This window comes from Sciurus carolinensis, chromosome 2 (genome assembly GCF_902686445.1).
Source record: "Sciurus carolinensis chromosome 2, mSciCar1.2, whole genome shotgun sequence".
Classification (NCBI taxonomy): Eukaryota; Metazoa; Chordata; class Mammalia; order Rodentia; family Sciuridae; genus Sciurus; species Sciurus carolinensis.
The window spans coordinates 13,625,950-13,740,103 of NC_062214.1; the positions used below are offsets into that span (position 1 = coordinate 13,625,950).

General features: G+C 50.7%; 11 protein-coding genes and 1 pseudogene across 15 annotated transcripts; 7 read left to right on the forward strand and 5 right to left on the reverse strand.

Moving 5' to 3' along the window:
• The first annotated feature begins 264 nt into the window (after positions 1 to 264).
• Znf335 (zinc finger protein 335) lies at positions 265 to 18,583 on the forward strand. Of its 3 annotated transcripts, none has more exons than XM_047538457.1 (28): positions 265 to 418; positions 1,074 to 1,324; positions 2,789 to 3,029; positions 3,804 to 3,881; positions 4,146 to 4,451; positions 4,535 to 4,672; positions 5,359 to 5,505; positions 6,374 to 6,623; positions 6,723 to 6,900; positions 7,717 to 7,829; positions 8,841 to 8,859; positions 8,987 to 9,103; positions 9,178 to 9,254; positions 9,332 to 9,492; positions 9,948 to 10,180; positions 11,091 to 11,184; positions 11,308 to 11,402; positions 13,941 to 14,200; positions 15,125 to 15,236; positions 15,323 to 15,697; positions 16,697 to 16,839; positions 16,919 to 17,073; positions 17,213 to 17,316; positions 17,408 to 17,485; positions 17,695 to 17,778; positions 17,865 to 17,930; positions 18,012 to 18,093; positions 18,177 to 18,583. In XM_047538457.1, exons 2-28 carry the CDS (start codon positions 1,124 to 1,126, stop codon positions 18,302 to 18,304), a joined length of 4,035 nt encoding a protein of 1,344 aa, XP_047394413.1. In that variant the 5' UTR covers positions 265 to 418; positions 1,074 to 1,123; the 3' UTR covers positions 18,305 to 18,583. The 3 variants fall into 3 exon arrangements, with proteins under 3 accessions (XP_047394413.1, XP_047394415.1, XP_047394414.1); XM_047538459.1 differs by having other exon boundaries at positions 4,538 to 4,672; XM_047538458.1 differs by having other exon boundaries at positions 274 to 418; positions 1,108 to 1,324.
• On the reverse strand, positions 15,756 to 31,537 carry Pcif1 (phosphorylated CTD interacting factor 1). Its single transcript, XM_047538460.1, is given in 18 exon segments — positions 15,756 to 19,779; positions 19,865 to 20,040; positions 20,129 to 20,222; positions 20,889 to 21,073; positions 21,158 to 21,244; positions 21,376 to 21,491; positions 21,494 to 21,547; positions 22,231 to 22,393; positions 23,665 to 23,764; positions 24,003 to 24,086; positions 24,165 to 24,312; positions 24,967 to 25,121; positions 25,236 to 25,366; positions 25,562 to 25,699; positions 27,019 to 27,143; positions 27,232 to 27,374; positions 28,675 to 28,852; positions 31,299 to 31,537. Coding segments are annotated over 16 exon segments (2,115 nt in total). The 5' UTR covers positions 27,356 to 27,374; positions 28,675 to 28,852; positions 31,299 to 31,537; the 3' UTR covers positions 15,756 to 19,544.
• Positions 31,165 to 31,524, forward strand: LOC124976251 (putative uncharacterized protein FLJ40606). The gene has a single exon (XM_047539215.1). The coding sequence runs from the start codon at positions 31,165 to 31,167 to the stop codon at positions 31,522 to 31,524; it is 360 nt and encodes a 119-aa protein (XP_047395171.1).
• A 5,341-nt stretch (positions 31,538 to 36,878) lies between the features above and the next one.
• LOC124976252 (LYR motif-containing protein 2-like) lies at positions 36,879 to 37,131 on the forward strand (annotated as a pseudogene).
• A 6,949-nt stretch (positions 37,132 to 44,080) lies between these two features.
• Pltp (phospholipid transfer protein) lies at positions 44,081 to 54,577 on the forward strand. The gene is made up of 16 exons (XM_047539734.1): positions 44,081 to 44,232; positions 44,816 to 44,926; positions 45,009 to 45,108; positions 45,966 to 46,094; positions 46,500 to 46,655; positions 47,556 to 47,619; positions 47,702 to 47,765; positions 48,352 to 48,443; positions 50,320 to 50,496; positions 50,584 to 50,643; positions 51,775 to 51,939; positions 52,037 to 52,104; positions 53,392 to 53,434; positions 53,528 to 53,591; positions 53,668 to 53,744; positions 54,115 to 54,577. The coding sequence occupies exons 2-16, from the start codon at positions 44,827 to 44,829 to the stop codon at positions 54,247 to 54,249; spliced, it is 1,494 nt and encodes a 497-aa protein (XP_047395690.1). The 5' UTR covers positions 44,081 to 44,232; positions 44,816 to 44,826; the 3' UTR covers positions 54,250 to 54,577.
• On the reverse strand, positions 54,420 to 60,079 carry Ctsa (cathepsin A). Its single transcript, XM_047539736.1, has 15 exons — positions 59,919 to 60,079; positions 59,557 to 59,735; positions 59,279 to 59,390; positions 58,999 to 59,049; positions 58,823 to 58,909; positions 58,430 to 58,585; positions 58,011 to 58,102; positions 57,578 to 57,662; positions 57,121 to 57,212; positions 56,957 to 57,035; positions 56,729 to 56,868; positions 56,049 to 56,124; positions 55,206 to 55,295; positions 54,995 to 55,099; positions 54,420 to 54,817 (listed from the first exon to the last, which is right to left on the reverse strand). Exons 2-15 carry the CDS (start codon positions 59,733 to 59,735, stop codon positions 54,734 to 54,736), a joined length of 1,428 nt encoding a protein of 475 aa, XP_047395692.1. The 5' UTR covers positions 59,919 to 60,079; the 3' UTR covers positions 54,420 to 54,733.
• Neurl2 (neuralized E3 ubiquitin protein ligase 2) lies at positions 59,806 to 62,805 on the forward strand. 2 transcript variants are annotated; one of them, XM_047539738.1, is made up of 2 exons: positions 59,806 to 61,074; positions 62,139 to 62,805. In XM_047539738.1, exons 1-2 carry the CDS (start codon positions 60,333 to 60,335, stop codon positions 62,180 to 62,182), a joined length of 786 nt encoding a protein of 261 aa, XP_047395694.1. In that variant the 5' UTR covers positions 59,806 to 60,332; the 3' UTR covers positions 62,183 to 62,805. The 2 variants fall into 2 exon arrangements, with proteins under 2 accessions (XP_047395694.1, XP_047395693.1); XM_047539737.1 differs by having other exon boundaries at positions 59,814 to 61,074; positions 62,153 to 62,800.
• A 627-nt stretch (positions 62,806 to 63,432) lies between these two features.
• Spata25 (spermatogenesis associated 25) lies at positions 63,433 to 64,491 on the forward strand. Its single transcript, XM_047536686.1, has 2 exons — positions 63,433 to 63,487; positions 63,860 to 64,491. Exons 1-2 carry the CDS (start codon positions 63,433 to 63,435, stop codon positions 64,489 to 64,491), a joined length of 687 nt encoding a protein of 228 aa, XP_047392642.1.
• Positions 64,492 to 65,468: 977 nt separating this feature from the next.
• Zswim1 (zinc finger SWIM-type containing 1) lies at positions 65,469 to 68,590 on the reverse strand. Its single transcript, XM_047538410.1, has 2 exons — positions 68,424 to 68,590; positions 65,469 to 67,458 (listed from the first exon to the last, which is right to left on the reverse strand). Exon 2 carries the CDS (start codon positions 67,345 to 67,347, stop codon positions 65,977 to 65,979), a length of 1,371 nt encoding a protein of 456 aa, XP_047394366.1. The 5' UTR covers positions 67,348 to 67,458; positions 68,424 to 68,590; the 3' UTR covers positions 65,469 to 65,976.
• A 123-nt stretch (positions 68,591 to 68,713) lies between these two features.
• Positions 68,714 to 89,182, reverse strand: Zswim3 (zinc finger SWIM-type containing 3). 2 transcript variants are annotated; one of them, XM_047538408.1, is made up of 2 exons: positions 88,828 to 89,182; positions 68,714 to 72,177 (listed from the first exon to the last, which is right to left on the reverse strand). In XM_047538408.1, exons 1-2 carry the CDS (start codon positions 88,980 to 88,982, stop codon positions 70,260 to 70,262), a joined length of 2,073 nt encoding a protein of 690 aa, XP_047394364.1. In that variant the 5' UTR covers positions 88,983 to 89,182; the 3' UTR covers positions 68,714 to 70,259. The 2 variants fall into 2 exon arrangements, with proteins under 2 accessions (XP_047394364.1, XP_047394365.1); XM_047538409.1 differs by lacking the exon at positions 88,828 to 89,182 and adding an exon at positions 83,632 to 83,674.
• A 230-nt stretch (positions 89,183 to 89,412) lies between these two features.
• Positions 89,413 to 103,402, forward strand: Acot8 (acyl-CoA thioesterase 8). The gene is made up of 6 exons (XM_047538411.1): positions 89,413 to 89,619; positions 90,885 to 91,021; positions 98,251 to 98,476; positions 100,861 to 101,018; positions 101,541 to 101,735; positions 103,147 to 103,402. The coding sequence occupies exons 1-6, from the start codon at positions 89,492 to 89,494 to the stop codon at positions 103,263 to 103,265; spliced, it is 963 nt and encodes a 320-aa protein (XP_047394367.1). The 5' UTR covers positions 89,413 to 89,491; the 3' UTR covers positions 103,266 to 103,402.
• On the reverse strand, positions 102,796 to 109,701 carry Snx21 (sorting nexin family member 21). The gene is made up of 4 exons (XM_047538412.1): positions 109,571 to 109,701; positions 109,056 to 109,332; positions 108,410 to 108,567; positions 102,796 to 104,455 (listed from the first exon to the last, which is right to left on the reverse strand). The coding sequence occupies exons 2-4, from the start codon at positions 109,324 to 109,326 to the stop codon at positions 103,781 to 103,783; spliced, it is 1,104 nt and encodes a 367-aa protein (XP_047394368.1). The 5' UTR covers positions 109,327 to 109,332; positions 109,571 to 109,701; the 3' UTR covers positions 102,796 to 103,780.
• Between the last annotated feature and the right edge of the window lie 4,453 nt (positions 109,702 to 114,154).

A 114,154-nucleotide genomic window follows, 5' to 3' on the forward strand; every position in this document is an offset into this window, starting at 1 on the left:
GCTTTCCAGAGCGGCCCCGAAGGGGCGTGACCCGGACAGCAGGAGCCACGCCCCAGGAGAGCAGAGGCGGGTCGGCCTTGGCCGCGCCCCACCCTGCGGCCCGGGGCAGGGACCTGCAGTGACGTCATACGACTTCCTCCGTAGCCATCCGCCACGAGAGAAAGTAGTCCCAAGCGCCCCCTTCAACCCGTCACCCATACTAGGCGACAGGTAAAATTCTAGAGTCCCTCCTGACCCAATTATGGTCTGAGGCCTCGGAGCGACCTTTCGGAACCCTGGAAATCTGTTTTTCTCTGGGGCAGCGGTGGAAGTAGTTCCGGCACACAGTAGGATGATGGGTTCCTCCGCAGCGGGGGAAAGAGGATGGCGACCTCGTCGATGCCGGAGCCGGAGAGGAAGGCGGCAACGAAAGCCTCAGGTGAGCGTCGGGTAATGTCAGGCCGCCGCCCTGCACCCTGCTGTGGAGTAGGGTCCCACTGCGGAGATACCCGGCGGCGAGGTCCCGGGCCGGCGGGGCTGTCCGAACAGGGCCCCGGGGTCCCAGGCCCTTTAGTCGCTCTCGCACTTGCCTGAGCGGAAACCCGGCGCCGCCGCAAGATGGCGTCGGGCCTGGAGCGCAGGCAGCGCCGGGGACAGCCCCGAGTCACCAGGCCCCGAGACCGTCGCTGTCAGCCCCCTCCGCAGGGGAACCAGGGGCGGGGGGAGCGAACCACTGACCCAGGGGGCCTGCGGGTTGTACCACCGACCCCGCACTCGGGGGGGGTCTGGGGGCCAAAGGGCCGAACCACTGCGCCCGGACGGGGCCCGTAAAGCGAGCCATTGTGCGGGGCAGGGGAAAGGGCCAAGATTACCGGCCAGTGACCACCCAGCCAGGGAACGGCCCTAGTCTAGGAAGCGAGACTTCCTAATCCTCTTCCGGGAGCTCCCCTCGCAATACACGTGAAGCCCCGCCCTGTCCGAGACTCAGTCTTTGCATCTGCGAAATGGGCCCAAGAATGCGGATGAGGGGGTCGCGGTCGCCGGGGCCAGGGAGGCGGCCCACTTGTTTTAGTTCTGGTCACCTCTTCTCGCAGAGTGAAAACCCTAGACACTGCGCCCCCCTATCAGGCGGCCCTCTGAACCGATGGAGGAGAACGAGGTGGAGAGCAGTAGCGACGCCGCCCCTCTTCCTGGCCGGCCCGAGGAACCCTCTGAGAGTGGCCTGTGCGTGTGCACTTCAGAAGCCGTGTCTGCCGATAGCAGCGACGCCGCGTCCGCCCCAGGGTCGGGGGAGGCCGACGACTCTGGCGTGGGGCAAAGCTCAGACCGAGGCGGCCGCTCTCTGGTATGGTCCGTGCTGGACGGCGTGGGTGGAGGCAGGGACCAGGGCAGCAGCACCTGGCAGCCGAGGAGCAGCAGCCAGCAAGGCTTGCTTGGTGCTTATATTTGTTGTTTCTGAGCCAGGCACCGCGCCAAACACCTGGCGTGGATTTTCTTGGCCAAGCTCATACCTCGTAAGGACATGCCACTTTTTCTTTAAAGAAAGGGAAATCAAGGCACAGGCTGCTGACAGTCAGGACACAGGTCTAGACTTGGGCTTATCCACTGCACTGCCCAGCGTCCCCACACCTGGAGAGGTAGTGTCCTGGGTCACATCTTGGTCCTGCCTGGAATTCACTGGGAAACCTCTCTGAGCCTCAGTCTTCCTGTCTGAGACATGAAGCAGGAGTGCCTGCTTCCATGAGTGCGGGGTTGCCACCATTCCCTGGGGAATACCTTGTAAGCCATGTCTTCCTGGCCCTGCCACTTTGTAGCTCTGAGATTCTGAGCAAACCACCCAACTTCTAGCCCTTGACTTCCTCATCTCAAAAGTGGGAATAACAACCATACTTGCCTTGTAGGGTTTTGTGAGGGTTACCTGAATCCCCGTTTGCAAAGCAGTAAAACTGCTCTCAGCACATAGTAAGCACGTGGCGTTAGTCCTCCTTATCTGCAAGGTGGTGCTCACATGCAGGATCTCTTGACAGCTACAAAACAATGGCCCTCTCATTGGGGTTTCATTAGGTCAGCAGAGATGGGCCTGCCATGTCTAGACCTTGGAGCTACAGTTGGGGACAAGACAGGTGTGGTCCAGTCCCTTATGGAGAGTGCAGCCTGGCTTGGGGGTCATCATGGTGCAAGATGCATCCTACAGGCCTGGGGTTTGGGTGGGGGGGTGCCTCTGTAGGACCGAGGAATTCAGTCCACGTTGGGCTTATCCACTGCATGGCCAGTGGCAAGAGGCAGTGTCCTGGTTCAAATTTTGACGCTGCCTGGAACTCACTGGGACACCTCTCTGAAAAAGCCTCAGAAGTGTAAAAGCAACCTGCCATTTTGTGTCACAGTGATGGGGGACATGGATGGCAGCAGCACAGAGGGTAAAGAGGTCCTCACTTGGCCCCAGAGTCAGGGTGGACTTTCTGAAAGAGACCAGCTAAAGGGTGGTGCAAAGACTGAGTAGGAATTGGCCGGGGGCAGAGTGGGAAGTTGCAGGCTGGAGGGAGGATTTATGCAACAACCAAGGAAAACATCTCCAGCTGGGAGATCTCCAGTGAGGAGTGTGGAGAGCCCCTTCCCTTACTGGCCTTCTTTTCAGTAGACTCTGTGACTAGAGAGCTTCTCCCACCAGGCCTCAGTGGGGCTAAGGGTGTGGGTGGCCCCACTCACCATGTCCTCGAGCTGGAGAGCTCTGGATAGCAAGTGGGAGCTGGCAGGGCCCCTCCTGCCCCGTCCCTGGCTCCTAAGCTGTGCCACTGTTCTCGTCCCCCAGGAGGAGGTATCTGAGAGCAGCTCAAGCACTGACCCTCTGCCTCATGGCTACCTCCCTGATTCATCTTCTGTGTCCCATGGGCCTGTGGCAGGGGCGCCAGGCGGCCCCCCAGCACTGGTGCATTCCAGTGCTCTCCCAGACCCCAGCATGCTAGTGTCTGACTGCACAGCTTCCTCCTCGGACCTGGGCTCCGCCATTGACAAGATCATCGAGTCCACCATCGGGCCCGACCTCATCCAGAGTGAGTCAGAGGGCGACAGGGTCGCCTCACAGGGGTTTCCCCGCGAGTCCAGCAGCCAGCTGTGCACAGCCAGCTGCATGAACAAGACAAGCGTGTAAGAGGGAAAGGATAACCCGTTGCCTGGTGGTGAATGACACAGGATTAAATAACTCAGTGCATTACAGCTCTTCGCCTGGTGCCCCTGTGTGTCAGCGTTCAGTCGATTGCAGAAGTAGTTCTAGCTGTCCTTGTGCTGGGGACACTTCTCAGCACTTCACATGCAGGAGCTCATTAATCCTCCCAGTAACCCCAAAGGTAGATGCTGTCATTATCCTTACCATCCAGATGAGAACCGAGGCACAGAGTACATCACCATCGTCACTAGCATGGTCCTGGGCCATAAGCCCAGACGGGTGACCCCAGAGCGCATGCTATTAAGTAGCATGCTGTGCTTTCTGTCATTAGTGGTGTTCACAGAGGCCCTAGCAATTTACAGAGCTCTGGGACAGTCTGGGAAGCCAACTCAGAAAGTGGCACAGGGGACTCTTGACCCTGAAGAAGTTCAGAGAGGGAGGAGGAGGACTTTCCAGGCCTAGTAGTCAGAGGCCAGCGAGGTGGGTAGCCCAGCATCCTGGTAACTGGGCCTCACATCACCTCCCACCTGCCCTGCAGAGACACACCTGAGGGTCAATGGACCATGCAACTGGTTTCCAGTTGCAAGAGGTAGGGGGACCTGTGAGTGGGCCTGTCCTGTCACCCCCTTCCAGGAGGGTGACCCTCCTCCTGTCTGCCTAGGCTGCATCACCGTGACCAGTGCTGAAGATGGTGGGGCTGAGGCCACACGCTATCTGATCCTGCAGGGCCCAGATGATGGTAAGACCAATACCAGCCCCAGGGAGGCCTGCAGGGAGCAGGAAAGGACAGGTCCTGCCTCAGATCTGCATGAGCCCTGTGTGGTCTCGGCAGACTGTCCAGGGCAATTGCCATTGCTCTGGCCTCACATTTCCCTATTGGCAAGGTGCCTCTGGTGTGGAATTTGGTTCTGGGATCCTGGGCCTGCCTGGGACAGGGCAGCTGGAGCTCATAGCCAGTCCTACCCTCTGCTGGACTTCCCTCAATCCTCTGACCTGTCCCCAGGTGCCCCCATGACATCACCAATGTCCAGCTCCACCCTGGCCCACAGCCTGGCTGCCATCGAAGCCCTGTCTGATGGTCCCACGTCCACATCCACATGCCTGGAGCCACCTGAGGAGGTGCAGGGTGGGGCCAGCTCCCTGGCACAGCTGCCTCCGGCCTCTGGCACTGAGGAGCTGGACCTGCAGAGCCTGGAAGCCATGATGGAGGTGGTTGTGGTGCAGCAGTTCAAGTGCAAGATGTGCCAGTACCGCAGCAGTACCAAGGCCACGCTGCTGCGGCACATGCGGGAGCGGCACTTCCGCCCAGGTACGTCTGCAGCAGCCTGGCTTGGATGGCATGGAGGGTGGCGTCCTGGGGACCAGACACGGCAGGCTCGTCTACCCTCGCAGCAGCCACAACAGCAGCAGCTGGTAAGAAGGGACGTCTCCGGAAATGCGGCAGCTCCACCAAGACCCAGGAGGAGGAAGGGCCCGAGGAGGAGGAGGAGGATGACATTGTAGATGCCGGTGCCATTGACGACCTGGAGGGTGAGCACCAGGGTTCTGAGGGCGGCCGTCCCACCCCCATCGGCAGCTGCTCACTGAGCGCCCCCAGCCTTGTGGGGCAGACACACCACTGGGCGCTTCCAGCATATGAGAGTCCCGTATGGGCCCGGGACTGTGCAGTTGTGCAGGCTGCACACTTGCAGACAGCCAGGGGCCTTACTCACATTTATTCAACAGCAGTGTAGGCAAAAACACATCTGTGGGGGCTTTTTTGTAGTAATGCTCAAAGTAAAAAGAAAAAGCCATATATTTCATTTGCCTTATGTCTGAAATACTATTTCAACACACATTTATTTTTTAAAAATTAGTTATTTCACTTCACTTATGCTGATTTTTGAAATCATCTTTCAGTTTGGACAAGGCTCTTGAAGTACTTGGTCGCCGTCTGGCTGGCGGCTGCTGGGTGGGATGGTGCAGTTTGTGAACTCGGGGTGACTGCAGCTGTTTTCTGGTGATGGTCAGAATGTGTTGAGGAGGGGCTGCTTTCCTTTGCTTCACAAAAGATACTGCTCGAGCTCATGGCCGGTGCCAGGAAGGATGCAGAGAAAGGACAGCAGGGGCTTGGAGGAGGGATGCTGACAGTCTGCTTGGGGCCACCTAGAGGAGCTGACCAAGGGGTCAGGGCTGGAAGGGTGGGCCCAGCCACTGTCCTTTCACTGCCCCCACAGAGGACAGCGACTACAATCCAGCTGAGGATGAGCCCCGAGGCCGGCAGCTTCGGCTCCAGCGCCCCACACCCAGTTCCCCAAGACCACGAAGGCGACCTGGCCGGCCCCGGAAGCTGCCTCGTCTGGACACCTCAGACCTGTCTGCTGGTGAGACTTGGTCACGGGCAGGGCCATGTGTGGGGACAGGGTGGCCTTACTCCCGGCGTGCTTCTGTGGAGCACCTGAGACCAAGTCTGCCACACAGCGGCAGCCTTGCCCCCGGCTGTCCCACAGGCCTCCCAGTAGAGGGGACAGCTCTTGCAGGTCCCAGCCAGAGAAACCCTAGCGCAGCTTAGGAAGCTGACTCCCAGTGGCAAATTGTCACAGCAGAAGAGGAGTTGGGGTCTTTGTAACTGAACTGTTAAGAAGTTTTCAATATCACTGAAATGAGAACACCAGTCCGCGGCCCCAGCTGTGGGTGTGTGCTCGCTGCCGCCTTCCGCATGCTGCGTGGCCAGGAGAGCGTCGCTTGCCCCTTATCTGTGAAACTTCTGATGTTTAAAGTGGTAGATTCAGCGCTGCTTGAACAGGCGACACATTCAGATCACCCACACTGCCGAGGGTGCCAGTGACAGCAACACCTCCCTCCCTGCCTCCCACTGGCCCCTGGTCACAGCCTCACGGGGGAAGCCAGTGGAGAGCATTGCAGTCACTTCCCAAGCCCACAGTGTGACCATTTGACAGATAGGACAAACAAGGCTCAGAGGGGGACAGTGTTGCCTGAGGACGCACAACGGTCAGTGAGGAGCTGACGTTGGAGCCCAGCATCCTGCCTGAGAGGTCCCCAGATCTCTTGCTATAGCTCAAGACTGTCCCATTTAAGCTTGTCCCTCTGACCTTGGGCTGCCTGCAAGTGACCCAATGTGTGCATCAGTGGTCTGTGACTGGGTTTGGGGGCATCTTGACTGGCCTACGGTCCACCTGTCCCCATGGGTCCTATGCGTCTGGCTGACCTGTGCTCTGCCGTCTGTGGCAGGTGGGGGTGATCCTCTAGTGAGCTCACAAAGCGGCAAGAACCCTCCAGGGCCACCAGATCCCGAGGCTCCCAGCTCCTCTGGCCCAGGACACCTGGAGGCCCTGGGCAAGGCTGGCAAGGCCACCGTGGAGCCTGGTGTGAGCCAGTCAGACACGGAGATCGCAGCCCCGTCCTGCCCGGAGGAGCCCGATGCCCCGCCACGCCGCCGTGGTCGACCTTCGCGGAGATTTCTGGGCAAGAAATACCGCAAGTACGTGGAGCAGAGCTGAGGGCGGAGGAGGCGGGTGGAGGGGCCCCTTGGGTCCCTTGGAGCTCCCACCACCAGCCCTCTCCCACACCCTCTTGGCAGGTACTACTACAAGTCTCCCAAACCTCTTCTGAGGCCCTATCTGTGCCGCATTTGCGGCTCACGCTTCCTGTCCCACGAGGACCTGCGCTTCCACGTCAACTCCCACGAGGCTGGTGACCCCCAGCTCTTCAAGTGCCTGCAGTGCAGCTACCGCTCCCGCCGCTGGTCCTCGCTCAAGGTGCAGCAGCGGCGGGCACAGGGGGACGCAGAAGGCAGGCAGAGGCCACTGTGGTGCCGAGGGAGGGGACTGACCCGAGCATGCTGGTCACCTTTCCCTTCCTCTTGGGACTTGTGGAGAGAGCCTAGCCTTCCAGCCTCGCTGGGACACTGGGAGGGGCCTGTGGAGGGCTGCCACGGTGGTGTGGAGGTCGCACAGTGGCACCCCATTTTCAGGGTACAGTTGCCACGTGGTTGTCATAGGTTTGCTTGCTCACCGCCACACCCTGGCCGGAGTGGCCTCTTCAGATGGTGTTGTCCCCATCTCTGCCTTGCAGCAGAGAGCAGTGATGTGTGTCAAGAAAGAGGCTCTGTCCCCCTTAGCCTGCAGGTTCCGTGTGGGCCTGGGCAGCCCCAGGCCTTCTTCGTTCTGGCTCATTTTATCCTCGCGTGGCCTACAGGGGGTGCAGGGCTTCACTAGCCCCATTTTCTGTCCTGGGAACCTGTGAGTTGGCCTGGCCAGTGTACTGTGGCAGCTTGGCAGCTGTTGGGGGTATATCAGGCACTGTTGGTCAGTCACGTGCTTTCTTTATGTACTGCTTCCTGCAGACAGGGACCCATGACCTGGAAGTTGTTCTCTGGGTGCCATAGGGGGCTCTCCCATAGCACAGTGGGAAGGGCGGAGGACATGGAGCCATGCCACCTAGCTCTGCATTGCAAGGTCCTTTCACCCCGAGCCTGTTTCCTCTTTTGTCAGATGGCAAGCTAGGACAGGGCTTGGCACAGAGTGGGTGCTGTTGCTGGGGAGGCGGGCCCAGCCTTTGCTCCTCTCCTGCAGGAGCACATGTTCAACCATGTGGGCAGCAAGCCCTACAAGTGCGACGAGTGCAGCTACACCAGCGTCTACCGCAAGGACGTCATTCGGCACGCGGCGGTTCACAGCCGGGACAGGTCAGGGCATGGGGGGGCCACTGGGCAGGGGGAGGGGGAGGCCCAGGCTCACCCGATCTGGTCCCACCCTCTTCAGGAAGCCAAGGTGATCATTCCCGATCAGGTAGGCTAGGACAGGGCAGGAGCAGGGCCTCGGGCCCAGGTCTGGTTTTTGTTCTCACCTGGAAAAAAGGGACAGACCAGGGACTTGAAGGAGATTTTGTGCCTGCAGGGTTTCTATAAATGATTAGCGATCCCATGCCCTCCAGACCCACACTTCTCAGTGCCAAGAACAGACTTAGGACCAGAAGAAACAGGCGCACCTAGAGACCGGTGGTGGCTCACTGAGTTATAGTTACAGCTTCAGCCAAGGGCTGGCTTCCCTGGGAGCAGTGTGGGAGCAGAGGTGGATGAAGACACACTGGCACCCTGACTCACAGGAGTCTGTGGAAAAGTCGGCTTTCCAGGGTGTCTGTGGATTTTCTTAAAAACCTGTTATGGTGGCGCACACATGTAATCCCAGCTACATAGGAGGCTGAGGCAGGAGGGATCACAAGTTCAAGGCCAGCCTGGCCACCTTAGTCCCTGTCTCAAAATAAAAAGGGCTGGGCTGTAGCTCAGTGGAAGCAAGCCCCTGGGTTCAGTCCCCAGCGGTGGGATGGGGGGCAGGTAGAGGGAAAGAGGAAAGGAAGGAAGTAAAGGGAGGGAGCTGGGGAGGGAGCGGAAGGGAATTCCGTGGCCAGGTAGACTGGGGTCACCAGGTTGAGCACCTGCCCTTCCATGGCTCTTTCCTGTGGGACTTCTCAGCATTTTGATTGGGAGGGGGGATCATTTCCCAAGGTATCCAAGTGCAGAACGTGTCACGTCATGTCTCTCAGCATCGTCCCTAGTGAACCCCATCCCAGAAACCTGTTCCAAGAGGAAGGATCTTAGTGGGGAGCAGAGGAACTTAGGACTCAGACAGACTCTGGGGGATAGGAGGCTGGGTGGGCTGAGGAGGCCGTGCTTTAACTCCGGGTCTTCCTTTCCTAGGAAGAAGAGGCCAGATCCGGTGAGTGCGGGGCCCGCCTGGGAGTGCCTGCCTGGGGGCGGGGCCAGGGCTGGGCAGGAGGTGGTCTGACCATCCTTCCTTCTCCTCCTCTTCCCTCTTCATCCGGCCTCCTGTCACGTCTTCCCAGACTCCAAAACTGAGCTCCTTCCCCTGCCCTGTGTGTGGCCGCGTGTACCCCATGCAGAAGAGGCTGACACAGCACATGAAGACGCATAGCACTGAGAAGCCCCACATGTGCGACAAGGTGGGTAGGCCAAGGGCTGGGCGGGTCGGGGACCTGCCCTGGGCTGTCCCCCTGACTCCACTCCATCCCCACAGTGTGGCAAGTCCTTCAAGAAGCGCTACACCTTCAAAATGCACCTGCTCACACACATCCAGGCTGTCGCCAACCGCAGGTACTTCCCCGCAGAGGCCCCTGGTCATGGGAGCACCCCGCCCGGCGCTGAGCGCCCCTCCCTCTTACCGCCCCCAGGTTCAAGTGTGAGTTCTGTGAGTTCGTCTGTGAGGACAAGAAGGCACTGCTGAACCACCAGCTCTCCCATGTCAGCGACAAGCCCTTCAGATGCAGCTTCTGTCCCTACCGCACCTTCCGGGAAGACTTCCTGCTGTCCCACGTGGCTGTCAAACACACAGGTCAGGCTGGCACCCCTCGTGGTCCAGGTCTGAGGCTTCTTCTCCCAGTAGCCCAGCCCTGGGAGCATCATGTCCTTGGGGTGTAAATGGGCTTCCCTGCGTGGCCAGGCCTCACCTGGGCTTGCTGCAGCCGCAGCAGTAGGCCTGGCGTACAGAAGGCCGTGTTCTGTCCCCTTGGCACCCAGCCCAGCCTCTGGTGGGCACCTGGGGGAGTGGAGACAAGGAGCTTGGTTCCCTTAGTGGGTTCATGTCTCCCTGGGGGGTGTGGCCGGTGACCTTGAAGACGGTCACTCTCGGGAAGACTGAGTGCAGCAGGCGCCTGATCCGTGCCAGTCCTGCCACCACACTGGAAGCCTGGGAATAGATCTCTGGGAGTGGCAGCAGGAGAGGTCACAGGGTCAGGGATGGCCTCCCGGAGGGCAGCGAGGGCAGGCATGCGCCCCCTGTGCCCACAGGAGCCAAGCCCTTTGCCTGTGAGTACTGCCACTTCAGCACGCGCCACAAGAAGAACCTGCGCCTGCACGTGCGGTGCCGCCACGCAAGCAGCTTCGAGGAGTGGGGGCGGCGCCACCCTGAGGAGCCCCCTTCCCGCCGCCGCCCCTTCTTCTCTCTGCAGCAGATTGAGGAACTGAAGCAGCAGCACAGCGCCGCCCCTGGACCGCCACCTGGCTCCCCAGGGCCTCCCGAGGTGAGCAGGTGGCAGACAAGGACTTGGGGGCATGGGCCAGGCATGATGCCACCTCTCCTGACCCCAGTGTCTTCCTGCAAAACGATCCCTGCCCTTTAGATTGTGGCAGGACCAGCCGAGTCAGAGATGCCAGCCCTAAGTGCAGAGTAGGGACGGCTTTCCAGTGCACATATAGAGAATGGAAATAATAGTAGGGTTTTTTAAAATTATTATTCTCTCACGCGGAATTCCAAAAGTCAGTAGTCCAGGACTGGTATGGCGGTTTCCTGGTCGTCAGGGACCACGCTCTCAACAGTTCCACTCAGCCATTCTAGATATACAACTTCCATTTTTGTGGTTGCCTCATGGTCCAGTATAGTTGCAGGAACACCAGCCTTCTCAGCCACATTCTAGACAGGAAGCAAGAGGAAGGGATGGGGAAGGTAAAAAGCAGACCTGCCATCTGCCCTTCCATCTTTCCCCTGAACTTTAAGTCTCTTTTTAGCTGCGAGGCCAAACATTACCTAGCTGTAAGGGAGGCTGAGAAATGTAGTCTTCAGGCTGAGCGTGTGTCCTCCCATGGTGAAAACCAGGGTGCTGTTAAGAAAGGAGGGAAGGATGGATTCGGGGTGGGTGGCTCTCCTCTGCCATGTGAGTGCATGCAATGGCCCCAGAAAAAATGGACCCCAGGGTGTGCTGATAGAGCCTAGGCTGGGAGCCAGACGGTCTGGGTTCAAGTCTCGCCCTCCTCAGGCAGTCGCTCCTCTGAGCCTCACTCGGCCAGTTCATTTTGGCATTGAACTGAAAAGCGTCTTGAAAAGTGGCTGTGAAGGCAGACAAGCCAAGAGATGTGAAATACCGACCCCCTGGGCGCGGGGGCGTGGTGCTGGCCTCTGGCCCCCCTCAGGCTTGGTCATGTCCTCCCCCACAGATCCCCCCAGAGGCAGCTCCTTTCCAGTCACCTGAAACCCCTCCGCTGCTCTGTTCTGACACCCTGGGTGGTGCTACCATCATCTACCAGCAGGGTGAGCTCTGGGAGGTGGGGCTCCAGGGCGGGCAGGACAGGGTGGGTAGTGCCCATGGACGGAGCATGCAGAGGGTGGTGCTGGGTGCCAGCCCTTTCTCAAGCTCGGGTCTCACCCCACCAGGAGCTGAGGAGTCCACTGCGATGGCCACACAGACAGCACTGGATCTGCTGCTGAACATGAGTGCCCAGCGGGAGCTGGGGGGCACAGCCCTGCAGGTGAGCTGCCTGGGATCCCCACCCAGCACACAGCTCCATGCTGGACGCTGGGAGTGGAGAGCAGCGCAGACCTGCCCTACCCGCGGAAGCTCCTAGCTAGAGGGGCACAGGGTCCACTGAAATCTGGTGGGCAGACTTGAGGGGAACTGACTGTACATCCAGGGAGGCCCTAGGAGGCCAAGGAGCGCAGGGGTCTCTCTGCTGTCCAGCCGCCACGACCCTGCCGGGCTGGGCAGAGCGTGCCGTGGCCTGTGGCTTCTGGGCCCTGTTCTCGCTTGGTCTTCCTCTTCACTCTGTGGCTGCCCTGCTCCTGTGGGTGTTCCTCAGGGACTGTCAGCATCCCACCTCACCAAGTCCCGGGTCCTGAGACACCTCCTGTAGCCTCCAGACTCTTAAGACTGCCTAGCTCAGGGCTCTCTTGTACTCTAGCCCAGCGGTTTCCACCCCACCTGCAGTTCATCATCTTCACCCCTTCCTTCCTCCACCCCACTACCAGGGATCCCTGCACCCCTCCCTTCTCTGCCCCGCACACCCAGCCCACTTCCAAGGCAGAAGGCGTCTGCCAGTGCCTCCCTCGTCCCAGACCCTGGGAAAGACGGAGCACGTGTGTTGCAGATGGTCAACTCCAGGAACGCAGAGCAATAACGTGCTGCTGAGCCAGGCAGAGAACGGAGGGGCTCCACGAGGGAGGGCTGGCATGGACCTGGAAAGCGTATCGTCCTTGTGTTTGGGGCCACGTAGAAGTTTTACGTTCTTAGATAGTTTACAGTCTTTGCCTTTGATATGAGCCCTAGAAAGAACTCCCCCAACCTTCACGACAAGATTAAACATACATTTGTATTTTTTCTTAGGGTTTTATTTTTCACATTTAAATCTTCACTCCACCAGGAATTTGGTTTTGGTGTATACAGAAAGGTAGGGGTCTAGCTTAATCTTTTTCCAAAAGTCATCCAGTGATGTTAAATAATCTGATCCCCATGGTTTGAGGGGCCTATTATCATCTACTGGATCCCACGTGTGTGGTGCATCTGGACTTCCCAGGTGTCCTGTTGATGGCTGCTTGCGTGCCTGTCACGTGTATTTTTTCTTTCTTTCTTTCTTTTTTTTTTTTTTTTTTGGTACTAGAGATTGAACCCAGGGCACTCAACCACTGAGCCACATCCCAGCCTTTTTGTATTTTATTTAGAGACAGGGTTTCCTGGAGCTGCTTAGGACCTCACTAAGCTTTTTAGGCTGGCTTTGAACTCTGCCTCAACCTCCCGAGCTGCTGGAATTACAGGTGTGCACCACTGCACCTGGCATGTATTTTGTTTGCTGATTACAAAAGCACAGGCTTGGGGGGAACAGTACTAGGAAATGTTCAGTCCACAAGGTGAAAGTCTGTAACATCCTCTTCTCCTTCAGATAACCGGTTAACAAAGAACTTCTATAGGATTTTGCCCTTGCACACTTAAACTAGCCTTTGTTCCTTAAAAAAATGGGACCACACTAGTTACACTCCTCAGCCGTGTGCACTGTGCGGCCTCACCAGCACCCATGAATCTCATTTTCCACATCTCCACACCTCTGCTCTTCGTTCATCGTGTAGATGTTTTTGGCATTTAGCCAGATCTTTATTGGTTGGATTGTTTCTAGTTTTTCACTGACTTAAGCAGTGTAATCTGATGGAAGCGTATCATGGTTTTAATTTGTAAGTGTGATTATAATCGAGGTTGGACTTCTTCGTTTGTCCAAGACCGCTCTGTTCCTCCCCTGGACCACCTGTTTGTATCCTCTAGCAATTCTTCTATTATCTTTGTTATTGCTTTATAAGAACTATTTTTCATTCTTCCTTTTAGTGTGGGGATTAAACTCAGAGGTGCTGTACCACTGAGCTATGTACCCAGCCTTTTTTATTTTTCATTTCGAAACAGGGTCTTTCTGAGTTGCTTAGGGCCTTACTGAGTTACTGAATCTGGCTTTGAACTCCCTCCAAGCTGCTGGGATTACAGGCGTGTGCCACTGCACCCACCACTATTGACGTTGACTTTTTAAAAATAGTTGTAGATGGACACAATACCTTTGTTTTATTTATTTATATGTGGTGCTGAGGATTGAACCCAGTGCCTCAAACATGCCAGGCAAGCGCTCTGCCACTGAGCCACAACCTCAGCCCACTATTGACTTTTTGAGCCAGATAATCCTGTATTGTGGGTACTGTCCTGGGAAGTGTGAGATGTTTAGCAGCATCGCTGGCCTTTACCCCCTATATGCCAGTGACACCCCACTTTGGTTATGACAAACAGAAACGTCTATGGACATGATCCAATGTCCTCTAGAGGGTACAATCCCTGTGTCATTCTTATTAGCTCTTTCCAGTTGATAGATGTGATTTGGAACTGAGTGTGTTTTAGAAAGAACTCAGGCTGTGCACACACGAGTGGTGGCAGCACCGAGTCTGGCCCGAGTGTGGATGTGCCTTGAGGCACTGAGATGGAGAAGGGTCTTACCCGCTCCTTTGCCAGGCTCTGCCCATGATGCTCAGTCATGCTATTGTAGGTGGCCGTGGTGAAGTCGGAGGATGTGGATGCAGGGTTAGCCTCTCCTGGTGGGCAGCCCTCCCCCGAAGACACCACTCCACAGGTGGTGACCCTCCATGTGGCAGAGCCAGGGGGCAGTGTGGCAGCCGAGAGCCAGCTAGGTACCCCTGACCTACAGCAGATCACCTTGGCACCTGGTCCATTTGGTGGAGCTGGCTACAGTGTCATCACAGCACCCCCTATGGAGGAGGGGACATCAGCTCCTGGCACACCTTACAGGTGAGACATGCCTTCTGCACGGCCCATGCCCGCCTTCTAACGTGTGCTGTGGGCAGTCAGATCTGGCCCTGTCCCACTCATGCCCGGTAGCAAGAGTAGCTGGCTGGTGGAAGGTTCTGTCCTCCTCAGGTCAGGAGCTTCCATTCTTGGCCACTTAGCCACTTAGCTTTTCTAGGAACTGATCCTCCTGATCTCACCTGACCCATTCCTGTGAGATCCGTGTTTCCCTCTTACAAACAAGGAAGTAGGCCAGGGAGGTTAAGTAACTGGACTGAGACCAGACATGCAGGAGGTAAGGCTTTGACCCTGGTCCCTCTGGTCTCTAATTCCCTCACCTTAGATGACCAAGTGCTTTCTAGTTCTGACACCTGGAGCCAGCTCAGGCTCTTGTGCCCACATTTGAGGGCTAACACCTTGGCTTCCCTGCAGTGACCAAGTTTAGGGCAGAAGTGTTAATGTGCTCAGTGGAACTCGGGGCCATCTGAGGGAGTCCAGATGCTGTGGCAGGTGTCAGCAGCCCTGGGCAGGCTGACCTCTGCATCTTTCCTCTGCTCTTGGCTGCAGGTCCTAGCTGGCCTTGCCTCCACAGGGACCTGGCAGATCCACACCATTTGTCCTGCCCAGCCCTCTCCTCCTACCCACTGACCAGATTGGGCTAGACTACTGGGGCTCTTTGCCTGGCTGCCTTCTGCCCATCAAAGGCACAGAGCCTACCATTTTTTGAGCAGGACAGTTTACTGAACACTTGGTAACTGTTTACAGAAGAGACAGCAGAGGCTCAGCTGGCACAGGGCAGAGCCCCAGGGTTCATCCGGTGTCTGGCTCATCTGTCAGTGATGGCAGTTACCCTCAGTTGATGCTGGCTGCCTGGGGAAGGGGGTTCCTGTGGCCCTCCATCCTCACCACAGGCTTCTCTGCTCTCAGTGAAGAGCCTCCAGGGGAGGCAGCCCAGGCTGTGGTTGTGAGTGACACCCTCAAAGAAGCTGGCACCCACTACATCATGGCTGCTGATGGGACCCAGTTGCACCACATCGAGGTGAGGCTTGAGGTAGCTGACCCCAGCCTCCATCTTCTCCTAACCCACTCCTCAGCGCCTCACGCTGTGCTGTGGTCTCTCCACAGTTGACCGCAGATGGCTCCATCTCCTTCCCAAGCTCGGATGCCCTGGCCTCTGGAGCCAAGTGGCCCCTGCTGCAGTGTGGGGGGCTGCCCAGGGATGGCTCCGAACCTCCATCTCCAGCCAAGACCCTCCGGGCGGGAGACTCCCAGCACTCTGCCTCCCCGCCTCCTGCAGCCAGCAAAACCCTGGGCCTGGCAGTGCCCCCCTCCCCGCCGTCCGCAGCCACTGCAACATCAAAGAAGTTTTCCTGCAAGATCTGTGCTGAGGCCTTCCCTGGCCGAGCTGAGATGGAGAGTCACAAACGGGCCCATGCTGGGCCTGGTGCCTTCAAGTGCCCTGACTGCCCCTTCAGTGCCCGCCAGTGGCCCGAGGTCCGGGTAAGTGCTACGCCCACAATGCCTCTATCATTCATTTGGCCACAAGTTTCTGTAACTGTCCTTTATTGAGCAAGCCCTCAAACCAGGTCCTCTGCTCCCCTCTGGAGTCAGAGGTGATTCAGCAAGGTCCCAGCTCTTAGGGAGCTCAGTATGGTGGGAGGCCAAGAAGACCTAAGTAAGGCCAGATACCGTCCCCAGTGAGAAGCAAGTGAGGCGAGAGAGCACAGCACAGTGCAGACAGTGAACCTGGGTGCTGGGGACAGAAGGTGGGGGAGCCGGGTCTACGTGAACGAAGGTACAGAGGGTGGCAGTGTGCAGTGTGGGTAGAGAACTTGAGCTGTGCACCCCATGGGCAGCTTCCAGGTCCATCTCTTGGTGAAGCCGAACAACTTCTTTTTTCCCTCAGTACTAGAGACTGAGCCCAGGGCACTTTACCACTGAGTTCACTCCCCAGCCCTTTTTATTTTTTGAGACAATGTCTCAGTGATTTGCTTAGGGTCTAAGTTGCTGAGATGGGCCTCCATCCTCCTGCCTCAGTCTCCCAAGTTGCTGGGATGACGGGTGTGCCCCATGCCTAGCCCACACCAACATTCGCCTGAGGATTCCAAGCTTCCAGATCCGATCCGCACTGCTTAGTGAGTGAGCTCACTTGAGGGGCCAGGACCCACAGCCCCCCTCCAAATGGGAAAACCAAGGCCCAACTAGGCAGGCCTAAGCCCTAGACTGTCAGAGGTTCCCCCCTGCAGCACCTGTTAAGTCACATTTGCAAAGAGCTGGGACAGGGTTTTCCAAGTGACCTATTGGTGGCACCTGGCCTCTCTTGGGCCACAGCCATCCCGTCTTGATTTGGTGTGTACTTTCTACACAGCTCCTCACAGTGCACGGGGTTTTGGTTTCCCCCAATCCAGTTCACTCGGCTCCCTGCCAGTTGCTGCTGAGGGTCTGGGGGCTTGTTGCCACCTATCCTGACCTAGTGGTGCCCAACTGTCCCTTCTGCAGGCCCACATGGCACAGCACTCAAGTCTGCGGCCCCACCAGTGCAGCCAATGCAGCTTTGCCTCCAAGAACAAGAAGGACCTGCGGCGGCACATGCTGACCCACACCAACGAGAAGCCTTTCTCGTGCCACCTCTGCGGGCAGCGGTGAGGCCAGGTGCAGCTGGGCAAGGGCTGCTGGGCACGCCCGGTGGAGCCAGCCTGAGCCTCCTTGCTTCCTCTTCAGTTTCAACCGTAACGGGCACCTCAAGTTCCACATCCAGCGACTGCACAGTCCTGATGGGAGGAAGTCAGGCACCCCTGCAGTCCGGACCCCAGCCCAGACCCCCACCCAGACCATCATCCTGAATAGTGACGATGAGACACTGGCTACGCTACACAGTGAGTGGCTCCTGGGACCACAGGGTGGGCACCAGGGTGGGTCCAGAGACTTGAGCCACTGTCCCAGGAGGCATCTCGGGGCAGGATGTTCTAGGTATCCCTAGAACCCCTTGGTGAGCACCTTCCTCTCTCTGCCTAGCTGCCCTCCAGTCCAGTCATGGGGTCCTGGGCCCAGAGAGGCTACAGCAGGCCCTGGGCCAGGAACACATTATTGTGGCCCAGGAACAGACAGTGGCCAATCAGGTAAGAGCCAGGGCCAACAGCCATGCTGGCAAGTCACGGACAGGATGGGGGAAGATAAGAGCTGAGGCTAGAGCTGGCTTGGTCTTGGCAGGAGGAAGCCACCTATATCCAAGAGATCACCACAGCAGATGGTCAGACGGTACAGCACCTGGTGACCTCTGACAACCAGGTGAGCTACTACTCACCCCGTCCTGACCTCTTGCTATGCCCTCCCTACCATGCTCTCCCCCACCTCGAGGGAGCAGCAGTACTTTCCACACCATCACTCCCGTGGTCCACGCGTACAGCTGCCATGGATGTCCCTGGTCCTCCACTGCCTTCCCAGCTGAGCTTCTGGTGAGGGGACCCTCTTATCTGCCTCCTCCCACCCTTCTTTAGGTGCAGTATATCATCTCTCAGGATGGTGTCCAGCACCTGCTGCCCCAGGAATATGTTGTGGTCCCTGATGGCCACCACATCCAGGTAGGCCAGGCCTGGCGTGAGGGGGGGTGCAGGAGGAAGGCTGTACGACCTCCTTCTGGGGATCATGGTCCACTTCCTCTCTCCAGGTACAGGAGGGCCAGATCACACACATCCAGTACGAACAAGGAGCCCCATTCCTCCAGGAGTCCCAGGTAGGGCCCCGAGGGACTAGACGGAGCTGGGGCATGGAGCACTTCCCCAGGGCCCCATGTCATCAACTTCTCCCCCTCCAGATCCAGTATGTGCCTGTATCCCCGGGCCAGCAGCTGGTCACACAAGCGCAGCTTGAGGCTGCAGCACACTCTGCTGTCACAGGTACGGGGCTGGATCACGGGGGCTGGGGCCATGCATATAGTTCTGGGGCCTTGGGCTCACCATGCTTTCCCCTCCCCTGGCAGCGGTGGCTGATGCTGCCATGGCCCAAGCGCAGGGCCTGTTTGGCACAGAGGAAGCAGTGCCTGAACACGTGCAACAGCTGCAGCACCAGGGCATCGAGTACGACGTCATCACCCTGGCCGATGACTGAGCCCAAGGGCCCAACGCAGATCATGGATATCGGGGCCAGCTCTCCTGGGGTGGGGGGACACACCTCCCTATCCCACTTAGGGTCTCTAGATACTGGGCAGCCAGCATCCTGTCACCCCAAGAGAGCCAGACCTGTGTTGTCAGGGTTGGGAGGCAGCCGTGGACCCCAGCCAGGACATGCTGGGTGCCCCAGCCTGCAGGCAGGCTTTGGGAGAGAAATTTTATTTTTGTTTGGATGGACCCACTGATCCCTCAGTCTCAATAAAGGGACCAGAGTCCAGCCCTGGCCATCTTATTTTGTCCACCGCTAACAGTCTGAACCAAGCAAGGACAAGGAAGCAGAAGGCAGGCGCCGGTTGAAGAGCCCACCACAGGTGGGAGAGTGAGGTGGAGGCTGCCTGGCCCCGAAGTGCAGCTGGCCCTGCCTCTGTAAGTACGGTGGTCCCACCACAGGGCAGACCCCTCGCTGCAGATGCCTGATCGCAGGAGAGGGCAAGCTGGAGGGAGCCCTGCTGAGCACCTCAGTCCCTGCCTTCCTCCCCTGGGCTCTGCCCAGAGGCCCTCAGAGCAGGCACCTCATCCTGAGGGCTGTGGGAGATCTGAAGCTGCACTTGGTTCTAGGCTTCGACTGTAATGAAACATACAGCTGCCCCCTCACAGGGTGGCCCCAGGACCAGCAAGTGGCTTTTGGCCTGGGCATAAAGCATAGCTGCCCAGAGGCATCTGGGCAGGCCCAGCCATGGGGTTTCGAGCTAGACAGTGCAGGCTCTGGGCTCTTCCAACCTGCTAAGCAAGGTGGAGACCACCAGGGACCAGTTGTGTCCCTGGATGGGGTGTGAAGGCCCAGGGGTCACAAGAAGGTGAGCCTGGGTGGGAAAGGGAATTGGTCCCAGAAGTAGCTCCAGGTTCTCAGCCTTCTCTGTCCTCAAGACCCTCACAAGTTCTTGGGGAAGGGGGGTTCTGTATTTTCTTTTACAAATGAAACAAGGCGCCCACGGGGCAGCGTGGGGGTGGGAAGGCATTGGGCCTATTTACAAGGGACTTGGAGTGAGTCTGAGGCGGGCAGTGGGGATGGGGCAGGGAGGGGAGCCCTGGCAGAGCCACAATATTCCTATGTCATTGGCAGCCCAAGTCCTGCTGCCACCCCAGGGGCAGTCCCTGGGGTCTGCTCAGCCTCCAGAGGCCCGAGTCCCAGCAGTCCATACCAGCACCCCTGGGGCTCCTCCTCCCCGCAGGGTATGTTAAGTGGGGTGAGGCTCGCGACTAGGGCCCTGCTCTCGGCCTGAGTCCCGGTCCTTGGCCTCCGAGGAGGAGGAAGAGGAGGAAGAGCTGGAGCCGTGGCTTCGGCCTGACTGCCGATAGGCTGCGCTCAGCTCCTGCAGCCGCTCAGGCGTGGGCCCCCACTTGGCGAAGCCAGGGTCGTTCTGCAGGAACAGCACGGCTGTGTTGTGCAGGGCCTTGTAGTGCATCTCCTCCCTGCGGACAAGGCGGGTGCTCAGGGTGGGGCTTGCCCAGCCCAGCCAGACCAGCCCTCCTTCCTCTGCCCTCCCTGGGCACCCACTTCTTGCAGATGTGCTGGGAGCCACTGCGGTACTCATGCTCAAAGGCAGGCAGGATCAGCTGGTGGCGTTTGAAGTGGCTCTGCTCCATTCGGGTGAGCGCTGGTGTGGGGGGTTCCCGCCACTCAGGGATAAACACGATGAAGGACAGGGGCTCTGGTGAGCTCTCCAGCAGTTTCTGGTGAAGAAAGAACAGGGTGGGTATCGGAGGCTGTCCTCCAGATGGCTGGCAATTCTGCCTCTCCCCCAGCAGTGGTGACACCCACCTCGAAGTGAGAGACCATGGCATCCATGAGCTCCTCGCAGAATGGAGGGTTGGCCTCAAAGGAACCACTCAGTGGGGCAAAGTCCAGGCAGGGCCTAGGGACAGGTGAACACTCAGTCCCATCAGGACCTCGTCCCTCTACCAGACACAGATGTCACCCCACCCATAGACAGCCACACTGAAGAAATGCCCACAGGCAGGCTAGAGGCCAACCCTTGCCCTTCATTTGCCTTGGGCACTGAATGGGTAAGGACAGAGGCTCAGGCGTGGGTGCCCACGTTCACCAAGCTGAGAAGCAGCCATGCTGAGCTGTTCCTGTCACAGCGCAAGGCATACCCGGGACTCCCTGGCTGCTGAGCTGTGGCCTCCTGCTGTTGTGGCCATTTCTTCCTCCTGGTCACAGCTTGTGTTCTTTCATCAGTGTTCATCCCACCTCACGCGTCTACTTTGAGGGCTCTGAGGCGTGACCCTGCTGGGTGCTGCCCTCCATGTGGCTAATTCACTGAGAAGCTCTCAGGCCAGATCAGGGCATTCACATGCCTGCCCACAGGGCCAGAAAAACTAAGGCTGTCAGAGGTTAAGCCACCTGTCCAGGGTCCCACCGCTGGCAAGTGAGGAAGGCGAGGACTGCCTCCAAGCCAAGACTGCCTGACTCCAAACCCCTAAGGCACTGGGAAGCAGCTGGCCAAGGTGGGCCCTGTGCTCTGGAGGTCTGCTTCCTAGGCATGGGCAGAAGGGGCCCAGCAGCCCCTAGCTCTCACCCGCGAGAGCCAAAGTAGCCATCTGTGTCAGGAAAGGCAGAACAGTACTGGCGGAAGTAGCAGTTGAGGGGTGAGGCAAAGCACTCGAAGCTGACGCCGAAGAGTCGGTGGAGGGCCTCAAAGACGTGCACGGGCAGTGATCCCTGCAGGCCAGTCCCCTCGTAGAGGCCCACGCCAAACATCATCTGCAGAGTGGCCTCAGTCAGTGTTGGGCTCAACCTCCCTCCTCCCTCCAGGGGAGCCCTCCCTCTGTGGCCCCAAGACTATACCTGGTACCGTCGGAGAAGACACCAGACCCTGGGCAGGAACCTCTCAAAGGCAGAGTCATCAATGCAGCTATAGCGGTAAAGGAGCCACTGCAGGACCAAAAGTATGGACTTTAGCAGTGGCCCACATCCATATCACTGGCCACCTACTGAGGACTTGGTTAAGAAAGATCCCAGGCCCCAACTCACACCATCAGCTAGGGTCCTCCCTCAGCTCTTACCAGCTTGCTGAAGTAGTTGCGGCTGACCTTGACCATCTCTCCCTTATACCGGATGCAGACCACGTTGTTCTCCATGTGCATCTCCACACTGGGCATGGGGGGTGCGGACACGGCAGCCTCACTGGGTAACAGTACACCAGGCGGGGCTCCACCTCAGAGGTCTCTACCTCCTCTGTGGGCAGGGAGAGCAGTGAGGGACTGTCCTGTCCCCATGGCCTTTGCTTCTACTATGTGGCCAAGTGTTTATACCAAGGGGAAGAAGTTTCAGTCAATGGATCAGTTAAATGTGGCTCAGACAGTTTCAGTAACAGGGAACAAAAAAAGCATTTTTTAAAAGCCACCAGGCAGTTGGCAGGGGCATAAACTGGTGGCCTGTGTCTACATGCTGTCAATGTGGCATTAAAGCAACCCCATCTGTCATGCCTTGGGGCCTGGTGTGCAGGAAGGTCTTACTGCTGGGCACAAGTATGAGAACTCTGCCTTCATCATAATAGTCAAACCACTGGGACCCCAAGGATCCTCAAATAAGACAGTGTAACTGTGGTTTATTTGGCCCACACGTGAGACTCAAGATCCCACGGTCAAGTATTATACCTCAGTCTGGGCAGATTGAGGCGTCCAGGTCCACCTCACTGCTTACTGGGCCTTTCTCCCCCAACTTCTGGCTCTTCCTTTCTCATTACTTATCCCCATTTCCCAGAGGAGTGCTGAGACCTCCTAGCCAAAGGGTGCAGTAGGGTCTCCCCAAACACTGCTGGAGAAAAGGACCCCCCCAAGCTCGGCCTTATTCCTTCAGTCAGGGCCTGCAACAGAGTTGGTGGCATCACAGGAGGATCCCCATCATCTTGCTCCTACCTGGGATGTTGTTCTCCTTGAGGATGGCAAGATGCTTCTCTCGGATCCGCTTGACATACTCCAGGGAGATGTGATAGATCTTACTGCAGATGCCTTCTACAGAGTCCTTGGCTGCTGCTGAGACGTGGGGGCCACACTGCCTCCGCAGGTGTTCCAGGCGGTCCTGGAGAAAACTCCTGATCAGGATACTTGTGGAGGCCAAAGGGTCTCAGTGGGGCTAGCAAATAACTGCAAGGCTGTTGAATCCAGCAGTCTTTGCTTTGAAACTGGTTTCACTACTTGCTAGCTGTGTCCCTTAGACAAATCCCTTAGCCTCTCTGAATATTATTCCTCAATGGTCAAGGGAACACAAAATACCTAACAAGGCAGTTTGAACATTAATGTAACCAAGCCCCTGGGATACAACAAGTGTCCAACAAATGCCAGCAGTTTTTGTTGGGGTTACGCTGTGCTAGACTCCATGATGACTACACGGGAAACAGAAGCCAGGCAATGGTCCCAGCTTACAGCATCTGTACTCCATCCAGGGCATGGTGATTACAAAACAAGGAGCTTGGTTGGTGTGGATTAAAAGTTGAGCTTTTAGCTACTTGCAAGGATGACTGTAGGCATTTGTAATTTTGCTGAATCACGCCTGTGAAACTGCAGAGTGAAAATGAGTCACTCTGGCTAGTGAGTACACCTACCTTTGTCACTCTCTACGTGTCAAGTACACAGTTACTATCGTGAAGTGCGAAACCTTGTCTCTTGTGAAAAATGGTCCTGAAAAGAAAGCCCATTGCTAGTGCTGGTGGAGAGGCTTAACAAGTGATAGGTTTTGGCCAGAAAACAGAATTGTTCTGGACACATTAAGAGCAGGGACTTGAATCTGATGGTAGCTTTTAACTGTAATATAAACACAAGGAAAAGCAGTTTGTCAATCTGCTTCCAAAAATCTACTTGGGAGAAGTTGAACATTCATTAAGTTGAAAAGGCAGCCGTGTGTGTGTGTGTGGCCAAGCCTAAGATTCTGTTAAGAACCTTAAGGGAGATGGATGCAGTGGCACTTGCCTGTAATCCCAACAGCTCAGGAGGCTGAGGCAGGAGGACTACAGATTCAAAGCCAGCCTTGACAACTTAGGAAGGCCCTAAGCAATGTCTCAAAAATTAAAAAATTAAAAAAGGGCAGGCTCAGTAGTTAAGGTCCCTGGGTTTGATCCCCAGTACCCCCCCCCCCCAAAAAAAAGTTAGGGGAAATGTCCTTTGGGGAGAAAGCCAGGAGCCTAGACAGACATGTCCACAGTCATGAGTCTGGGGACTGATAATGTCAAGGTCTGCTGTACTGCACAAGACAGGCTGCCATGGAGCCCCGCCAGCCTGGACAGGCAAAGTAAGCTTCCTGAAGGGAAGTGGCCAGAGAGCCTTTCCACTGGCCTCACCCTGGGGTCCACTCACCATGTAGTCCTCCTTGGAGGCCGAGTGGTCTTTCCGAAGCCAGCTAAAAGTATCTTCCACGTTCCACTTGACCACCTTCCTGCTGTCAGGGGATGCACTCCTGCCGGTCAAGGATGAGAGAAGGAAGGCTCAGCTGCGTGTACGGCCCAGCTGTTCGGGTGCCTGCTCCACCCTCCCCTCCCAATTCCCCTTCACTGGCGTCCAAGGCATCAGCCCCTAGGCTCACATCCCAGCCCTTGTCCTGCCTTTGTGTGAGCCCCATGTGAGCATAGGCCAGACGGCCTAAGACCTCCCACTCTGATCACAGACCCGTCTTGTGTGGGGCAATGACAGCTGACCTGGACTCAATGAGCCGCCTGGCAGCCTCTGCATATTTAAAGAGCAGGCGCTTGGCTTCCTCCCGGAACTTGATTCGGGATAACCTGGGTTAGAGAGTGGCAGAATTAGAGTCCTCCTACACGTGACTGGGCAGCACTGAGTGGTGAGCCGTGGGAATGTACCTGATGGGAATGTCATTCATGATTTCACGAAACATGGAAGGTGATACAACTGGTTCACAGTTGCTTGGCAACAGGGGGTCAGATCCTTTGTCCACCACCTTGCGCTCCAGCATCCAACGGTTGAAAGATTCCCGTGGAGGCTCAATACCTGAGGGACAGAGAACTGCTGAGGCTCTGGATTTAGCCACCAGGTTCCACTTTGGGGCCTGGCACACAGGAGGCACCATACTGGGCAGTAAACAAGACCTGGTCCCTGTTACTTCAGAAGCTTACTTTCTAGATTGCATTTCCCAAACTATATTCTGAGAATCGCTAATTTATTATAGTGTCAATAATGTCACGTAGGGCTAAAAAAAAAAGGGAAGAGAAGTATCTATGTTTCAGCAAAGTCAAGCAGGTTTATTTACTGATTGTAAAAATTAAAAACTGCAGTTTACTAATAGAACAGCCATTTCACTCACTAGTGTTGATACTTGTGAGGTACAGGTATTCTTTTTATGTTCTTTTACAGATATGTGAAGTGTTGACTGTGCCTGGCAAACAGTAAGCTCCAGCCACCCTTTAGGTAAGCACTGCTCCTACCCCACCTTACAGTAAGGAAACCACAATGTGGAGGTGCTGAGTGAGGAACTCAGAATCCGACAGTGGTTAACGGAACCAGGACTCCACCAGGCCTGGCCCACTCCACTGCCCATGCTCTGAACCACCAAGCTCCCCTGTACCATCCCTAAGCCCAGATGGCAAAGCCCTGGCTCTTGCTAAAGGTGGCTGGAAAGCCAGGAGGCTGAAGCCCAGGAGTTACCCTCTCGCTGCTGGCACAGCTCCCTATAGTGCTGCCGCAATTTCAGGATGAGCTGGGAGCGGAACAGCTCCACTTCAGGATGCGGTGGCAACACCTCGGAAGGTCCTCGGTGCTTGATGACAGCGTTGGTCTGGATGTCCAGGTCCCAGTACACCCTTGGGGCACACAGAAGCAATGAGGATGCCCTGCCTGCTGCCACCATAACCCACAGTCCCAAGCAAGCTGACCATTAGCAATGGGCACCTCCAAGTCAATTAGCAGGGACTCACTCAGTGGGTCGAAGGAGAGCTGCTTGCTGTTTATCTTCAGGGGATGCACCCCAAATCTTCAGCGTTGGAGTCCCTGGGACGCTGGGGGAGCTGGGCACTGACTGGCCTGTGAGTGTCACAGGAATTTCAATCTAGAGCAAAAGAGGGACAGAGGCACTGGATCAGGAAATTTAGCAACCAGGTTCCAACACTGTGTACCTGGTGAGCTGTGTCCTGGGCCCCCCTCCTGACCAGCCTGCCTAAGCCCAACTCTTGCAGGGAGTCTGCTGGCTGCCTGCCTGAGTTGGTCACTTACCAGACAGGTCCTGAGAGCCCCGGACACTCACCTTGGGCTTCTTCACACCATTGCCGCTTGGCTGCTCTTCCGAGAGCTGCCGCTTTCTGGGCTTGTTCTCAGGCGGGGGGGTTTCCACCAAGCTTGAATCTTGGGGCAGTGGGGTCGCATTCAGCCCCAAAGGGTCCGACTGGTGGAGGGAGACCAGCAGAGTTGCAACCAGGGCCAGTGGCTTAGGAGCCCTAGTACTTCGGAGTCTCGTGCCCTCCCACCCCTGCTCTACTCCACGGAGAACTCAGAGGCCTGGGATGCTGGTGGAGATGCCGGGCTTTGCTCCTGCCTGATGCTCGGAAATGTGTCGTTGCCTGAGCTACTCCCCTCCTGATTTCCTCACCTTCAAGATGGCCACAGCCCTACCTCACCACTGGAGATTACACGAGTCAGTGAGTGCGACTTGCTTAGCATCACATACACCATGAGATCGGCGCTTGGTACGTTATTTTTATTTTTCTTAAGAATGAAAGCCAAGAATAAAGGAGAGACTCAAGAAATGCTTATTTTCAAAGATCGAGACCCTGTGAATGGATCTTTTTGATGACACCAAGAGTATGTGTGGTCCTGAGCACGTGGTCCTGAAATCACAGCAGAGTGCAGTCCTGCTCTGCCTACTGCTGGCTGTGAGGCATCAGGCCTTTGGTTGCTCTGAACCTCAGTGTTTTCATCTGTAAAATGGGGGTGCCACGTGGCTTGCTTGTATCTAGTAAAGGCTGCCCAAGCTGAGGAGCCCTAAGCCCACATTCCCCCGACGGCCTCTCCCTGCACTTTTTTTTTTTTTTTTTTTTGGGTGCTGGGGATCGAACCCAGGGCCTTGTGCTTACGAGGCAAGCACTCTACCAACTGAGCTATCTCCCCAGCCCCTCTCCCTGCACTTCCCCATCACACTGACGTTCAAATTCTTAGAACTGTCTTCTTGTACCACTCTCGCTTAGTTAACTTCACCTTAAATGCTGATTCTCAGAGAAGTGCTTTCTGTGCCTTTCACCTCCCCAGACCAAGTCAGGATCCCTGCTGTGCTTTTTTTTGGTGGTGCTGGGGATCAAACCCAGGGCCTTGCACATGCTAGGCAAACACCACAGCCCCCCTGCTGTACTCCTTCACCATACTACTCACACAGCTGCAACTGTGACCCTACTGCCCCACTCTACTCAACTGTGAGCACATTGGGAAGGGAGGGACGTGTCTATCTTACTCACACTGGCTCCCTGGCACAGTGCCCAACAGGTAGTGACACTTCAGTGTGCTACTCTATGCTAATCTATACTGTCTACTTGTCAGTCTCCCCTATTTGAATGCAGGCTCCAGGAGGGCAGGGACTGCATCTGTCTTGTTTGACACTCTATATGCTGGTGTTAGCACAGGGCTGGGCACTAACAGCTGTTCAGAGCACATTTGGGGAAGACACCCACGTGCCAGAGGCTGTTGAGGCCCCTGGACAAGGCTGGCACTCACAATCACATCGTGCTGGCCCAGCACGGGCATCTCCCACAGGGACTGGTTGGTGAATCGGTTGAAGTAGTAGGGACGGTTCTCCCTCCGGCTCCAGCACTTCTCCCAGCCCGCATGCACCAGCTCCTCTGCAAACAAGCGCAGAACCCAGCCAAAGTCATGGCTGCCCTCGGAGGACCCTTTCTACCCACTGCCCACCACTGCCCCTGCCAGTACCTGGGAGGTCCTGTACCAGGCGGACTGGCTTTGGAGAACAGGGCTGGCTCTGGGTGGAGGTGCCTGGGGAGTGACTCAGTAGGGATGCTTCCTCCCGGGGGCTGCCGTGATTCTCATTGGCCATCTCAGCACCCACACGGGACCTGCCACACAGAGGACCAGACAGAGTCAGCTCCACTCCACCCACCAATTATAACCAGGGGCCCTGGTGACCACCTGCAGATGTAGAGAAATCCAACCCAGTCCTGCCCTGGAAGGCCAGCATGGAACTTCAGAAGCAACCCTGGGATCTAGGCCGTAGTTTCCTCAGCTATAAACTGGGTGCCTTCCTGCTGCTCCTCCTGTGCATATTTATATGCTCTTCCCCTGGGCTCATATCCTCCAACAAACCTTCCTTGACTGCTCCCTCCCAGGCTAGAGGGTCAGGGCCCTCAGCTCCATGAACACTGGTACTGTAGTACTCAGACTGCTCGGTGTATCAACTGATTTGCCTCATTATAAACTTTTAGCACTTCCAGGAACAGGAATTCAAGCCAATGCATTTCTCTCCAGAGCTCAACATAGTACCTGGACCCAAAAGTAGCTCTATTAATTCTGTAAACATTTACAAACCAAGAGTGGCAAACAAGACAGAACAGGGTCTGCTCTTGAGAAGTTATTCCTAAAAGAAAGAATGGGAACCCCTCCTCTTGAGGAGAGAGGCTTTTTACTGCTCCCATCCAGTAAAAGATATATAAAAGAACGAAGCACAACTGGGAAGGAGCATGGAATCTAATTGGTCACCCTGTATTACACTAGAGGGCAGGAAGCAATCTGTTGCTAACAAAACCAGTGCAACCAAAAAGGACTACCTAATTCAATTCTTCAGGATCCCCAAGTGAAAACTCACATTAAGTACTACTAGCAAGGAGGCCAGTTCCTTCAATTTGTATTCCCTACCAAAGCACACACAGCACACACTTAGATGACCAAAGTGCTTTCTGGCCAGGGCTGTTAGACCCCTAGGGGGCCAAATGAGATCAAATTTTTGATGTTGGAGTTGTTGTCAACATGTCACAATACCCACAAGAAATTAAACCTTTACCCACAATAAGACCACAAAGGCACATTTAAACATTAATTATCTTTGCATGCTGAAATTTTACCAAATCATTGTGGCCACACTGATTAGCTCATGCCGATCAGGAGCTCTGGTTGGCTGTTGACGACATCATAGGAATCACTGGGACACTGATTTTATTGTACTTAGTCATAGACATCTTTGTTAATTTGGAAAGGGAAAGTGAATAATTACTTCATCAGTACAGTTTGGCAGATAAAATGCAGGGGCAACAGGATATATATACAACGAGAGAGTGCCTTGATAACACAAAGGTGTGGGACTGTTCCTTGGGGGCCAAGCCCACAGGTTTCAAGGCTGAATGAGGTCCCCCTTTCTCTCACCCTCTGGGGTCTGCAACGCTAGCATGAGAGGGTTTTCTTCTGCAGCTGGACTGACCCCCACGTCACAGGGTCCCACAGAGGTTAGGGGAGGCCTGCAGCACAGGAAGGCTCAGCACAGGTGGGTAGACTGGTCAGCAGTGGAGTGGACAGGGGTTCAAGGAACTCCTTGTATCAGCAACTGGAGAGCAAACAAAAGAGAGTCACTGACCTGTGAAATGTTGCAGGGAGAAGACAACAATAGGGACAAGGACATAGAGCAAGTTGGGAGACCAAGACAGGGCAGGCAATAGACAAACCCAATCTGGGATTATTTTTTAATTGTTTAGGATCTTTTATTTATTTATTTATATGCCATGCTGAGGATTGAACCCAGGGTCTCACACATGCCAGGCAAGCGCTCTACTGCTAAGCCACAACTCCAGCCCCGCACCTGGAATTTTTAACACACTTTTTTTTTTTTTTTTTTTTTTTTTTTTTTTTTTGCCGTGCTGGGGATTGAACCCAGGGCCTTGTGCTCGCAAGGCAAGCACTCTACCAACTGAGCTGTATCCCCAGTCCCACATACATATTTTTGAGATGGGGTCTCTATGTTGCCCAAGCTGGTCCCAGAGGATCTGGAAACTCAGGAGATGAAAATGGTATTTCTCAAGTCTTCCAACCAACAGGTTCACTGACCTGCATGGTTGCACCAGTACCATGTTCAGGAGGGCCCAAACTTTGTTTTTCAAATCTATATAGCCAGGTGTGGTGGTGCACACCTGTCATCCCAGCAACTCAGAAGCCTGAAGCAGGAGGATCACAAATTCCAGGTCAGCTTGGGCAACTTAGCCAGACCCTGTCTCAAAGTAAAAAGGGCAGTGATGTTCCTCAATGGTAAAGTGTCCCAATTCCCAGTACCAGTTAAAAAGGGAGGATGGGCAAGAGGAGGAAGACGAATAATTATTATGTCTCTGTCTCTCTCTATATAAATAATGTCTCTGTCTCTCTCTATATATAATGTGTGTGTGTGTATATATATATATATATAAATATACACACACACATATATATATATATATATACATTTTTTTTTTTCCTTTTCCTTTGAGACAGCAAACAGCACATTATTGTTGCCCAGGCTGGTCTTGAACACCTTGCCTCAACCTCCCCAGTGGCTGGGACTACGGGCCACACCAGTGGTCCAGTTTTTAATAATTTTCAAACAAAGGGCCCATGATTTCATTTTGAACACTGGAACCCCCCAAGGGAAGCATCCTTAGCCCAAAGAATAAAATAAACACACACACATATCACAGATCTGGGGACACCATCCCAAGTCACCCACACTGAAAGACACTTCCCTGATTGTCTTGAAAAAAATAAAAACGTAAACTCATTATATAACACATCTCGTTCACCTTTATTGAAAAATATTTTTCCCAAGAAACGTCCTGATTCACATGCACCAGGTAGATGCACTTTGTATACACGATAAGCAGCACAAATCTGCTAGAGGCCAAATGAGGACACTGCAGTATTTTCAAAGCTGTACATCAGAATCATTTAGGGTCTTTAAAGAAAATACCTCGGATTCCTGTATCAAACTTCGTATCTTAGAAGAGCCAGAAATGGCAAGAGGAGATACAAAATAATCTGTAATTTTTACACGCACTCCAGTAGGACTGGGAGTCAGGATGACTTTATCATTGGAAAATTTTACTCATTTAAATTCACTAAAGGGTCAGTGCACAGCGCTTACTTAGCATACATGAGCCCTTGGGTTCGATCCCCAGGACCGCAAAAGTAATAATTTTAAAGATTAATAAATTCGCTATGCTATGAGATTTGGGTGCCAACAGGTCTGTGGCCTCAGTAGGAGCTCTGGGGTCGAGCAGACAAGTTCCAGGCCCTTCTGCCGCTTCCCGGCTTATACACCTGAACCACTCAATCTCTATGCGTAGAGTCTAACATATCGTGCACTCTCGTTAAGGTCACGTATTTACTTGGCAGGGGCTTCCCGACCCCCACGCATACCCAGTTCAAGCAATGCAGCGGAGCCTAAGGACAAACAACTGTATCTGCGTAACCAGAGGAACCCACTAGAAGGAAGAGTCCGATTCCGGGATTGGAGGAAGATGGGGCGGGGCATCTCAGTAGTGTACTAATCAGAACTCTCCGGCCCAGAGAGGAGGAGCCACAGGACTTGCAAAGTACGCAGGCGCGAGAGTGCGCGAGGCGGGGTGAGGCCCAGCGCGCGCGCACTTTCCCCTCCCCCAACCCCAGCGGGGGCGGGTTGTTTGGCGCGCGCGCGCCGGCCCATCTCCCGGGCTCCGCCCCCCGCCCCGCCGCGCGCTCCCGCCCCCGGGCTGAGGCGACTCAGAGTCGGAGCCCGACACAAAGGCGGTGGCGGCGGCAGCAGCGGAGGGGCCCTGGAGGCCGCTCCGCCCGCGCTCTCCAGGCCCACCTACCTCACTCCGGCCACCGGCTCGGTTGCCCACCCGCGGGTCTAAGATGGCGGCGGCGAAAGAGACCAGGCGAGCGGCAGCCCCAAGCGGAAAGCGCCGGAGAGGCCACCGCTGCCCGTCTTCGGATTCCCGGACCCTGCCGCGGCTCGCGGCGAGGCCATGGCTTCCTGGGGCTCTTACCTGCCCGGAGCGGACTGAAGGAGATGCGGCTACACGTTCTGCTCGACCTCCCGTTTTGCCGCCTCCGCCTCGCCCTCCCCAGCGCCGCTGCCGCCATCTTGTGTCCCGGGCCGGGACTCCGCGCTGCGCATGCGCTGGTACCGCCTCTGAGGGACCTCGCCACGGCCGTGCCGCCATCTTGAGTGTGGCAGGGTCGGCTGGCTTCTCAGACCTTCCTTGTTTCTGACCCCCTCCCCTTCCTTCCCTCCTTTGCTGCTGCCCTGTGCGTTTTTGAGGAGAGGGAAAACAGCTTTGCTGCCCCCCGGTTGGGGACTGAGGGGAAGTGAATTCACAAACGCCCTCTCCTCAGTTTCCCCGGAGTACACCTGCAGGGTCCGAAGGACCGGATGGGCGCGCTGGGGAACACGGGGCTGATTTGGAATCTTCTGGGGGCTCCGGCTCAGCCGCCGACCCGGAGGCGGAGTCCTAGTGACGTAGGCTTAACGTAGTGGGGACCTGGGTCCTAGCCTCCGCGGGTCTCCGCGGCCTCCAGCCAGCCTCTTGCCCTCCCTGGACCTATGTCGCCGGGGTGCCAGGCTGTGTCCCCGCCTTGCCCCCGTGTCGAGGCTACGTGCGTGAACCCCGTTACAAGCCGGCACGGGGCGTACGTGCTCTTGAAGACAGCCGTGGGCGGGGGATGAAGTCGGCTTTGGGCAGTTAGGAAATTCCATCCTAAACGCATCGCAGGGGCTCTACAGCAAGGTAGCCGTGGCCTTTACTAGAGCCCAGGGGCCTCAGTGTCGAGCGCCTGCCAAGCATGAGCGAGGCCCCGGTGCCATCCCCAGCGCCGCAGAAGCACTCGAGGCAGCCTCACTGAGGCCTCAGCTTAGCAGGAGCGCAAGAGCTGGCCAGTTGTTGGGTGCCCCTTGCCCAACAATTGGAATAGGTGCCCCATCCCTCGGGCCTGGTAAGTGAGCCCAGTGCCAGGGGCAGCTCGAGAGGACACGTTTGCCCTCTGCTGTTAGACTAGCGCTCGTGTAGAACCAGAGTCAACCAGAGCGCAGGTGCCGCAGCTGGGCAGCCTCTGATGCCGGTGACGTCGTCTGCCTGCAGAATGGGGGCCCGGAGGTAAATAGTACCGAGAGTAATGCCGGTGATGTACTCAGTACAGCATCCTACGCTTAGTGCTTGGTAAATGTTAGCTGTGATCATCTCAGGTTTGCGAGGCTTGCTCCAAGTAGGTCTGATCAGCTCCGCGAGCACAGCAGTGCAACAGGTCCTGTTTTCTCACCTTTTGATGGAAGATGGTAGGAAGCCAGTATAGGAGGACCAAGTGGCATTCCTTGCCTGGGACATGGGGTTGTAATCACTCCAGATCTACAGAGTGCCGAGGTTTATAAGCCCAAGGGCTAGTTCTTACACAAAGGTGTAAGAACCATGTAGTGATTGTTACCTGGTCGTTTATGTTTTCTCATTCATTGTTAATTGGTAACCAAGGCGCCATACATCCCAAGTGCCTATTCCCATTTTACCAGAAGTTCTGTGAGAAACTACAACTTCAGACTCTGTGCATGAGGAAACTGAGGCTAGGAGGGCAGGAGTGAAGTAATTGTTCAAGATCAAATAACCATGAAGTAACAGAACTGGAGTTTTAAACCCAGTGTTCTCAGTATCAGAATCATCAACCTCACTGGCTTGCCTCCTGTGTAGAATGGAATCTGAACTCTGGATAAGCGACTTCTCTGACTTCGCACAGCAGCCATGGACCTTACCACTTCAGTGTCACAGATGTCCTCTAACCAAAGTGTTCAACACTACTCTTGATGTTTGTTTTTTTGTGGTTCTGAGGACTGAACCCAGGCCCCTGGGCCCGCTGTAGTTCATCTTAATCTGCCTCCCCTTCTTAGGTATTCCTTATTTCTTCCCTCTACCCATTTTTCACATAAAGTCAAAAATCAACCACCTTCCTCCATCTTCATTTCCACTACTGTAGACAGCGCACATGAGCTGGGCGCTAGTGGGGAAGCTGAGGCAAGAGGATAGTGAACCCAGCAGATTCCAGACCAGCCTGGGCAGTATGAGACCCTGTCTCAAAAAAAAAAAAAAAAAAAGTACAGAAAAGTATACAAAATAAATGTGAAGCTTAATAATGGATTTTTTCTTTTTCTTTAGAGATGAACCTAGGAGGTGCTACCCACTGAGCTACCTCCCCAGCCCTTTTTTGTATTTATTTACAGTCAGGGTCTCACTGAATTACCTAAGGACTCCATAAATTGCTGAGGCAACTGTCTTCAAACTGTCAGTCCTCCTGCCTCAGCCTCCTGAGCGGCTGGGAATATAGGTGTGTGCCGCCACATCTGGTCTGACTACTCTTATGACAGTTATCCCTTGTTTTCATAATTGTGCCACCTCAACATGTGTCCCCAAACACGAGTTTTTCCTGTTCTTAAATTTTATATAAACAGAATCCAGCAGCATTGCTTTGTGTGTGACTTCTTTTCATGAGCACTTGCAAGACTCATTTGTTGTCAGGCGGAGTCATGGTGAGTTTGCTGTCATTGCTGTACTTTGTCTTCCTCTCTACATTTATCTATTTGATAAGGGAAATTTGAAGCCTTGTACCTCCCATAGCTCTTGGTCTCCAAACTGGCCGATTGGTCTAATCGTCAGCCACAGGGATCTGTCTAGTCATATTGCAAATCCGAAAGTCACCTTGTGCTTAAAACACCTGTTTCTCCAGTGCATCACAAAGTCCCAACCCCTTAACTTGACCTGTAATAACACGGCAGAGCATTTGCTATCTTCATTTCATCCACAGTCTAGGCTTTAAACTCTTTTCTTGATCTGGTCCCAGCCACCTTGAACCACTTGAAATTTCCCTCAGTGTGCCAGGTTCTCTCGACCCTGGACCTTTGCATATGCTGTGTGTGCTCACTCTTCTTCCCTCTGCCTAACTCAGCCTTCAAGGCGGCCTAGATGTCACCTCCACTGGCAACTTTCCCTGAAAGATATTCCATCTCTGGCTAAGTCAGGTGCCCTCTCCTGTGCCCCCTACTGCCCTGTGCTCAATTATTTGGCCATTTATCTTTAGACTATGGGCTACATATGGGTGGGAGCTGGGGCTTGTTTGCCCTCCTCACCACGCTCAGCGCTGTGACAGACTACGTACTTGTTAATCCCATTGAATTGAAGTCTTGAGTGATTTTTTTTTTTTTTTTTAAGGTATCCCCGTTTCTATTCCAGGCTGTGGTTTCTGTGGTGGGAACACCAAGGCGGTGTCCTTCGGGATGCCAAGAAAAGCAGGAGCTGCCCGCCTTGGCAGAGTCTCTGTCAGCAGCCTGGAATCCTCTACACCCAGGATAGGGATGAACCTTTGAGCAAAGATCTTGGGACTTTGAAGTACTGCAGCAATTTTTCTGGACTAAGCAGCTTCGTTAGACAGCAGGCCTGGGTTGGAATAGGTGGTTGAGATGAGCAGGGATCCTCCAACTGGGACCAGGGCTGGCCTTGTTGGTTTAGAAAGGCCCTGTGCTTAATGTTCTTTTTTTTTTTTTTTTTTTTTTTTTTCGTTTTTTAGTGCTGGGGATGGAACCTTGGGCCTCACACATGCTGGTCAAGCGCTCTACCACTGAGCTACGTCCCTGGCTTCCGTCACCATGTTAATCCTTAGTAGTTTTTTTTTTTTTTGCGGTGCTGGGGATCGAACCTAGGTCCTTGTGCTTGCAAGGCAAGCACGCTACCAACTGAGCTATCTCCCCAGCCCAATCCTTAGTAGTTTTTGAAGAAAGGTCCCACATTTTCATTTTACCCTGATGCCTGAAAATTATGTAGCCATACTTGGCTAGGAACTGGCTGCCAGGGCCTCTGAGCACCTGTCTCAACTCCAGACAAAGCCTGGCCTCCATGTTAAAGCGGAGCATAAACATACTAGCTCAAGTAGAAAGGATCTGGAACATTCCAACACAGATGAGGTGATGGAGCTGGCAGCTACCATGATCTGATCATCACACTGCATGTGTCGAGGTGTCACGTTGTGCCCCGTAAATGGGTACAACTATTGTGTGAATAATACATTGAAAAAATACTAGCTTAGGGTTACCACGTATCTTAAGCCCTGTTCTCTGCCAGTATAGTCAGAGAGGGAACTGTGCATCCTCCCCCTGGGCCCTGGCAGCTGGGAGGGAGGCTCAGAAGCATGCAGCTCCAGGCTGGGCTCAGGCTGCTCAAGGACTCTCTGAGGTTTAAGTTACACCGAGGCAGTGCCCAGGGCAAGTGGGTCTGGCCCCAGAAAGGCTGGGGAAGGGAGGCTTCCAGCCCAGAGTATGGTTCCCACAGGGAGTGGCTTTCTGGCCATTCTGTAACCAGATGACAGAAGTCACTTTAGCCAAGAATAGATGAGAGGAATAGGCGTCTCCTTTGGTCTTCCTGGCCCTGTAAATGTCTGATGTGGTGTGATGTTCCCTCCATTGCTTCACGTGGCCAGACCCGATATGTGCTGAGGCCTGCCCTAAAGCCTGGAGAGCAAGTGATAAATAAGACAGGGCTCTTTGTCTTCAAGGAGCCCACAGAGCAGTGGGGGAGGCAGATCATAAAAAACCTGTGCCACAGGGAGATAAGAGCTCCGAGGGATGAGGGACAGCCAGGCGGGTGGGTGCTTAAAGAAGGAGGCTTCAGAGGAGGTGACAATGAGCTGACTTGCTAACAGCATTGGATTTTTCAGGTAGGCAAGGAAAGGGAAAATGTATGGCCTATAGCGAGGCCTAGAGGTGTAGGGGGCGGAAATGGCATGTTTGGAGAACTGGTCAACCTGAGCACTACAGAGGAATGTGTTTTACCAGGCCTTGGGATTCATATTCGGTCCCCATCCTGGATTAGGGCTCAGCATCTCCAGGTGGTGGTTAATCATATTGGGATAGGAGTAGAGGACATCTGGATTGGTCCCTCCATGCTCCCACCTGTCCCCTATGATATTCATTTTTCTACTTTGAGCAGAATGGTCAAGACCAGGATGTTTACACCCACATGAGCTGAGTCTGCAGAATTAAATTCCAGACTTCTTCAAAAAAGAAGACAGGGCGACAGCTGGCAGCTTCCTGAAAGTCTGAGATCAGAGGAAACTTTGAACTAGAGAGGAGGGAGAAGAGGACATCTAGTTGAGATTGGGTCCCACTAAGGGGCTCCTAAACACTTGACTTCTAACAGAGGCCTCAACACCAATAGGGGAAAATATTTTTAATAGCTTTATTAGGGTGTAAGCTAACATACTATGAGATTCATCTGTTTCTAATATACAACTCAATGATTTTTAGTAAATTTACAGAGTTGTACAACCATCACCACAAGTTAGCTTTAGTTTTTATTTTTTGGTGCTGAGGATTGAACCCAGGGCTTCATGCAAATAAGCACATGCTCCACCCCTAAGCTACATCCTCAGCCCTTTTTATTTTTCTTGTCAAGATGGGATCTCTCTACATTGCCCAGGCTGGCCTTCAATTTACAATCCTCCTGCCTTAGCCTCCTGAGTGGCTGGGATTATAGGCATGCACCCATGCCCCACCACAGTTCAGTTTTTGAACATTTCCACCACCTTGTATGGTGGAGATGGCTACTTCCTGGTTACCTCCAGCAATGCTAATGCTAAAGCAATTCATGAGAAGGCAACAAGTTCTCATGCGTATAGAAGGATTTTGCAAGCAATTTGGCAAATTTCAAATGATTCTGATGGCAAGTATCAGAAGGACTGAACAAGGGAAGAATTCAAAAGAAACAAAAGTGACATCGAAGAGGATATAATCCAGATGATGATTACTCAGGCACTATGCAGCTAAAGGAGTTAGAAAAAACACTGTGTTAGCAAAATCTTAAATTCTGAAGGATCTTCAAATCTCCATGTGATTTGTTGAGCTTAGGCTTAACAATGAACAGCTAACAGCCAAGTCAAACTGTAGTACAGTACTTGAGCAAATGTCAAGATAGAGATGTTGTGTTATAGAGAGCAAAGAAAATCACATTGAAGAAATTGCCCCAGGACTGAAAAATATGCTTGAATTTTGAAAATGAAAAAAATAAAAGAACTGGGGATGTGACTCAGTGGTAAAATACCCCCCATCACACACATACAAGAAAAGATGAAGGAAGAAAAAGAAGAAGAAAAGTCCCAGTTTCTGCACAGCCAGCTAAGATGGCAGCAGGGCACCTCCCATGACCTTAGGGATCACTCACACCCCTGAAGAGATTAGGAAAGTATGACATTCCTGGCTGCAGACAGACTCCTAATAACCCTGAGGAAAGCAAGGAGGTGACTGGATCCAGCAGGAAGCAGAGAGCACTTAGAGGCTCAGCTGGGAATTAGGCCAGGGCCACACAGCCCGCCATAAAATTTCCTCCTCTTGAAGGGTCTGTGGAGGATAATAACCATCCATTCTTGAATTCAACAGATGTTTATGGAGCACCTTCCATGTGCCAGACTCTGCTAGGCACTGAAAATACAGCCAGGGGTAAGTGTCAGGCTCCCACGACACAGTCAATAAACAGACAAACAGAAGGACATGCAGTAATGGGACAGGGGCCTCTCATTGGGGTGACATTGGAGTAGAGATCTGAGTGAACGAAGGAAGCTGTCTACGTAGGGTATGTGGAGATGCGTCTGGCAGATGGAAGAGCTAATGGGAAGCCTACGGCTGATCAGGTTTGGTGTATTCCCAACAGTGGGAGAAGATGGAGCCACAGTGGGAGGTGGCAGGAGCTAGATCACGTAGAATGTTTTGAGGGTCATGACCAGAAGTCCAGGTTTAATTCTGTACACACTGGGGAGCCAATGAGGGGTTCAACAAGGGTATAATCATGTTATGGCCTTGCACTTTTTAAAAGATCACTTTGGTTGATACACAGAAACTTGACCTATAGGGGAAATGGTGAAGAGGGAGATGAGGCAGTTGTCCAGAACAAGAAAGTGACACAGACTTCGTTGGTGCTCCTGGAGACAGCTCTATGGATGTGGGCCATCTTTTAGAGACATCAGGATTGCTGACATGAAGCATAAGATAAAGGGAGGCAAAAATGTCTGACTTGCACACTGTGTAAAGGGTGGTGCTCTGATCTGGGATGGAGACGACAGAGGAGCAGAATTTTGTACTGGTGGGGGAGGGGTTGCTAAAACATGGAGAGGAGGAGGAGGGTCAGAGGACTGCCTTGTCCTCATGATTGCTAGCTGTGGGTGTGCAGACCAATGCGCATGTTATGTTGGGACCCCAGAGACTGTAGTATTAGGACACCTTGGAAACATTCAGTGTTGGGATGTGTTTGCTGCATCCTGTAACCTTTAGAAAGGCCCTCCAAAAAAGAGACAAGCTTAGGTTGAAGACGGAGGCCCAACATTACTGTCAAAAGAAAAAGTCCCACTGGGGGTGGTAACTCAACACCTGTAATTCCAGCAACTCAGGAGGCTAAGACCGGAGGATCACAAGTTTGAGGTCAGTCTCAGCAACTTAGTGAGGCCCTGTCTCAAAAAATAAAAAGGGCTGGGGATGTAGCTCAGTTGGCTCAATCTCTAGTATACTGACTGGAGCTGAAGAAATAGCTCGTCTTGAAGAGTGCTCCTCTAGCATGCACAAGGGCCGCGGTTCAAATCCCCGGCCCCTCAGAGGGGACCAAAATAAAAACCAAAAACAAAAATACTATCTCTAGTATACTCTCTCTCCCCCCCAAAAAGTCCCTACCACTTACTGCCTCCTCCCTTCAGTCACTTTGAAATGTCATACTGGCTTATGAAATCCAGCCATCTAGATGGCACTGTTACCAATGCCCCACCCCTTCTCCAGACACTTCGAGGCTGGAAAGCCCATGCAGAGTGCAATGAAACATAGACAGAAGACTTAGAGGACCAGAGGGAGAGCCTGGCCACCATGAGTCAGCGTCAACAAGCAACTGCAAGAGGCCTGGAAACTGGAAAGATGGGTGGAACACAAGAAAAAGAAGGAGGAAATCAGAAGCAATACAAGCCGCTTAAGGTCAACATTCAAGCCAAGATGGAGAGGGTCAGGTACAGGTACAAAGGACCCTAAGACCCCAGGGACAGCACCTTGTCAGAAACCTTACAGTACTTGAGTTTCAAACCTGGAAAGGCCTTCAGGGGCCAGGTGGCCAACTCTGCCCCTGGAAAAAGGAACTTGTTTTCAAGGAGGAAATGAAAAAGGAGAATGCAAAACCAGGTCTCCTAGCTTTAGAAGCCACAAAAATCAGTCAACAGTTCTGCCTCGCTGAACTTAGAAAGCCCCAGTCTTATATTTCCCTTTTTCCCTATTTGGTAACCGTCCAGGCCCCAAGGGGCTTGTTCTGTCCAGCTGTTTACTTTGTTGGAAACAGATGTAATCAAGATCTTCCTGGCCTGATATCTGACCCGCTCCAGTCCTCTCCCTCCTTCCAACTGGGTCCCCTGTCACATGTTCCTGGGCACACCCAAGATGACCAACATAGGCACATGAGCTGCAGTGCCCTTGGCTCAGGCAGAGTGAGAAGCAGGGTGGTGTCATTTCCTGGGAAGCAGCTCGGATGGACACTGGGGCTGGGGAAGGTCAGAGGGGAGGTGAGCTGATGCGGCTTCTCCAAGCTAGGCAGGGATCCAAAGAAAACACAGCTGGAGACAGGGAGAGGAGACGGGAACCAGGTGACGCGCTGACATCCTGGGTAGGAATCCAGCCAGCCTGCAAAACGAGGCAATGAGAGCTACCTCAAGGGATCCATGTGGACATCAACTGGGATAATAGACAGAGAGGTGAGGGGCAGGGAGGTTGGCGGTGCAGGCCTGGAATCCCCGCAATGTGGGAGGATTTGGGAGGTTGAAGCAGGAGGATCATAAGTTCCAGGTCTGTCTGGGCAATTTAGCTGTCTCAAAATAAGAAATAAAGTATCCCTCAAAAAAAAAAACAAAAAAAAACAAAGCAAAAACAGAAACAAGAAAGAGAGAACTGTGTGCGATGGTGCATACCTGTAATCCCAGTGGCTCAGGAGGCTGAGGCAGGAGGATCGCAAGTTCAAGACCAACCTCAGCACTTTAGTGAGGCCCTAAGCAACTTAGCAAGACCCTGTCTGAAAATAAAATAAATATTTTTTTTAAAAAGGGTTGGGGATGTCGCTCAGTAGTTAAGTGCCCCTGGGTTCAATACCCGTACCAAAAAAAAAAAAAAGAAGAAGAAGAAGAAAAAGAAAAAGAAAGAAAAGAAAAAAAGAAAGAGTAAGAGAGATGACAGTGGATAGATGAGAACATGGACTCTGGAACCACAGTGCCTTGAGCTAATTATTAAACCTCTCTGGTCTCAGTTTCCTCATCTGTAATCTGGGGGATGATGATACTTACCTTACAGGATGTTACGGGTCTAAGTGAATTAGCATTTGCAAAGCACTTTCTGTTCATTAACAACTAGCTCAGGCTAATTATCAGAGTCATTTATTGGGCCCTTTGGTTCGCCATGTAGTAGTTCTAGCATTTTATATACTTCAATCACATCAAACCCTCACTGTCAGCTGGACATATGGCTCACGCCTGCAACCTCCTGCTCAGGAGGTTGAGGCAGGAGGATTGTAAATTCAAAGCTAGCCTCAGCAATTTAGGGAGGCCTTAAGCACTTAGTGAGACCCTGTCTCTAAATAAAATATAAAGAAGGCTGGGTGTATGGCTCAGTGATTAAGTGCCCCTGGGTTTAATCCATGGTACCAAAAAAAGAAAGAAAGAAAGAAAGAAAAACCAAAAATCTTCACTGCCTCCGAGGGCAGATCATTCACCATTTACAGAGGTGGAAACTGAGGCTCAGAAACAGATTTACTTTTCTATTTCCTCCAGAACAGGGACTGGTAAACTATGGCCATGGGTAAATCCATGGAGTAGCTGTTTGTCTGGATACCGTTCGAGTCTGCTTGCATGCTGCAGTGATGAAGCTCAACAAAGCCTGAAATATAAACCATCTGGCGCTTTACCGGAAAGGCTTGAAGAAGCAGGATTGGAACCATGTCTGTCTGGATCCAAAGCACTTAACTGCTTTACTGCCCTGGTTTTTGTGATGTTGCTTTGCTCACTCTAGAGTGCTAGAAAAGCATTTCTTTCCTGTCCCTTTGAGTGCTGGGAAGATGCCTCTTCCCTCTTCAGGGACAAGTGGAAGGGATTTAGGGATTCTCATCTCTGCATCCTTCAAGCCAAGAAGTTAGGGATCAGGGGTACCAAAGCCCGCCTTGCCAACATCACTCTGAACTGAGGGCTGAAGACAGTTGTTGTTTGGTGCAGGGATTGCACCCAGAGGGACTTTACCACTGAGCCACAATTTCCAGCTCTTTTTATTTTTTATTTTTGAGACAGGGTCTTGCTACATTCCTTAGGGCCTCCCTAAGTTGCTGAGGCTGGCCTCCAACTTGTGATCCTCCTGCCTCAGCCTCCTAAATTGCTGGGATTACAGGTGTGCACCACTGCACCTGGCCTGAGGATGTTTTTAAGAGAAAGGGAAAGTCAGGTCATGGAGAAGGGTGGGCCGAGTGGGCAAGTCCCTGGAATCAGGTCACCTTCTCCTCCACTAACCCAGGTCAAGGCTGTGCTTAGAGTCAGCTGAGCTGAGGCTAACAAAGTGCAGGAGATGAAAAAGAATTCTGGGGTGCTGTAGGTCTTGCCTTCTCCCCAGAGATATTTGAGGGCTCCAAACCAATTTGCTCACTGAGTAGATATTTATTCAGCACCTTCTGTGTGTCATGCACTGTTGTAAGCACTAGAGATAAAGTATTGAACAAAATTCCAACTCTTATAGAGACAGACAATAAAAAAATACACAAGAAACTATTTAAAAACACACCTGTAATCCTAGGGACCTAGGAGGTTGATGCAGGAGTAATGCAAGTTCAAGGTCAGCCTCAGTAATTTAACAAAGCCCTAAGCAACTTAGCAAGATCCTGTCTCAAAATTAAAAAATAAAAAATGCTTGAGATTTAGGTCAGTGGTAAAGTACCTCTGGGTTAAATCCCCAGTTATTCCCACCCATCCCCCAAAGTAGTAAGATCTATAAGGAAAATAAACCAGGCTGATGTGATTGAGAGGCACTGTTCCATAGGCAGGGAGGGAGGACCTCTCTGAAGTAACACCACTTGCTGAGATCAAAATGACATGGATGGGGATGGGGATATAGCTCAGTTGGTCGAGTGCTTGCCTCACAAGCACAAGGGCCTGGGTTCAAATCCCCAGCACCGCAAAAACAACCAAAAAAAAATGACATGGAACCAGCCTTGGGAAGATCAGGCATAAAAGCATTCCAGGCAGAGGAAAGAGGACATGCAAAGGCACTGAACAAGGAACAGAGAGGCCAGTGTGGCTTAGAGGAACGAAGAAGGGTGAGAAAAGTGAGAGGCAAACCAGGCAGAGGCCCTATCACATGCCTGGAAACCGGAGCACGGAAGCAGGAATTTTATTCCCAGCATGCTCAAAAGCCATGTCCGTTAATGCTAAAGATCAGACCTCACATTTTTTGAGCACTAAGTGCCAACTGCTTATTAATCCTTTCCAACACAACTTATTTAATCCTCACAAGCAATCCTTAGAGGGAGGCACCCGATTATCCTCATTTTATAGATGAGGACACTGAGGCCAGGGCTGTTAAAACACTGGCCCAAGGCCACACAGCTACATCCAGTGCTCACAGGAACTGTCATAGGGACAATGGGTTCCAGGGAACAAGACCCCGTAAGAGATAAACATGATACAAAGATGGAGCTTGCATTTCAACAAAGAAAACAAGAGGCAAATTGGGTGCAGTGGCTGAAGTCTGTAGCCCAGCTACACTGGTGGATGAGGCAGGAGGATCACTTGAGCCCAGGAGTTCTGAGTCAGTCTTGGCAGCAGAGTGAGACCCTGTCTCAAAAAGGAAGGTGGGGAGATGGGGTGAGAGCTAATACCCACTATGTATCACTAAATTGCTGAGTTTGGCCTTAATTGTGATTCTCCTGCCTCAGCCTCCCAAGTTGCTGGGATTACAGGCAAGTGCCACTGAGCCCCACTTTACTGGGTTATAAAACCTACCCCACCAAAGAGGGCTCATAAGAGTGACATCACAGGTTGTTAGGAAAGTTGAATAAGTTGGCCTAGATTTAGGGTGACCAGCTACTCTGGTTTGCCTGGGACTGAGTGGGTTCCCAGGACAGTTCTGAAACCAGTTGGTCATCCTAGCTAGATGAGTGCTTGGTGCTAAGACATCTTTACTCCTTCCCCTTTTCTATTTCATTATTTGACAACAAAAACGTATCAGCACCTACTCCTCTCCTAGGTGCTTGGAACCCTGTAGGTAGTAGACGGGGAACAGGGGTACTGTATGGAGCACCTAGCTCCAAGGGCTCACCCAACCACGCCCCAGGAAACAGCAGACCTCCCTCCATGGTGATTCCAGTCCCTTGGGTGCTGTGCTCCTAGGTTGAGAGTACTTGTCTGGACTTGCTTTTGGGAAATGTCTCTTGGGTCCTAAGGTCCCCAGGTCGATTGGAGGGTTCCACAGCAAAGCCAGGCCAGGAGTGGCAAGGTCGAGCCTATTTTGCTGGATGAAGAAACTGAGGCTCAGCGACCCAAGTGAAGCGATTTGACCAAGATCATGCAGGAAGAGATGAGTAATTGGAATTTGATGGTTGTGGCTGAGCAGGCCGGCTCCTGTACTTCCCTCCCTCTTGCGGGGCTTGAGTCCCCCACTTGTCTCGACAGCGACCGAACTTGTCACGGGTTCGGTACAACCCTCCCCACCCTCCTGGCTGCCAGCGTCCCGCCCCGTCCCCTCCCAGCCCCCAGGGAGGAGGGGAGTGCTGGAGCGAGGAGGGGGGTCGCGGAGGCCAGGCTTTATAAAGGCGGCTGGAACAGCGCTGCCCGCCAGACCCGCCGAACGGATCCCCAGCGCTGCCCGCCGCCCCACGTGACCGCGCAGTGCCCCAGCTCCACCGCCTAGTGAGTTGGGGCACGTCCCCATCCTACCCTCACCCGGGCCGCGCAGTCCATTGAACCCAGGTTGGGGAGGAGAGCCGATGGAGGAGGGCGCTGAGATGGGGGACACCAGGCAAAATCTCCAATGGGAGATTTAGGGCCAGAGGGAACCGGGAGACTCAGGAGCCCGCGGCCCGGCTGGCCATTCCGGCTCGGGGCCTAGGAGACCGCAAACCGCTCCCCAAGAATGCGCGTGCGGTCGTTGCCACGGCAACGGACGAGCCTGAGTCCGTTGGCCTCCAAGGGAAAGGGGAGGTTGTTGGGGGGATGGTCCCCCGGAGGTCCATACTCGTCACGCGGCGGCTGCACGAGGGAACCGAGAACGTCCCTTCCCCCGTGCCCCCAATCCTTTGGTAGACAGAGTTAGTCTCATCGCCTCTCTGAGCCTCAGTTTCTGCATCCGCCAAATGGAGGCAAGATTATTGGTTCCAAGTTTCCTGGCGAGTTATATGGAGGGTAACGGTCCGGGCCAGTTCCCTGTTATTGGACGTTCAAGGAGTGGGTTTTGGCGGCCCAGATGACTCCTGCGACCCCGCCCCACCCCCAGGCCCGCTGGCCATGGCCCTCTTTGGGGCCCTCTTCCTAGCGCTGCTGGCAGGCGCTCACGCGGAGCTCCCGGGCTGCAAGATCCGCATCACCTCCAAAGCGCTGGAATTGGGTAAGGCGCGGGTGCAGGCGCGGGGGGCGGCAGCAGTCGGGGTAAGGGGGCGCGGGAACTAAGGGTCTCGCTGCTCCTTCAGTGAAGCAGGAAGGGCTGCGCTTTCTGGAGCAAGAGCTGGAGACCATCACCATCCCAGACCTGCGGGGCAGAGAGGGCCACTTCTACTACAACATCTCTGAGTAAGTTGGGGCCCGGGGGCGGGGCCTCGGGAGCCGGGGCGTGGCTTCGACGGTAAAGGGTGCCCTAGGCCTCTGGAGGCGGAGCTGACGGATTACGTACCTGATCTTAGGAAACCCAAGGCTGAGCGCTCTGGGGGCGTGGCCAACTGGTTGGGCGGGACTTAAACAGGATGGGTCCGTAAAGATAACGACCAAGACTGCCAGCAAAGGCGGGGCCAGGATGGTGGGCGTGACCTAGGGAATGTAGGCGGGACCCAGAAGAACCAAGCAGATCCCGTGGTTCTGAAGCACAGACAAAGAGCAGTAGGAAGGTGGAGAGGAGGAATTTAGCAGTGAATGAGTGAACTCTAGGGCCTGGGTTGGAGCTAGTGGGAGGGGTGGAGGAACTAAAGGGAATTTAGGATGGGAGGGATAGGAGGATTGGTGTCGGGTCGTAGCTCCGTTGATGGAAAGTTAAAGAACTCTGTTAAAAGACCTTGGTTAAAAGGTCGAGCAGCCCCAGGGTGTGGGAGGGGAGGGGGTGCAAGCGACAAGACTTCTAAGAAATGGGATTACCAAGCATGGTGGTCCAGCTACTCAGGAGCTAGGAAGGTTGAGGCAGGAGGGTCGTTTTAGCTCAGGAGTTGCAGACCACGCTGGGCAACAGCGAGACCCTGTCTCAAGGGAGAGGGAAAGAGACGAGGTATAGTTCACTTTTAACACTTGGGTCAGCAGGAGCTAATCGCTGGGCCACCCAAGTCCAAGCTACCCACCAACTTGCCCAGCTGGACTGGAAGAGGAAAGAATGAAATTTCCTGTGGTTGGGTAGAATCTTCTCTTGGCCCTGGATCTGGAGCTGACCCTGGGGCTTCCCACAGGGTGAAGGTCACGGAACTACAGCTGACATCTTCTGAGCTCCATTTCCAGCCGGAGCAGGAGCTTATGCTACAAATCACCAATGCCTCCTTGGGACTGCGCTTTCGGAGACAACTTCTCTACTGGTTCTTGTGAGGACCCTGCACCCTCAGGGGATGGTGGGAGTGTCAGGCAGGTTGGGGTCCTGTGGGACTGGGGTTCAGTTTCTCCATCCATACCCTAGGAACAATCATATCTACTTTATAAATGTTGATAAGAAGTTTTGGTAGAATATCTGGTAAAGTGTGCAGAAACGAGGCATTATTAAGAATTATCAAGCAGGACACGGTGGTGCACACCTATAATTCCAGCAACTTGGGAGGCTGAGGCAGGAGGATTGCAATTTCCAGACCAGCCTCAGCAACTTAGTGATACCCTATCTAAAAAAAAATTAAAAAAATAAAAAAAAAGTTAAATGGCATTATCATGATGGAGGTTTCAGGGAGATGTAGGGCAGCGGCGACTCAGTCACACTCCCAACTACCTCCTTTTGACAGCTATGATGGAGGCTATATCAATGCCTCGGCGGAGGGTGTATCCATCCACACGGGTCTGCAGCTCTCCCAGGATTCCACTGGTCGGATGAAAGTGTCCAATGTCTCCTGCCAGGCCTCTGTTTCCAGAATGCATGTGGCCTTCGGTGGGACCTTCAAGTAAGCCCTAGCCCCGCTGCACCCCATTGAACCCCACAGCCCATTTGCAAAGTGCGAGGCTCGAAAGTCTGACCAAAGCATCCTAGTCTCATCTCCACTACTTCCTGGCTGTGAAGTTGGGCAAGTCATTGAAGTTCAGTGCCCCAGTTTCCTCACTGGCAAAATAGGGAATGTAATAGAACTTATTTATAAGATCATTGTAAGGATTATTTGTGTTAATATATGTGAAAATATTTGGAATAGTACCTTGCATATGATAAATGGCCATCTAAGTGTGAAGAGTGGTATAGATAGTTGGGCATGTACTAGGTTCTCAATAATTAGTAGCTCTTAATAAAAATAATAACAATCCCATATTTATCTGAGAAGGAGGTTTTGCGCTGCTTCTGGGAGGATGGGAGAAAAGATGGTGGATTTGTCATCTGGTGGTGGTATACTGTCAGTTTTTTGCTTATTCAGCAAAGTATATGCCAGGACTTGAGGATTCAGAAAGCAGCTCAGAGCCTAGCTGGAGGCATGAAACATTTGTCATCAGGATCCTGAGAGGGGGTCCCAGAAAGAACTCTGGGGGTTCAGAGGAGGGTGATCCGGGAAGACTGGAAGAGGATGCCTCTGAGCCAAGCCAGGAGGCCACGGGACAGAGCGTGGAGGGTGGAAGGCAGGGCAGTGGCAAGCCTGTGGGTGAGCAGCTGGGGCCGGCTGGGGGCTGGCAGGGGCCTGGAGTAGCCAGGAGTCTTGAGAGTCAGGCTGGGGAGTGGATTGGGGCCTGGATCTTGGACATCTCTGTGGAGGAGCTGGTGATCGAGTCCCTCTCACTCCCATTTCTCTGGTGGCTGTCATTTCTCCTGGACCTGACTGGGGTGGGGGCAGGGGCTGACTCACCCAGCCTCTCCTCTCCAGGAAAGTGTATGAATTTCTCTCAACGTTCATCACCTCCGGGATGCGCTTCCTCCTCAACCAGCAGGTGGGGGCAAGGGCAGGTCAGGGGCAGCAGGGTGGGCCTGCCCTCCTTCGAGAAGGCCCTGACTCTGGCCCCTGCCTTCCAGATCTGCCCCGTGCTCCACCACGCAGGAATGGTCTTGCTCAACTCCCTCCTGGACACTGTGCCTGGTGAGTTGGTGCTGGTGGGGCCAGGAGTCCTGGGCTCGGCCTGGGGTTGGTGGCAGGGGAGAAGAGGCACATGGGCAGCTCTCACGCAGCATCTGAGTAGGCCCAACTGTGGGACCGTCCTGGGTTCGATGTGCTGCTGACTTGCTGGGTGACCTTAAGTAAGGACTCACTTCTCTCTGGGCCTTGGTTTCTTCACCTGGTGGGCAGTGCCTCCCCCTTGGGATTGGCACAGTCCTCCATATGTGCTTGCTGATTGTTGGACCCCACTTTTCTTCCTCATCTGGCATTTAATAGATGCTCAAGTAACACAAATTCCTTTTCCCTCAGCCATGATCCCTTGTCTACTATGAGACAGAGATCTTGTCCCATCATGCCCAACACACAGGGTATGAGAAGAGAAAGAGGAGGCAGGAAAAATCAAGAAGGGAAAGTATTCCTTTGCCATCTTGTTTAGCAATTTGATGAAGCACTTGTAGTATTAATAGTGAGGGGAGTTATCACCATTTTATTGATGAGAGGCTCAGAGAGGTTAAGCACCTTGCCCAAACATCACACAGCTTTGAGTGACTTGAGCTCCTCCTTGCAGTTCGCAGTTCTGTGGATGAGCTTGTAGGCATTGACTACTCCCTCCTGAAGGATCCTGTGGTCTCGACCAGCAATCTAGACATGGAATTCCGGGTAAGCCACCCACGTTGGTGTGTGTGACCTCTGACCTCTTCATCAGACCCGCCTCCTCCTCTAAGGGGCTGACTTTAGCTTCCTAAAGCACAGCTCTGATGAGGACATGCTCATTCCTGAGGATGCCGTGACTCCCTGTTGCTGCAGAAGTGGGTTCAACCTCCCGCATCAGGCGTTTGAGCTTTGTTGATTACATCTGGCCCCGCCTTTCTAACTTCATCTCATTTCTCCGCAGCTACTCTTGCCTCTCACTTCCCACCCCAGGGCCTTTGCTCATGCACTGCCTAGCCCCATCTCCCTGAAAGAGATGGACATAAAGTTCTTCGTACATAGTCTCATTTCATTCTCTCACAGCCCTGGGAGTCAGGTGCTAACGTTGTACAGTTGTCCCTCAGGATCCGAGCATGCTCAAGTCCTTTATATAAAATGGTGTAGTGTGTACCTAGGTTCTATGCATTCTGTATTCTTTAAGTCATCTCTGGCCAGGTGCAGTGATGCACACCTGCAACCCCAGTGACTTGGGAGGCTGAGACAGGAGGAGCCCAAGTTCAAGGCCAGCCTCAGCAACTTAGCAAAACCTCTCTCAAAATAAAGAATAAAAAGGGCTGGGAATGCAGCTCAGTGTCCAGGGTTCAATCTTCAGTACCTAAACAAATGAATAAAGATTATTTGTAATACCTAATGCAATGTAGATGCTGTATAGACAGTTTTTATACTGTATTGTTTAGAGAATAATGACCGAAAAATGTCTGCACGTGCTTGGTACAGATGCAACGTGTTTCCTTTCTTTCTTTTTGATACTGGGCCTTGAACCCAGGGGCACTTAAACACTGAACCACATCCCCAACCTTCTCCCCCGCATCCCCCCACTCCCTTTTTTTTTTTTTTTTTTTACTGTGAGACAAGGTCTTGCTAAATTGCTGAGGCTGGCTTTGAACTTGCAATCCTCCTGCTCAGCCTTCCAAGCCACTGGGATCACAGGCGTGCGCACGCACGGCACCCAGTGCAGGTTTTCAGTCAGCAGCTGGTTGACTCTGTGGGCAGGGAGGGCCAACTCTTCTCACTTGTGGGATGTAAAGACTTGCTGAGGGAGGTGATGACACTTGCCCAAGGCCACACCGTGAGTAGGTGGCTACTACCTTCGCTCCTCTCAGTGGAGAACACCAGAGAACTTCAGAGCTAGAATGTCTGAAATTCACATCCTGGCTCAGCCACTAAAAAGCTGCAAGTGGCTTAATTTTCTGTGTTGGCTTCCTCATTTGTAAATGCCAGTGATAGAGTGAAAAGCCCCCCTCATAAGGGCCGTCATGCGGATTAAAGGAGTTGATCTATGCAAAGAGACTGAAAGAGGACCTAGCACAGGATAAGCACTCTGCATGTGCACACGGTGGCTTTTTTTCTTTTTCTTTTTTTTTTTTTTTTTTTTTTTGTACCAGGGGTTGAACCCAGGGGCACTCAACCACTAAGCCATATCTCCAGCCCTTTTAAAAAATATTTTATTTAGATATAGGGTCTTGCTAAGTTGCTTAGGGCCTCACTAAGTTTCAGAGGCTGGCCTTGAATTTGTGATCCTCCTGCCTTAACCTCCTGAGCCACAAACAGTGGCTTTTATTACTACCATCAGTTTTGAGGGCCCACTCAAATGCCACCTCTCCCATGAAATCTTTCTTGATCTTCCCTTCTCCAGTCTCATGGGGTTGCTGCCTGCAACCCTCCGGCTGCTCTCCTAGCAAAGCCTGTGGGTACCCCGAGAGCAGCAGCTGGCTGCAGTTCCCCATCATCCCCCATGGGGCCAAGCACAGGCTGGGAGACATCTGCTGTCGGTCTGGGTGCTGGGCCAGTCCGCCTTGACCCTCACCCCAACCCTCACTCCCAGGGAGCCTTCTTCCCCCTGACCGAGGGAAACTGGAACCTTCTCAACCGGGCGGTGGAGCCCCAGCTGCAAGAGGAGGAGCGGATGGTGTATGTGGCCTTCTCTGAATTCTTCTTTGACTCTGCTATGGAGAGCTACTTCCGGGCAGGGGCCCTGCAGCTGTCTCTGGTGGGAGATAAGGTAGGTTGGAGCCTGTTTGCAGAATGGGCAAGAGCGGGCAAGATGGAGCTCCTGATGACCCTGCCTTGTCCCCAATTCCCTGTTCAGGTGCCCCACGATCTGGACATGCTGCTGAGGGCCACCTACTTTGGAAGCATCGTCCTTCTGGTGAGCATTTCCTGGGGGTGTATCCAGGCGTGGGGGGCATACCATCTACACACCACTGAGGCGACCCATGGAGGTGCAGGCCCCCAGGACGACCATGGCAGAGACAGACCTGGCCTCGTGCCTGTGGCCAAGTACCCGGCCTTGTCAAGCCTTCCCAAGTCTGTGAGGCGGGTTGCTACTTCCTGCCCTGTCTCCTGCACACAGCTATCGTGAATTTGGGAGAGAGCGCAAGACCTGCAACGATAGGGGTCCATTTAATGATGATTAATATTTCTTTAATTCCCCTTGTTTAATGGGGGGGAGTTCAAAACTTTGAAAGGACCATTTCAGTTATCGTTAAAGAACATGTCCTCATTTTCAGTTTTGTAAATAAGAGCTGGAGTTTGAACTTGGATTTGAACCTGGCCTCCTCTGCACGACACAACCTCACAAAGTGTTCATGAAGATTAAAATGAATTAATACAATAAAGCGACTGGACAGCAACTGGTGCACAGCAAGCGCTCAATAAATACCAGCTGCTGTTATCACGCTCCTTCTCCTCTTCAAACTTAGGGCCAAGGAGTTCAGAGCATGGACTTTGCAGACTGCCCGAGTCCCAGGCCCTGTCCTGCAAGTGTCCATGGCCTCGGACAAGTCACTTAACCTCTTCGTGCCTGGGTTTGCCTGTCTCAAAAATGAGAACACTAAAACCTGGCTTGTGTTGTTGTGAGGTGGAAGGGAGCTCACAGGGGTGTGCAGTGTCCAGCGTCAGGTGTGGGGAGGAGTGAGACTTGACTTTAATAGGGTTCCTACGTGGCCCATAGAAGAAACAGCACAAACTCCCAGAAGAGGTTGCAGGGAGCTGGGATGTTCATGCCAAAAGGGCGTCCCCAGGGGTCTGCATTGGAGGTGGACCCTGGATATCGAGGAGAAGCATCAGGAAAGGAGAAGGAAGGAGACATTCCTCTGTGTTAGGCCACCGTGTGGTGCAGAGGCTAGATGCAGACAGGGAGGGTTTGGGAAGCCACACCAGTCTTGGTACTTGCCATTCCTGGGCTACCAGAGGGCCAGGGCTATGAACCTCATCCTCCGTGGGGAGGTTTACCAGGAACAGACCTGGGTGTGACCTGCCCTCCTTGCTCTGTCCCCAGAGCCCTGCCGTGATTGACTCCCCGCTGAAGCTGGAGCTGCGGGCCATAGATCCCCCTCGTTGCACCATCAAGCCCTCGGGCACCAGCATCTCTGTCACAGCCAGTGTCACCATCGCCCTGGTCCCACCCGACCAGCCCGAGGTCCAGCTTTCCAGCATGATCATGGTGCGGGCCCCAGCGCAGGGGCTGGAGGAGGTCTGGGAGGAGTGGGTGGTGAATCCTTCAGGTCTGTAATGTGCCCCCCACCCTGCACTTTCTGCAGGACGCCCGGTTCAGCGCCAAGATGGCACTCCGGGGCAAGGCACTGCGCACTCAGCTGGACCTGCGCAGGTAGGCCGATGAGCGAGGGTCCTGGGCAGGCCCTCGGCCTCCTTGTCTTTAATGTCTTCAGGGTGATAATTGCACCTGCCCGACAGAACCCAGGGGCCAAACTGAGCCATTGGTGAGCTGGGGTCTGTCTTCGTTAATACAGACAAAAGTGCTTCTCTCTTTTCATGGAATGCAGGGCCTCACGGGGATCCACCACGGAGCTCCACTGGCAGCCCCAAATCCTTTCTTCACTACTGGGGGTCTAACTCAGGGGCACTCTACCACTCAGCTCCATTCCTAGTTATTTCATTTTTTAATTTTGGGATAGGAGCTCACTAACTGGCCAGGACTGGCCTTGAATTTGTGATCCTCCTGCCTCAAAAGTACTTTCTTGCCAGGTGTGGTAACTCATGGCTGTAATCCCAGCGACTCAGAGGCCGAGGCAGGAGGATCCTCAGTGTACTCCAAGCTTAAGGCCAGCCTCAGCAACTTAGTGAGTCCCAAAGAAACTTAGCGAGATCCTGTCTTCAAATAAAAAGGGTTGCGGAGGTAGCTCAGTGGTAAAGTGCCACCCTATAGGCATGTGCCACTACACCCAGCTAGCATCTACCTTCTAAGGCTGTGCTGTCCAGCATGTCATTAACCTTGTATGACTATTCACATTTAAATTAATTATAATTAAGTCTTTACTCAATTGCAGTAAGCCATACTTCATTAGCTGCATAAGGCTAGTAGCTTCCCCAGTGGACAGTGCAGATATAGAACATTTTCCAGAAAGATCTATTGGGCAGTGCTGCTTTAGGGAGCTAAATGAGTTAATGCAGGGTAATGGTGAGGAACCTCGATTCTAGAGGCAGGTTCTGATACTTTGAGCTATGCCATCTTGGGCAAATTATTTAACTTCTGTGTCCCTCGATTTAATCATCTATGAAATGCAATTCTTGATAGTGCCTGCTTCTTGGGGTTGTTATCAGGACTAAATCAATTGGTCTTTTAAAATATTTTAGATGATATTTACATTTTAATATGTGTAGTATCTGACCAGGAGTTAAGTGTTGGAGGTTCATTAAGTTTTTAACGCTGGCAGAGCTGTCAGCAGAAGTGGTATATAGTAGGTGTTTGGCAAATAAAAAATAGCAGGCCTGGAGGAGACCCAAAGAGGGAGAGAAGGCTGGCTCTAGGTCCCACATCTGGGGCATGGTAGCGCCACCTGGGAAAGTGCATAGACAGGCAGGCACCTCTGGCGAGGGGACTGGGGAAAGTGGAGATTCCAGGCTTCATGGCCACCAGGAACTTGCTTCTCCACAGGTTCCGAATCTACTCGAACCAGTCTGCGCTGGAGTCTCTGGCAGTGAGTTGAGAATGGTGGGTGGACCAGGCCGGGGGTGGGCAGGGGAAGCAAGGCCACCACCCATGTGCTGCCCTCTCTACCCCTCCCCGCCAGCTGATCCCACTACAGGCCCCGCTGAGGACCATGCTGACGATCGGGGTGATGCCGATGCTCAACGGTAGGGCTGGGTATGGGAGGAGGGAGGAGGGGGACAGCCAGGTGGGCAGAGACTGAGCCTGCTGCTCCCACCACAGAGCGCACCTGGCGTGGGGTGCAGATCCCCCTACCCGAGGGGATCAACTTTGTGCATGAGGTGGTGACAAACCATGCGGTGAGTGGGGCAGGGCAGGGCGTCCCCCTTCCCAGGCTTCCCAGTGCCCTCCGGGCTTGCCCGGCCCTCCCTCACCTCCTTTTCATCTCCCTCAGACTCCCCCAGCCCTTCCGCAGGCCAGGCCTTCTCCTTAAACACTTCCCAAACCACCCCTCGCCCACCAATCTTTCAGGTCTTAGAAGAGCGGTCACTTAGGTCACTTATTCCCAGAAGCCCTCCACGATGCCCAGTCTGTGCTTCTGCAGCCTCTTGGCGCCCTTGAGTCACAAGAGCTGCTTTGCCCGGGTCCATCCCACTAGATCAAGACCCCTAAGGCTGCGGGCTCTGTCTCTACACTCTGGCCTCAGAGCCCCTCTCTGCCCCTGCACAGGGCTTCCTCACCATCGGGGCCGACCTCCACTTCGCCAAAGGGCTGCGAGAGGTGATTGACAAGAACCGACCTGCCAAAGCCAGGGACCCCCAGGCATCCAGTCCCCCTCCGCCCTCCTCCACGGCAGCTGTCTGAGCCCTCAACCCCAACCCTGGCAGCTTCCATTCAGGACTCCACCCTTCTCAACCCTTCCCTCTTCCCCTGCCCAGCCTGTACTGTCCCCTTTGGTCCCCAGTGCCACAGAGAAGATGGGTTTGAAGCTGTGCCCAATTTAATTCCATAATCAGTCCATCCTGTAGTCCGTCCACCCCTCCCCGCCCTCCCCCACCCCTCACCTTGGGCTGCCCAGGGAGCTCAGCTGGGGCCCTGGGATAGGATCCACACGTCAACAAGGGCATTTAAGCAGGGAGGGGACAAGCCATGCCCTCCGGGTACTGCTATAGGAATAAAGTGCTAACTTGTCCCCAGGCTGTCTAAGCGGTGCACAGGGCTGTGGGAAGTGGGGCAGTTCTGGAGTCTGCCACCTGCCCCACAGAGGCATTCTGCAGAAAGGAGGTGCTCCCTCCCAGTGGGAGGGGTTGGACCAGACAGTGAGGGGCTTCCGCGGTCCCCTTGGTCGTCAATATGGCTCTTTGTTCAGGAAGCGGGAGAACATGGTAAAGGCAGCTTGGGGCTTGTCAGTGGGGACCATGTGTCCAGCGCCCTGGGAACAAAGCCTTGTGAGATTCTGACCCCCTTCATTCCCTCCCTCCTCCCAAGCCCTTCATTCTCACAACCTCCCCCCACCCCTAAAACTTGCCCTTCCAGGGCCACAGGTAACCCAGAGTAAAAGGAGGCCAGAGGGTCAGGATGGGTGGGCTCTGCCCTTCCCTCCGCCCACCTTGATGGTGAGAAAGGCAATGTGGGAGAACTCCTTCACGAAGCCGGCGATCTGCTCCCCACTCTCCCCGTAGTCCACTAGCCAGGGCCGGCGCTGCACCTCCATCTGCCACCAGGAAAGACATCAGCCTGCAGCTGCCAGCAAGACCCGGGGTCCAGGACCACAGTCAGCCTGAGCCCGAGCACCAGCCCTGCCAGGAGCCCTGCCTTACCTTCTGGTTGAGGGAGTCCACAAACCACTCGTCTCCCAAGAAATTGCAGGCCATGTCCACGTCTCCATTGTATAACAGGACCTGGTACCTCTGCGGGGGGCGGGGGGCGACAGCAGTGAGCTCAGGCCCAGCTCTTTTCTTTTCGAGGCGGGGTACTGGGGCTTGAACCCAAGGGCACTTAACACATCCCTAGCTCTTTTATTTTATTTAGAGACAGGGTCTAGCTAAATTCCTTAGACTGGATTTGAACTTGCAATCCTTGTGCCTCAGCCTCCCAAGCTGCTGAGATTACAGGCTTGCACCCCTGAGCCCAGCTAGGGCCTGGTGCTTCCCTGGTTCAAGCTGTATCCCTCCAGGGAATTTAAGAGGCCCAGCTAAACAGCCCAGATCAGCAAATTCTTGTGTTTTCTGTCTACTTAGTACGTGTCCAGGGAGCACTAACTAAACCATTATTGTCCTCATTTTAGAGATGGAGACACCATAGCTGAAGGCATTTAAGAAATTTCTCTGGATTACGTGACTACTCAAGGGACTTGCCACTGGTCTAACAGGACCTCGGGCAAGCCCTCTCTTGCCCTGGACCTCCATTTGCATTTTGTGACGTGATTTAAGAGCTCGTCCCATTCTAAGGGATCCTTGGTGGCTGCAGAACAGCCTGGGGTGGAGACAAACCCTGGGTTCAAATCTTTACCCTACTAACCACTGGACCTTGGCACAGGACTTCACCTCTTGGTGTTTCAGCTTCCCCAGGCCCAAGGGGAGCTCTAAAGGGGCCCCCAGCTTGCTGACCTACTCCAGGGTCCTGTGGCTGCTGTTAGATCCAGTTGTGCTGCCCCCACACACCTGTGAATTAAGCAGCTTCAGGTACTGAGAGTTCATGCTTTGGTAGAGTCGGCGGTACTGTATATTCACCAGGAAGCTGCCAGGAGCATGCGTACAGGCCCCAGGAAAGCCAGGTTGCAGGGGGAGAAACAATCAGCAGGTCAGATCTCTCTCCTATCCCCAAACTCCCCCCTGGGAGGCGGACAGCTGGGTTTTAGTCCTCTCTTGGGGTATGTCGCCTCTCTAGCACTTACCTGGGTGGGGGGCTGGCATTCAGAGATCCTCAGCCCACCCCCATTTAGAAATGTCCAGGGATACTTTTGGTATCCCTGGGATGCAATTGGCATCTGGTGTCTGGGCGCCAACAAGTTTGAAAGTCACAGCATATAACATCCCTGGACGGCCCCTGCCGGGCCAGATGGAGATGGCACTGGAGGGCACCAGGGCAGTGCCTACCATTAAATTCAGAAAAGCAGTTGGTGCTAGCAGCCCGTGCAAGGAAGTTACAAGGGAGTTAGCCGAGTGTCAGTCAATCCGGGGTCAGACGTTAAACATCCAGTACCACAGGTAATTTTCAAGCCCTGGATGCCCGTACTGCCCGCTGGAGCAGCCTCAGCCAGAGAACCCCTAGGAAACCTGCTGACGCCCACAAGCCCCACAGCTTGCCACCCCCCGAGCCCCTCATGGCCGCAGAGCCTCACTTGCACATGTCCCAACGGGGCAGCTGCTCAGGGATGTGGAGGGCCTTCCGCACATACGGGTTGTTGAGGTAGGTGGAGGCAGCTGTCGTGTTGGTGCAGGGGGGGTCCATGCGCACCTTGTCCCCAGAACGTAGCAGTGCCTAGCAGGCACAGACACAGGCTCAGGTCTTCACGTGCCTGCCATGCCCTACCCAACCCACCAGGAAGACACCCCAGGTTCTTGCACACCTGGTGCCACGTCCGCTTGAATGGCAGGCGAGTGAAGATATTGCCAAAATCCTGGACCACAACAGTGTCTCCCTCAGACCTGCAAGGGAAGTGGAGAGATGGGTGCTGGGCTCCAGACTGGGCTGGGGCCGGGGTTGGCCTCTGGGGTGCAGAGTGGCACCTACCTCACACGGCCGGGTACCCCCCCAGCACACGGGGCATAGAGGTTGTAGATGTTGAGGCCGGAGTTGCCCACGATGCGAGACACTTCTTGAAGCTGGGACAACACAGCGCCATGCTTTATAGATCCCGGTCCTCCACGACCTCACCCCTCACCAAGATTCTTCATGCTGACATCACCTGTCATCTCCCTTCACCCATCGTTCTTCACAGGGAAACTGAGTCTCAGTGGAAGGAATCTTCCAGACCCAGGCCCATGTTCTAGCACTACTTCCTAGCCTTGTGACTTCAGGCAAGTGACAAACACTCTTGGCCTCAGTTTCCTCAGTGGGGTTCCAGAGAACACCACATCGCTTAAAAGTGCAGGACAGAAAAGCAATGGGCTGGGGAGACAGGGCGTCACCGAGGAGGGGAGGTGGTTTGGTTCTCGGGATTGGGGGCAGGGCTGAGGCAGAAGCTCACATTGGTCACACACTCCGGGTCTTTGTTGTCATAGAAGTTACACTTGTTCTGAGAGCAGCAGTGGGTCTGGAGTAAGGACCAGAGCCTGTGGGAGATGAGAGGGAAGTGCTCAGCCACTGTGGGCAGAGGGCCCTCCTGCCTCCAGCCTCCCACGGGGACCTGACCTAGGGCTCAGGAGAGATATCGGGGTGTGCAATAACAGTCACCAAGCTGAGCCTCGAAGAACCTGTCTCCAAGCCATACAGATGGCCATCCTTAGCTCCTTTACATTCAGATGTCTACTCTTGATCTTTGAGCACCAAATTCTTCTGGCAACCCCAGTCGCCGCTAGCTCATTGGCCAGGGCAGGGTCAGGGATGTCATGTGCCTGGAGGACGACCTGAGATCCCATGACTGGCCCCACCCTGATTGCCCAACTCTCGCTCTCCCATACCTGTTCCCCAGAAGGCCATGGTAGTAGGCAAAATAGACCAGCGAGTTGTCATTCTGCTCATAGGAGGAGAGTCCATTGCCCACCGCCAGCCCCTGCGAAACACCCAGGGTGCTCAGCTCACCTGGAGGGTGAGGGTAAGGAGGAGCCTCCCTTGACCTACACCCAGACCTTCTGCAACCTAGAAGCTGAAACCCTGGGTGGTCTGTGAGGGTGGGTGGGTGGGGGAGGTCACAGAACAGAACTGGCAGCCTGACAGGTGAGCTTCCAGCCATGGGAGGCCCGCAAGCGAGATAGGGTTGCTGGCGGCTGGGAAGCTGGGAAGGAGACCAAGTTGGGTGGGGGTGCTGGGCAGTCTGACTTGCAAACTGCAAGGCTATGGCCACAAGGTGCCTCCCTGCCCTCCTGCAGCTGCCCTGCACCTGAAGGTTCATGCTGGGGTCCTGCATGACCAGCACGGCCAGGGTGGGGATGTAGATGCCAGCATAGCTCTCGCCCGTCAGGAAGAGTTTGTTGTCCTTGTACTCCGGAAAGAGGCGGAAGAAATCTTTAAGGGCTTCAAAGTTGCCCTGGGCGACCTGGGGGTAGCAGGATAGAGAAAATCAGGAGGCATTGGCATTTGAGCTAGAAAGATCCTCAAGAGGTAATGAAACCAACCCTGTGTGTGTGAGGAAGTGACTTGGCTACAATCACACCACACGGCACACATATGACACAGCCAAAAGTGGACTCCCAGGCCATGTTCTCTCTCGCCTCCTCATGCCACAGTTGGAGGACCAGGGAAGCCAGAGTGGGTGGGCAGGCACCAGACTCACCTCAGTGTCATTGGTGGCATAAACCTTGTCATCAGAGTAGGAGAAGCCCACCCCAGCTGGGGACTCAATGTACAACACGTTGGCAATCTAGAGGGGAGGAGGAAATGAACTGAAGAGAGGTCCCCACCACACCTGAGCGCCCAGACACCCCCACAGGACCCACAGCTCAGCTCTACCAGGTTCCACGAATAGGGGTTGTACTCCAGAGTGACGCCATCTGGCTGGATCTACGGAGGAAAGAGATGGAATGAGCACCAAGGACCGCCGACTGGGTGAAGGGGAAGGGCCCTGGTGCCCTTTACAGAGGAACAACCCCCCAGGGAGGTACAGATGGAAAAAAAAAAAAAAAAGGTTCAGGAAGAAGGAAAAAAAATTGGAAGTCCACGAGGTCCTTTTCTCCCTTGGGGAACTGCCCCTTTCCTGGATTACAGGAGGAGAAAGCAGCTGTCCACTCACCAGGAAAGGTCCATGCTCCGTGAGGAACCCATCTAGGGAGCTGCAGCCCGGGCCCCCGTTGAGCCAAAGCACCACTGGGCTGCTCTCTGGATCTTTCTGGGACTCCACAAACCTGGGAAAGGTCGGACAGAGCTGGTGCAGGTGGAGGGGCCCCCTCCTGCCCTTCCCGCTTCCAGGAGCCCTCAGTCATCTCCAGAACTCCCCGGTGGGACCCTCATCCCGCCTGGTGGGCTTTGCAAGCCGCCCTCCCACCCGCCCTGGGAGGGAGGACTCCGGACCAGTAGTGCAAGTGCTTGGAGTCCGAGGCTCTGAGGTAGCCGGAGTACTGGCGGAAAGACGGCTGCTTGGCCAGTCCGGGGAGGCACTGAATCTGGTCCTGGTCGGGGGCTGCCTGGCCTCGGGATGCCCAGGACACCAGCGACAGCAGGAACAGCGGCGGCAGCGCGGCTCCGACCATCTGCGGGAGGAAGCGCCGGGTGCCTGCTGTTTACTAGCTGGCTCGCTGCTCGGCGCCAGGATGCAGCCGTCCCTGGGGAGGAGCTGGAGCGCATCGGCCAGAGGAGGCCCGGGCCGGGCCCCAGCTCCCACCGCCGAGCATCTCCGCCGCCCACCGACCCGGGCTGGCCCGGGGTCCCCTCACCTCTGCTTCCCCGCGTCCTTGCTCCCCGAGAGGCGCCGGAGACTGGAAGTCATGTGTACTCTGAGTCACGTGAGAGCTGGCGTCACGTGTCGGCCTTCCTCAGGTCCCCTTTTTGGTCTCTTAGGGCCCCAAGGGAGGGAGCGGTCAATTGTCGGGTCAAGGTCCGCGGGCCTCGCAGGTCACAGTCCGGGCGCCTGCAGTCAGATGATCCGGGTGTGGACCGCCCGGTTTCCCAACCCCTGGGGATCACGGTTCTAGGCGGGATGCCTGAGCAAGCGGCGCTAGGACCCCCGAGTGGCGCCTCTGGGAGGGGAGTCAGGGGGAAATGCCTTACATGGTTCCCCGGCTGTCACCATCTCAGCCTGCGGCCCAAAATAGCCCCGGGCGCCGTCTGTCCCGCCTGGTGGCCGGGAGATGGCTGCTGCTTCCGACCCTGTGGAGTTGGGTGCCTCCTGGGGCCCCGCGCGCCCTGAGCCCCTTCCCACCCGCTTCCACCGGGTGCATGGCGCTAACATCCGCGTGGACCCCTCGGGGACGCGGGCCACCCGCGTGGAGAGCTTCGCCCATGGTGTGTGCTTCAGTCACGAGCCACTGGCCCCGGGCCAGGTATTCCTGGTGGAGATCGAGGAGAAGGAGCTGGGCTGGTGCGGCCATCTGCGCCTCGGCCTGACTGCGCTGGACCCCGCCGGTCTGGCCGCTGTGCCGGAATTTTCGCTGCCGGACCTGGTCAACCTCGGCCACACCTGGGTCTTCGCCATCACGCGCCACCACAACCGCGTGCCCCGGAACGGCCAACAGGCGGCAGAGGCAGCGGCCCCCAGCCGACCCCAGGCCCTGCTGGTGGAGCCATATCTGTGCATTGAGCAGTTCCGAATCCCCCGGGACCGCCTTGTGGGCCGCAGCCGGCCGGGGCTCTACAGCCACCTCTTGGACCAGCTCTATGAGCTGAACGTGTTGCCTCCGACCGCGCGCCGTAGCCGCCTGGGCGTTCTCTTCTGCCCGCACCCGGATGGCACCGCAGACATGCACATCGTCATCAACGGGGAGGACATGGGCCCTAGCGCCCGGGGGCTGCCCGCTGCCCAGCCCCTCTATGCAGTGGTGGACGTGTTTGCCTCCACCAAGAGTGTGCGTCTGGTTCAACTCGAGTATGGCTGTAGGTATCCCACCCCCAGGCAGCGACCCCTCCTGGCCCCGTGTGGGGACAGACGCCTGCTAGAACTCCCTAGCCAGTTTCCAGACTTTGGTCTGTTCAGCATTAGTTTAGAAGTGGGAGACCTGGAGCGGTGATGTCTATAATCTCCACTCTGGAGTTTGAGGCAGGAGTATCACAAGTTCAAGTCCAGCCTGTCTCTAAATAAGTAAATAAATAAAAGGGCTGGAGATGTAGTTCAGTGGTAAACTCCCTGAGTTCAATTCCCAGTACCGCAAAACAGCAACAACAACATCAGGGAGAACTTGACTCGGAATGGCACCTCTGCTTGTAGTTTTGCACCAGTCACTCCTTGGCCGTCCCAGCTGATTGATGCGTGCAGGTCCTTTTAGTGTTTACAATGTTTTCAATATGAACCTAGAACAAGATGCTGAGAGATTTAGGCCTATCAGTTTAGAAGCATCATAGACCTCAAATTGGGAGCTTTTAAATTCTGAGATCCAGTTCCAGTTCATTGCAGCCCTATCAAACTTTTATTTACATCCCTGATCCCATCTCATGGATTAAGGGAACTGGAACCTGCCCTGAGAGCTGTGGCTGTACGGGTAGTCGACTGCCCACAAAGCTGCTAATGGAAGTGGGAAGAGCTTGTGCAGTCTTATAATAGAAGCAGAGTTACAGCATTGTAAGTCTTCAGGAAGTGGTTTACTTATTTACTTATTATTTTTTGGTACTGGGGATTGAACCCAGGGGTGCTTAAGCACCGAGCCACATCCCCAGCCCATTTTATGTTTATTTTGAGACAGGGTCTTGCTAAATTGCTGAGGCTGGCTTCAAACTTGTAATCCTCCTGCCTCAGCCTCCCAAGTCACTGGGATTACAGGCGCTTGGTCACCGTACCTGGCAGGAAATGGCGTTTATTTCAGCCACATGAGCAGCTCTGTGAAGCAGGCTGAACCTGAGAGTGAAGGGAGTTGCCCAAGTTGGCAAAAGGAGAACCAACTAAAACCTAGGTCTTCTGGGTCTAGCCTCAGACCCTACCCTTCAGTTTCATTTGCCTTTGACAGCCTTCTTTCCACAGTGCCATCACTGCAGACTCTGTGCCGCCTAGTGATCCAGCGGAGTGTGGTGCACCGGTTGGCCATTGATGGACTCCATTTGCCCAAAGGGCTTAAGGATTTCTGCAAGTATGAGTGAAGATCTACAGCCACCCAGAGGACCCACAGGAGCACATCCTGAACCCCAGACCTGTGGCTGGTCTGAAGCTGGCCACACTGCTGCCAATCAGGGCCAGAAATAAACAACTGATGCTAACATTCTGATCATTGGAGGGTCTCCTTGCCCCTGCAGCCTGTAAGAGGCACTTCTAGAATCACTGCAAATCAAGTCACAGCAAGAGAGCACACCATCTAGACAAGGGGTTCCTAGGCTGATCACTTGTTTGAGTTAACTGGGATACTTAAGGAGGGCTGATGTTCCAGACTCTCTGGAAATTTTTCTTTGATCCAGGGATTAGGTCTGGCCACTGTTTTTTATAAAAACTCTCTTGGAGGTATAATGGATAGCCAGTGTTGAGAAACATCTCCCTAGAACAGATTTCAATTTCGGTGCATATTATAATTGCTTGAGGGGGCTGAGGTTGTGGCTCGGTGGTAGTGCTTGCCTAGCATGTGCGAGGCACTGGGTTTGATTCGCAGCACTGCATATAAATAAATACCCACTGGCAACTAAAAATATTTTTTAAAATAATAATTGCTCAAGGAACTTAAATATATCCATAGCAGAGTCTGGCTCTGGGATTCTGACTTAATTGGTCTGGGATGAGTTGGGCATCACAATTTCTCAAAGTGCCCCAAGAGATTCTAACGTGCAGCCTGGACTGAGATCCAGTGTCTGAGACCAACCGTTTCATTTGCAGAAGGGAAACCGAGGCCCAGAGATGAGAGTGCATTTGTTCAAGGTCAAATAGCAAATGATTGAAGAGCACTCCTTTTCTGACACTATAGGACACAAAACACTAGACTCTACTTGTATCTTGATTATTTGGTTCTGTACATCGTCACAACACCTGGTGGGGGTATTCATCACCCCCATTTTATGGATGAGGATACTGAGGAACAAAACTGTCCAGATGACTTGCCCAAGGTAAGGGCAAGAACCTAGAACACCCTGGGCCTGGTACAGGACTCTTTTAACCCCATCCCATTGTTATATACAGGTTCTAGAATGAACAGGTCAATGCTGTGAGATAGGTTCCAGGTGTAAAGGGGAGGGACTATGAGGTGACATTCTAGAAGGGTGGAGAGGGTAGGACAGGAGGCATATGACTATTCCCTCACAAACAGGGGCTGTGGGGCAGCCATGTCCTACTTCATGTCTCCACAGACTCATCCCGGTCTTCTGCCTTCTAGCCAAGGTGAGAGGGGTCTAATGGAATTGGAGGAGGCAAAGCAACTTCCCACGTGAAGTTATCTCCTGGTTCCAGGGAGGTGGAGGTTCTGCCAGGCATTTTTGGGCTGGCCCTAGTGTCAATTCTTAGAAGAAAAGCCATTCCAAAAGTCCTTGCCAATTACTAACCACTCATTTGCTCACTTAGTCATTCAACAAACTGCTCCATCACCTGCTCAGTGTTGGGAAGTGGGGGTACGGATGTGAGTAACGCTTAACGCCTCACCTCTAGACAGTCCTCTTGGGTTGGTATTAATTGCTCCTGCTCCTAAGCCCTGCCCCTCAGGGCCTCTTCTTCAGAGACCAAGAATAACATTCCATCTTATTCCTATCTCTGCAGGTGGGGCTGCTTCTCCGGGTTCGTCCCTTGGCCTCTATAGTCCTGCAGAGCCAGTGGTGGTGGCCTCTGGTGGATTAGGCCCACTGAGCCAGAAAGCCGAGCAGGTGGTACCTGCTGCCCAGGCCTGGGGCCCCACCCTGGCAGTGCCTGAAGCCAGGGTCTGCTCTGGGGGTGCTAGCTGGGAGATACCACGGAGGAAGGAGTACAGCCGATACTGCCACAAATTCCCCAGCGTGAGGCAACCGGAGAGCCTGGGCTGGGAGAATGGCTGCTCCAGAAGCAGAGTTCCCCACCTGGGTGGCCCCAGCAGGCCTGGGCCCCTGCTGCTGTGTGGGCTGCCACCAGGGGTTCTGCCGGTGCCCTCTGAGGCGGGGGGGAAGGAGGCCGGCTCCCAGCCCGACATCTGCATCCTTACCCTGGCTATGATGATCGCCGGCATCCCCACCGTGCCTGTCCCAGGCCTGCGGGAAGAAGACCTGATCCGGGCAGCTCAAGCTTTCATGATGGCCCATCCAGAGCCTGAGGGAGCTGTGGAGGGCACGCGGTGGGAGCAGGTGCATGCCCACGCAGCCTCTGGGCAGATGCCCCTAATGAGATCCAGGAGGGGCCAGCCTCCTGGCTCCTGCTTGTAGCTGGATGAAATAGCACCAGACACATAGGGTGGCTTCTCTGTATGGTTTTTGGGTAGACAGGATGGGGGTGGGGTATGGCAGGGGGCAGGTTGGGCCACTGACAAATTCTAGTTCTTCATTAGGGTTCAGACCCCAAGAAGTTTCTCTTGCTGCCACTAAGACAAGAGGTAGGTCTGATCAGATAGTTATAATTGAAATTACTTAAGTAGGCAATCCTGCTTTGAGAGTGGAGGCTCCTATATTGAGTACTTGATCAAAATTTCCTTTAAAAAAAATTTTTTTTTTTTTTGCAGTAGTAGGGATCATCTCCCTAAATTGCCTAGGCTGGCATTGAATTTGGAATCCTCCTGCCTCAGTCTCCCAAATAGCTGGGATTATAGGTGTGCATCACCACACCCAGCTTGATCAAAATTTCTTGTAAAGTCCTAAGCAATGTGAAATTTCCTCTTGCCCTAGATTTTCCAGCCTCTTGAAGGCAGGTGATGAGACGGACCATCAGCAAGGAAGGAAACTGAACACTTGGTTGAGCACCTACTAGGCATCTGGATTAGTAGAAGTCCACTCTTCTTTAATCTGGCCAACCCGGTGAAGATGCCCATTTTTACAAACAAATTGAGGTTTAGAGAGTTGAGCTGTCCTGAGTCCTACAGCTATTAAAAGATGAACCATGTTTCAAAAATAAGGCAGGGATAAACCAGATGCAGTGGTTTATGCCTGTAATCCCAGCTTACTTGGAGGCTGAGGCAACTTAGTGAGACCCTGTCTCATAATGAAAAAGAAAATATTTAAAAGGGCTGAGAATGTAGCTCAGTGGTAGAGTGACCCTGGGTTCAATTCACAGTATTGTCAAAAAAAAAAAAAGGCAGGGAAAAACCTGGATTCACATGTGGTATCACATGCCAATTCTAAATTCTGTTTCTTTCACAATATATCATAAATTGTGAGGCACAAAACAAAAAACTGGACAAGTGTTAGAATATGCAACATTTAACTTTATTGATCCCAAGATGGAGCCAGGAGAAAAATTGCTGGGAACCTGGCTCAGCCACTTTCCTGAGCAGCCTCTCCTCTGTGGGAAGGCTCCCGGGTCAACTCACCCATGGGGTGTGGTCAGGTGAGTGATCTCATGACTAGGGCAGCTGTTACCAAGCCCTGGCCCTCAAACTCAGCACCCAATGTCTTCTCTTGGATCTGGGGTTGCCTATTTTTGTAAGATCTTTGAGCTAAGAACTGTTTTTACCTTATGAAAATGTTGTCAAAACAAAACCAAGAACATACAACAGCCACTTATATGCCCATCAAAGTCTAAAATATTTACTCTCGGGCTCTTTACAGAAAGAATCTTAAAGACACATTTTACGGAGCAGACTATGGTAGAGTAGAAGACTCTTGTCCTTATTGTGGAAGCAGGGACCATGGCCGACTGAGAGCTTGAGTGTGTGAGTGTACATGTGGCACAGGAGCATTTCTGGGCGTCAGGAGTGATCAGAGTTGCACCTGCTCGTAGGGGCCGATCCAGGTGTCGGCTAGCTCCCGCAGGGTGCTGTACCGCCGCTCAAACTCCTCCTTGCTGCAGTGCTGCAAGAGTCGACCCACCTCCTCAGTTAAAAGTGTCACTGCCAGGTGCTTATCCAGGGTCTCATTCCACTTGCTGCCCAGGATGCTGTCTAGACTGGTGGCACAGCTTGCTGTCCACTGAGCTGGCAGCATGTCTGGTTGGAGCACCTGGCGGCGGGCACTGAGCATGGCTAGGATGTGGCGGCAGGGCAGGTGGAAGGCCTGGTTAAAGTAGCAGCTACAGCTGGCAGGGGGCTGCGGCTGCACCTTGTGGGTGTCCTCTAGGATCTGTATGTTCATCTTTTCTGAGTCAGAGCCGATGAGGTGCATGGATTTCTGGACCACAGCAAGCTCACCCAGGCAGAGCTGGGCTGCTGGCCCTGTGCAGATGGCATTGAGGGAGTGCTGGATGCGAGCTTCTACCAACTGCTCAACTCTGGGGCTTTCAGGGCTGGCCTCTGATGGAGGACAGTTGTTCTGGGGACCCAGGCCTAGGCTGAAGCTTGCCTTGTCTCCAGGGTTTTGCTGCATGTATCGGAACAGAGAGGCCATACCCTGTTTCTCAGATGGGGTGGTGCCAAAGAACTGACTGAGGATGCGGGTGGTAATCTCAAGGCTCTGGAAGTAGCGGCTGCTCTCGGCTCGGCTTCTCCAGCGGTGGGCCAGCCAGATGCGGTCGTTGAGCAGCCAGTGTGAGTGGAGCTCCGGCAGCCGGGATGGGGGGATGCAGTTGCTCAGGAGTGTATACAACTTCCTCAGGTTGCCTGCTGTGGCTGAGCACATGGTGCTCTGCAGGGAGGTCAGGAGCACCCTCTCCACAGGTCGTTCAAGGGACAGCTGATAGAACTTGCCCTGGAGGAACTTGCAAATGTGAAAGGCCGAGAGCAAGACCTCAGCGGTGGGGAACTCCATGGCGAGGGTGGGCAGTGGGAGGAAGTGGGGATCCACCAGGATGGTGCAGACTCTCTCCCATGCTGGGTTAAACTTCTTGAACACCTGGAACATCTGGGCGAGGCTTTCAGCATCCTCCTTGGCAGGGATGGCAAAGTAGACAGCCCGAGCTAGAGGACCCTCCAGCTGCACTCGAGGTCCATCCACCAGGAAGGTGTACAACACCTTGCCTCTTGGATTATAGGTCCGGTGGATAAATAAGATCTCTGGGAAATGGGCAAAAACATCTTGCATAAAGCAGCTTTGGTAGTTGAAGGTATCTAGCTGGGGAGTCTTGCTAACCTGGTGCAGCAGCATAGGTGGACTTGAGTCCTTAATCAGAAGCCCATTCAGCATTGTCAGGGCCATGGGAAATGTCTAAATGCTCAGGTCAAAATACTTTCTCTGGAGGTTCAAGCTTCCAGTAACTCAAGGCTTGAGGCTTAATGGTAGTTTCCAGATCTTGTTCCAAAGATGTGCCTATGGAAAGGAACAGAGGTATAAGGAGACAGTAGGGACTTGGCTCTTCAATTATTCATCTAGATAATATTTATTGCAAACTTACTGTGTCATCACTGTAAATAAAGCAAGGATATATCAGATAATGAGGGTTACAAACACCATAAAACCGAGTAATGGGAGGGAGAAAGAGTTGCGGAAGGTGGATACTTTAAGGTGATTGGAGAAGTTCTCTCTGGGGGAAGGAAGATGACACTGGAGATCAGACTGCAACAAGAGGCTAGCCACAGAAAGACATATGGTTCCAGGGGACATAAATAGGTGTAAGGCCAAAGCTGCATATAGTCTTTGGGTTTTCTTTTTTTTTTTTTTTTTAATTTTAATAGCAATCTAAATATTTGTATGGCCTTTATATTTGCAAAGTACTACTCAACATCCATTCTTTCGTTTGGTCCTGGTACACGCAAATGTAAGTGGCTCAAACTTGCTGGGGTAAGTCAGTGATCACCTTTGAAACTCAATCCCTTCCACCACAAAATGGGGTTAATGCGCATGGTTGCCCTGCTTCTAAGTAGGCAATGTTTGTTACTCAAATATTTCCTTTAAAATGAGTGTGGTGGAAATGCCTGTAATCCCAGCTACTTGGGAGGCTGAGGCAGAAGTATCACAAGTTCAAGGCCAACTGGGCAATTTAGGGAGACCCTATCTCAAAAACACAAAAAAGGGCTGGGGGTGTAGCTCAGTGGTAGAACTGAGCCCTAGGCTCAATCCCCAATACTGCATCAAGAAAAGCATCCTCTAGTTGGTCCTCAAACGGGTTATCACCCCCTTTTACAGGTGAGAAACTGAGGTTCAAAGTTATTAAGTGATCTGCCCACCATTACTGCCCGTGGATGGAAGTCAAGTATTTGGCTCGACATTCTGACTATTTCCTACAGGGTCCCAAAACCGGGAACTGAGAGGGAATGCGGGGTTTGACCTCTCACCTCTAACCCGGGCGGGAGATGGGGATGCCTGACGTTAGCGTTCGGAATCCAGCAGAGCGGAAGTCAGCCTCACGCCCCTGGGGAGCTGTGTGACTGCCGCCAGACGCGACCAAGAGCTTCACACCTCCACTCCCCCAGAAAGCACTCCCCAACAATCTGGCTCGGTCGCCATTTCCCCCAGTTGACCCTGCCTCTGACTGACCTCTAGGCTCGCCAACCACAGCGCCAGCTTTGCGGTGACTCGGGCCAATGACCTGAGGAACTCGCTTTGTCTTTGGTGCCACGGGCCAATCACAGCCCGGAAATTTCGAGGGCGGGTGCTGTTACCAGGGTTACGAGAGGCTCGGCTGGCAGGAACCAATGAAAGCCTAAGGGAGGACGCTTGCCTCTGAGCCCCGAGGCTGGAACTCTGGAGCCTCCCTTTAGGCTAGACGACTGGCTGGGGCCGTTATTATGGAAACTTCCTCAAAGGCCAAAAAACGAAAATGAAAATAAATAGCTGTGTTTTACCGAAATCTCGTGTGTATGTGTGGCAGAACTCCAAAGTCCCAGCAAATGTACTGCGCACCCTACCTTGCGGGGAAACTGAAGCCCTGTTCTCAAATTCTGCCTCCTCGTGTGTGTGTGTGTGTGGGGGGGGGGGGGGGGGGGGGGCGCGGTCAGGAACTTCCCCATTGGCGTTGTCCAGCCCAATTCCTTCCAGAATTTTCACAAGATACAGAATGGCTGTGACGTAAGGTTCCAGTGAACTAATGTAAGACTTCCATCTTTCATCTGCAGTTCCCCTGAGACAATCTTAATGATTACCGGCCTTTAGACAATGAAGATTACCAACACCAAAAGTCAGTGCTGATATCACCGCATCAAAATGTTTATAGAGAGCTGGAGGGGAAATCCAGGACCAGAACAGGCCAACATACTAATTTTTACGGATGAGTTTAGTGGGTCAAAGAAATTGATGCAAGTTGATGGCAGTCAAGTCTAGGATTCACGTTTCTTCTCTCCCAGTCTATTTGGCTTCCTCATACAATATAAGGCAACCTGAAATCAATGCTGAAGTTGGTAGGAAAAGGCAAATAGTGGACTGCTAACTCGTTGAATTTATGGTAGTAGGTTCTATTTGGCTCCACAACCCCATTAGACAACTTCCTTTACAATTAACAAATCCACCTGAAGCTGGAATGTAGATCAGTAGTAGATCATGCGTGCCTGGCATGCACAAGGTCCTGAGTTCAAAACCAGCAATACAAACTAAAAAACATACCCACCCCAAGAGTGCCCAATGCCTGATGGTAAATCAGGAGTCCTGACATGCAGTCGTCCTTCCTTGCCTGATCAATCGGAACACATTTCCCCTGCTCATCTTATTTTTTTAAAAAACTTTATTTAATATGAATAAAAATAGGTACAAATAACAGATTCTTCATAAAGAGCAGCAACAATCAAGGGTCACCCTCCTTCTCTATGTTCCTGAAAACAGGCCTTTTTACCAGGCCCATTTTATCTCATCCTATCCTGGGGTAGGGGTCCATCTCTGTAGGGAGAACACATTCTCATCTTAGGGGTTGGGGGAGAAAGAGAGGTGACCTTTTAGTATGGAGATAACTTTGGCCTTGAACAACGATGAGGTGCCCATGGAATGCCAAAGGGAGGGCTGCAAAGGGGCAGATTCACAGTGGGATTTTTTTTTAAATAATCTTTCTAGCCTTACCAAGGAAGACATTGGTCAAAACACTGACCCCTATTGTGACCTCCCCACTCTGAACTCTCACACTTCCTAGGAGAGGGGTTTGGTCAACTGTGCCAGTGCAAGTGATTCAATCCTGAATTGTGACTTCAGCAGGAGGGAGGTCCCTCCCCTTCTTCATGTTTTCCCCAGAGGAAAGGGAGGCGGCCTACATCCCTGAAGTCTCCTGGCTGCTGAATGGACTCGGGAGGCTCACAGGGATCAGCCCAGATGTCCACAATCTTGCGCAGGGTAGAATAGCGCTCTTCCAGCTCTGGTCCCTCGGTCTGCATTAGCAGGTTTGCCAGCTCTCTACTTAGGTCCTGAATCATATCGTTGCGACTTTGCTTTTCAGGTTGGTCTGTGTGTGGGATCACACCTCGGTCCTGGAGCTCCCCATTGGGCCCCAGGAGGTGCTGGTACTTCTTCTGCCATCGTCTACAAACCATGGCTTCACCTACAGGTTGCTGGTTGGTATGCAGCAGGGCCAAAATGTGCCGGCAAGGCAGGTGGTACCATTGTTGAAAGGAACAGCTGCAGCTACAGCCATCTTTGCTAACCTGGTGAGAGTCCTCTAGCAGCTGAACGTTCACCGAGGACCCGGTCATGTCCAGCAGATGGGTGGAATTCTGTACCACCTCCCACTCATTGTGGCACAGTTTGTAGGCTAGTTCAGACCCACTTTGGTTCAAGATGTCTAGCATGCCACCCAGGGAGGGCTGCACCTGGGGCTGCTGCTGCAACTGAACTAGCTGTGAGTCTGGCTTTGTCTCTTCCACAGGGAGCCTTGTGAGGGTCCCTCCACAGATTCTAAAATGCTTCTTGGTCTTTGGTAGCATGCTTGGAGGCCGGGTTCTCTTTAACTTGGAAGGAGCTGGGGGTAAGTTCTTCAAGCCCTTGGTATTAAAGAAGTCTATGTAATCCACAAAGCGGAGGATGCAGTCCAGCAGGGACTGCTGTTCCCGAAAGAGACTTGACACCTTGCTGGTGACAATGTCTAGGCTGTCCATGTAGGTATTACACGCATGGAGGCCCTTCCTTACGTGCATGTACCATAGCAGTTCACAGGAGAACCAGTGGGCCTGCAGGAAGCTGAAGAGATCTTCATCTAGCAGGGCCTGGGACATCTGACAGAGATTTTTAAGGCTGGCATCAGAAGTGACAAACACAGCCTCCCGAAGGGCTTCCTTCATGAGCCTTTTAAAGGATGGATTTGCTGAACTACGATGTAACTTCTTCTCTAAGAGCCGGGTTGTGTGGTAGATGGAAAGAAGGATGCGGGCAGCAGGGAAGGTCTCCTGCAGAATGGCCCGGTGAGGGAATGAAGGGTCCACAAAGACCACCTTGACCTTGGGCCAATCAGAGTTAAACTCTGTGAAAATGCTCAGCATCTTGGCCACAGAGGTGGCTGTCTCGGTCTTGAGCACAGCAAAATGGACTACTCGCCCTTCTCGTTCCTTGTTCTCTACTAAGAAAGCATAGAGGATGTGGCCCTGGGCGTTCTCCACGCGGTGCAGCAAGAGATTCTCTGGGAAGCGAATGAATAGGTCACTCATCTTGCTGCTCTGGAAGCTCAGCTGGTCCAGGTCTTGGCTGGTACCCACACTGAAGGAAGCCATGGAACCCTCATCTACCTTAAGTAAGTTCTTCATCACTTCTGCTATCGTAGCCAGATCAGAAGGAGTGATGCCCTCCTGCTCTGACTTTGAGGGCACTTGTACCGCATTTAGGCAAAATGATGGTTCTACTGGGGACTTTTCAGTTCTAATAAGGTGCTTCTCAAATGTGGGCAGTACCGGCTGGAGTGTCTGCAGATACACTGTCCTTTGAGATTTGCCAACGGTGTCTCCTCCAGGAATAGCGGTTTTGGAATCATAATGTACATGGTGGGTGTTAAGTTCACTGATAAAGAGTCTATCTAGTCTCTCGTTGTACCTCAGGAGCAAATATGCTGGGCACATGTTCGCCTTCCGTGTTCTCTTCCTGTTTGACTGGGTCCGAATACAGACAAATTTCACCTGCACATATCTAGGGAAGGTAGAGGTGACAGTGAGAAAGGTGCTGACTACCCCCTCTCTCTTATATGATTAAGGCCTGCAGGGATTTATACAGGCTGATGTTTCCTGGAGACCACAACCTAGTGTGGAATGGAAAGCAGCAGCTGGGTGCAGTGGCGCGTGCTGGATTTTCCAGCAGTTCGGGAGGCTGAGGCAAGAGGATCAAAAGTTCAAAGTCGGCCTCAGCAACTTAGTGAGGCCCTAAGCAACTCAGCAAGACCCTGTCTCTAAATAAAATATAAAAAAGGGCTCGGGGTGTGGCTCAGTGGTTAAGTTAAGGGTCCCTGGTTCAATTCCCAGTACCAAAAAAAAAAGATAGATTTACATGAACTCTCCAGTCCCAAAGTATTTAGCTCTTTCTTCAAGACTCCTCAACCGTAACTCCTCTTACTTTCCTCCCTAGCAATTCTAAGCCCCAGTCCTTTCATTCTCTTTCTGTTGCCATTTGTGACTGTCAACAGTTCAGTGTGTGGCAGGATCCAAGGGAAAACAGAAAAGCAGTAGCGGCAGGATGCCTGGCAGCTCTCTCCCTATTTAAAGTGTCCCCTTTGTTCCTGTGGGGTTTTGGAGCTACTACCTTCTCCTTCTCTAGAAAGCAAGGATAAAAGTAAGGTTCGAAGGAAACTAGACTAGATCAGGGTTATCAACTGAGTTCTTCAGGACCCTCGGGGGATAGGGTGTATCTGGGTTTCCCCTCAAAGAAGCAACATCTCTGGGGTTGGGGAGGTAGTTCAGTGGTAGAAAACTTAGCATATATGAGGCACTGGATTCAAGTCTCAGCACCACATATGAATAAATGAATAAAATAAAGGTCCATCAACAACTAAAAATATAATTAAAAAAGAAGGAACATGTCTGCTCACCTTTCATTTAAAGAAAAATGTCCACACCCTAATGTGTATATATGTGTGTGTGTGTGTTGGGAACTGATGGAGGGCCTCATGCATGGTGAGCATGCTCTCTACTGCTAAGCTACATCCTTCTACTACAGCCCTCTAAGAAAGTTTGACAACCACTGGGTTAGAGGAGCTTTAGGGTCCCCTTCCCTTTTCTTTAGATACTGGGGATTTAACCCAGGGGTGCTTTACCACTGAGCTACGTCTTTAAGCCCTCTTTACCTCCCAGATCTCTGGAATCATAGGCATATGCCCCTGTGCCCAGCTCTTTAGGATCCCTTCTAGCTTTGGCATTTTAGGCTAAAAGTGATGATTCAAAGGAAAGTGGTAATTAAATCGAATGTTTGTTTTTTCTCTCTCTTTCAGTACTAGGGATTGAACCCAGGACCTTGCACATGCCAGGCAAGCTCTATACCACTGAGCTATATATCCCTGGTCCTTTTTTTCTTTTATTTTGAGAACAGGGTCTTGCTAAGTTGCTGAGGCAGGCCTTGAACTTGAGATCTTCCTGCCTCAGCAGCCTGAGTAACTGGGATTGCAAACATGTGCCACTGTGCCTGGTCCTTCCTCTTTTCCTGTTCCCATTCAACCCATGCTTCAGGGTCTAACCAGATCCTACTAGTTGGTGAAGCTTTTGTGGGTGTCCTCAAGCCACATTAATTGCTCGATTATGAACTTATAGCATCTACTCTAAAAGCTTGGCAGATACTCTGTGTGGCAGTATACCTAACAGTGAGACAAGGGGGACACTGGAGGCCAGCAGCCTGGATTTGAATACCAGTTCTGCCACTCAGAAGCTGTTTAACCTGGGCAAGTCCTTTCATGTCTCTGGGTGATTAGCTCTGGGTTCAATGAGATAATCTCAGCCAAAAGAGGTGGTGCACAACTGTAATCCCAGTTACCCAGAAGCCTGAGGCAGGAGAACTGCAAGTTCAAGGCCAGCCTTGAGAACCCTGTGTCACAATCAAAAATTTAAAACAGGTCTGGGGTTGTAGCTCAGTGGTAGAGCGCTTGCCTCACACATGTAAGACACTGGGTTCAATCCTCAGCACCACATAAAATTAAATAAATAAAACAAAGGTATTATGTCTATAAACAACTAAAAAATATTTTTAAAATTTTAAAAAAGAGGGGGAAGGGCTGGGGATATAACTCAGTGGTTGTGCTTTTGCCTAATGTGCAAAGGCTTGGATTCAATCCAATACTGCAAGTAAATAAATAAATAAATGAATAAATAAAAATGAGATGACCTCATTAAGGTATTTATTAAGATTAAATGAGCCACAGGTAAAGTATTTAGCCCAGAGCCTGCTTCAGCCTTTTATTTATGTTAAATAAAAGCTAGTTGATGTATTATCACAGCTCCTATGCTCTGGAACATTCTGTGGGATGTTTGTGTAGTGCCTTTCCAATTGGATGGGGCTATCTTCAAGTGTCAGGACCAAGTTATGTATTTACACCACCTACCACAATGCTATTCCTCCAGCAGATACTTATCAATGACATACTAGATGAATGAATCATGGACCACCAGTGTGTGGGATGGGTCACACCTCTGCCTCCCCCCAGGGAGGGACACAGCCTAAGAGCCAGAGGAGAGGGGAAAAAAAAAAAAACCTCAGCTGCTGACATCACAGGGTACCACCTAGGAGCGCCACCTACACATTTCCAAACACTCGAATCCAGCTGGTCCTGTTTGCCCACCCTACAGGGCAAGTTTAGGAAAACAGGATATGTCAGCCCTATGATAACAGGGCGGAGGGGCCTGGGGCTGAGAATGTCTGCACCTGCAGTGTGCGGGTGCAGGGGTGGCACCCTCTCTAGATCTGTGCCAGAAGGGCTGGGGCAGTCCAGTACGATGGCAAGGCCAGTGAGCGGTGGGCACCGTGTGGCCTATGCCCATTTCACGAGACTTGTTTTCCACCCTCCACACCTTGTTTTTCCTGTCTTAGAAAGACGGACTGCCTTTATTTGTTTATTTTATGCAGTGCTAAGGATTGCACCCAATGCCTCACATGTGCTAGGCCAAGAGCTTGGCACTGAGCTACAGCCCCAGCCCCAGCCCCTGCCCACAACTTCTTGTGTTCACTGTATTTCACTTCCGGGGCTTTGCTCATATTGTAAATTTGTCTGAAATGGCCTTCTACTTCTTCATCTCAGAGCTTACTCATCTTTTGGGACTATGTGCAACCATCATCTTTTCTAGGAAGCCTTTGTCAAGCACTGAAGTTGGGCTCTCCCCTTCTGCTGGCTCTCCGTCTTGGCCTACTCAAGCTCATCAGGTTATATTGACCGGCCTGGGGGTGCACCTCGGTGGTAGAGCACTTGTCTAGTTTGTGTGAGGCCTTGGGTTCCACCCCGGCACTGCAAAAAACCAAAAAACTTCTATTGACATTATGTGCATTTAGTGAATATTTGTGGAGCTAATCTCAAGAAAGATACTGGTGACTACCTTCCCTCATTCCTGGCTCCATTCTTGCTAACATCCAATGTGTTTCCTTCTTCTTTTTTTTTAAATGCTGGGGAGCAAACCCAAGACCTTTGTGTATCATATAAGCACTCTACCAGTCCCACGCCCCACTTTTTTGAAAAGATCTTGTTAAACTGCCAAGACTGGTTTTCAAATGTGTGATCCTCCTGCCTCAGCCTCCCAAGTTGCTGGGATTACAGGTATGCACCACCATGCCTGGCTTGTTAATAAACTGTCTCCTTTCCATTGCTACATTTACTGAAGATTTGTTATATGCCAGGCTATATTAATCCCCTAATCTGTATCATTTTATACTAGGAAAGGAGTTCTATTACTGTCTCCATTTTATAGAGGGAGAAACAGGCTTAAGGGGGTTCTCAAGATAAGGATTCAAAATTTAATCCTCCAACTAAGACCTGAGCATCTGAGATTTGACCAAGTGTGCTTCTCTACAGCCTGACTAGTTAACCATTATGCTGCCTGTTTTCCTTCAAAAGAGATTTCTCCTTTCCCTAAATTTCCTTTTTTGCCGGCCTCATCTTGACCCTCACCACATTGATTAGGTTCAATAACCTCCTTAAAGATTTGTAAACATACTGTTCTCACTGGCATGAATTTCAAACTTAATTTATGCTAGGCTGAAGTTGTTTATATCTAAGTGCACACAGCCAAGATCTGGAAGGAATTAGCTGGTCTTAATTCCTTTCAACCTACTCTGTAGGGGTTTATATTCTCTACTGTACTAACTCCAGAGGGCAGGGAGCCAATTGTGTCTCCAGTGCCTGGCACTGCACCTGGTACATAGTAGGTGCTCTATAAACACAGTGAATGAAAGTTGAGGCATAGTAAGCTCCTCCTGTAAGACAAGTAGTATATTGGGAAGACCACTGGGGTAGAGTTCTGTCAGAGACTTGGCTCCTAGTCTCAGCACTAGTAGTTATACTCTTACTAACTATAGTTTTGGACAAACTCTTTAATTTCCAACATTCACTGAGTTCTATGCACCAAACACGGTACAGGTTATTCCACAATTTACAGAGACAAATTAGATAGTCTCCATTCTCAAAGTCTAGTGAGAGGAGAGATTATTACACAAGTAACTAGTAAAGTTAAAAATAACTGAATGGTTAGGCTTGGGGATATAACTCAGTCATGGTGTGCTTGCCTAGATGAGGCTGTTTTTGATGCCTATCTCAGTGGGGGGAAAAGCGAATGGCTAAATACACATTACGTAACACGAGCAACATACATATTCAACTGGATAAAGAGCAATCTACCCTGATTATAGGGATTGCCACATATTAACTAAAGCCTTTCATTTATTTTATTTAAGATCAGTATCCCTTGTATATAAATTGCACCTTGAAGAATGAATAGGGTTTTTTTGGGGAGGTACTGGGGATTGATCCCAAGGGCACCCTACCACTGAGCCATATCCCCATCTCTCTCATATATATATATATATATATATATATATATATATATATATATATATATACAAAATTTTTTTTTAAACTGAGGACTGAACCCAGGGGTGCTTAGCCACTGATCCACATCCCTGGCCCTTTTGTATTTTACTTAGAGACAGGGTCCTCCTACCTCAGACTCCTGAGCTGCTGGGATTACAGGCATATACCACCATACCTGGCCACCTGGCCAAATTTTTTTTTTTTTTTTTTTTTTTTTTTTTAAGACATGGTACTGTGAAGTTGTGATCTTTCTCCCTCAACCTCTAGAGTCACTGGGATTATAGGCATATGCCACCATATTCAGCCGAATAGGATTTTTATAGATAGAAAATAAGTAAAGCCACTTTAGGTAACGTAAGGAGTTACAAACAAGATTTGGGATAAGAATATGTAGAAGATTTTTTTTTTTTTTGGTGATAGTGGGGGTTGAAAGCAGGGCTTCCCTACCATTAAACTGCATCCCCAACCCTTCTTAAAACTTTTGAGAGAGAGTCTTGCTAAGTTGCCCAGGCTGACTCTGAATTTGTGATTCCTCCTGTCTCAGCCTCCTGAGTTGCTAGAATATTTTTTTTCTCCCTGATAGGTTCTTGCAATGTTGCCCAGGCTGGCCTCCTGGGCTCAAGTGATCTTCCTGTCTCAGGCTCCTGAGCACCTGGGACTACAGGTGAACAACACCATGCCTGGTTTAAGATGTGAATTTAATTCTTCTTGTCAGCCACGTAACTTTGGACATCACTTCACTTCCTCTAAGTCTTCAATTCCTTATCTATAAATATGGAAATAATGTTGATGATAGTAAAATCTGGTCTAAGAATACAATTGGCTCTCCACATCCCTGGATTCTATATCCTCAGATTTAACTAACCATGGATTGAAAATATTGGGGAAAAACTTGTATTTGTACAATGCATGGAGGACTGCAAGTTCAAGGCCAGCCTCAGCAACTGAGTGAGACCCTGTCTCAAAATTTAAATAAATAAATATAACTGGAGATATGTCTCAGTGGCAAAGCAATCTGGGTTCAATCCCCAGCACCCTCCCCCTGCCCCAAAATCACATATTATTGAACATACGTAGGTACCCCCTGGAGATTATTCCCTAAATAATACAGTATCACAACTATTCATGTTGTGTTAGGTACTAGTAAGTAATCTCCAGGTGACTTAAAGTATATAGGAGGATGTGTGTAGGTATTATGCAAATATTATGCCATTGAGCGTCCAGTGATTTTGACATCCAACTTCCCTAACTGTAATAAGTACCTGATCCAAGAATAATCAGTGCTACTTAAAATGAATTCAGTTAAAATCTGTAATAGGAACGGCTGGTTGCCAACCTAACATCCTTTTGTCCTCCTTTCCTTCCTAACAAAGAGCCAATTTTATTCAGATTGCCATTCCTCCTCCCCCACATAGCTACTACTTAGGGGTTAGTCAAAGCCAATTAAGGTAATCCCATCAGGAACGGGCATGGATACTGGCCTGATTCTAGACAAAGGAGCATGATCGGAAATTTGCAAGAAACCAAAGACTTTCTTTTTCCTAATGTGTCCTTGCATTTGTGGCATGAAGGGAGCCATCCTGAGGGTAAGCTAAGACTTGAGGTGGTAGTAGAATGGAAAGATGCAAGCAAGTACCCTGGGCCAACTTGTACCTTAATTGCAGCTAGAAACACCCCAGAAATATTTCATAGTGATTAATGGAATCAAAGATTGAGGATAACTTAACTAAAATTATAAGTTAGTACTATATTTAATAAAAGGTTATAATGTTAGCTATATGCCAATTCTTAGAATAATCAAAGAACAATTAAACCATTAACTATCTCCCCCCCCAGTAATATTTCCCCAAACACTGATACTTCATTTCCTGTCTCGCTTTTGCAACATACAAAGGTCAGTTTTATCAAGTTTCCCAAGGACTGAATTTTAATTCTTTGCAATGCAAACCTGCTTTTCAAGTTCCTATCATCTCATATCCTTGTTGATATCCCTTTTCCATTTGTTACATGGTACTGAGGCTGAAAGTTTATAATCATTACTTTTGGGACTTCACCTAGTCCTGCAACTCTTGGGAAATGTGCTGTTCCAGTTGACATGGTTTCATTCACATTGTATTATCCTGATGTTTACATCTATTCATCAGCCAGATATTAAAAACACTGACTGATAAGGGAAAAAACAAAACAAAACAAAACAAAAAAACCCCAATGTGGTGCACATGCCTGTAATCCCAGGGACTCAGGAGGCTGAGGCAGGAGGATGAAAGTTGGAGGTCAGCTTCAGCAACTTAGGGAGGCTCTAAACAACTTAGTAATACTGTCTCAAAACAAAAAATAAAAAAGGATTGGGGACGTAGCTCAGTAGTAAGTAAGAGCACTCCTGGGTTCAATCCCCAGTACCAATCCCCTCCCCAACAAAACAAAACAATCCCCCCAAAATCCACAATGCTAATGGGACTGGCAGGGATAAACAAGAGGAAATAATTACTAAATAATGAATTATAAGTAACTAATTTGTTGGCAAGACTTCTGTGTTATGCCCTTTTCTTTCCTATATAGCTTTGTGACTATGGATACATGGTTAAGGAAAACTGTACCCTGGGCAGAGTAGTGCAGGCCTATAATCCCAACTACTGAAGAAGCTGAGGCAGGAGGATGTCAAGTTTGAGGCCAGCCTGGGCAATTGAGTGAGACCCTGTTTCAAAAGAAGGAAAGAAAGAAGAAAACTCTGCTAACCAGAGTCTAGTTCAAGTGTGTGGTAAGGAATAATGAGAAAATGCCTGTAAAGTACAATATCTGGAATATGTTCCAGAAAGTGTTAAAAAATGGTAGCTATTGGGCTGGGGAGATAGCTCAGCTGGTAGAGTGCTTGCCTTGCAAGCACAAGGCCCTGGGTTCGATCCCCAGCACCCCTCCAAAAAAAAAAAAAAAAGGTATCTATTAAATTGAATGGCAATGGAGAGACAATCAGAGTACTTCATGGATTCTGAGGACTATCAATTCACAAAAAGTCTAACAAAAGGAAAACACAACAGTCAAAAAATATGAAAGAGTAAACTGCATACTGCATATAAAGTCACTGACTTCCCAGTTGATAGGGATGTTAAAGAAAAATGAAAGAGGCCACAGTTTAGATATATCTGTGATATTGTGAAATACATACTTGCTCTTTGTCCTGTTTCCTGACATGTAACTCCTAAAATACTTGAATTCTCCAAAGTGATGTGTCTTTATGTATGCTAATGAGTTGACCACTGAATGCTGGCAACTGGCTGGGGACTGGGTTACTGGAAAAACCTAAAGCAGATTAAAGCCAGGCTGGATGTAGGCCCACATCTGTAATCCCAGAGGTGGATACCAGAGGACTGCAAATTCAAGACCAGCCTGGGTAATTTAGCAAGACTCTGTTTCAAAATAAAGAGGGCTGGAGATTTAGCTTAGTGTTAGAGGGCCCCTGGGTTTAATCACCAGTATTGGGGAAGGAAAAAAAAAAAAAAAGAAAATTAATCAGCTATACACAAAACAACTTTAACACCTCTACTTGCTGTAAAAAGAATGTTGAGAAAAGGGTCAAAACACTTCCTCCTCCATGCTTTATAAACTGTGCTGTGAGTGCTGCTAGTGGGCTATCTCACTAAAGTGGATTTTGAAGTCTCTGTTCCCAAATTATTCTTTTTCACAATAAACTTTGTAAGAATTGTCTAACTCGATCTGATTTTATTTTTATTTAAAATTTTTTTAGATGTTGATGGATCTCTATTTTATTCATTTATTTATATGTGATGCTGAGACTTGAACCCAGGGCCTCACACGTGCTAGGCAAGTGCTCTACCACTGACCCATAACCCCAACCCTGATTTTATGTTTGATTGGAACTTTTAGTCATTTAGTGCTAACTCCTGTGGTACTATTTTTTTTTTTTTTTTGGGGGGGGGGGGCGGGGGGTGGTTTACTAGGGGTTAAACCTAGAAACATTCCAGTCCTTTTTATTTTTTAATTTTGAGACAGGGCCTCACTAAATTGTTAAGGCTATAGGAGGGAGTCACAGTGTCTGGTGTCATTTCTTTAACTCTCTTTAAAGCACCTACCACTTTCTATCATGTACTGTCGATAAGGCTGAAGCAAATATTATTGAGTATTGTTTCAGCTACTACAGTCATTTTCTTATTTAATCCTCATTTTATAAAGGATGAAACTCACTGAGGTTAAGTGTTGTCTAATGTCAAGGGCTATTTCTCTGACTTGGGAGTTCTCACCTTGAACCATTATGCCAGCTTTCCCAGAACTTGAATGAATACAAAATCTACCTGTACATCTGCCATAGCCACCCATGTAACATTTACACTATTATTTTCTAACAGTTTTCTTTAAATCAGCTTACTTCCTTTACTGTTTCACAAGGAACTTTATGTTTATATATTGACATAAATATTTTCTGTTGAAATCATCACCCTAGTCACTCAGTAGTGAGCATATTTGGCTATGGAAACATCTGCTAAATTACCTCCTAAAAAATGTTTCCACCATCTGCCCTTTTCTCTGAAAGCAGCACTTATTCCCAAACATTCATATATTACTCAAAAAGTCCAAAACACACACTGTGAGCTCCGCACAGAGCCAGTGTACAATACATGCAAGAATATCCTTTAAAACACCCCAACCAAAGAGAAAAAAATAAATAATACAACCAACCAGCAGTCAAGTCAACTTGTCTCTGCTAAAGGCCAGAGCTGTTCAAGGGGTCAGGGGGAGGGCTAGTTCAATCTATGATTGTCTTCCAGGGTAGAGCTCAGGATTTTCTCATTTTTGTTCCTCAACTCAGTGCTAGGTCATTGGTAAATACCCTCTTCCTACAAGTTCATTGAAGGAATAAATGGATAAGTGACACTGGAAAGCCACTGGAAACTGCCAGGTGCAGTCGCACATGCATAAGGCAGAAGGATTGCAAGTTCAAGGCCAATCTCAGCAACTTAGTGAGACCCTAAGTAACTAAGACCCTGTCTCATAAAAATAAAAAGGGCTGGAGATGTATCTCAGTGGTAAAGCAACCTGGGTTCAATCCCCAGTACAAATAAATTTAAAAAAGGTAAGTATTGGAAACCCAGTACAACAGTTAAGAGCTTTCAGTTGAACACCTAAGGCTTTCTTACAGTTTCTTCACATCTTCCCCTTCTATTTGTTGACATCCCCTCCTTTCTGCCCACTCCCATTCTTATGGCTTTGACTGTATTAAATTCAGATTCCCTTGGCTAACATTCAGATAGCTCTGGGGATGAGGATGCTTCTGTCACAGGTTCATTTATTATTTCCCTTTTCTGGATCCTAACTCTATTTATTTTGGTACTGGGGATTGAACCCAGGTGCATTTTTCCACTGAGCTACATTCCCTAACCCTTTTCACAATTTTTTATTTTGAGACAGGCTCCTGCTAGGTTGCTGAGGCTGATCTTGAACTTGTAATTTTTCTGCTTCAGCCTCCTACCTGGCTAGGATTATAGGCATGCAGCATCATACCTGGCTTAGGTCTTGACTATCTATCCTTGCTTCTGCTCTTCTTTATTTTTATTTGTTTTTCAATGTGGTGCTGGGGATTGAACCCAGGGCCTTGTGCTTAATAGGCAAGCACTCTACAAACTGAGCTATATCCCCAGCTCCTTTGTTTTTACTTTTATGTGGTGCTGAGGACTGAACCCAGGGCCGCAAGTACACAAGGTGAGTGCCCTGTCACTGAGCCACAACCCCAGCTGGTGCTCTTCTTTTACTGTATCTCTCCTTTCCTTCTTCATTTTTCTCAAACATGTGCAACTCAGAAACAACCTTCAAAGAGTAGAACAAAGAGTTAGAAACTATTTGTCTCTTAACAGTTGACTTTTCTTGGCTCTGTCTCATCAGCAAAATAACAATGCTATTTATGGAACATTTTCTATGTGCTTGGCCCTGTTGTAAGCACTTTAGAGATAATAATTTGTTTAGTGGCAATAACAAAACTTGCCCCCAACAAGTCTGTTCAGAGGACAATGTCAGATAATGAAGCTGAAAGTGCTTTATAAACTATCGCCACATGATGCCAGGGATAACAGTGTTCCTTTCTGATCAAGAGCTTGCATTGGGCTGGGCATGGTGGGGCACTCTTGTAATCCCAGTGACTTGGGAGGCTGAGGAAGGAAAAACAAAAATTCGAGGCCAGTCTCAGCAACTCAGCGAGACGCTGTCTCAAAAAATTGAATAAAGGGCTGGCGATATGGCTCAGTGGAAGAGCGGCTTGCCCAGCATGTGCAAGGCTGAGGGTTCAATCCTCAGCACTGCCCCCCACCAAAAACCACCTATAGATAGAGCTGGGGATGTAGTTCAGTGGCAAAGCACCCCAAGTTCAGTCCTAAGTACCTCTGCACCGACGCAGTGTTCCTCCAGCACTGCCACCAATCCCACCCAGGCAGACTGTTTCCCCATCATCTCACTATTCAGAGCCCTGCACTTGGCTTTGGAGCCCTTGCCTCTATTTTAAGGGAATAATTATTTCTGTGACTAGAGTTTTACATTTGTTTCCCTGACTAGAGAGGAAGCTCCATGGCAGCAGGGACCCATTTTACCTTTTGCCCCACGTACTTCCAGTCACTAGCATGGAGCAACTTTTCAGGAAACAATTGCTAACATCTGTGAAATCAATAAAAATCAAGTCAACTAAACACTGATACAATGGAATAAACAATGTGGAATCATCTCTCAATACGCTGATAAGTGAGAAAAATTCAGAAGAATAACTATAAATAGTATGCTGACACTTGTGTTAAAAAGAAAAAATCAGGACCAGGCGCAGCAGCACATGCCTGTAATCCCAGCAGCTTGGGAGGCTGAGGCAAGAGGATCAAGAGTTCAAAGCCAGCCTCAGCAAAAGCAAGGTGCTAAGAAACTCTGAGATCTTGTCTCTAAATAAAATACAAAATAGGGTTGGGGATGAGGCTCAGTGGTTGAGTGCCCCTGAGGTCAATACTGGGTACAAAAAAAAAAAAGGGAAAATTAGGACTGGAGATGTAGCTGTGTGGTGGAGTGTTCACCTAGCATGTGGAAGGCTCTGGGTTCAATCCCAGTACCATAAATGAGGGCCCTGGTTTTGAACCCCAGCATTGAAAAGCACACAAGCACGCGCGCGCGCACACACATGCATATATAACATGTGCTTTGTGTTCAGGGTCAGTGTCTCAGGAGGTAACCCTGGTAGCCTTCTAAATAGTGTAGTGAAAATGACACTGAACTTTACTCTTCTGTACTGTTTGAAAAAAATTTTAAAGATTGTTTTTGAGCTATACCCCCAGCTCCGGCTTGAGCTGGAGATATAGCTTAGTGGCAGAACACTTACCCAGCATGCATGAGGACCTGAATTCAATCCCCAGCAACACACACACACACACACACACACACACACACACACACACACGTCAAAACCAAACCAAAACAACTCATTCAGATTTCATTATTCATACTCAAAAACAAAAAACAAAAATAAAACTAATCCCAACTCTCTTGGTCCCTCTAATTTTCTTTGCTGCTGTTCCAGCGTGAATCCTTCCTTCTTGCCAAGCAGGTCTCCTTGCTGCTTTCTTTTGGTGGGTTTGTGTAAACATAAACCACCACTGTTTTATAACAGAAGCATATCATGTTAACATCAGCACTAATTCACACTAGGATGTCAATTCTCCTGTGGTACATAGAATGACCCCTCCAAGATGTCCTTATCTGAAGTTGGTCATGGTGGTACGTGTCTGTAATCCCAGTCCTCAGGGGGCTGGGGGGGGGGGGGGAATTGCAAGTCCCAGGCCAGTCTCAGAAATTAAGCAAGGCTCGAAGCAACTTAGTGAGACCCTGTCTCAAAATAAAAAACTGGCTAGGGATGTGACTCAGTGATTAAAAGCCCCTGGGTGATATATATCTGTAAACCTGTGAATGTGTTAGGTTACATAGCAAAGAGGAATTGAGGATCCCATCAGGCCAGGCACAGATGTGCACTCCTGTAATCGCAGCTACTCAGAAGGTTAAAGCAGGAGGATCTAAAGTACAAGGTCAGCCTGGGAAACTTAGTAAAATCTTGTCTGAAAATAAAAAACAAGGGATTGGGGTTGTAGCTCAATGGTAGAGCACTTCCTAGCTCAAGTGAGGCACTGGGTTTGATCCTCAGCATCATATAAAAATAAATAAATACATAAAATGAAGGTATTGTGTCCATCTACAACTAAAAAATATTTTAAAAATAAAATAAAAAGGTCTAGGGATGTAGCCTAGTGGTAAAACATCCCAGGGATCAATCCCTAGTACTGGGGGGTGAGAATAAGGGGACCAAAAGATTTCTATCAGATGGTTTTGAAATATGGAAATTGGCTGGAATATAGTTCGTGGTATAGGGTGTACTTGCCATGTGCAGCCCTGGGTTTGATCTAAAAGAGGAAAATTATCTTGAATTATATGGATGGACACAATATAATCACAAGTGGAGAGGAAAGCCAAGTGCAGTGGCATCCCTGCTACTCCAGAGCCTGCGACGGGAGGTTCAGCCTGGACATCTCAGACCCTGTCTCAAAATAAAAAAATAAAAAGAGATTGGGATATAGCTCAGTGGTTGTGTAAACTTGTAATCCCAGCCTAGCAAACATTCAAGGCCCTGGATTCAATCCCCAGTACCAGGGGGGGGAAAAAAAAAAAAAGTGGAAAGGAAGGCATAAGAAGGAAATCTGAGATGGAGGTTCGAGACAAGCAAGGTCAGAGTGATGTCATGTGAAGACTCAACCCTGCAATTTCTAGCTTTGAAGATGGAGGGAGCCATGAGCCAAGGAATGTGGACAGCCTCTAGAAGTCAGAAAAAAACAAGAAAATAGATCCTCTTCTGTGGACTCTAGAAATGCAGTCCTGCAGATACCCTGATTTTAGTTCAGTGAGATCTGACTTCTAACCTAGGGAACTGTTTTAATACTTTTGTATGCTGGGTGGGGATGGTGACCAGCCTTAGTAATTTAGCAAGACCCTAAGCAATTTAGTGAGATCTTGTCTCAAAATAAACAATAAAAAGGTCTGGGGATATGGCTCAGTGGTTAAGCACCACTGGGTTCAGTCTATAGTACAAAAAAAAAGTGTTAATTTGAGCCACTAAATTTGTGGTAATTTGTTAGAGCAACAAAATAGAAAATGACTGCAGCTCATGACAACTCCTCATATTTGTGGGCCCAGCTCAAGACTCCTCTTCTCTCTCTTTTCTAGTGCAGTTAGTTTTCTTTGAAGTTCCTGCAGCACCCATTTCCCTGAATCACATGTTTAGCACTTGATAATTCATTTTTTCAATAAAAATTAGATGGCTGCTATAGCCACAATCCATGCTAGATGATGGTCTGCCTCAAGGGTGCTTAGGGGTAACTGTGATTTGGGGTTTTTTTGGTATTCTTCTCATTGCTTACAGGGTGTTATGACATGATGAAGCCCAAATACCTCACAATGGTAACTCAAGCCCCTTCAGAGAGATTGCAACTAACTTCACCTCCTGCCAAGTATGGAGGCCCACAGTTTCTCTAACATGCCACCTTCTTTCACATGTCTGCATCTTTGCTCTGACAGGTCCTTCCGCACAGCTCTTTCTGGTCAAACTCCTCCAGGATACTCAGTAATCAACTCAGTAATTACTCTACTTTAGACCTCTACATTCATTCACCCTGGGAAGCCTTCCCCACCTCCCCAGCATCTGTCCCTTCTTTTTTTGCGGTACTGCGGTTCGAACTCAGGGCCTTGTGCTTGCGAGGCAAGCACTCTACCAGCTGAGCTATCTCCCCAGCTGTCCCTTCTTTTGTGTATCTCTCTTGAAGCATTCATCACATGCCTTTATGGTTCCACGACACCACAATCCATGGATGTTCAAGTCCCTTATATAAAATGGTGTAGTATTTGCATGTAAATTGCCCTATACTTTAAATCTCTAAATTACTTATAATACATAAGACCATGTGCTATGTAAATAGCTATATGCTGCATCGTGTAGGGATTGAGAAGGGGTGTTCATTAGACACAATTTTTTTTTAAGTATTTTGATCCTGTACTGGTTTGCTCACTTGAGTCCCAGTATACTTCATACCTTTTTTTTTTTTTTTTGCAGTAACTGAAGAGCAAAACCAAGTCGTGTGCATGCTAGGCAAGCAATCTACCACTGAACTTCAGAATAGTGGCAAAAGATAATCTGCTTCCCAAGTTGGTGAGCTTTGGCCAAACATCTCCATCCAGAGCTCAAACTTAAGATATACTTTGACTCTCAGCATTGGCTCATGTGGTATGTGTTCAAGTTTCAATGGATTTCTAATTTCTAACAAGTGGAGAAATTATGTATTCTGGATTTCTGACAACAAAATTTTAGCAACACCAGATCTTCACTTTCACGTGGCAGTCATCAGCTGAGTTGACTAGATGGGGCCTGCTTCTCATTTCGCACTATTCACATTTCTGTTGTACCTAGCACAAAGTCCTGATATTGGTTATTTCCTCTTCCTTTTTCTTTTTTCCTTCAGGTACTAAGAGTGCTTTACCACTAAGCCACATCTCCAGCCCTTTTTAATTTTTATTTTGAGAAAGGATCTTGCTAAATTACCCAGGCAAGCCTTGAATTTGTGATCCTCCTGAGTGGCTGGGTTTATAGGCCACCCAGCCATCCTTCTTCTGTATTTTTTGTTACAGGGAGGTTGAACCCAGTGTGGTTTTACCTTAAGCCACATCCTCAGTCCTTTTTATTTTTATCTTGAGACAGTGTCTCACTAAATTGCTTAGGACCTCATTAAATTGTTGAAGCCTCCAACTTGTGATCCTCCTGCCTCAGCCCCCAAAGCACCTGGGATTACAGACACTTGCCAACCATGCCTGGCCATTTTGGTTTTCTTTAAATGAAATTAAAGCTTGAATTTTCTTATTGAAAACAGGTGCTTTACCACTAAGCTACACCTCCAGGCTTCTTAAAAAAAAGTTTTATTTTGGGCTGGAGGTGTGGTTCAATGGTAGAGGCTTGCCTAGCATGAGTGAGACACTGGGTTCGATTCTCAACACCGCATATAAATAAGTAAAATAAAGGTCCATTGACAACTTAAAAAAAAAAAAAAAAGTTTTAAATTGTACAAACTGGCCTTAAACTTGTGATCCTCCTGCGTTAGCCTCCCAAGTGACAAGATTAAACTTTCTTAACAGAAGGCTGTTTGCCTGAGCCCTGAAGACATTTGAGTTTTCAATTTATCCTAGCTTTTAAACCCATTTCCTCCTCTGTCGAATGAAAAGAATAAGATTTAACTATAATTCTTTAAACAGCTCTGTAATGCAAAGCATGGAGTAGACCAACGCTACCTGAGAGGTGGAAAGAGTTGGAAAAAACGGCTCTCAGGAGCTCAAGAACTATTTACCAAATGAATGAAGGAAGGAAGGAACTAACCAACCAATTGTCATGTTAATGCTTTGTAAGGGGAGACCAGATGAAGGGAAAGATCACCTAGGCGTTTTCTTCCATTTGTGAAGGCCACACTTTGGGCGTGGGGTACTGCAGAGGCTCAAAAACACTGGGAGAAACTGCAGTTGTCACGATTGCCAGAAAAGCTTGTGCATGAGGCAGTGCGTGCAAATGAACTGGGTGACCCGAAAGCCATGCCTGTGGAGGTTTCCCTCTCTTTTCGTAAGGCACACAGCAATGCTCAAGGAGTGCCTGTTCCGGGACCCGGACGCATTCCCGCCTCCCCTGGGCCGCGCCTCCTCCCCACCTTCCTGCCGCGCCCCGCCCTTACAGGATGTCCTCGCGGATGGTGGTGCCGTGATTGAGGTTGTGGAAGCGGACGGAGACGCAATCCCTGAGAATGAAGGAGCACCTGTTCTCCTTTTTGTAGGCGCTGAAGCACTCCTTGAAGTCCTCGTAGGTCTTGAAGCAGCTGCCCAGCTCCATGGCCGTCCCCTGGACCCACGCCAGGAGATAGCCCCCGCTGGGGCCCAAGATCACACCAGGGGTCAAAGGTCACACTGAGTGTCCACCGGCTGGCATGGGCCCAGGACTCCTTAAGGGGCGGACCCAACCGGGTGGCCTAGTGCGGAATTCAGGAGGTACCCGAGGCCGTACCCAGTTATCAGGGGCTGGGGGCGTCTTTGCTATCTGACAGAAGGGAAATGACACTCAGCCTATATTATCCAGATCCAAGGTTCCGCCTCCTTACTGGTATACCCAATCACCCACGGAATTCCCAGACTGGCATTTGTTTGCTCCAATAGCTAGATAGGGACGGCCACACCCACTGGACAACTGACATGAACTCCGACCAATCATAGCCTGCACTCAATCACAGGACTCTGCCGGGGACTTCCGGTAGCGAAAGCAATCTGCCGGAAGCGCCGGGATCCTATGTAGGTCTCCGTGTGTCCTGCCCAGAGTAGTGTCCCGGCCCGCGGCAAGGAAACAAGATGTCGTCCCCGCAGGTCCTGGATGATGGGCAGGGCAGTGGCGACAGCGGCGATCCCTCTGGGGACCTCCGTAGCGTCCTGGTCACCAGCGTGCTCAGCCTCGAGCCGCTGGACGAGGATCTCTTCAGGTAGCTGGCCGCACCTGCTCCGCATCCCTCCTTTAGGACCGAGACTCCTGATCTCAACTGTCGCCACCGCATGGCCCCCAGCTCCGGGAATAGAACGGGCTTTGTGCGAGGTCCGAGATCTGCCGTTAGGAGAGAACTTGTCCCTGACAGCTGGCCTCGCTGACAACTAGGAGGTCTTGGTGGTCTGGGCACATAAAATGGGGACTGAGACACCCTATTCGCCCGCCTGCCCAGACCCTCCACTGGACGAGCCAATCCAGAGTGGGCAGTGATTCGCCCAAGGGCACACAGCTGATCAGGCCTAAAACCTATACACAGCTCCCTGCGAACTCGCTACTCTTTTCCTTTCACATACCCCATCCCCAGCACCATTTGCTGGGGTCTGGTAGCTCATTACTCATTTTGAGGCCTGAGTTTCCTTCCCAGCATCACTTTTATAACAGCTTTGACCACCAAAGCTCCCACTGGCTTTATTGGAAGCTGTCTTCGATCTCCCTTCCTTCCCACTTAAGGAATTATAATTCACTTGTTGCGGGGGGGGGGGGGGGGACACTTTATTTGCAGTGCTGTTTATGGAAAACGATAAACTCAGGCTGGATAGGGGGAGGCTTTAGCCTCCACAAGCCATGGGCCTCCTACACTGAATAAATCTTTTTACTTCTAGGGCCCAGCCAGGCCTTTTCACTTCTGGGGCCAGATCACAGTATCCTTGTCTGTATAAAATTTTACAGCCTGAGAGACATAGACTTGATGCCTCTGAGGGCCCTTCAGATCCTAGTTCTGAATCTAGATATTGGAAGAAATAGGCTGTTGCATTTGGGGGTGTAAGTGGCAGACCTTAATACAGCCCACCCCCTGCTCAGCTCTTGGGGTTCATTTTGGTCCATTCAAGGCCCTGAGAGACTTCTGCCTTACCCTGGTTTGAAAGAAACACTAGATGTGAGATCAAAAGGCCCAGGCTTGGGATAAACTCTTCGAAACTGTCCATATCACTTTCAACTTCTGATTCCTATTCTCTTAGTGTAAAGTAAGGGAGTCATTTCATTCCCCATAGCTAGAGTCCACAGAAGGATTTGGGTGGTCATAAAAGCTGTGAAATTTTATACAGTGTGGTGAAGATATTTACCTGGGGGAAGAGTTCATGGCTTTCAGCAGATTCTTTAAACCCCAATGAGGATAAGAGATCCTGCATTAGAGGCTCATCAGAGTCCCACAGAATTTGGAGCAGCCTTCAAGTCTTTCCCACTTTCCTCCTCTCCCCACAGAGGAAGGCATTACTGGGTTCCCACCACCCAGCGGCTCTTTGGGGGTCAGATCGTGGGCCAGGCCCTGGTGGCTGCCGCCAAGTCTGTGAGTGAAGACGTCCACGTGCACTCCCTGCACTGCTACTTTGTTCGGGCAGGTAAATCCCGGCACCCTGGTCTTGCCTCCCACTCAGCCCTGGTGATCCAGCAGACACTTCTCTCTGGCTTTGGGGGCTGACTGAAGAGAAAGGGTAAGAGATGGGGGAAAGGAGAGAAGGGAAAGGAGGAGGGGGAAGAGAGAAACAACCCCTTGCCTAGAGAGGAACTAGGTCTGGGGCCAAGAAAGAACCTCGAACCTCACACCCTCTGAGACTCACTGGGTATTTGTTCTTTGGTTCCTGATGACACAAGACTTTGTTGCTTAACTGCTCCCAGGGGTCTTTTGTTTTTCGTTTTTTATACACCATCTGGTGCCAAGACTGTGCTACAATCTCAGAGAAGTGTTTTTAACCTTTGCTAGAGGATTGGCAGCAGGCAGCCTGAGTTGGAGAAGGGTGGAGAAGAGAGATCTAGGGCCACTTCAGTTTTGCAATAATTTGCAATGTGACCTTCAGTGAGATTACCTCCCTCCCCTGAGGCTTGGTGTATTTCATCTGTGAAATGGGGGAGGGATGAGAGCTCAGGTACTTTAGTGGTATGACCTCCGTAGGTGCTTACCCTTCTGGGGTCAAATGAGGGAGAGTAATTAAAAATCCATGCTCTCTAAAAAACGCTCAACAACAAAAATCTTACTTTTCCTCTTTCCCCGTCTCAGTTTACCCCAGTTTCAAGTACCATTATCTTCAGCATAGACCCACCAGCTGAGAAGATTTTGTCAAATTTTACAATATGTGCTGAGCATGGTGGTACATGCCTGCCTGTAATCCCAGCCACTAGGGAGGCTGAAGCAGGAGGATTGCCTCAGCAATTTTCTGAGACCCTGTCTCAAACTTAAATAAAAAAAGGGGACAGGGATGTAGTTCAGTGGTACAGTATACACTTTTATCTGGTCCCTCATTTTCTTGCTTGTCCCTCCCAGATAGTCATTGCTGTAAAGTATTTGAATATTTCCCTCAGACCCAGCCTAGTTCTCACTTTGTGCTAGCTGTGAGTAAATATGTATTTAATTACTTCAATTTGATTGTAAGCTCCAGAAGTGCCAGCCTTTTTATATTGTAATCCTTCTGGCCTAGAGAAATACCTGACTTGTTTTGTGGATGTGGGCGATACTTGAACTCTCTGAATCTCTCTGTGATGAATTCTGAGTCATGGCAGGTAAATATCTAGTGCAGGGCTTGGCATGTCGCCAATTTTCCATAAGTAATAACTATCATTATTTCTTGATAATGAACTTATGGGAGTAATTTAAATATGCATGATATAGAGCACAGCCATGTACATTATCTTCTTTAGTCCTTTTAGTCAATGTCTTTTCTTTCTTGTCTCCGAACTGGGGATTGAACCCAGGAATGCTTTACCACTGAGGTACATTGCCAGTCCTTTTTTTTTTTCTTTTTTCTTTTTCTCTTTCCACATTTTACCAGACAGACCTTTCTATATTTCATTTTGAGAGAGGGTCTCACTAAGTTGCTGCAGTTGGCCTTGAACTTGTGATCCTCCTGCCTTTTATTTTGATTCTAGAATCAGCCAATACTTCATTCCATAAAACTGAAAGAGTGCTCCAATGAGCTGAGCAGAGACTGGTTTTATAGACCTAGAAAGGCTGAAGAGGGGCTGGGGTTGTGGCTCAGTGGTAGAGCACTTGCCTCAAATGTGTGTGAGGCACTGGGTTTGATTCTCAGCACTGCAGATAAATAAATGACTAAAAGGTCCATCAACAACTATATATATAGTTTTTTTTTTTTTAAAGGATGAAGAAGAGACACAAAGAATAAAAAGCACATCAGTCATTTCAAAGCTACTTTCCTTGGGGCTGGAGGTGTAGCTCCGTGGTAAAGCACTTGTCTAAGGCCCTGGGTTCCATCCCCAGTGTGCAAAAAAAAAAAAAAAGTTACTTTCCTTGTAAGGTATGAACAGGGAAATAGCAATAGAAAAATAACTTATTTAAATGGTGGACTTTTCTTCTTTTTTTTAATACTGGGGATTGAACACAGGGACACTTTACTGAGCTATATCCCTTTTTTAGTTTTTTGGGTTTTTGTTTTTTTTTTTTTGGTGTGTGTGTGTGTGTGTGTGTGTGTACACCATGGATTGAACCAGGGACGCTTAACCACTGAGCCACATCTTCAGCCTTTTTTATTTTTTATTTTGAGACAGGGTCTCACTGAGTTGCTTAGGGCCTCACTAAGTACTGAGGCTGTCTTTGAAACCTGCGATCTCCTGCTTCAGATTCTTGAGCTGCTGGGATTCCAGGTGGGCGACACAGTACCCAGCTCCTTTTTAGTTATTTTGAGACAGAATCTCACCCTGTTGCTAAAAGCCTCACTAAGTTGCTGAGGTTAGCCTTGAACTTGTGATCTTTCTGCCTCAGTTTCCCTAATATCTGGGATGATGGACCTGTGCTACCACACCTGGCAGGAAAATAACTTTTTGGTTAACCTCAGGTTACCTTTTCTCTGTAAGTGGATTAAGGGAACTTCATTATGCAAATTGAAACTGACTTGTTTGGGAAATCTGGCTCTCTTTTACTTCTGGTTTCTTTGAAAATCAGATGAACAGCTTAATTTTGTTTTTGGTAACTTGGAACTTCAGCAAGAGTAACTCCATTTAGAATTTTTTTTCCTTTTGGTTATTTTTCATTTTTTAAAAAAAAATATATATTCTCCATTTAGAATTTTAGTCTGGTCTGTTGGGGCCCAGTATGAGAACCTAGTCCAAAACAGTGACCTTCCGTAGTGTTTGTTTAAAAATAAACACGAAACTGGGCTTGGTAGCACATCCCTGTAGTTCCAGTGACTCTGGAGGCTGAGGCAGGAGGATTGCAAGTTTGAGGCCAGTCTGGGCAAGTTAGTGAGATCTTGTCTCAAAGTAAGTACTGGGAAGGTAGCACACTGATAGAGCACCCCTGGGTTCAGTTACCAGTACTGCCAGTACCAAAACCAAGACCAAGACAAACAACAACAACAAAAAACCAAACACTCAAACAAACAAAAAACCAGGCTAGGGCTAAGGCTTATTGTTACAGTTTTACATAACATTTAGTTTTGAGTTTCCTGGCTGCAAGACAAAAAGGGACGCTTTCTTATCAGTTTATGATGTGACCCCTCTACTGGATATGTCAAATATAATCAGTGTTTCAAGGGGTGGGGGTTGTAGAGGTTCAATCCTCAGCACCACATAAAAATAGCTAAAAATAAAACAATGGTATCGTTGTATATCTACAATTAAAAAAGATTTTTTTAATGTTTCAATGGTTTTTTAGGGGGGAGGGTACAGGAGATTGAACTCAGGAGTACTTGACTACTGAACCACATCCCTAGCCCTATTTTATATTTTATTTAGAGATGGGGTTGCACTGAGTTGCTTAGTACCTCACTTTTGTTGAGGCTGGCTTTGAACTCGTGATCCTCCTGCCGTAGCTGCTGGGATTATAGGCATGAGCTACTGCATCTGGCTTCAGTTATATTTTTAAATAAAGGATGGCAGGCTGGGGTCTCTCTTTTTTTTTTTTTTTTTTGATTTTTTTTTTTTATTGTAAACAAATGGGATACATGATGTTTCTCTGTTTGTACATGGCATAAAGGCATACCATTTGTGTAATCATAAATTTACATGGGGTAATGTTGTTTGATTCATTCTGTTATTTTTTTCCCTTCCCCCCCACCCCTCCCACCCCTCTTTTCCCTCTATACAGTCCTTCCTTCCTCCATTCTTGCCCCCTCCCTAACCCTAACTCTAACCCTAACACTAACCCCTCCCACCCCCCATTATGTGTCATCATCCACTTATTAGCGATATCATTCGTCCATTGGTTTTTTGAGATTGGCTTATCTCACTTAGCATGATATTCTCCAGTTTCATCCATTTGCCTGCAAATGCCATAATTTTATCATTCTTTATGGCTGAGTAATATTCCATTGTATATATATATACCACATTTTCTTTATCCATTCATCAGTTGAAGGACATCTAGGTTGGTTTCACAATCTGGCTATTGTGAACTGAGCAGCTATGAACATTGATGTGGCTGTATCTCTGTAATATGCTGATTTTAAGTCCTTTGGGTATAGGCCAAGGAGTGGGATAGCTGGGTCAAATGGTGGTTCCATTCCTAGTTTTCTAAGGAGTCTCCACACTGCTTTCCAGAGTGGCTGCACTAATTTGCAGCCCCAAGGCTGGGGTCTCTTGATCATTTATCATAGCAATTCTTTTTCTAAAAGCATGTTAATCATTTGGGTTTTGTTTTATTTAGTTTTTCTCTACAGAGGTAAAATAATGTACAGCGGTCATTTGACTTAGTATAAACTTAGACCTTGGGGAATCCAGAGCAGGAGTCAATAAATATTCTAAAAAGGGCCAGCTGGTAAATATTTTGGGTTCTGTGGTTGAAAGCAACTATAGACAATAGGTAAACAAATGAATATTACTGTATTTCAGAAATTTGTATTTTAAAGCATTTGTTTCCTTTTCTATTCAATGGGGATAAGACCCACTTTGCATCGCCACTGTGAGACCAACACACAAACAGCCTCTTACCTAATGCTGCCTGGCATGTCCCACTTAGTCCATAACCATTGCCTTCCTTTCTTCTGTATGCTCCATGATCTATCTGCTCTGGTCCAATAGGAATGTCCAAGATTAGGCCTGGAATTCATACTGAAAGATCAGTCACAGTGCTGAAAGTTCTGTGATCCTCCTAAGGGAATGTGCATTTTAGCTGCACCCCAGGGTGCAGTGGTAGGCAGAGGGGACTTCCTTCCCAGTCCCTGCAGTCAGATTGCACATGGATCTCTATCTAGCATCTGGACTCTTGGTAAACATTCCTCAAAGGCCTTTGATATTGAGGAGCTACTATTCTGATAAAAGCACCCCTGTGTGGGTGGCACATACCTGTAATCCCAGCAGCTTGGTAGGCTGAGGCAGGAGGATCGGGAGTTCAAAACCAGCCTCAGCAAAAGTGAGGCGCTAAGCAACTCAGTGAGACCCTGTCTCTAAATAAAATACAAAACAGAGCTGAGAATGTAGTTCAGTGGTTGAGTGCCCCTGAGTTCAATCTCCAGTACCTCCAAAACAAACAAAAAGGGCTGGGTACTCAGTGATTAGGCACCCCTGATTCAATTCCTGGTACAAAAAAAAAGTGCCCCCATGGCAATGCCTGATAGCCAGGCGAACCAGGCAGGCTTCAGTGATATTTCTTACTGTTGAGTGAGCCCCAATGCCTGGTTGATTTGGCGTCAGACTGGGGTGCAGAAGGCAAACTGCTCAGATCTGCCTCTTTCATCTGGAAGTTGAAAAGCTTCCCAAGATGTCTGCTGACCCACACATCAGCATTCCCCAAGGTAAGCTTGACTCAGAGAAAGTGAGGGACTTTACAGAGAGTAGGGTGGCAGTCTGTCCCTAAAATTTCTCCTTAAGCCAGTGTCTTCCACTCTGCATTGAAGCACAGACATCAGGAGAAGGACCAAGTGACTTCCATTTACATGAGGGATGGTATAACGGACTGACAACAGGTCTTTCCTGAGTGAGACTGAATATACAAACAATGGCCAGATCTTATACAAAATAGAACTCGGATTTCTGATCCACAAGAAGCAGCAACCAGTGTAAGAAATCAACCTACTGCCAGGCATGGTAACTCACGCCTATAATCCCAGTGACTCAGGAGGCCGAGACAGGAGAATCCCCAGTTTGAGGCCACGCTCAGCAATGTAGCAAGGCCCTAAGCAACTTAATGAGACCTGTCTCGAAAGAAAAAAGGGCTAGGTATGTGGCTCAGTGGTAAAGCACCTCTGGGTTCTATCCCCAGCACCAAACCAAACCAACCAACCAACCAAACAAACAAACAAAAAAACCAAGAAGCTAACCTACTGTCTGCTAGTCGGACCTGGAGGAAGACAGACCACTCTAGTGACCAGACCAGAAAGCAAATATCAGCACCAAACAGCCAAGACTTGATGAATAAGTGACAGCTTCCCTAATTTTTACCTGTTTCCCAACTTGGGATCAACTGGAGAAAGCCAAATATGCACCCCTAACCAAAAACATGAAATGTTCCACTTCTAATTTGCCCACATACAGCTTCCCCATACCAACAGCCTCCAATCAGGGCACACCCAACATGTTTCCTTTTTTTCACTTTAGAGTTTCCCCACTCCTCTGCCTTCCTTTGAGTTTCTGCTGAAAGCAAGTGATGGTGGCTGACTTACTGCTGTATCATGCCCTGAATAAATAGCCTTTGCTCCTTCTCAAAAAGAAAAGAGCTGGGCTTGGTGGCACACGCTGGTAATCACAGCTACTTGGGAGTGTGAAGAAGGATGATTACAAATTCAAGACCAGCCTGGTCAAGTTAGTCTCAAAATAAAAATGGGGATAGTGGTGCACATCTGTAATCCTAGTGGCTGGGGAGGCTGAGGCAGGAGGATTGCCAGTTCAAAGCCAGCCTCAGCAACTTAGCGAAGCCATAAACAAGTTAGTGAGGCCCTAAGCAAGTCAGCGAGACCCTGCCTCTAAATAAAATACAAAAAGGGGCGGTGAGGGATGTGGCTCAGTGGTTAAGTGCCCCTGGGTTCAATCCCCTGTTCCAATAAATAAGTAAAATGGGGAGGTGGGGAGCTCATGGGTGTAGCTTAATGATAGGGTGCTTGCCAGCATATACTAGACCCTGGGTGGATCCTCAACTCACTCCCCCCAACACAAAAGAAAACCAGAAAAATAAGCAACAGGTCAGGTTTCTTGACCTGAAATCTAGAAGAATGGTTTAAGACTCATGACAAGATTCTAGGCAAGGATGTGTCAAGACAAAAGCTGGAAGTATTTATTTAACAAACACTTAAAGAGCATTTACCGTGCGCCAGATATTATTCTGAACGTTTTACAACTATTAACTCACTTAATTCTTATTAAAATCTGAGGTATGAGTACTATGATGATCCCCATTTTACAAATGATTATATTGCGCAGAGAAGTTAAATGGCTTTTCCAGGGTCACAGAACTGGGGAGTGGCAAAGCCAATATCCGAAAGCAGGAAATCCAGCAGTCCCTGTGTTCTGTGCTGTTGGTAGGGAGGAGCGCCCCCTGCACAGGGAGCAGCCTGATGACAGGGCCTGAATCAGTAGCTTCCAAGAAGAATAGAATGGATGACAAACAGAACAGAGGTGACTGTCTTGGGACCATGACAAGACTCAGAGCTTACTCGGGGCTTACTTGTGTCCTTTGTGCCCTCTGTAGGAGATCCAAAGGTGCCCGTGCTGTACCAAGTGGAGCGGACACGAACGGGGTCAAGCTTCTCGGTGCGCTCTGTGAAGGCTGTGCAGCATGGCAAGCCCATCTTCATCTTCCAGGCCTCCTTCCAGCAGACCCAGCCCAGCCCTGTGCAGCACCAGTTCTCCATGCCCGCTGTGCCGCCACCAGAGGAGCTGCTTGACCACCAGGCCCTCATTGACCAGTATTTAAGGTGGGAGACCTGGAGACTCAGGGAAGTGTTTTCAAACTGGTTGCACCTGTTAGTGGGTCATGAGGTCCTTTAGTGAGTCCTGACCATGCATTTAAACATAAAAACTAGAGGGACTGGGGTGTTGCTCAGCTGCTAGAGTGCATGCCTAGCATGCAGATTGAATTCCCAGTGCCAAAGCCAACTCCTCCTCTCTCTCCCTCTTTCTCTCTCTCTTCACACACACACACACACACACACACACACACACACATAATTATTTTTATTATTATTAAACTAGAGCCAGGCATGGTGACTCACACAGCAACTAGGGTGACTGAGGCAAGAGGATCATAAGTTCAAGGCCAGCCTCAGCAACTTAGCAAGACCCTGTCTCAAAATAAAAAGAAGAACTGGGAATGTAGTTCGGTGGTAAAGCTTAATGGGTTCAATTCCTAGTACCAAAACCAACCAACCAACCAACCTAAAAGATATTGGAGTGTAATGTATGTAATGAGGGGAAGAATCCTTATGTGACACTTCCCATTGTTTGTGTTTCTGGTTTGTGTGAGCAGATGAGCCTGTGTGTGTTGGGTCATGATATAAAACCCGGAGCCTCCTCTCAGTGAGTGCAGGCCCTGGTTGTTAAAACATTGAACTACTTCACCACTTGGTAAATAACCACTTCCCCAGTCCCCCAAGTGGTCTCTCTTCCCCTTTAGGGGCTTGATTCAGCAGCTCTGGGGTTAGTGCCTGGTAATGGGAGTGTCCTCTACTGCCCTGGTGCAGAGCTATGGCTCACTCCTTGGTCACTACCTTTGCTTTAGTGCATGTTATATATTTTGACTATTCACCTGGTAAAGTATATTTCTCATTTGGAGCATAGTCAGTAAAGTTTGAAAAAGGCTGGTGCATGGAAAGAACTCTGGGTCCAGACACAGGACACATGGATTCTGGCCAGGGCTGTGCCTGTTGATTCTCACTTACTATGGGAACAGAGGCCCTAACTTCTTCATCTAAAAAATGAGAATGGTCATTTTTGTGCCACCTGCTTCCCAGCCGCATGACAGGGGAGAGCTCCTCTGTCTTGTAGCAGGTGTGGGATGGATTGGGGCTCGGGAGCCTAATGGCCAGAATTCACATCTAGACTCTGTCCCTAGTAGCTGTGACTTTGGGCAAGCTGTTTGCTCACTCTGGGCCTGTACCCTCAGTTATAAAATGTTGCTAATCACAATCCCTACCTCATGCGACTGCTGTGAAGATTAAATAAGGTACAAGACATAAGGTATGTCAGGAGTGATAAATTGTGTTTATACCTCTCGTATTAGAAAGGAGTAAACCTGAGACCTGGTGTGTGGTTGGAACTCAACAAATGTTTGCTGAATAAAGGAAGACATTGTTAAAGGTCCCTGAATTTAGAGTCATACTCTTCAGTAAGGTAGCCACTAGCCACGTGTGGCTATATTAAATCAACTAAGATGGAAGTGACAAGTCTGTTCCTCAGTTATAATAGCCAAATTCAAGCACTCAGTAATCACCTGTAGCAAGTGGCTATCAGAGTGGACAGCACAGGCAAACATTCCGTCATCCCTGAAGGTTCTGCCGGAGAGCGCCCAGAGGACAGGTAAGCATGGCAAGCCTGTGAGGAGCACTGATGGCAGTTGTTGCTGTGCTGAAGTGATGTCCCTGGAAATGGGCGTCTCCCCCAAGGAACATGAGGCTTTCTGCTGTTCAGGGTTAGGTGACTGGGTTAAGTCAGGCAGCTTGTTTCTTGAATGTTTAGAATACTGGTTAAGCATATGGGCTGTGGAGTCAGGCTGCTTGAGTTCAGATCCTGCCCTCTCCACTCTGAGCGAGTTATGTGGGTTCTCTGTGCTTATTCATTTATCAAATAGGGGTGAATGTGGTACTGTCTCAGGAGGTTATTGTGAGGAATGAGTTGTATGTGCACTGCTTGGAATTCTGTCTCGAAGGGTGTGGCCTTGCTACAGTGATGTGCTGGTTTTAGATGCATCATCTCATTTTTTTCTTTCCCAGCATTCACTATGAAAGGTTAACTACCATTCACATTCGCAGATAAGGAGATAGGCTCAGAGAGATTACTAACTGGCACACGGCCACATGGCTCTTAAGTTGCAGGGAAGGGATCCAGCCTACCACTTTTTTTTTTTTTTTTTTTTTTTTTTTTTTGCGGTGCTGGGGAGCGAACCCAGGGACTTGTGCTTGCAAGGCAAGCATTCTACCAGCTGAGCTATCTCCCCAGCCCCAGCCTACCACTTAAGGAAGGGAGCCCTTGGGGATCAGTTTGGAGTTCCTGTTGGAAGCATGAGGGGTATCAGAAGAGGCAGCATAGATGAGGAGCTCCCACTCTCCTTGGGTCTTCCTGTCCCTCTTCCCTTTACTTTCAGGGACCCTGACCTCAAAGAGAAGTACCGAGTGGGGCTGAACCGAATTGCTGCCCAGGAGGTGCCCATTGAGATCAAGCTGGTAAATCCACCCACCCTGAGCCAGCTGCAGAGAATGGAACCCAAACAGATGTTCTGGGTGCGAGCCCGGGGCTATATTGGTAAGAGGACCCATGGATTGGAGGAAAATACTCTCCAGGGGTCTAGGCCTGCCATTTATTTGCCCTGTGTGGCCTTGGGTATGTTACTTCCCGTCTCTGGGCTGGTTTCCTTATCTGCATGATGGGGGAACTTGACTCAGCTTCTCACCAGAGTCCTTTGCATGGGGAGAATGGGGATATCATTGGAATTTCAATGTAGGCCCTTTCTGGGGAAGGCAAGACAACTTTCTGAGATTCTTACAGATCTGCTAACCATAAGGTGCCTTTGTGCACTCTGGAAGATGTCCCTTCCAGGATTCAGAGTGGGAGGCTTGGGAAGGCCGATTTTAGTCCTCACTGGTCCCCACCCTCCTCCATTCCCACCTCCTTTGTCCTTTCACGACGCATACATGTACCATGGGCCAGGTGCAATGACTGGTTTACACATCTGTGCGAGGCAGTCCCCTTTTCCCCCAGCTCCCTGCAGGTCCTGAGCTGTAAAGCCCAGGAGCCCAGGGCTGATGGGGCTGGAACCTGTTGCAGGGGAGGGCGACATCAAGATGCACTGCTGCGTGGCTGCTTATATCTCAGACTATGCTTTCCTGGGCACGGCACTGCTGCCCCACCAGTGGAAACATAAAGTGCACTTCATGGTCTCACTGGACCACTCTATGTGGTTCCATGCCCCCTTCCGAGCCGACCACTGGATGCTCTATGAGTGCGAGAGTCCCTGGGCTGGTGAGTGTGGGGCCACGTGGGACAAGGGCACCAACTTTGGGGTGGGTAGGGATCCTGCTCTCTTGGGTGATGCTGTGTCCTACCCAATGCCAGGGGGATACTGCACAGGTCACTTCCCCTCCTGCCCCTCCAGGCTTGGGCATACCCATCTTCAAAACAGCAGAGTGAGCAAGTGTCAGCTCACTCTTACTGTAACATGCTGGGCATATGATTCACTTTATCCCAGAGACTCAGTTCTAGTCCCCAAACCATTTCATGTTCTCTGTATGGACTTGGATAAATCATGTCTCTTCTGTGAATCTGTTTCCCCATCTAAACAGATTTTCCTACACATTTCAGTGGAGTCTAAACCTGGTAATCCCTCAGATTGCTACTTGAGGGGAAGCTTTTTAAAAATAGATTCTAATTCTACCAAGATTTGAACTCAGCAGGTCTTAGATGAGTTCCAGGAAACTGAATTTTTAATAAGCTTTCTAAGTGATTCTGCTGATTTGTGGTTGGGGGCTTCAGAACCGTGGCTTCCTTTCCAGTGAAATACATTTCAAATGAAGAAAAGCTCTGCTTTATAAACAGGGGCAAAACTTAAGGAACTCTATACACTCAGGAGAGGGGTTCTCTCAAGTACCAGTGGCATCTTAGTGGTTAACCACCTTGGGGGCTGGGGATGTGGCTCAGTGGTAGAGCACTTGCCTGACATGCCTGAGACTCTGAGTTCAATCCCCACCACTGCAAAAAGAGAAAAAGAAAAGAAATATACAACATTGACGTTAGGACACCTGGATTCAGGATTAACTTGCTCCTGGGGCCAAGTTCTCGAGCCTCTTTGGACTTTAGTGTCATTGTTAGGAAAATGGAACAAATGAAGGGGATTTCATTTCTCTACTGTGAACTCAGCAGTTCTCATTCATGAACATGAACTCGGGCCCAAAGCTAGCAAGGAGAAAGCCTCTAGGTAGTGAGGGGGTGGAGGCCAGACCTCCTGGTCTCAGGTCATCTCCCCTAAGCATCTTCCCTTTGGTGGTAGCAGTGCTGGTGTTTCTCATGAACTTCCAGTCTGGAGGACTTTGCATGGTTTATTATAAAAGGAACTAACAGGTTTCCTAACACAGTGGCCATGGGTGCAGCATCTGCTTGGCCAAGCTATTGGAGACTTCTCAGGGTTCCTCCCTCAGTGATCTTTTTGCAGAAGTGCAGGGACATGTGAAAGTGTTTTTGATGTCAGGTGGGGCTCCTGTTGGAGGAGAACCCCAGTGATTGCCCATAATAGGCTCAGAAAGGAGCCCTCAGAGCAGCCACAACATTGGGCCTCCCTTGTGTGGGGCAGCCTTGCCCGGCCCAGACGCTTTGCAAGAAGTACATTTGGCTGTGCTGGAGCAAAGAAGGCTGTTCTCACCGGTCTCCTCACCCACAGGTGGCTCTCGGGGGCTGGTCCACGGGCGGCTGTGGCGTCGGGATGGGGTCCTGGCTGTGTCCTGTGCCCAGGAAGGCGTGATCCGAGTAAAGCCCCGAGTCCCCGAGAGCAAGCTGTAGCCAGAGGTACCAGCTTGACTGGGTCTTCAAGGACCTCCCTTCTACCACCATTTTTGAGGTGGGGCTCTGTGGAGGGCTGGACCTTCTGCCCCTCACACTTAATAAAGAGACTGACACCACTGGAGCGGCTGGCCTTTAATTTCCCTGGGCCAGAACTACAGCCCTTCCTCTGGCTGTCAACTGCAGACTTCAGCCAGGCTGACTTGCTGGTTTGGAGGCCCATGGAAAAGGGCACGTTCATCCTGACCTGGGGGTCCGGGCTGTGAATAAGCTGGAGGGGCTGTGTCAGACTTGCTCCTTGTACCATTCCCTGGGTGCCAACCCCAGCCAAAGCTCCTGAGCCCAGCTCAACAACAAAATTTCTTCTGTCCACTGCAAATTGTCTGTGGAGCTCCTAGGGGCTCCCGTATCCCCTGCAGCCTTCTAGCTGCTTTCCATGTCCTCCTCTTCAGTCTCCCACCCTGCAAATGTTGGGGCAGCCCCTCTCCCCACAGTGGCTTTAAGACTAGACAGGGCTAGCCCAGCACCTCCTTGATGAGCAATTCTTTGAGACTCGGGGGTGGCGTGGGGGTAAGGCCTGCCTCCTGCAGGGCCTGGAGCCGGGCCTCTGAGTGGCGTTTGTCCAGGCCCAGGCGCCAGGAGAGTCGGACATGGGCCTCTAGAAAGGGTGCCAGAAGAGTATGGAGGCTCTTGTCTCCCAACAGCTGCAGGGCCTTCTCACAGCAGGCCCGGGCCTCCACAGGGTCCTCCAGCTCCTGGTGGCACACAGCCAGCCCAGCCAGGGTCAGCAGAGGACGGTCTGGGCCAGAGGGGGCATCCAGCTGGGTCTGCAGCTGCCAGGCATTGGCCCAGAGTGCCAGGGCCTCGCGATAGAGGCCAGTACAGGTGAGGCTCTGTGCCCGCTGCAGCTCTGGCAGCACAAAGAAGTCCTGCAGGTCTGGGGCATGGCGTAGCTCAGGCACCGCCTGCAGGTGGCCCAAAAACTGTTCAAAGGCTCTGCTACGGCGGGCAATCGTCTCTGCGGTAAAATTCCGGCGTAGGCGCTTACGGGGAAAGGAGATGGCAGCCATAGGGCCCCGGAAATGTCGCTGCAGATTTCGGTGCAGCCGCTCAAAGTCTGAGTAGCGACGAGAGATCTGGGCTGGCTGGCGATCTGGTGGCCCTGGACCCATCACGGCGAGGGTGTAGAGCTGCAGGAAGGGCAGGGGTCAGGGCAGGTGCCAACTGCCCACAGGCCTCTTCCCTCCCTACTCCCACCCCAGCTCTGCTCCCCCACCTCTTCTTCCCTTCCTCTGGGACTGGGCCCAGGAGGGTAGGGCAGTGGCTAGGAAGCCCACTCCCATCTTACCTGAGGCTTGTCTGAAATGACCCAGGCCCAAGGCAGCACAGGGAAAGAAAGACAGAGATGAGCTTCAGTGCTTGGGGTTGCTGCCCCTACCCCCCGTTCTGGGAAGTTCCCTCTTCCCATAGACAGTTAGTTCTGATGGCCGGCTGGAAAACCAGGGGTGAGTTGAAACCCAGGCCAATCTCTTGGGCCTGAGCCAACTTAAGGCGCAGATGAGAGCAGTACTGCACTGTGCACACAGCGCCTCCCACTCACAGGGCTGTGAGGCTGTTCCAAAGCGGAGGGAGGATAGGGCCTCAGACTTCTCTAAGAGCAGTGGGCCAGGAGTTTACCCGACCAAGACTCAAGTGCTGATCCCAGCTCAGCCTCCCTTCCTCCCTCTGTGACCACAGGCAAGGCAATCAACCTCTGGGTCTACCTTGGTCTCTAATGAATGAAGTGCTGGGTCAGGTACAAGTGCAAGTGTTAGTACATGAGGGTTTTTTTGGTGTGGGGTGGTAACTGGGCATTGAACTCACTGAGCTACATCCCCAGCCCTTTTTATATGTTTGTTTATTCGTTTTTGGTACTAGGAATTGAACCCAGGGGTGCTTTACTACTGAGCTAAGTCCTCAGCCCTTTTTATTTTGAGATACGGTCTCACTAAGTTACTAAGGTTCTTCCTAAATTGCTGAGGCTTCAGCTTGAACTTCTGATCCTCCTGCCTCAGCCTCCTAAGTCCCTGGGATTACCGTGCCAGGCTTCAGTTTGGTTTTTAAAAGGCGATTCTCGGGTTGGGATTGTGGCTCAGTGGTAGTGTGCTCGCTAGCATGTGTGAGGCCCTGGGTTTGATCCTTAGCATCACATAAAAATGAAATGAAGGTATTGCGTCCACCTACAACTAGAAAAAATATATTAAAAAGAAAAAAGGCAATTCTCAGGTCAGGGCCTTTTTCAGGCAACAGCACGTGGGAGGATTGAATGCTGTGGTTCCATTTTCACTACTTTTATGGTTAGCTTCTCTTTATGGCAAATTAAACTTTTCACATAGAGTAAGTGCTGTAAGGTTGGATTTTAAACTTATTTTATGAAAACATGTTCATTTAAAGAAAAACGTTAAGCAAAAATGGTGCTAGGAGCAATTTACCTGGGACAAGAATGGCGAATGTGGCACCGGAATGACGGAGGCTTGGGAGACTCTGAACAAGGTGGTCACTAAGCTTCCCCCCAGCCCGGAGAACCTGAAGATGGACTAACTGAGACTAATGGGATTAATGCAGGAATACTAACACCAAACCCAGTTTTTTCTTTTGAATTTATTCTGTGAAACTGCCAATATTCTAGCCACCACTGGTCAGTTAGCTTTGCTTACTATATTTTCTTGAAAATTCACAGTGTACTTTTTAAAAAAACTATCTTTTTAGTTGTCAATGGACCTTTATTTTATTTATTTATATAACGTGCTGAGGACTAAACCCAGTGCCTTGCACATGCTAGGCAAGCACTCCATTACTGAGCCACAACCCCAACCCTCTCAGTGTACTTTTTATTTTATTTATTTAGGTACTGGGGATTGCACCCAGGGGAATTTTATCACTGAACACACCCCCAACCCTTTTTGGTCTTTTGAGACAGGTAAGTTACTAAGACTAGCCTCAAACTTGTAATCTTCCTGCTTTAGCCTCCTGAGTCACTTGGATTTTAGGCATGTACCACCACACCCAGCTGGCTTAAAATACTCATTATTTTATGTAATCCTTATAATGTCCCACCAACACAGGAAATAATGATAGTAGTTCCATTAACTGAACACTTACCCCGGGCCTTGTACTATACCAAGCACTTTTCCTTCTATGATTTCATTTAATCACAACCGCATTCCAAGAAAGGTGTCCTTATCTCTGTCAGCAAAGAAGCAGGCTCAAAGAGGAGGTAAAGGCCTCAAAGACTTACCCAGGTACCACAGCTGGCAAATGGCCTAGCTGACATTCAACCCAGGTTGACAGGATTCCAAAACCTGTGCTTGTCACCCTCCCCACAGGTTATATGGAAACTCAGGGTGCCCACTGAACAGAGGAAGTGACTTGCTTCTCCGCAGGCCAGGACAAAATAGTTGGCCATCCTGCTATTTTTTTCCCATATGGGTACCCAGAGTCACCTCCATTCCTTCCTACCTCTGAGCTGCTCCTTGATGTCTGATCTTTGGTGTCCCTTCCCTGTGTATGACCCCTTGCTCACCCCAGAGTTCTGGGACCTTTGCCACTTAAGATTAGATCATCAGGGGCAGTGGGGTAGCTCAGCGGTAGAGCACATTCTCAGCATGCAGGAAGACCTGGGTTCAGTCACCAGTGTGCACACACAAAAAGGCTGGATCATCAGAGTCAATCCCTGCTCAAATTGGAACAGCCACCCCATGGGTGTGGCCTTTGTTACTAAGAGCAACAGAGATGGGTGGAGAGGCCCAAATGTGGGCCAGGGCTCTGGGCCCCCTTCCTGCTGAGTCAGAGGTGCAGGAGGGTAGTGAAGAGGGAGTGAGAAGCAGGGAGCCACGCAGTCAGGAAGGGCCAGCGCAGCTGGGTGTCAGGCTCCACAGGGAGCAGAATCTGGCAGACCTCATTCTCCATGTCAGTTTCTCTCCTCCACAGCAAGGAAAACAGATCCCAAGGCCCCCCTGCAGCTACTCTTCACCCTAACCCCTACCAGACCCCCCAAGTCTAGCCCCTAAGGACCATTCCACATAGGATTCCATGTAGAACGGTAGGATTATTCCACATGGTGTGGGTGCTGAAGAATTGATTCACTTGAGTTATGAGGGGGCCACAGCAGGCCCTAGATGCCTGCATTTCCAATCCAGTTAAATAGTTAGACATGATTCAAAATGCTTGGGTCCAGAAGAGTTTCAGATTTTGGATTTTGGAATCTTGCTATATACGTAATGAGGTATCTTGGGGATAGTACATAAATCTAAATTCAAAATTTACTTACAGATCACATGTACCTTATACACATAGCCTAAAGGTAGTTTTACACTTTGTGTGTGTGTGGTGCTGGGCTTGAACCCAGAGTCTCTTGAGCATGCTAGGCAAACGCTCTATCACTGAGTTACACCCTCAGTCTGGTTTTATACAGTATTTTTAGTTTGTCTGTATTTTGATTGTCAGGTGTGGCATTTAACTTGTGGCATCATGTTGACACTCAAAAAGTTTCAGATTTCAGAGCATTTCAGATTTCAGATTTTCAGACTGGGGATGTGGAACCTGAATAGCTACCGCTTTATTGAGCACCTCATAATGCCAGGTACAATGTCGAGGGCTCTTTGTGCATTGTTTCATTTAAATCCTGCTCGAATCCTCTGCATCATCCCCATTGCTCTAACGAGTAAACTGGGGGTTGTCAAAATTACACCCAGGTCAAATAGCTGGTAGCAATAAGTGAGTTGTGACTCTAGGCTGATCTGGGTCCAAAGCACATTTCCTTAACCACTAACCTGTATAACTAGCTCTCAAGTCTGTATCTTGCTACAATTGCAAAAACCCTGTGGAAAGGAGAAAGCACACATACTAATTCTTTTAGTCCCAAAACTGGGACAGGAGGCAGGTCCTTAGTCTCCCACTTTACTCAGTCTCAGAGAAACTAAGTCATTTGCCTGAGGACTTGCTCAAGTCTCATCCCCTTTCTGGCCTCAGTTTTCCCATCTGTAAAATAGGGCAGCCATGTATAACTACACAGCCAGAACTTCCATCAAGTTCGAGTCTTCCCTGCTTTCTCTTGGCCAGACTGATAAGACTCACAGCCCAGGTATTCCTGGAACCTCACTCACCACGTACTTGGAGGGTGGGTCTTTGACAACGTTAGCGCTGGTCACCTCAAAGAGCAGCCGCTGGGGTACCAGGGTGTTCCGAGATTTCTTCCAGAAGTCCTGTAGCTGCCGGGTTAGGAGTTGACTGCCTCGTTGCCCATCAGGTGGGGGGCTCCGTTCTGCACAAGAACATGACCAGTCATATCAAGGGGCCTAGGGTCAACATAAACCGCATGCCATGACTTCACTCATCCAAAGTGAAGTAGGCTTTATTCCCCATTTTTGCAGATTTGAGAACTGAGGGTCAGAGAGGCACCTGGTACCAAACACCATTCCTGACTGACAGTGGGTAGTAAATATCTCCACCCGCCGCAGACATCGCTGGCACATCATTGCCATTTGTATCCAGGTCCTGTGCATTTAATACGCTTAAAAACCCTGAGATGGAAGTGATTTCTCTCATTTGACATAAGGGAAATCTTGGATCAAAGGGGTGCTGTGACTCTCTCAAGGTCACACTGCCAAGAGACAGGCGCTTAAAGAAGTGTCAGCGTGTCAGGTGGATCAACTCGGAGGCTCAAGATGCTCTTGGGACCGGGGCTGGGATGGCGGCCTAACCTAACCTAACCCCGGCGTTCCCGTCTCTCGCCTCGTCTCCCACACTTGCCTGTGTCTTCTCCCGAGGTTCTGTCCCCGGCCGACGGCGAGTCCGGGCCGACCTCCTCGTCGTCCTCGCCCTGGTCCTCGTCATCCCCGTCGTCCTCAGCGCTGGTAAAGCTGAGGGTGCCGCTGAGACGGGAGGACAGGCCCTCGGCGTCGTCGTCCTCCAGCTCGGAGGTCTCCGGGAACTGCTCGGCCTCTGGGCCCGCCGCCGCCGCCTCACCCGGGCCATCGCTGGCCAGGGCGTGCCGCAGCCGGTGCAGGAGCCGCGAGGCCATGGCACCCTGGGGGGAGCGGGCGACTCTAGGTCCGGGGCGGGGGCGGGAGGAGAACCCCCGCCCGGCTCGGGAGCAAGGGCGGGGCCCAGGCCGGAGGAGGAGGGGCGCCGCGGAGGCCCCGCCCCTGCCCGCTGCGGGCGCTGCACGCCCAGGGACCCTGCGGGGCGCAGCTTGCCCCGACCCACGCCCCTTTCCCCGGCGCGCCGGGGACCCTGGTCCTGACTTTCCCCGTCACGCGCTCTACCTCCAGCGTCCTGGGCGTACTCAGGGCGCGCCACTCCCGAGGGGTCCCGATGCGGCCTCCAGCGGCTTCAGGAGGCCGACCGGCCCTGGTGGCTCCAGCACCGCTCGGGCCGCTTCCTGCCGCCGCCCCGCCTCCGGCCCCGCCCGCTCCCCGGAGCCTCCCGGGAATCCCGGGCCCTTGTCCGAGAGGGACTTGAGAATCCTGGATCGGCCTGAGGGAGCCCCAGGTCTCCCGCGGGAGGGGCGCTCACCTTTCTTGAATCCTCGCCTCCGAGAGTCCCAGGAGAGCACTAGGCTACCCCCAGTGTTCATCCAGCGCTTCTCCAACCTCCCCCGCGCCCTGGGATGGGGATGATTGAACTCCGGGGGCTCTACCACTGGACTACACCCCCAGCCCTTTTTATTTACTTATTTTTAAGTTTTGAGATGGGGTCACGCTTAATTGACCGAACTGACCTTGAACTTGTGATCCTCCTGCCTTGGCCTCAGCCTCACGAGTAGCTTGGATTACATGCACAGCGCATCCGGTATTCTAACTTTACAACGTAATTACGTGATTTAAGAAAATCGAAGTCAAGAGAAGACGGTTGGACTCCAACGTCACTAAGCCATGACCTCATGGAGCCTAAAATTTCTTATGTAAAACAGGAACAATAAGAAGCATTTTCTAGTTTTGGCTTTTGTTAGTGTGTTGGCTCTGGGAATGAACCCAGGGCCTATAGAGCATAGTAGGCAAGCAATCTACTACTGAGATGTACTTCCAGCTCCTAATTTTACAGCTTTTGTAAGAGCTTTAGTCTAGCGCTTCATGCAGGGCAATTGCATAATGATCATTGTTTCCCAGGCTTTCCACAATATCATTTGAATCTCACACATGAGAAATAGGAGCACCGGGAAACCCAAAGAAGCTGAGTTGCTTGTCCAAGATCACACAGCTTGCCAGAGGTGTCCAAGTATGGGACCTTGGAGCCCGTGTCCCCTGAGTTCTGCATATTGTTCTTTCCCAGGAATTGGTCCTGATAATCTCAGCAGCTCCTCTGGAGCTCTGTGGTTTATTTATTTATTTATTTTGGTACCGGGGATTGAACTCAGGGGTACTCAACCACTGAGCCACATCTCCAGCCCTTTCTTATATTTTATTTAGTGACACAGTCTCACTGAGTTTCTTAGGGCCTCAATAAGTTACTGAGGTTGGCTTCGAACTTGAAATCCTCCTGCCTCAGTCTCTTGAGCTGCTGGGATTACAGGCAGGCGCCACCAAGTCAGGCTGTGGTTTATCTTTTACTGCAGGGCAACCACTGGTCAAGAAAAAGTTCTTGTTTCCAGTCAGAAGACCTAGATATCAGTCCCTAGCAGGGCAGATTTTGCTAGTTACACAATAAAACAGTTTCTTTGGCAGTAGCCCCCATGTTTGAGTGACACAGGCGAGAGGGTGGGGAAAATACTTTTGAAGGAGAACCACCCTCCTTGGCCTCCATATGAGCAGAAGGGTCTCATCTTTCAGTTCCACTCTGTCCTTCATCCAGTTCTCAGTTCTTTGCATATTTTCATATCTCACCCTCCCAACATCCTGGGGAGGAGGAATGGACAATCATGGTCCATTTTGAAGATGAAAAAAACTAAGGCATATTTACTTTCCCAGACTCCACCTCTGGGAAATAAAGGAACTGGAATTTAAGTTCAAGTCCATAGTTTCAGAGCTTTAATTCCTCTTTGTTTGGCTTACAGGCAGGGTGTTGGGGTAAAAAAGACACTCTGCATTTATTCACTGAACACTCGCTCATTCACTAACTGTGGCTGAATATTTACTTGTTCTTAGTATATGTCTCACAAGTCTGGTGTAAAACTGATGCTCATAAACTCACTGGTTATCAGAGCAGGAGGGTCCTTTGGGAATCTGTTCTATCACTTCCATTTTACAAGTGGATAGACTAAGGCTTAGTGAGGGAAGGGGCTTATGCTTCATTGTATAAACAGGGTCAGAATAAGGAACTCTCTTGATGTCTCCACCATTTAGATTCTGCACGGTATTTCCCTTCAGCCTCCCTAAGGGATGGTCATTTGTCTTCTGCTTATACATACTCAGTGACATTACCTCTTGAAGCCACCCGTTCCTGTTATTGTTCAGCCATGATGATAAGGAAGTTTCTCCTAATGAACCAAATGACATTCAGTTCAGTTATTCTTTTGTTTAATGCTTTTATTGATGCATTATAGTTACACATAATAGTTGGGTTCAGGTTCATGGTTCAAAGGTTCAATTAGTCTTATACAGAATACAGTATTAAACACCTGCTGAGTACCCAGTGCAGGTGCTGAATTTTTTTTTTTTTTTTCTCAGTACTGGAGATTGAAGCTAGGACCTTCCTCTACTAGGTAAGTCCTCTACCACTGAGCTACATGCCATCCCTTTTCTTTTCTTTTTTAAACTTTATTTGGAAATAGGGTCTCAATAAATTGTCCAGGCTAGACTTGAAGTTATGATCCTACTGCCTCAGCTTCCCTGTCCCCAGTCCTTTTAATTTTTAATTTTTTTTTTTTTTTTTTACGGTGCCGGGGACTGAACTCAGGGCCTTGTGCTTGCAAGGCAAGCACTCTACCAACTGAGCTATATCCCCAGCCCACTAATTTTTAATTTTTCAATTTTATTATTATTATTTTTTGGGGGTGCTGGGGATCGAACCCAGGGCCTTATGCTTGCAAGACAAGCACTCTACCAACTGAGCTATCTCCCCAGCCCCTAATTTTTTATTTTGAGACAGGTCTTACTAAGTTGCTTAGGGCTCTGCTAAATTGCTGAGGCTGACTTTGAACCTGCAATCTCCTGCCTCTGCCTCCTGAGCTGGGATTACAGGTGTGCACCACCACGCTTGGTGAGATTTGGTGTTGAACGAGAAATGGTCTCTGGCCCATGGAACTCAGGATCGGTTGTGATCCTGTTTTGGTCAACATTTTTGCTGCTGTTACCAAAAGACCTGACAAGAGCCAAGCACTGTGGTGCACACCTGCAATCCCAGTGACATGACAGGCTGAGGCAGGAGGATTGCAAGTTCAAAGCCAGCCTTAACAATTTAGCGAGTCATCTCAAAATAAAAAGTAAAAAGGGCCGGGGATATGGCTCAGTGGTTAAGTGACCCTGTGCTCAAGCCTTGATACAAAAAACCAAAACAGAACAAAGACAATAAGAACAATTTTAGAGGAGGAGTGTATTTGGTGCTCAGGGTTTCAGAGATCTCAGTCCGTAGATGGCAGATTCTGTTGCTCTGGGCCTGAGGTGAGGTGGAACATCATGGTAGAAAGTGTGAAGGAGGAAAGCAGCCCAGAACATGGCCACCAAGAAGCAGAGAAAGCCCTGCTCACAGGGCCAAAACACAAGCTCACACAGGCACACCCCCGGTGACCCATCTCCTGCAGCCATACCCTTCCACCCTGATGTTCTGCCTTTTCTTGGACCCAGAGTAATGGAGTTGGCCGTCTGTACACTAAGACCTCTAAAACTGTGAGCCCCAAATAAACTTTTCCTCCTCCATGTTGTTCTTGTCAGGTCTTTTGGTCACAGCAAAAAAAAAAGCTGACTGAAATAGATGATAAGACATGCTCAGAGCTATGATTAAGGGAGCTACTGGAGACCACCCTGGACCTCCAGCCTGGGTGTGGGGAAAGAGGGATCCTGGAAGAAGTGATTTTGGGGGGGGGCATGGGGACTGGGGATTGAACCCAGGGGCACTTTACCACTGAGCGACATCCCTAACCCTTTTTTGTATTTTATTTAGAGATAGGGTCTCACTGAGTTGCTTAATGCCTCACTTTTGCTGAGGCTGGCTTTAAACTTGAGATCCTCCTGCCTCAGCCTCCCAAGTCACTGGGATTACAGGTGTGTGCCACTATACCAGGCCCCAACCCTTTTTACAATTTTTCATTTTGAGACAGGGTCTGGCTAAAGTGGCTCAAGCTGCCCTTGAACTTGTGATACTCCTGCCTCAGGCTCCTGAGTTGCTCGGATTACATACATGAGCCACCACACCCAGTAGAAGTGATGTTAGAACTGAGAAAGATGACAAGGAAGTAGGTAGGTGAACAGAGGGAAGATGGGAGTTTCTGGCATCATATGCAAAGGCCTGGGGGTTCATAAAGGGTGGTGTTTGGGACCATATTTAGGTCTGACGAGAGCAGAGCAGCCTGCAAGGTGAGTGAGTAGAAGAGGAAGATTGGAGAGGCCATGGGACCTTGCTTGGTCACACTAAGGAGTCAGGTTCTTATCTATTTCCTTGAGTAAACCTAAGAACAAATGACTGGTGATTGATGAGGTTCCATTCCTTCTGTTCCAAAGGGATGAGTGGTTCCAGTGTTCATTGTCCAAATTAGAATGTCTGAGTATCATTCCTTGGCCCCCTGCCTGGTTGGGAGAGGCCTTGTTTAGCCTGGCTGGCTCCGCTGAGCTTTTCTTGGGAATGTCTATATATAGGGAAAGGGAGCAGCCCAGTTGCCACTGTCCATCTCTCGGTTGTCTCAGTGCTCTTTCTGTTGACTCTGTCACTATCGGTGGGCCTTGTCCAGCTCTCAGCCTAGCGTGCACCCGAGCATT

Excerpts from the sequence above, each read along its gene's own strand:
- Acot8 (XM_047538411.1), top strand. The coding sequence starts at position 89,492 with ATGTCGTCCCCGCAGGTCCTGGATGATGGGCAGGGCAGTGGCGACAGC. Across the intron at positions 91,022-98,250 it reads CTGCTACTTTGTTCGGGCAG|GAGATCCAAAGGTGCCCGTG; the intron begins GTAAATCCCGGC and ends TGCCCTCTGTAG. Across the intron at positions 101,736-103,146 it reads GTGCGAGAGTCCCTGGGCTG|GTGGCTCTCGGGGGCTGGTC; the intron begins GTGAGTGTGGGG and ends CCTCACCCACAG.
- Pltp (XM_047539734.1), top strand. The coding sequence starts at position 44,827 with ATGGCCCTCTTTGGGGCCCTCTTCCTAGCGCTGCTGGCAGGCGCTCAC. Across the intron at positions 52,105-53,391 it reads ACTCAGCTGGACCTGCGCAG|GTTCCGAATCTACTCGAACC; the intron begins GTAGGCCGATGA and ends GCTTCTCCACAG. Across the intron at positions 53,745-54,114 it reads AGGTGGTGACAAACCATGCG|GGCTTCCTCACCATCGGGGC; the intron begins GTGAGTGGGGCA and ends GCCCCTGCACAG.
- Zswim3 (XM_047538408.1), bottom strand. The coding sequence starts at position 88,982 with ATGGAGCTGGGCAGCTGCTTCAAGACCTACGAGGACTTCAAGGAGTGC. Across the intron at positions 72,178-88,827 it reads ACCATCCGCGAGGACATCCT|ATATGTGCAGGTGAAATTTG; the intron begins GTAAGGGCGGGG and ends TACCTTCCCTAG.
- Snx21 (XM_047538412.1), bottom strand. The coding sequence starts at position 109,326 with ATGGCCTCGCGGCTCCTGCACCGGCTGCGGCACGCCCTGGCCAGCGAT. Across the intron at positions 108,568-109,055 it reads AACCTCGGGAGAAGACACAG|AACGGAGCCCCCCACCTGAT; the intron begins GCAAGTGTGGGA and ends GTTCTTGTGCAG. Across the intron at positions 104,456-108,409 it reads ACCCACCCTCCAAGTACGTG|CTCTACACCCTCGCCGTGAT; the intron begins GTGAGTGAGGTT and ends CCCTTCCTGCAG.
- Ctsa (XM_047539736.1), bottom strand. The coding sequence starts at position 59,735 with ATGGTCGGAGCCGCGCTGCCGCCGCTGTTCCTGCTGTCGCTGGTGTCC. Across the intron at positions 59,050-59,278 it reads CGGAGCATGGACCTTTCCTG|ATCCAGCCAGATGGCGTCAC; the intron begins GTGAGTGGACAG and ends TTTCCTCCGTAG. Across the intron at positions 54,818-54,994 it reads TTGCCTTTCTCACCATCAAG|GGCGCTGGACACATGGTCCC; the intron begins GTGGGCGGAGGG and ends CTTTGTTCCCAG.
- Zswim1 (XM_047538410.1), bottom strand. The coding sequence starts at position 67,347 with ATGGCCCTGACAATGCTGAATGGGCTTCTGATTAAGGACTCAAGTCCA.
- Spata25 (XM_047536686.1), top strand. The coding sequence starts at position 63,433 with ATGTCCTACTTCATGTCTCCACAGACTCATCCCGGTCTTCTGCCTTCT. Across the intron at positions 63,488-63,859 it reads TCTTCTGCCTTCTAGCCAAG|GTGGGGCTGCTTCTCCGGGT; the intron begins GTGAGAGGGGTC and ends CTATCTCTGCAG.
- Neurl2 (XM_047539737.1), top strand. The coding sequence starts at position 60,333 with ATGGCTGCTGCTTCCGACCCTGTGGAGTTGGGTGCCTCCTGGGGCCCC. Across the intron at positions 61,075-62,152 it reads GGTTCAACTCGAGTATGGCT|TGCCATCACTGCAGACTCTG; the intron begins GTAGGTATCCCA and ends TTCTTTCCACAG.
- Znf335 (XM_047538457.1), top strand. The coding sequence starts at position 1,124 with ATGGAGGAGAACGAGGTGGAGAGCAGTAGCGACGCCGCCCCTCTTCCT. Across the intron at positions 4,673-5,358 it reads TGCCATTGACGACCTGGAGG|AGGACAGCGACTACAATCCA; the intron begins GTGAGCACCAGG and ends CTGCCCCCACAG. Across the intron at positions 9,255-9,331 it reads CAGGCTGTCGCCAACCGCAG|GTTCAAGTGTGAGTTCTGTG; the intron begins GTACTTCCCCGC and ends TACCGCCCCCAG.
- LOC124976251 (XM_047539215.1), top strand. The coding sequence starts at position 31,165 with ATGGCGGCGGCGAAAGAGACCAGGCGAGCGGCAGCCCCAAGCGGAAAG.